Source organism: Vitis vinifera, chromosome 3, assembly GCF_030704535.1.
Source record: "Vitis vinifera cultivar Pinot Noir 40024 chromosome 3, ASM3070453v1".
NCBI lineage: Eukaryota > Viridiplantae > Streptophyta > Magnoliopsida > Vitales > Vitaceae > Vitis > Vitis vinifera.
Window position 1 is genome coordinate 2,132,950 of NC_081807.1, and position 114,960 is coordinate 2,247,909.

General features: G+C 35.1%; 12 protein-coding genes and 1 non-coding gene across 27 annotated transcripts; 6 read left to right on the forward strand and 7 right to left on the reverse strand.

Annotated features, from left to right (window-relative positions):
• Positions 1-432: 432 nt before the first annotated feature.
• Positions 433-21,459, reverse strand: LOC100246860 (serine/threonine-protein kinase STY46). 4 transcript variants are annotated; one of them, XM_010648163.3, is made up of 16 exons: positions 21,054-21,459; positions 20,547-20,661; positions 18,177-18,286; positions 17,857-17,982; positions 10,744-10,798; positions 8,249-8,359; positions 7,750-7,800; positions 7,327-7,502; positions 7,141-7,248; positions 5,032-5,105; positions 4,434-4,609; positions 3,686-3,781; positions 1,967-2,047; positions 1,828-1,881; positions 1,523-1,657; positions 433-794 (listed from the first exon to the last, which is right to left on the reverse strand). In XM_010648163.3, exons 1-16 carry the CDS (start codon positions 21,248-21,250, stop codon positions 717-719), a joined length of 1,743 nt encoding a protein of 580 aa, XP_010646465.1. In that variant the 5' UTR covers positions 21,251-21,459; the 3' UTR covers positions 433-716. The 4 variants fall into 4 exon arrangements, with proteins under 4 accessions (XP_010646465.1, XP_010646466.1, XP_059591786.1 ...); XM_010648164.3 differs by lacking the exon at positions 8,249-8,359; XM_059735803.1 differs by having other exon boundaries at positions 433-1,657.
• A 7,545-nt stretch (positions 21,460-29,004) lies between these two features.
• LOC100853822 (F-box/LRR-repeat protein 10) lies at positions 29,005-36,422 on the reverse strand. The gene is made up of 4 exons (XM_019218950.2): positions 36,075-36,422; positions 35,253-35,458; positions 34,973-35,066; positions 29,005-30,759 (listed from the first exon to the last, which is right to left on the reverse strand). The coding sequence occupies exons 1-4, from the start codon at positions 36,246-36,248 to the stop codon at positions 29,320-29,322; spliced, it is 1,914 nt and encodes a 637-aa protein (XP_019074495.1). The 5' UTR covers positions 36,249-36,422; the 3' UTR covers positions 29,005-29,319.
• Positions 36,423-36,520: 98 nt separating this feature from the next.
• Positions 36,521-38,785, reverse strand: LOC100855133 (heterodimeric geranylgeranyl pyrophosphate synthase small subunit, chloroplastic). The gene is made up of 2 exons (XM_003631515.4): positions 38,324-38,785; positions 36,521-37,365 (listed from the first exon to the last, which is right to left on the reverse strand). Exons 1-2 carry the CDS (start codon positions 38,684-38,686, stop codon positions 36,703-36,705), a joined length of 1,026 nt encoding a protein of 341 aa, XP_003631563.2. The 5' UTR covers positions 38,687-38,785; the 3' UTR covers positions 36,521-36,702.
• A 2,611-nt stretch (positions 38,786-41,396) lies between these two features.
• Positions 41,397-47,049, forward strand: LOC104878194 (uncharacterized). 11 transcript variants are annotated; one of them, XR_002029826.2, is made up of 6 exons: positions 41,397-41,541; positions 41,941-43,204; positions 43,287-44,295; positions 44,380-45,249; positions 45,392-45,466; positions 45,654-47,049. XR_002029826.2 is itself a non-coding variant. In XM_010648102.3 (4 exons), exons 2-4 carry the CDS (start codon positions 41,973-41,975, stop codon positions 44,554-44,556), a joined length of 2,418 nt encoding a protein of 805 aa, XP_010646404.1. In that variant the 5' UTR covers positions 41,397-41,541; positions 41,941-41,972; the 3' UTR covers positions 44,557-47,049. The 11 variants fall into 11 exon arrangements, 2 of the variants coding, with proteins under 2 accessions (XP_010646404.1, XP_010646419.1); XR_785109.3 differs by having other exon boundaries at positions 45,683-47,049; XR_002029827.2 differs by having other exon boundaries at positions 44,380-45,074; positions 45,175-45,249; positions 45,392-47,049.
• A 240-nt stretch (positions 47,050-47,289) lies between these two features.
• Positions 47,290-47,445, reverse strand: LOC132253573 (U4 spliceosomal RNA). Its single transcript, XR_009465435.1, has one exon. It is a non-coding gene; the product is annotated as a U4 spliceosomal RNA (small nuclear RNA).
• A 1,999-nt stretch (positions 47,446-49,444) lies between these two features.
• Positions 49,445-51,613, reverse strand: LOC100264018 (acetylserotonin O-methyltransferase). The gene is made up of 2 exons (XM_002281074.4): positions 50,724-51,613; positions 49,445-49,947 (listed from the first exon to the last, which is right to left on the reverse strand). Exons 1-2 carry the CDS (start codon positions 51,489-51,491, stop codon positions 49,636-49,638), a joined length of 1,080 nt encoding a protein of 359 aa, XP_002281110.2. The 5' UTR covers positions 51,492-51,613; the 3' UTR covers positions 49,445-49,635.
• A 1,453-nt stretch (positions 51,614-53,066) lies between these two features.
• Positions 53,067-54,780, reverse strand: LOC100258846 (acetylserotonin O-methyltransferase). Its single transcript, XM_002281084.4, has 2 exons — positions 53,871-54,780; positions 53,067-53,652 (listed from the first exon to the last, which is right to left on the reverse strand). The coding sequence occupies exons 1-2, from the start codon at positions 54,624-54,626 to the stop codon at positions 53,347-53,349; spliced, it is 1,062 nt and encodes a 353-aa protein (XP_002281120.1). The 5' UTR covers positions 54,627-54,780; the 3' UTR covers positions 53,067-53,346.
• Positions 54,781-57,981: 3,201 nt separating this feature from the next.
• On the reverse strand, positions 57,982-70,103 carry LOC100258889 (transcriptional elongation regulator MINIYO). The gene is made up of 10 exons (XM_010648077.3): positions 69,657-70,103; positions 67,809-68,826; positions 65,746-65,873; positions 65,251-65,438; positions 64,228-64,333; positions 63,885-64,145; positions 62,491-62,679; positions 60,056-62,359; positions 59,236-59,445; positions 57,982-58,248 (listed from the first exon to the last, which is right to left on the reverse strand). Exons 1-10 carry the CDS (start codon positions 69,882-69,884, stop codon positions 58,072-58,074), a joined length of 4,809 nt encoding a protein of 1,602 aa, XP_010646379.2. The 5' UTR covers positions 69,885-70,103; the 3' UTR covers positions 57,982-58,071.
• Positions 70,104-70,262: 159 nt separating this feature from the next.
• Positions 70,263-73,601, forward strand: LOC100253743 (SEC1 family transport protein SLY1). Its single transcript, XM_002278540.5, has 2 exons — positions 70,263-70,450; positions 71,437-73,601. Exons 1-2 carry the CDS (start codon positions 70,420-70,422, stop codon positions 73,257-73,259), a joined length of 1,854 nt encoding a protein of 617 aa, XP_002278576.1. The 5' UTR covers positions 70,263-70,419; the 3' UTR covers positions 73,260-73,601.
• A 2,906-nt stretch (positions 73,602-76,507) lies between these two features.
• LOC100253697 (isocitrate dehydrogenase [NAD] regulatory subunit 1, mitochondrial) lies at positions 76,508-87,420 on the forward strand. Of its 2 annotated transcripts, none has more exons than XM_002281139.4 (4): positions 76,508-77,201; positions 84,198-84,437; positions 86,467-86,545; positions 86,792-87,420. In XM_002281139.4, exons 1-4 carry the CDS (start codon positions 76,677-76,679, stop codon positions 87,064-87,066), a joined length of 1,119 nt encoding a protein of 372 aa, XP_002281175.1. In that variant the 5' UTR covers positions 76,508-76,676; the 3' UTR covers positions 87,067-87,420. The 2 variants fall into 2 exon arrangements, with proteins under 2 accessions (XP_002281175.1, XP_010646371.1); XM_010648069.3 differs by having other exon boundaries at positions 76,569-77,201; positions 84,210-84,437.
• Positions 87,421-91,131: 3,711 nt separating this feature from the next.
• LOC100248597 (probable flavin-containing monooxygenase 1) lies at positions 91,132-93,756 on the forward strand. Its single transcript, XM_002281189.5, has 5 exons — positions 91,132-91,727; positions 91,873-92,110; positions 92,201-92,376; positions 92,474-92,832; positions 93,268-93,756. The coding sequence occupies exons 1-5, from the start codon at positions 91,290-91,292 to the stop codon at positions 93,608-93,610; spliced, it is 1,554 nt and encodes a 517-aa protein (XP_002281225.1). The 5' UTR covers positions 91,132-91,289; the 3' UTR covers positions 93,611-93,756.
• Positions 93,757-98,037: 4,281 nt separating this feature from the next.
• On the forward strand, positions 98,038-100,483 carry LOC100248647 (probable flavin-containing monooxygenase 1). Its single transcript, XM_002278560.5, has 5 exons — positions 98,038-98,631; positions 98,747-98,984; positions 99,088-99,263; positions 99,363-99,721; positions 100,020-100,483. Exons 1-5 carry the CDS (start codon positions 98,197-98,199, stop codon positions 100,363-100,365), a joined length of 1,554 nt encoding a protein of 517 aa, XP_002278596.1. The 5' UTR covers positions 98,038-98,196; the 3' UTR covers positions 100,366-100,483.
• An 11,628-nt stretch (positions 100,484-112,111) lies between these two features.
• On the forward strand, positions 112,112-114,470 carry LOC100243508 (probable flavin-containing monooxygenase 1). The gene is made up of 5 exons (XM_002278581.4): positions 112,112-112,583; positions 112,781-113,018; positions 113,102-113,277; positions 113,353-113,711; positions 113,824-114,470. Exons 1-5 carry the CDS (start codon positions 112,146-112,148, stop codon positions 114,164-114,166), a joined length of 1,554 nt encoding a protein of 517 aa, XP_002278617.1. The 5' UTR covers positions 112,112-112,145; the 3' UTR covers positions 114,167-114,470.
• The last annotated feature ends 490 nt before the right edge of the window (positions 114,471-114,960 follow it).

Consider the following 114,960-nt stretch of genomic DNA (forward strand, 5'->3'; position numbering starts at 1 on the left):
TGATGGTGATGGTGATGGTGATGGTGAAGCTTTCTAGAAAGAATATCAACATCTCACCTAAAAGGAATGCAGAGTGGTAAAAAAGAATTAACAACGATTAAGAACAAACATGTCCTGAAATACTATTTCATATCTTCTAAAGAAGAAGGATATCTAGGATTAGTTTTACCTTTGTGCCGATTTGGTGCAGCCGAGGTTGGTGGATGTTGAACCCGGTTCTTGACTCTTCACCAAGTCCTTCGACAAAACCCAGAGAGCAGGTTATATAGTATATCAAATGATTGGAAATGCCGATTTCTGTGCTATCTTGGATACTATATAATTGGACCTTGAATCCAATGCTACTCTAGTACACAAAAGAGTATAATCGTTCTCTAACAGCCGATGAACTAGCTCATATGTATACATTTAAAAAGATGGGAATTCAATCAGTATGATAAGGAACTTAACATTCCTGATTTGTTATTGTAAGGCTGCAAGAGTTTTTCGAACTTACAATGCCACAGGATCGCTTCTAACTGATATACTATGGACTGGGGTATCGCTGAAGGAGAATGGTTGGTTAAAAAAATTAGCAAGAAAAATAAATCTAAAAAGAGAGAAAAAATCAAACATGGTATATCATTCTATACAGTGTTGATGAAAGAAGATGGGAAATCGGCTATGGAGTGAGAGCCTATCTTCACATTATGAGAATAATCATGATTTTCTTTTAGTCAGTGATGGCCACGTCTGAGAACTGATAGGAATCCACTAGAAGATTTCTCCTTGCGCCGGTCTTCTTCATCTCCAACCTGTTCAAATACAGGTCAAATTTTAATGTAAGCAGAGTGCCGAAAAGGAAAGTTGGCATGCCAATTCCATTATTTTTGGTTTTAGCAAAATAAAAAGAAATGAAAAAAAAATACTACAGAAAATTATTTTCTTGTAATTGGTTTTATTACAGAAAATATAAAAACAAAATCAAATATAATTGAAATTAATAAATTATAGAAAATTTAAAAAGATTGAGATAAGTTTAAAGCAGCATATAAAATTAATTTATTGATTTTAAATTTATTTTTAATTTTTCTTTACTACTTTCTACTTTTCCTTTCTATTTTGTTTCTCTCACATTTCCCTTAAATTTTTTGGGAACAAACATAGCCTTCACAAAAGAAAAATTGGAAGTTAACCTAACTAAATCTACGGCAGACATGGAATGTGACATACAACTATTTGCAAATTCATGGGTGCATCTATACACTGTTCAGTTAGCCTGATTACAAAACCCAACATCTTCCATCATGATACATGACCAAAAAGAAGATGCAACTTAAGATGATGAGAATTTGACAGGTTCTTAAAAGCTAAACCAACCATAAACAAAATATCAGCAATGTTTTGTGGATAAAGGCAAGCATACTAGGGGGAAAATGGTTGAGCTAATGAAAATATTCATTATTTTGTTCCAAAATAATTTGCTAATTATTTGGATGAGACACAAGAAAATTGGGTTTGCATATTGCAAAATGAGCATTACCTCTTTGGCTATTTGCTGAAGAATCTCTATAATTTCAGAGAAGTCGGGTCTTAATGTTGGATCTTGTTGCCAGCACCTCTCGAGCAACTCTGCAAGCTTTGGATGAGTGTTCTTTGGCATGGTTGGCCGGAGACCCTGGAAATGTTATCAAAATGTGAATTATTTTCACATAATAGTAATATCTACTTCAAATGAGAGTATTGGACATGGTCTCTATGTTTATCCTGAGGAAATTAACCCAACCCATCTAGAAGAAATTAGATGGTTATTGATGACATGATCAATATTGTGTGCTGGATGATTACCTTTTGGACGACTCCAACGGCTGCTTGTAATGGGGTCAAGTACTCATATGGAAGCTGGCAAGTGAAACATGAATTTTTGTGAAAGGAACAAAAGCATAAAGATTATCCAGATCTAAAAGCTGCTAATACAAAGACATACCTTTCCAGTTAGCAACTCCCATAACACAATTCCAAAACTAAAAACATCAGCTTTGTGATCATATGGCTTGTGTTCTATGACCTTCAATGCAGAAAAAAACCATTGTAAGAGAATGCCAGGATGAGCAACCTCTGATCAAAGAATAGTAGAATACATGTAAGAAACACAATCAATATTACTAATTCATTCAGATTTAAGAAACTACCAGTAATATCTAGAAATACAATCGAGAATACCAACTCATTCATATTGAAGAAATGAGTAATATCCAAGATTCTCTCAAACAAAACCACTCCAAAATGGCCACCACATTGCAGCTTCCATAAGAACAGTGAGAATGACCCACTTAAAAATGTTCGAAACACTGCTAGCAAAATATTTTTATCACCAATTAATTAATAATAGTTGTTGTAGATTTTATTTGTGCCCCTTCGCCATTCTTAACGAATATGATTGTTTATTAAAAGGACAAGAAATTGACAATATATGCTAAAGAGGTGACATCACCAAATCGTGGCACTCTACTGTATGTAAAGTTCATTTTCTTACTATTTCCTGGAGGGGAAGTAGGGTACAACTGCTAATTATTGTTCCCCACAACCCACTAATCACATTTCTTTGGATCTACGAGAGAACAATGCTAGTGATGCATGGGATGAGATTAACTAGTTATCCCCATATTTGATAGCATAAGGTCCAGGCGGGTTATAGCACTCAGTGCTTCCAGCTATTGATAAGATAATGACTTCTCCTGCCCTATTGTCAAACAACTTCTCTAGCAGAGATAGCGGGTTTAAAGGCTAGCCAGCATCAGCATCTCATTCTTAGGCCCCATACAAAGAATCAAGTGTTGAAGCCAGTTCCATTTCAGTTGGAGTCCTATTTTCAACCTGTTCTAAGATAGGGCCATATGAAATGATGAGGAAGATAAGAATGAAATGGCAGATCTCACTAGAAGGCAGGAAGTGCTCTAGTGAAAGTATGTACTAGGTGAGCCTATTCCTATCATGTGGGTAAGATATCTAATGAAATGCCTTTCAGCTAGTGCTATTCTTTCTGCTTGCAATGCAGTTGTTGGAGTGGAAGTTGTAGTCATCAGCTTTTCTCTTTTCAGTCCATGTATTGGGCATTATAGTATCACGAGTTGTTTCAACAAGCTTGAACCAAATGAAACAGCATAAAAAAGAAAAAAAGCAACATAAATAATGCAAAATGGTAGATTTTAATTCATTACTAATGCATAAATCAAAAGTTGAACATAATATATAGCAGGTGCATTAATAAAAGAACATTCTACGTGCTAAACTACCATTTGAAACTGTTAAATAGTGAGCCAATAATATATATCACACTTAATTGGGAATTAGCTTTAACACCCCACATCATGGGAAGCCTTCTTAGGGCTTGTATGTGGGCTTAATAAATTGGAGGAAATAAATAAATGGTGAAGTTTAACCTCATGAGTTCCTATCAAACAAGGTTTTGATACCATGTTAAATTACCAATTGAACTAAAATTTTAAGTTGTAGGTAATGGACCAACAATGAATATCAAGCTTATTTAGGTTTTAGCCCTAACAATAAGTTATAGCAGGATTAAGTTATTGTTGATAAAAATAGCAGGTGTCAGTTTTAATTAACATATAGAAGGTGTAGGAATCAAGCATGACATTCAAAATTTTGATATCTATGAACTATCCATTATGTAATAAAGATGCACCTCTGGAGCCATCCATCGATATGTCCCAGTTTCTGCAGTCATAACTCCAGATTGAGCTTTCACTCTGGCAACTCCAAAATCTGCTACCTTAACAACCTGCAATCCAGAGAATAAGATATTGTCAGCCATGCTGAAGTTTTAGATATACAGCATGCATTTATAAAGACTATATCAGAATCAAATCATAGCACTCATAAGTCTGAGAGCAATGCAAAAACATAGGAAAGAGAATCACAAGGAAAACCAACACATTGCATATAAACAAAAGCAACAAGTCTTACACCTAACATGTGACAAAATCTTGATCTAATTATCCTTTTCACCAAATAATGAAGTAAACAATTACATAACATAATATCTGAAATTAAAGATTGACTGCACGAGCTTTTGAAAAAAACAAATAACAATAATATCTAAAAATCCTAAAAGTGAATATAGAGATAACAATTACAAAAAGAACAAGGCAACAAGGGAAAAATTTTCAATAATGTTTTGCAGATAATGTAGCATTAATACATGGATGAAAAGATGAACCAAAGAGTGGCAACAAAAGCAGTACACTTTACTCTTTTAAGTAAAAGTATCAATTTTTAACATTTTCTGGTTGTAATAAAGGTGGAATCTGAAGTTTGACTAACTATGCTAGTTTATAAAAATATCTTATGTGTAACACAAACTACAGAAAGAAAATAAAAAATTACACAGAGAATGACATTATTGAAAATATGTGTTTAAGGGAGTATCTTACTTCATTCTCATCCATCAGAAGATTGGCAGCTTTCAAATCCCTGTGGATTATATTATTTTGGTGCAAGTAGTTCATTCCCTTGGAAACATCAATTGATACTTTGAGCAATGCAGGAAGCTTAAAAACACCCTTTTGCTTGTGTAGATAGTCATACACACTTCCACCAGACATAAATTCTAACCACAAAAAGAAAAAAAATGAATATGGGGTTGATAATAACCCAAAGAAAAGATATGGACAAAAATTCAAAACAAAGATCAAATTCAAATTCTTGAATGAGAAAATTTTGTTTTATTTTTTTCTCTTGTTCTCTCATTCTTCTGGGAACCAAACAGTGCTATTAGATGTGGCTCATGTGAATTTAGATCAACCTAGAAGAGATTTAGGTAGGTCATTGCGATTTTAGGTAATCGAATTACTTGCAAATTCTGGAAGGAGCCAGTCAGCCTGTGGAATTCCGATGGCTAAATGCTGTTTGGGTTTCCATTTCTTTTATGTTTGACTGGGGATAATGGTACAGTGTAATCTGTAAATTATTGTAGCAAAAGATTTGAACTCTTATTTTTCAAGACACATTTGGAAACCCATAGGAGTTTACCTGTCACAATGTATAAGCTTGGAGGCCTTGTACATGCACCAATGAACTGTACCACATTCTTGTGCCTAACTTTCCTGCAAGTACACAAGGAGTTTGTCAGAAATCAAAACAAACAAAGACATTCCTAAGCAAGATTTATGCAGAACTGTGTTTGTGGGAGAGAAGAAGAATAAGAAATTAACAAAAATTATCTAAAAATAATCAAGCACCAATACCAAAGGGAAAAAAAAAAAAAAAAGACAGAAAAAAACCAGTGACTAGATCCATAATACTGTGAAGTGGTATAGGTACATGAGTAAAAGACAGGATGCTGGTGGAATATGTCAAGATCCAATGCACCTTTTAATGAAATAATTTCTGCAAAACAAATTAGTTGTTGAATGCATATGCATGGTGTTTTTTAAGTACCTGCTTGAAACTTAAAAGATATTTTTCTGTATGATATATTTACAGCCTGGAAGGGTGTTGTCTCCTCCAAGCCCTCTAAGAGATTCATTACCATTCTAGTCCTTTGATTAGCTGATCCAAGCAAAAATTTGATGACTGTGCTCTAGGTTCTCTTGCACAGATGGGTTCACTGGGTTTTACAAGGATTTGGCATTGTAGTTTACATTTATTTTCCTTTGGATCCAAAGGGTTGAGTTGGCAACTTGCTTTCCCTTGTTTGGAGGATCAAAGAGTGCAGAGCTTATAATTTATCTCATGTGTAGCTTCTGTTGGATTGCGGAGGCAACTTGCTTTCCCTCCTTTGGAGGGTCTAAGAGTGCAAAGCTTATTTTCTCATGTGACAGTTAAAATTGATAGCTCCAATATGAAAAATCTCTTCTCCTAATCATCCATGCTTTTGAAACAACAGTTGTCAACTTGATCCGATCACTTTGGAAATAGTTATTTCCTTCAACTGGATACTTTGATCTCACAAGCCAGAGGCTGATAGTTCTCATTCTTTAAATTTCCTCCTAGCTGCTCGGCCTTGGTAGGTATCTGGTTTCCAACTTCAGGTATCAGCTTTCAATTTCAAACAGTCTACAGTTGATAGTCCAGGTATGTAATTAATACCTGGTTGCTCTTGTAACCATGCTAAGCTTGCTAGTTATGCGCAAACAAAATTAAGTTCCCTCCAGACCATGCTGCTGCCAATAGCCCACCTACAAATGGATAAGATTCTGAATTTCAAGCATACAAGTTCTTGAAATTAAAGTAGCAGAGCAATAATTAACTTCATGCAGGACATGGGGATTGCTCTTTCATTACAAGTTCTATACTTCTCTAAGTCTTTTTTTTTTCTCCTTTACTTCAACAAGTTCGTATTAATGATGAAAAGTGTTCTTCTGGAACAGACTGGTGAACAAGCCAGCCAAACATCTGATCCAATGCCCCTGCTAAACTGAGATTACAAATTAACATGAGAGCAATGGTTGGAGAAAATTAATCCTTAAAGATAGCTTAAAAGATGCCACAAGCCAATGAGCCAGCTTTAAGCTTTTTCTATAGCTTTAAAACTTCCAACCTTTTTCCTTTTCCAACAGACTGGGTCAACAAATTCAACCACAGTTGTTGGATTTGCATTGTTGTAAACCACTTAAATAGGTTTAGAGTCATCTCATGTTGTGTTGTCAAGAGAGATCTATTCTTCTTGTACTATTTCCTCAATTCTTCTCAACACAATCATCCTTGTACAAGAAAAAAAAGAAAATTCTATAACTTGAGAGGTGAAAACTGGCTAATAGGAAACTTTACTTCATTTCCAATATTGATGCATGAAATAAATATCAAATATCAGGTATTGCTTCCAATATGTTTTCCATTCATCATATCGCAGATGTTACGAACAGACAACTGTCCAACTAATTACACAGCTTCTTCAACAAGCCACATCCTCAAATTCCTGTGTTCATATAATCATGATTGAGAACATTCTTTTTGATAGGCCATAGTCATGGTCAAAAGAATATAATCAAGTTTTAACCAGCAGCACTGTTAACATTGATTAACACATTCTAATAATTCAAAGGCCTACTATAGAAAACTAACACGATTATATCACACATGAAGGAAAGAACATATCACAGAAGCTCAGCAAGGGTGGTTAGATATAATTTGACAAACCTCATAATAAAGACTTCCTGTGCAAACTCTTTCTGCATGTCTGAATTTAAACGCTCAGGCTTGAGGACTTTAATTGCCACTTCCTGACTACAGTATGTACCTTTGTACCTAACATAATCAGAAGAGATAGTTTAACCAAACGTTCAAACACTATCAAGACATGTGTCTAAAACATTATAAACTTACAGATCACCATATGAACCCGATGCAACTTTGTTCTCAAATTTCAACTGCCTAACATCGATTTCCCAGACATCAGTCCCATCATTAGGTATTGTCACAAAATCAGATTCGCATTTGATTCCTGTTTCTTCTTGCTCGCCTGTAGGAGATAAGGAATGATGATTTGGCCAAGATTGCTTCTGCATAGCAACTCAAAAATGTCATACTGGGAAATAGACATGTTAATTGTGGTATAGAAAAATGACACAAAGGAGAGAACATTCAAGAGTAGACAGGATGACAAAGTTGTCGTCAATTAGTATGATGAAAGATCAATACACAAATTGGAGTAGTCTATTCTTAGGACTTATTTTACTGCATAAAATCCCGAAATTAAATAGTATAATAAAATAAAATGTTTAAAACAAATGAGTAGCAGTGAAATACCTCAATCTTAAAAACTTCCTTTTCCAGTGCAGTTCTCAGCTGCTCTGTTTCCTAAGAAATTTAAAACATCAAGCCTGTTAAGCAGTTTCTTGCAAACTGAAATACATTATAAAAGAAAGTTTAGTAGTTTGGCATTATATGTTTAACATAAGCATATTTTGAAAGCCTTGAGATTTATCATAACTTCTTAAATGATCCTTGGTTAAACCAAGGTATACTTACCTTTCCAAAGTGAGCAGCTGCATTGTATAAAAATTCAGAAAAAGGATGACCAAAAAAGTAGAAAACTATGACTAATGAATTCTAAAAACTGGTAAACAGATCAGCAATCTTAAATTGATGAAATCACAAATAAAATGAAAACAATACTTAGAAATTATAGTAGCAGACCAGGTAACATTGCCTTGTTGATATTCAACAAATAGATGCTGAATATTTTCATTTTCCCATTAGCAAACAACCGTCTAGCAACACATCTAAATAACTGAAAAGCAAATACCTCATATGGCCATCCATCAACAACAAAGACATCTAAGGAGTAACCATCCACTGTGGAAAAGGCATGTGCTTCTTGGATGTTGAGCTCAAGCTCAGAAAGCAAGCAAGTCAACTGAAATTATGTGTACGAAGAAAAATGTGTGAAATGGGGAGACATGTAAAACCAATGAGATAATACAATCTTCATCAAAAGGATTTTCATGTATTTTCTGCACAGAAATTTTCATTAAGCACTCAAAACTGCACCCCTATCAGAACAAAGATAACAATAAGCATCTAAAAACACACTACTTCAGAGGATGTTCATTAGTGCTTGTGTGCAACCCCCACCCACCCATACACACAAATGTTATTCCAGATTGTGGTGCAATGGCAGAACTTCACATCACCAACTAGAGACATGATAAGCCAATTTCACTCACAAGGGAGATTTCCTTTTTAATCTAGAGCATATGAATTATAAAATGTACCAGATATATGCCCCATTCATGAGCATAGCATCGAGTGTTATATAAAATTTTGTCTACTTGTGCCCTTCCTTTCCTGGAATAGGAAGCTCTTAAAACATATGAGGCTCCAAATCCATATTTTTTTACACTAGCTCAATGAAAGGGAAAGAAGAGCAAATAATAACAATTACAAATCACCACTTTTCGAAATTCAAAATGTGCTATACTTTGGATGGTGTGGTTTTGATCACAGATTAGGAGGGTAATAGTTTGTCTATTTAAAACTATGGTAAGCTCGAATCAAGGGACTAATTGAGCCTTTATTTTTCTGCACTAGCTACTGATAAGCAAACTGCATATGTTCAAGAAGAGAACTGTGTCAAATGTATGTTAGTGATGCTACAGTTGAAGTTGACAAACCTAGAGTAAGAAAGTGATTGTTGTGGTCATCATGAATTAAGAAACCATAAGATGGGAGATTGAATGGGAAATTGCCCATAGATAATAGCCAGATTGGTGAAGTAGAAGAATTGTGTGATGGTAGATACAAAGGCAAACCTTTTTTACAAGACTGTTTACACTTGATGGTATTTGAATTAGAGCAGTCTAGAGATAACATATTTTAAAAAATGGCTGGCCAATTGAGGATGTTGAGATGAATAAGTAGCAATACCAGAAAAGAAAGAATAACAAATAAACAGGAAATCAAATGCACCAAGAGTGAAGAGAAGCTAAAAGACTTGCAATTATGAAACATATGAAGAAAACTCATTTAAGATCATTTGGTTTGGTTCATAGAAAACCAACAGACACAATAGGGCTTATTTGACGCAAGTTGATGACACTACTAGGATGCGAGAACACAGAATGAGGCACTGAGAAAGACTTGATGGCCTATGATGACATAAAAGAACACATATATAGCGCATTACCCATCAATACCAACATGCACTTGTAGGGATACAAATATTTTGAATTCAGTGAAGGCATAGGTTTGTAAGCATTTGGGTGTCCATAAAAAATACAATAAACCATGCACTTTAGTTTAATAAATCATATGCACTGTCTAAGTTCTCAAAGAAGACAACAAGGCCAATATGGTTTGCCATATTAATGATGTTTAACCTATTAATATAATCTGACTACTTTCTTCAGAATGCTACACTCCTATTAGTAGTGGCATTTTTCTTTGCCTCTTTTTTGCCTTTTTGTCCTTATTTTCCTTAGCTAGGAAGCCCACCTTCTCTCTTCTACTTCTCTCCTGCAATAAAACTATGATTAAAAACATGGCAGATCTGGGGTCTAAAGCCAGTGTGGAAAAGCCTTTTATATGACTTATTAAGGGTGACCTTGCAAACAGGTGTGCCTCAGAAATTAGGAAAAAAAAAAAAAAGACAGCCATATATAGGATGATCTAGGACAGGTATGGAAAAAATTTGTATATAACTCCTTGGGGTCACCTTGTGAACACACATGTGCTAGAGAGAGAGAGAGAGAGAGAAATAGAGTGAAGAGACAGAAAGAGAGGATTAACAAATAACAGGAATTTCATGTTTTCTGATGAGACTGAACTAAAGTCATTTAGACCCAAAAGCCAAGTATTTTAACAGGAATTCTGGAACCTTTGCATAACAATACAAGTCTCAGATAATATGAACACTTCTAATGATAAGTGAGGAGCAAGATGTATCCTCCAAATAAAATTTATACAACAAAATGTAAACATGCATGCTATTCTTCTATCTGTTCTTCAAAATAGTAGTCATCTAGAATAACACATGCCTTCGTAATGCTAATAGCATAATTGTGGTTACTTTTGACAGAACATGACTAGCAAACTGCAAGAAAGCTACCAGCTGAAGTCTGTGACTAGACCAATAGCTCATATGAACTCTCAATACAACTGTTATTGTTACATAAGATGATAACATAATGTTGAATTGGAAGAATGATGTAGCATTGACAAAGTCTTCACAAATTTGTAAAAACAATAATTTCAAACTCATACAAGACATAGTGCGCTTGAATAAGCAAACCCATAGACTACCTGACTCAGGAGTTTTGGCTTGTCATCTGATGAAAATGTGATTTCATGCATGGGCCTGCATTTCAATCACACAAAAGTGTAAGTTTCACAATGCAAATCTGTGAAAGTACTGTTGTAAAACTTCACTAGCAAAAGCAGAACGGTGTAGCCACACTATGGAAATCATGTGTTAATTGGTTCTAAAGTGAGAATAAAATTTACAAAATTAAGTATTAAAAAAAAAGAAAAAAAAACAATTTATATTCAAGCACTCATTAAAAATGATATACAAAATAACCTAGCGACAAAGCTAATATCCTTGTGATATACAAAATACCTAATATCCTAGTGATAAAGCCAACAATAAAGCATCAAAGAAGAAGTTAGCTTACACTAGAAAATAACATCTAGCTGTTAATCCCATATACAGGTGTCAAGAATCTGAGTGTAAACAAGGAAAGTTATTACCCAGTGTCCATTATGTCCACAGTGGTAAATGTGTGGATTTTGGAAGATGACCCTTCTGAAATGCATGATCTGGACCATTTGAAAAAGGAACAGAAGGGTTTTTGAAGGTTCCAAGCAAAATTTGTTGGCAGATGAAAGACTTTTTTCAAAATCAATGGCTGCTTAATCAAGCTGCTTTGGAGCAGAAATCAACTATTTGGTAAGAAATGAATAGAAGAGTTTTTCAAGGTTCTGAGTGAACCTTTTTGGTGGTTAAAGACTTTTTTTAAAGTCTTTGCTTGCTTATCAGGCTGCTCTAAGGTGGAAATCAACTACTCTTCATTTGATTTGTATATAGTTTGTGCTTAGGATAGCTATAGATGTTGTTTCTGGATTTTTATTCTTTGGTCACAGTGTGCCAGGTATACCTCTAGTGTACTATGGTAGCATCCCTTTCTGATTCGGAGCCTTTTAACACATTTTATCCTATTTCCCTATAAAAAAGAAGGTTTAAATTAGTCTATGCAATTTATCCTTGTTCATCATTCCACACAAATTTTTATTTTACGTCTGTTGAAATTTGGCATTCAAAGTTAGGGTTTTAATTTAGGAAAGTATTTTAGGAATAAAAAAGTAGAGATCATTTAGGATGATTCAGTTTCCTAATTTTAGGAGAGAATCAAGCTAGATTGATATTTTCTTATTCAGTCATTTGTGTATATATATGTGTATGGTGTGTACGTAAAAAATCAATAAAAGAATTCAGAAATTCTTCATGGTATCAGAGCCAGTTTTCTGAAACCCTAATCCCTTCTGGCCACCTCTTTTTCAGGCCATCATTCATTCCGGCCAAATCTCTCTAGCCATCTCTCAATCCGACCATCTCTCTTTCTGGCCATCTCTCATTCCGGTCATCAGTCCCTGTTCTCAGAGCCAAGGGAGAAAACGCTTTCCGGTCGGTCGAATCGTCGTCAAAAAACATTTACCGCCGGCAACTTTTCCGGCGAACTTTCCCGGTGACGGTTTTTTCTACACCGCAAGGAGCGCCTGGAGGAGATCTCCAATTTTTCCCAAAGCACCGGAGCCAGAAAACCATCCACGCACCGGCCACACGCGTTTTTCCGGCTGGCGATTGCATCTCACGCGCCGGCACGTGAGGGCGCGTGAGCCACTTTCCGGCGACGCGCTTCCTCCTCCAGGCTTGCCTGACGCCGACCAGCCACCCTTCTTACCTGTTTCTGCCATCCGAGCCCTGCACGTGCCTCTTTTGGGGTTCTTTTGCCTCCGCGGGCCCTCCGATCAATTTTTCCAGCGTCCTCCAACTATTTTTTCTCAACTCCAATCCCTGCACGTACCTTGGGAAGTGTTCTTCTACCTTTCCGGTCCATGACAAAATACGGAATGACATCATCACAAGTATCCAACGTCACGTCACCAGAATCAGGGGGCAGATCTGAAATTCCAAACCTTGGTGGCAGTGATTCCTCTCCTATTCTCATCACAGGACACAAATTAAATGGCCATAAATATTTACAATGGTCACAATCTGTATTACTGTTCATTTGCGGTAAAGGAAAGGATGAGTACCTCACTGGAGAAGCAGCCATGCCAGAAACTACAGAACCGGGTTTCAGGAAGTGGAAAATTGAAAACAGCATGATCATGTCATGGCTTATCAATTCCATGAACAATGACATAGGTGAAAATTTCTTGTTGTTTGGGACTGTAAAGGACATATGGGATGTAGCCAAAGAAACTTACTCAAGTTCTGAAAATACTTCAGAACTTTTTCAAGTTGAATCAGCCCTACATGACTTCCGCCAAGGAGAGCAGACAGTTACTCAGTATTACAACACACTCACAAGGTATTGGCAGCACCTTGACTTATTTGATACTCACTCATGGAAATGTTCTGATGATGCAGCAACATACAGGAAAATTGTGGAACAAAAGAGACTGTTCAAGTTTTTCCTAGGACTAAACAGGGAATTGGATGATGTTAGAGGCCGAATCATGGGCATTAAACCCCTGCCAAGTCTCAGGGAGGCTTTTTCAGAGGTTAGGCGTGAAGAAAGTAGAAAGAAAGTGATGATGGGATCCAAAGAGCAACCTACCCCAACATTGGATGTCTCTGCCCTTGTTGCTCGGTCATTTAATAGTAGTGGTGGAGATCGTCAGAAACGGGATAGGCCTTGGTGTGATTATTGTAAGAAACTAGGTCATTATAAGGAGACTTGCTGGAAGCTTCATGGCAAACCGGCTGATTGGAAACCAAAGCCATGGTTTGACAGAGATGGCAGAACACACGTGGCTGCCAACTCTGAGAGCACATCTGTTCCTGAGCCGAGTCCATTCAACAAAGAGCAGATGGAGATGCTACAGAAACTATTAAGTCAAGTTGGCAGTAGCAGTACTACCGGTGTAGCCTTCACTACTAATCGAGGAGGAATGAAGCCGTGGATAGTGGACACAGGTGCTTCTGATCATATGACAGGAGATGCTGCCATTCTTCAAAATTACAAGCCAAGTAATGGTCATTCATCCGTCCATATTGTTGATGGTTCAAAGTCAAAAATTGTCGGGACAGGTTCTATAAAACTTACTAAAGACTTATATCTTGACTCAGTCCTCCATGTTCCAAACTTGGATTGTAATCTTTTGTCCATTAGCAAATTGGCCCGTGATCTCCAATGTGTTACTAAATTCTATCCAAACTCGTGTGTTTTTCAGGACTTGAAATCGGGGAAGATGATTGATAGTGCTGAACTGTGTTCCGGGCTCTACCTCCTCTCATGTGGCCAATTCTCAAACCAAGTCTCTCAAGCAAGTTGCGTACAGTCTCAAAGTATGTTAGAATCTTTCAATTCTGTGTCAAATTCTAAGGTCAATAAAGATAGTGAGATTATAATGTTACACTATCGCCTTGGTCATCCTAACTTTATTTACCTTGCAAAATTGTTTCCCAAATTATTTATTAATAAAAATCCAGCATCTTATCACTGTGAAATTTGTCAGTTTGCAAAGCATACTCGAACAGTATATCCTCAAATCTCATACAAACCTTCGACTGTTTTCTCTCTAGTACATAGTGATGTGTGGGGTCCCTCCCGGATAAAAAATATTTCTGGCACTCGATGGTTTGTGACATTCGTTGATGATCATACACGGGTAACATGGGTTTTCCTTATGAAAGAAAAGTCAGAAGTCGGGCACATTTTTCAAACCTTCAATCTTATGGTTCAAAATCAATTCAATTCCAAAATTCAAGTCCTCAAGTCAGATAATGCAAAGGAATACTTTACTAGTAGTCTCAGTACTTATCTTCAAAATCACGGCATTATCCACATAAGTTCTTGCGTTGACACCCCACAACAAAATGGGGTGGCTGAACGCAAGAATAGACATCTCTTGGAGGTTGCCCAGTGCCTTATGTTTTCCTCTAATGTTCCAAACTATTTCTGGGGGGAAGCTATTCTCACAGCTACCTATTTGATTAATCGTATGCCATCCAGAGTGCTTACCTTTTAATCCCCACGTCAACTTTTCTTAAAACAATTTCCTCACACCCGTGCAGCCTTTTCTGATTTACCACTCAAAGTATTTGGTTGCACGGAATTTGTTCATGTGTATCCTCAAAATCGTAGCAAATTTGCTCCTCAAGCCAATAAGTGCATTTTCCTAGGGTAGTCTCCAACCCAAAAAGGGTACAAATGTTATTCTCCAACCAACAAAAGATTTTACACCACCATGGACGTCTCTTTCTTTGAACATGTCTTCTTCTATCCCAAATCTCATGTTCAGGGGGAGAGCATGAATGAACATCAAGTTTGGGAGTCTCTTCTTGAGGGTGTACCTTCTTTTCACTCAGAGTCACCAAATCCTTCCCAATTCGCGCCCACTGAGTTGTCTACACCCATGCCGTCATCAGTCCAGCCAGCCCAGCACACAAATGTTCCTTCTCCTGTGACCATCCAGTCTCCCATGCCTATTCAACCTATAGCCCCACAACTTGCTAATGAGAACTTACAAGTTTACATCAGGAGGAGGAAAAGACAGGAATTAGAGCACGGATCACAGTCAACATGTGGCCAATATATTGACTCCAATTCAAGTCTTCCTGAAGAGAACATAGGTGAGGATAGGGCTGGAGAGGTGTTAATTCCCAGCATTGATGATTCTACTCTGCCGATTGCATTGAGGAAGGGTGTTAGGAGATGTACAGATCATCCAATTGGGAATTATGTTAAGTATGAAGGGCTATCACCATCTTACAGAGCATTTGCTACTTCTCTTGATGATACTCAGGTTCCCAACACAATACAAGAGGCATTCAAAATTTCAGAATGGAAGAAGGCAGTACAAGATGAGATTGATGCACTTGAGAAGAATGGGACGTGGACTATCACAGATTTGCCGGTTGAGAAGAGGCCCGTGGGGTGCAAGTGGATTTTCACCATAAAATACAAAGCAGATGGATCAGTCGAGAGATTCAAGGCTCGTTTGGTAGCTAGAGGGTTTACACAATCCTATGGGATAGACTATCAGGAGACTTTTGCTCCTGTTGCAAAACTGAACACTATTAGGATTCTTCTCTCATTGGCTGTCAATCAAGATTGGTGCTTGCAACAACTGGACATAAAAAATGCGTTTCTAAATGGTGACTTAGAAGAGGAAGTCTACATGGAAATACCACCTGGTTTCGAACAAAGTATGGCAAAGAATCAGGTTTGCAAACTCCAAAAATCCTTGTAGGGCCTTAAACAATCTTCCCGAGCCTGGTTTGATAGATTCACAAAAGCAGTCCTGAAGTTGGGCTACAAACAAGGTCAGGCTGATCATACTCTATTTGTCAAGAAGTCTCATGCCGGGAAAATGGTCATATTGATAGTCTATGTCGATGATATTATTCTATCTGGGAATGATATGGAGGAATTACAGAATTTGAAGAAGTATTTGTCAGAAGAGTTTGAAGTTAAAGACCTTGGAAATTTGAAATATTTCCTTGGTATGGAAGTGGCTAGATCAAGGAAGGGAATTGTAGTATCTCAAAGAAAATACATACTCGATCTTCTTAAGGAGACCAGTATACTTGGATGCAAACCAATTGATACTCCTATGGATAGTCGGAAGAAACTTGGTATCGAGAAAGAAAGTATACCAGTAGACAGGGGGAGATATCAGTGGCTTGTCGGGCGCTTGATTTATCTCTCACACACTCGGCCAGATATTGGCTTTGCAGTGAGTGCTGTAAGTCAATTCATGCACAACCCCACTGAGGAACACATGGAAGCAGTCTACAGGATTCTTAGATATTTAAAAATGACACCAGGGAAAGGTCTATTCTTCAGAAAGACAGAGAACCGTGACACTGAAGTATACTCAGATGCGGATTGGGCAGGAAACATCATTGACAGGCAGTCCACTTCTGGATATTGTTCTTTTTTCTGGGGAAATCTTGTTACCTGGAGGAGTAAGAAGCAATCGGTTGTAGCCAGAAGTAGTGCAGAAGTTGAGTACAGAGCTCTTGCACAGGGAATCTGTGAAGGGATTTGGATAAAAAGGGTTCTTAGTGAACTGGGACAAACGAGTTCATCTCCAATTCTGATGATGTGTGATAATCAGGCAGCTATAAGCATAACAAAGAACCCCGTGCATCATGACAGGACCAAGCATGTTGAGATTGACAGACACTTCATCACAGAGAAGGTGACTAGTGAGACGGTTAAATTGAACTATGTTCCTACCAAGCACCAAACCGCAGACATCCTCACCAAAGCTTTACCTAGGCCTAACTTCGAAGACTTAACTTGCAAGCTGAGATTATATGATATATATTCTCCAACTTGAGGGGGAGTGTTGAAATTTGGCATTCAAAGTTAGGGTTTTAATTTAGGAAAGTATTTTAGGAATAAAAAAGGAGAGATCATTTAGGATGATTCAGTTTCCTAATTTTAAGAGAGAATCAAGTTAGATTGATATTTTCTTATTCAGTCATTTGTGTATATATATGTGTATGGTGTGTACGTAAAAAATCAATAAAGGAATTCAGAAATTCTTCAACGTCATAACAAAGTTCAGTGGTACGGACCCTACAAATATTTTGTGCATTAATGGTTGCTTGTGCCCACAAGTCCATTGAGCTTGAAGATCACAAGTGTAAAAGTTCGGATTTTTTGGACCCAATCTGACTGTTCAAAGTGTAATGCCTTCTCATGCCATTTACTAGCTTAAGACATTCTTCAAGGAAACATAGAATTTTTTGGACCCTTGCATGGTTGTTACTTGAGTCCAACCTCTACTAATTTTAATAATTGACTAAATTTGCTGCTTCCAATATCAAAAGTTTCAGTTTCCAAGCACAATTTCTATAGCCAATAGGCACTAGCATATACTTCTCTAATTCTATGACCTAACTATAGAATTTAAAGCTATCCCAGACAAGTACTAATCATCCAGCAGCCTATTTAAAATAAACAATAATGATAATGCTATTAGAAAATAATTCAAAATGCATATGAACAAGCACTTTAATATAAAATATTTCAATAATATAAACAAGAAACAGAGTTCCAAAAAAATTCAGGTTAACAATGTCCATCAGCCAATCCAAGCTGTGTTTAACCCAGTCAAGTTTGATTAGACATCTCCAGATCTAATATGAGGACATATAGGACAAAAGTTATTTACCGAGAATACTGTGAACTAGCATGTACAGAATCATCCCCATCCCCATCTTGGACATGAGAATTGTTTGCTTCAATTGCAAGGGCCTCAAGATTAGGCGATGATCCAAAGGCAGGTGGTGGGAGAATGCTGACAAATTAAAAAGGGAGGCAAAGATGTCAGCCTAGTTAATAAGAAGTGATACCAAACAAAAAGAAAGCAAGAAATACTGAATAAATTTCACTAAAGATAGCTCATATGAGATTTAAAGAACTTGCATTCAACAAACTAAAAAAAAAAAAAAGATAAAAACAAGAAAAGGAACTTGGAAAAACGAACGATACCTCTGTTTGCTAGAGTACTTTGGAGAACCATGGGCTGGCCCAATAGTAGGAGAGTTTGAATGAATAGAATCAGCTATGTTCCCATGAATCCCATCAGATATAGGATGAACCTACATAACAGAATGGGTAAAACCTCCCATAGAATTAGGAAAAAAAAATAGAGTTGGAGAATACATATATAGAAACTAAGGCTTAAGATCCATTCTGCAGCATGGAAATTTCAACAAAAAAGGGATTAGGGGAGTATTTGGAGATACAAATCTTCATAAATTAAAAGAGACATCAGTTCAAATTGTCAATAACTTGTGTCTAAAAAATTCATAAACAATCACAAGTTAAGATAACACTAGTTAAGATAAATTGCTCACTGACAATATAGAAACCACTTCTAAAATAATCAAATACAAAAGTGACAATGTATCTGGACCATCAACAAGTATTTTCACAGTTTTCCCAGGAACTTTTTGAAAGCTACTCTGATAATTGCAATGCTATGCCAAATCAAAATTTTCATTTCAACAGGGTGTGAATTCTTCAAAAAATGTTACATGAACCTTCTTCTAGCAAGATCAGCTACCTATTATATCCCTAAGAAACTTTAAAAAATGAGAGTTTCCCTCCTGGTTACATCATCCAATACTCAAGATGCTTGAAAAACTGTCGTTGCTGGACTAAGACCAAGATTCAACTAGTCAATTTATGTTATAGTTTATTTTAATACACAATTCGTTAATTTGTGGAATAGTTGATTTATATACAAATGGTTATATTGTAGGATTTGGATGCTATTTATCCACTAGAACAAACATTAAAATTAGCTTTGTCCTAGAAAGAATAGAAAAGAACGCACATCAAAACTACAGCCAAAGGAAGTTCATTTAAGGGTGAAAAAGTACTCGAAGAAAAAAATACAAGAAAATAAGAAAAAATTTGCAAAGAAATAAACAGAACAAAGTAACAACAAATAAAAAATTTCAAGGTCCAAGCCAAAAACATGAAAATGGAGACAAGACATAAATATTTAACAGTCTAACAGTCAATGATATTATGTTCCTTTTCCCCTGTCGCAGAGCCCAACCACATCTTACATAACGTTTGTGAGAGACATCAAATTTTCCAAACTGAAACATAAAAGTAATTAGTTCATGTAGATACATAAACAGATGCCAGCATCATATCCATATACATGCAAATCTGAATGTCTTGCAAAAGAAAGTCTCATTCCTTCAGCAATATATAGTCAACAAGCTCACTACAACCCCTCGATAACTCAAACTAATATCCCAGCATCCACATATTGCTATGCTCATACAAGATAAAGTATTTTAACCATCCATGTTGACACCACTAGAGCGGATAATGCATCTTAATTAATCTAGCTTAATGACTGTCTGACTTTGAATAAAAATCACAGTATGGCCAGGCTAATGGGAGTCCATTGCCCATTGCATTAATTCCAGCAAATAGCAATGGGAGTGTCAACTAACCACCAAATATATTTGTTAAAACAAAGTTCATATTCATAGTTCTTCTACCCATGTCCAGAGTATTGCAAAGCAAGAATAAATTTTCCTATTTCTATTAGTTTTGAAAACCAATCACTAAGATAATGTGAGATGACAAATTTCCACCTTTCAGTAATATCTCAAAAAGAAAAAAAGACGAAATCCCTTCCAATATGATAAATCGAAAATGAAATACAGATTGGTAGAATCAAGTTAGATCTTCTTGATAATCAATGCTGAATCCCACTTCGGACAAATAAACTGAGCCGAGCCAAGCCAAGTCAACACGTGCAAATGTTTCTCATTTCATAACAACTGGAAACATCAATCTAGTCTTCCCTGAATTTGAGCACATCAAGCCAGAAGCCACAACCAAGATTATAAATAATCTCTTAAATGGGGCTTGCAGTTGGACTCACATTCCTTAATAAAAAGGTAATCGATTTACAGTTGGTTACTGAATTTAGCAACTAGTTGCAGTCACATATAGGAAAGATCTCATATCCCTCAAGGAGAGAATTCATGGAAATAGGGATAAAAAGATGAGCAGATTCAAATTAAAAGTTGTCCCAAACAGAAGCAACACCCACACACTTCGAGTAACATTATATGATTACACAAAGAAATCAAAGTATCCCTAAGGAAAATAAAGTTTCAGCAATTATATAAGAAAATGAAAAAAGAAAATGTTCAAAATTGAAATAACTTACATCTAGTATGGAACTAAACTACGATTTATAGGAGATCCATAAAAACCATAGGAAGAAACAACACTGATGCTAAACGACAAGCACAATGTGATGTAACGGCCAGCCAGCCAACGTTACTGACATTCGTTAGTTGAAAGCCGACCAAATCAACTCACCTGCACAAGGCGAACTTCAATTGCAGGCCTATTGGTAGGATCATGCGCCAAATGCAGCAATCTCTTGTGCGTTAGAACGTCTTCAGCCCTCTCCACATTCACATCCAGAGCATACCTGCAGTCCAAAACATCAAATTCCTCAGCGCAGTCATTCAACAAAGCATAAACACACAGAAAACCACGGAAAATGCTATGAAGTCTGAAACGAAACGTTCAACAGTATCAAAGATAATTAATCTACTAAACTAAACTACCTTCATGTAAGATTAATCCACCAAACACAACCAAAATAACACTAATATCAAATTCAAAAACTAATCATCAAGAAACGGATTCAAGATTCCAACAATCCAAAACGACAATCATCGTTACAAAAAAAAGAAAAAAAAAAAAAGAAACGAAAATCGAAACAAACAGTGTACAAACAAACCAAAAAGAAAAAGGATAAAAAAAACTTGATAAAATAACAGAAACAAAACGAAACGAAAAGGCTAGGGCAAAAGGTACCGAGTGGGGAGTCGAACGAAGTGAGCCCACAGTTCCTCGTCGAAACCAGGCTCAAACGCCTCCTCGTTGTCGGAATCCTTGAGCCGACGCAGAACCTCATTGTATACCTCCAGCTTCTGGCGCTGTTGCCGCGACTGCGCCGGCGACGACGAATCGTGAACTCTGCTACTGCAACTCTCGTTGTCTTCCATCACCATTGAAGACAACACCAAAACTAAAAAAGCAAAACGGAGAAAATTGGCGAGAAAATCTTGAGGCAGCGAGATCCGGAACGGCGAACGGAGATATAAACGGTGGATGAAGATTTGTTTGGTTACGTGAAATGGATTGATTCGGAAAAATAGAGAAGGCGATAGCAAGCTTTTATGGAGACGCAGATGCTTAAACTGTAAAAAATAAAAATAATAATAATAATAATTATTATTATTATAATTATAATAATCGTTAGTATTACAAGGACGTTTTATGCCTTTCATTCCATCGACCTTCCCTTCCCACTCCCTTTCGCAAACTATACACATATACAACTACTAAAAAATAAATATTATTCTTATTATTATATAATTATTATTTTTTATATATTTATAATTAATTAAATTAATTTCAATTTTTTAAATTACATTAAAATCTATATCTATGAATTATTTTTGTTTATTTTGTTGTGGAATGTTGAAGTTGATTGGATTGGATTAGATTTGGTTAATTAATTAGAGTTTGGGGATTAGTTTAAATAAAGTTATAATTAAATCATCCCAACGAGTCCGTGAGGCCAGCACCCACCTTCTTTCATGCCCAATCAGACGCGGGATAACGTGGCATTGTTTTGGGCGCCGGGCGCCCACTGCTTTTAGATAAGTTCTTGGTGTAATGACACTTCTGCCCCTCGTTTTGCCTTCTGGGATGTCCTCATCCGAAAATAATTGCCAATATTTTTAAGAAAAATTATGAGAGTGATTTTGGTTTATTTAATTTTTTTTTGAAGAATCGTCTTCCAACTAATTTTTTTATAATAAACTTAGGGTAATTTTTAAAAATTTATCCGATGTATAAGTTCTTTAATGAAACACTTTTGATTTTTTTTAAATTATTTTTAAAGTGATATTTTAGATTTTGATGAATAATTAAATTAATTGATTTTTATTTTTAAATGTTATATGCTATGCACTTTTAAAATTTTCAAAATTATTTTTATAAATTTTTAAAGATATATATATAAAATAAAATGTGATAAACATGATAATTTAAAAATAATAATAATAAATATTTTATTTCATTAAAAATATTTTTTTTTAAATATAAAAAACTGTTCTAATTGTAATTTTTGAAACTAATTTTTAAAATTTTTATTTTATTTTTTAACTCAAAATTAATTTTTAAAAATAAGTTTTTAGAAAGTATGATCAGACTCATGTTTTTTTCTTTTATTTTTAAAAATTGATGAAAATAACTTATACTTATTCTCTAAAAATTATTTTTCGTTTTATTTCATTTTTTTAAATTGCTTTCATATAACAACGATCAAATAATATTAAAAAATAAATAAATAAATTTTTATTTTTAAAAACATAAAAACTATTTTTAAATTACATAATCAAACAAACTCGGAATAATATTAATTTTATTTAAATTTCAAATAAATTGAAACATGTTTAATTAATTTTTAAAAATCATTTATACTTTAGAAAAAACGTTTTTAAAGAAAAATCAAATATTTGAAAATTTTTTAAAAATTTGAAAAATCAATTATAATCTTTTATGAAAAAAAAATATTCTCAAAAACATTTTTATAAAAAATGTTTCCATTAAAAACATTTAAAAAATAATTTCAAACACATTTTTAATCTTCATATTTAAAAAATAAAAATAAAAGAAAAGAAAATAAACCAACCACTTCTACGTATAAGAAATTTTCATGTTAACCAAACAAAGTGTATGGATGAGAGTTCACGAGAGAAATGTGAAAAGGAAAACCAAAAAGTGAGGTAAGATATTGCTTTGTTTGATGCAAGCTTCTAAGGTGGAGAAGGGATAGAAGGGATTGCAAGGGGACCATTTCAATTATAAAAGTAGTTGGTGCGATAAGTGAATCAAATATGTTTCATGTGTTGTTCCTCCATTGTTTGGCAACCTAGAAACCCTTTTCCTTCCTTACGCCCCAAACTAAGTTCCTGACCAAAAATCCAGGTCATCTCTTGGATAGCTGGCCATTCATAACATGCCTTGCCACATGGCTTAACCCAACCCATGGAACCGACATTCTTCTCACGGTCGATGACCATTAAAATTTCATTTATTTGAAAACACTCTTTAAGGCTATGTTTGGTTCCCATAAAATTTGAAGGAAAATGTAAGGGAAAGAAAATATAAAGGAAAAATAGAAGGAAAGAAAAAATGAAGAAAAATAAAAAAATAGATTAAAAGTTGATAAATTATTTTTTTTGTTACTTCAAACCCATTTTATTTATTTTAATTCATTAATATAAAGATTAAATAATTTAAAAATATATAAGCTTTTAATTAGTTTTAATTATATTTAATTTTCTTTTATATTTTTCATATGACATCCAAATATGAAAAAATCATTTTCTTTTATATTTTTTTTCTTTCCTTAGTATTTTCCGGAAACTAAACATAACATAACTGTTTTCCTTCTGAGTTAATCGAAGGTTACTAATAACCGGAGAAGACAATGCGATGGGTTAGAGGTGACCCGCCCCATCCTAACCCTTCCTAATTTAACAAGAGACAACAACTTTGATATATACAACCCCACCCTCTCAATAATAATAATAACAACGAGAAAAAAAACTACAAACATATTTTGCAATGATACAATATTACACCACGTGGGGTTTGACCCACCATGATTCCCCTTAGCTGAGGGGCCTACCATTCAAGTGACGTGTCTGGCGTCAATACTAAGGATAAGCTTGAGCTCTTTTACTAAAGGTTAATTTGGAAAGGAAACTAGTAAATACTAATAAGTCGTATCTTAACGTATCCAAAATTTGATATTTACAACCTATAAATTAAAAATAAATAATAACTTTTGAAAAAATCTATAAAATATGGAATACTTCTCTAATGACAGCTATTAAATCATAACGATAATATATAATATTAATAAGATAATCTCTAACCTTATATGTTAAATATGGCGAATATTGATATTTAAAGATAGAGAGTCGTGTTTGATTTCACTTTTATTTTTTAAATCTATTTTATGATTAAAATTTAAAAATAATTTTAAAAATCCTCACATTATACGTTCATTCAAAATATTATGATATTTAGACGATTCAAATATTTATTTAGTTGTTTAGCGTTCTCTCTTTTTTCCATTTTTAAACAAATCAAAATAATTAAAGTTTTTTTATTTGGAATCGTGTTAGGTCTAATTCCTATTACTTTGGTTGAATTATTCGTAACGATATATTTATAAGATAAAGACAGTGATCGGTTAGACTTTTGATTAATTAACTTTTTTTTTCTTCATTTCTTTAATCCGAAGGAGGTTGTTCGTGGATCAATTGTAGGTTAATCATTTATCTTACTAATTAAAAAAAATAAATATAAATACAAATATAAATAAAATTTTGTCATATTTTAAAAAACTTCACTTGAATTACTTGAAATTAAGTATAATTATTTTTGGTTATTAATATGAATGTAGTTGTGATGGCTAGAAATGACGACATCATGATGTGTAAGGTGTGACATTATTTTCTATATATTTTTAGAGTCATCTTGGGTAGTATGATATGTGGGAAGCCAATTGGAGCCGGGCCTGACTCATGGGGATGTGGAAAATAATTTACAATATTATTTTATTAAATTAGAACAAGAGTTGGGAGGAAAACATTAAGGGCGCCTCCGTTCTAATCCACCTAAAAAATCATGTAAAAGAAGTTCGAGATTAACTAAAAGGGAAAAAAAAATTTAACAAATAAACACGTGGAAGGATAGGTGCAACACGTGGCAAATGACCTTTCGAATAGGCGAAAGGCCAAATACAGAAGGCGTGAATGTGTATGCATGGAAGGATGATAGTGCCAGCTAAGCCCAAGAGTAGGCGGCGACCGGACGCCGGCGGAATAGGCGAAGGAATATGCTGACCCTGAGTCAAACTTAGGCGTGAATGTGTATGCATGGGAGGATGAAGGGTGCCAGCTAAGCTCAAGAGTAGGCGGCGACCGGGCTGGCGGAATAGGCGAAGGAATATGCTGACCCTGAGTCAAACTCCTAGGGCTTTTATACTAATAAATAATATATTAATAATATTGGGGTAACGTATAAAAAGTTATCCTTAAGATTGTCAAACGATAAAAAAAAGGCTCCTAGACGAGAATTTCAAGGTCTTTTTAATTTTTTTTAAATATATATTTTAAATCATCAACTTGTATATAAAATTAAAATATATTATAAAAAAAGTATAGATTTATTTTTATATTTTTAAAATTGACACAATAAATTAAAAAAAAAACATTTGAGTCTGCTTAACCATATTTTATTTTAAAAATTATTTTTTATTTTTCAATTTAGAAACAAATTTTAAAAAATATGATTAAACGAGCCAATATATATATATATATATTAAAAAGTAAAAATAACTCTTATTTTTTTCAAAAAATTATTCTCTATTTTATTTTTTAAAATTATTTATAAATAACAAAAATAAAACAATGTTATAATTTTTTAAAAACAGCTTTATATTTTTAAAAACATAAAACTATTTTTAAAACACACAACTAAAAAAACTATTTTCAACATATCCTTTCAAGAATTTTTATATATTATATGACGGTTATTATCATTTTTAAAATATAAATAGTAAGTGTATCCATACAAATACTTATTACTTTATTTATTTTTTTAATAAATTCATTTTTTGATTAAATATTAATAAATTATTATTGTTTATATATATATATATATATATATATAAAAGCAAGGAATTGGTAGTTTTTGGAGGGCATGATGGTGGCCAAGAGGAGGAAATGGTGGGGCAAAATAGTATGGATCGTGAGGTACCCTACCTAACAGGCCCATGTGTTGGGTCCTCAACGTGGTGTCGATACACTTAGCATGTGGATTTGGACAAAAACATCTTTGACAACTTGGCATGATAATCTATCTTATTGGCTTTATCTCACTATACATATATATTTGAAATTTAAAAAATGCTACTCAGATGGGTTTCTCCTACATTTTTTGCGATTATTTGCATGATATCAAAGAGTATCTTTAAGATTTAAATATAAGGCATTTGTAATATAAAATCGATAATTTGAAAGTCAAATCTTCCTAAAAATTGTTGCAAAATTTGATTTTAAATATTGTTGTTCAATTTTTGATTAAATTTATAGTGTTCTATTTTATAGTCTCTTTTCATAAAAGAAAAAAAATATATCTACATTAATTGTTTATCGTACGATAAAAACGATGACAAGATAACACGATGATATAAAGTTGGTGTTTGAGAGAATTTCTTAAACATTAATGTTATTTTAGTTTTAAAAAATATTAAAAAGGAAAAGAAAATCCTCTTGTTTGATTTATCATTGAAAACTATGAAATAAAATAAAATGTAATTAAAATTTTATATTTTTCAAATTATTTAATTTTTATATTAATAATATTTTTATAACATGGAGGATATTATCCTAATGTTGTTAAGAGATAGTCCTAGGATAAGTTCATTTTCCTTTCTCTCATGGGATAGGCAAGTTTAAATTAAGAAATTATTTCGAATACAAATCGGATGAGAATTCAAATTCAAATTGGATTAGACCCACGTGTTTTATTTATATAGAAATAATCAAAGAAAATGGTTTTAAATGTTTAGGTCAATGGCCGGCTCTAACCAGATGAACATCCTATGTAATCTTCATCGCAGGAAAGAAACAAGGGATGAGGGTGAGACCAACCAAAATTCTTATCAAGTAGTGACAACAACGACTCAACTGGGATGTCTCTTCACTGTATTTCTAAGCAAATTCTGTTTTTAAAAATGCTATGAAATTTTGGCCCGGGGGCACCACGTGAGTCATACGGATTAAAGGCCATGAGTTTCATTTGTTTTGTCTGTGATTTGGGCTCCATGTATTTTGCTTGAAAAGGACAAGTTCATGCCTTTGTCGATGACTCACACTAAATACAAAAATTAATTTAGCTTCCACATCCCTTAAACGATGAGGTTGTTGTCCAAAAGGCCTCGCCTCAGTAGCTTACGAAAAATTGAATACTTCTTCCAGGCTCATAACTTAATAAATATTATTTATGGATTGGTTCAAAGAATTTGAGAGGAAGAAAATAGATAAAAAAATATTAAAAAGGTAAAAATACATATATTTTTCTTGAGTTAATTATTTAACTTTAATCTATATCAAAAGAAAATGGAAAGATTTTTTACTAGCATTTTTGCTCATCTTTTTCTCATTTTATTTTTATATCAAAACATTAAAAAAAATATTTTCTTTAAAATAAAAAATAATCTAAATTAATGTTTATTTTTTAACTTTTTTATTCAATTAAAATACTTTATTAATATCAAGTAAAAATATTAATAAAAAGTTTGCTTTAATTATATAGATGGATATCAATCTATTATTTTTAATTTAATTTAATTTTTACTATTCAATCAAAAAATAAACATTAGCCGAGATAATAACTCAATATTTCATTAGTACTTTTTGATACAATACTAAGGGCTTTTCGTTAAATAATTCAATTATATTGTTCAATTAGGTAGGAGAAGATTTAGATTGTGTATGATAAAATGTAACTTTATTAAATATTTTAAAATAACTTCATTTGAATTTTGTTAAATCTTCATTTTTTAAAACTAATTTAAACATTTTGTTACACTAGAAACAAGGAGGAAAAGAAAGTTTTCGATGGTGGTAGAAGATGCTAAGAAGCCTAAGTAGTCCGTATTAGGTGCGGTGGCAAGTGGTATTGGCAACCACTAACCAGACCATCGCCTCATTTCCTCAAGAGAAGCTCCCATCCAAAAACCTCCACGTATCCCACTCGATTCATTCGCCGGCCCCACCTTTGGAGTATGCTCAGAGGCATCACACAAAATTGTTTTGTTCCCCATTAATTTTTTATTTTTTTTTGGCTTCCTTTGTTAATAGCTTTGAAACATGCGAATAGGTTTTGAATCTCTTGAGATCATACACTATGACGATATTTGGTAAAAAGGGGAACATAAATATCTTTCTTCTTATGAAAATAGTTTTTAAATATTTAAAGGATATTTATATAAAAAAAAATAGATTATTTTTTAAGTTGAAATATATGAAAGCTTATTTTTACGATATCAGAAGTATTTTATTCCTTTAAATCTATTATGTCTATCATAGATATAAGGTACATGAAAAAGGTTGCATCCATCTGGCTTTTCCTTAGGGGATAAGATGGGCCCTCTAATAATTCCAACCCGATGCATGCACATCTGAGTGAGATATGGGAAATGCACAAAGCATAGTGGATTTATTCATTACCTGCATCATGAAGGGTAGGACTGGCATTAACTTTGTTCGCATGAATCAACCAACCATCAGGAGATGCCTCCGCCTCCATCATTATATCTCAAATGGCCGACAAACATCGCTTTCTGCTGAGATTCATCAAAAAGTGATACGGGTTAACAAAACATAATGGCTAGGGAAGATGCCGAGAACTGAGGAACACCAGGAGTGGACTGGGAAACAGTTACCTCAATATGCAGGTCTCAGTGGCCAAGTCTGATGGGAGCTTCAACTGAGGGGCCTTCTCTGGCAAGAATATACCCGATGGTGGGGGCAGCTGTGCCTGGGCCTGCGAAGAAGGAGACAGAGAAACTTTTTAAGTAAATCTAGCAGCTGAAGACCTGGAAACCCAGACCAGCTAATCCTGTTGGGGGTATCGATAAATTTAAAGCTTGATCAAGGAAAACAATGCGGCAGAGAGAACAAATTGAAAATTTGAATCCACAAATATACAATTCTGAGTTTATACAAGATTTGTAACCGCATAAGCATGCAAAGATCCATGGAGGATCAATTGATAAATTTTCCAATCAAACCTGATGGCCCAGCAAATCTGGAGCAGCACTGTCAGAAGGGCTTTCTGATGGAGGTTCAAGTCAGAAAACCAAGCCGAGACTGTCTGAAGTAAAGTCTATAATTTAAGAGTCAAATTTTCTACATAAAACTGGCGAGGGAGAAGTAACAAGTAACAAATAAATACATAAAAAAGTACAACAATCTCGTCTTGGAAATCACTCGACCATTTCTCCATTGTTTTCAACTTCTTCCATCTCTTCATCGTCACTCTCATCCCCTCCTTCGAGCAGCCACTGTTCAAGTTCATCCATTTCTTCATTATCATGCATGTACAAACCATCCCAGTGGTCAGTCCCTAGCTCCTCACCATGGCATGCCACATGCAAGAAGGGTCTACTTCTAGCTAAAGCGTCTACCATGTCTCTGTTCACGCTTCCTGTCACTCCCAACCATCTCAGTCTGGGAAAGTAAGGGTTCTTTAACCACCGGAAAGAAAGAGATGTAATGCCACCACAGTTATAAAGATCCAACACCCGCAAACTACTGCCATGTGATCTATGATCGTCAACCTGCATTGAGGCTAACGCCATGATTGAAGTGTCACCTATGAGTGGACATTGTCGCATCCTGAGTTCAAGAATTGGAACACGACTTTTAGCCAGCGAGAATATTCCATTATCAGATAGGTTAGGAAGATTAGATAGGTCCAATTCTTGCAACTCCTGTTTGGAAGAGGGATCAAATAGAGCAGAGATGCATTTATCCGTAAGCCTTTTGCACCCTCTAATGGACAATGAAACTAGTGAGCCTATCACTCCCTCTCTCAAGTATGACAAACCCGCATCTGTAATATCAGACCCATCCAATAGTAAAATCTTCAATTTATGAAGAGTGCTGATGGCTTGGAGGGCTTCATCCCCAAGGTTTCTGCAGTCTCTCAAGTCAAGAACCCTAAGATCCAAGTTGGATGCCAAACTTATGACTGCCTGGTTTCTCAAAAGATTACACCATCTCAAGCTGACATGTGTCAAAGAAAGGGATGTTGCTGAAATATCAAGAAAAACCAGATTAGTCAATAGCATTCCATGAGACACCCTAAGCTTGTATAAGGTCGAGCACGAGTGCAGGATTGTTTTGAAACCAGAATCTGTTACTCGACAAAAGCCACCAAGACATATACTTTCCATACTAGAGCATCTGTCGGCCATTAGGAGGATTCCTAGATCGTTAACTCGTTTGAAGTATGTAATTAGGAACTCCTGGCTACGAACCAAGGAGAGGTGTTTCAACTTCCCACGTTGATTAATCTGTTGAAAACCGGAGTTTGTGAGGTCAAATGTGACTCTTGGTTCAATGATGGGTGCATCTCGAAGATCCAGATGAGTTAAGTTGATGAGACATTTAGATACTGTCTCAACCATAGTGTCAGTAATATAATCCACTGAGAGGCACAATCTCTGAAGACTCGGCAATATGGATGGCTGGAGATGATTTGGGGGCTGATGGGGTCCCACATTAGGGCTGAGCAGTTCAGTCACCATAACTGAAGAAACATAGCCAATCTCAAGACTTGTGAGATTCTCTGAAGCCAAAGACCAGGCTCGAGCAAAATTATAACGAGGAAATAGTGAAATATCGAACATCAGGCTTAGTGTCTACAAAAAAGAAATTGGAAAAATGAACAACTAGTAGATGGAAAAAATGCTCCAGAAATGAATCAAATAATATATACATAAATAGTAAAAAATTTGAAACATCTATGAATCATCTATAATTAAGATGAAAATCATGTCAATTCAAAGGAGAAATAATCAATCAACTTAACCATTTAGAGTGCGAATAGGGGTGCAAATTGAACAGGTCTTCCTAAGCTCCAGCTGGAAACAGACAGAGCTGTACCTAGTTCACACTGGGCTGAGAAGCAGGCCTTACTGAGCCTCAGTTCAGGAACAGCCTGCCCCTACAGGTCTTGTATTGATATTACATTGCAGGCAAATTTTGGTTCTCAATGTCAAGATCTAAAGTCCAACTTCCCCCCCCACCCCCCCCGGATAAATAAATAAGAAAATATAATAAAAGGAAGTTATACACCAAGGTACACAGGATGTAAACTATGGGTACCAGAAGATGTTGCCTTAAAGAGAGAGAACACAAAAAAGAACTACTCCTTCCCTCAGCTAGGTCCAACTGCTAAGTAGTGTCTTCCATTAAACTGTTTGTGTCCCATTTTGTGCACAACATGCGCACCTAGGATGAGTGCTGGATGAGCACAAATGACAAAATAAGCCCAGCTGCAGATGGAACTATGAACATGCCTGATGGATTGGTGGCCTATGAGTCAATTTATGCAGAGGCAGATGTTACTCTTTGTCCACATGGCCATTGCAGCATTGTGCTCCAAATTACCTCCCATGCCAAGGCATGGTAGCACTTTTATGGATGCCCACTCTTCTAGTAGATGTTTAAACTCCTTGAATGGCTGCAACACATGCATAGGAGGTGTAGTGAGGTAGGTAGAGATCGACTGCATGCCACAACCATTTCAGTTAAATTGAAAGGAAGGGACAATTCATCATGGTCCTCAGAAACATCATCTGAATGCAATGACATGCTGATGGAGCAGTTGATCAACACCCTAGTTGAATCCCTTACAGGCTTACTCTCCTAAACTCACTAGACCTATCTACACTTGTGCCTCTTGTAGGGGTCATAATTGATTTTGAGCCTGTAAGATTCCTTTCATAGAGTGGCTTAGTGAGAGCAAAACCCATCTTTGGTTCTAGGTCTACCCAGCTAGCTAGGCACCCTGCATAAGCTTAGCCTAGGGCAAAGCTTAAACTTTTTCATTGATTAGGCTTGTGATCCATCTAGTTGGCACTGTCTAAGTCCTTATATAAAGACCCAACGGGTGAATATGGCAAGGGATTAAAACATTTTCAAGTCTCAAGCCCAAGTTAAGATACACTCTTAAGTTTGCTTCCACCTTCTCTAACCCCCTCCCACCTTGTTACCTATTTTGTTCGCTCCTCAAGCTTGAACATCTTACATCCACATTGCTAAATCTCCTCCAACAAGAACTACAACAAACATGTACAAAATAAATAACTTAGTAAAGATAATCCATTATGCCCAATCTCCAATACTTTTTCATTGATTAGGCTTGTGATCCATCTAGTTGGCACTGTCGAAGTCCTTATATAAAGACCCAACGGGTGAATATGGCAAGGGATTAAAACATTTTCAAGTCTCAAGCCCAAGTTAAGATACACTCCTAAGTTTGCTTCCACCTTCTCTAACCCCCTCCCACCTTGTTACCTATTTTGTTCGCTCCTCAAGCTTGAACATCTTACATCCACATTGCTAAATCTCCTCCAACAAGAACTACAACAAACATGTACAAAATAAATAACTTAGTAAAGATAATCCATTATGCCCAATCTCCAATACTTTCATTCATAAAAAACTTGATAATTGCTAACTTCATAAAAAGGTCTTGAGCTCAAATCAAGCTTAAGAATGATAATTCATGTTGGTAGATTGTGTTCTTGTTGTGTCAAAACTTAGACACTTGACTAAGTCAATCCAAACATGACATGAATAACAAACAAGTTAAGAACACAAATCCAAACATGAATTAATTATCAAACAGGTAAACCCACTTAATAATTAGGTCCTATTTAATAATTAGATCAAGTTAGGTCTTGTTTAAATCAATATGATTAATCTTCCAACCCAACATATTTATGACTCAATTAACTTATTTATTCATAATCAAATTTTAAATAAGCCAAATTTGAGTAAAGTAGGTTATAGTTATAATCAAGCCAATAAACACAATTATTGAACATTTCAATTTAGGTTAAATTTGTGTTGTGCAAGTTGACAAAAAAAAAACCTATTTATCAAATAGGCGATGTAAGTTGACATGAATTTGACCCAAACAAGATTATACTTAACCTAAATTTGCAAAAAAAGTGTCGGATTTGAGTCGTGTTGATGAATAGTATCAAACTTTGCACCTTGCTTGAGCTAAGCAAGAACTACAGAAGACCTCAGTATACCTCTCCCCAAACAATATATACATGCCAATAGTTTTCTTGTCAAAGGAGTTGAGTTTTTGATGGAGGTTGTGTTAATGCCAAGTTATAAACAAATTAAAAAGGTTAGAAATGTGTCTTTAATATATAAAATTACTGCAGCATGATTTAGGAGAACTGGGAATTAGTTTTCATGATTATTGTGTTTTACAAACTATGTCTTGCACTTATCTTATGTCAATATTCACACTTTTTCTAGTCACGCATTATCATCTTAGTTCAATTCATGTCTGTTGTCTTGCGGATTTTTTCAAGAAAGGAAAATTTTATCAGAAAAAGGTAAAATGTTTAGTTTCCTGCATATCGCATGGTTTGCATGTGTTATTGTGCTTCCTTATGGCACCATTTGATAAAATTGGGATGTTAAATATCTAACACTACCTTGAAGTTGCCCATGACAAAAATAAATGAAACATCCCATCACCATCAAAACTTTCTTCCATCAAATATCCATTCAAACTGCTAAGAAAATAATTCAGGATGGGAGAGAAATGTCTTAACAAAAGAATGAAGATTGTCCCTGTTTTTCATTTTTTGTAAAGGTAATAGAATCATACTATTGTTAGATACTCAAAGAAAGGGTATCATTAGGTTTAGGAAAACTTGTTCAAAGGACTGGAATACTAATTATACTAAATTCTACATATATTAGTGTTGCCAATACTTTAAAATAAAATTAAGAACTAAACAACAAAAGACAACACTATCTCATGACAGGCAAAGCAAGGCTCACTAATCATGCTAGTGCCATCATCACTGATAAATTAATATGTTAATCACCCACTCTAGGCCTCACTGGGGCAGAATGATACCTAAGCAACCAATTGAGCGAATTGATAGCATTAACAAAGGTTAACAACTTCATTGTAAAACATAATAAACATTCAATTGAGCACATACTCAAACTAACTTGCATATCCATAGAATGCAACCACAACAAGTGTTACAGTTGTGCCAAAGTGTTCTTGTCTATCCCAATGCGTGGGTGTCTCCAAAACCAAATAAAAAATAAAAAAATAGAAATAATAAAAATGATAGATAGCAATTAAGCAGCTCTAACAATTAATTTGAAGAATTAGCATTGGCACAAAATGGTCAATGTAAATGAGGAAAGCAACCTGAATATGTTGTAATCTCTCCAAAATATTAATTATAAGGCTTAATTTATGGTGATGCAACAATGAGGACAAAATGCAGTAGTCATCAAACTCATTCTTTCACTACTAAATATTAAGTAAAAAATTTTACTTATGTAAATATCATTCCTTTATCATAATTCTCATTCAAGCATTATTAGACGCCATTCTATCTTTTAAGTAAAAAATTTTACTTACGTCAATATCATTCCTTTATCATAATTCTCATTCAAGCATTATTAGATGCCATTCTATCTTTTAAGTAAATAACCAACAATCAAGGAGAGGTTTCTTATCATGACCTTTAACATAGAGAGAATAATGGTTGAGAAGTAGTTCATAATGAAATATACTTGGAGAAAAGTAACAAGATATACCCCACAAAAGGTAATGTCAAGCCTCCCAACACTCTTGGGGCTTACTTGACAACATTTGTTTTAAGAAATGCTCAATTCAAATATGGGGAGTTCATTGTAATCAACATATCCTAGCACTCTTAAGAATTCCCAAAAGAATGAACTATAAAAGATGGCCCCAAAATTGATTAACTTAAATCCCTCAGAGAACATTGCCTAACATGATCATGTTTATTTATTCTTTGATGTTAGGGTACCAATCTTGAAATTGAACCTTACTTTTAACTCAGTGCAACCACAGAGTAACTCCTCAAGGTTAGAAATATGGACTGCTCGTCCTCTTTTCTCAGCCACACAACCCAAGTAGAGAGACCTGGAGAGAAGTAAGTGGACAATGCTAATAACTTGTTGCTTGAAATAGGTAAGAACTAAAGATTAAACTATTGCTAATTTAGACCAAACTATTACTAGTTTAGAACTAGTAAACAGATTTATACTGATGAAAACATCAATCCACACTAGATTCTTAAGCACCAAAACAAGAGAAGAAAAGGCAAACCTTAAATCCTTGCATTGACCTCCAATCAGAGAAAGCAGCCTCCCACTAAAATCAGCACAATTGAGGAGAGAAATCTCATGCAAAGATGGCCGAACCAGATGTTCAATTGATGAATCATCAAGTTTACTGCAATCAACTTTCAAACTCCTAAGATAAGGATTTGGTGGCAGCAAAGGCCTCAGCAAGTTGATTGAGAGTGCAACATCCTGAATTGAAAATACCCAAAAAAATTATAAAAAAAATGAACACATCAAATCTAAGAACAGTTAGCTACCAAGAAACTCAACTGAATGGGGGAAAAAGAGAAAGAATATAAATTTTAGAATTTCGAATTTGAGAATCTTATAATCTTCAACATTTGAAGAACCGCTAAAGAATTAAAACAAAAACATCAAACTCATGCTCACTTTGGTTGAGCCGAAACTGAAGGCAAACAAAAACAATCAAAATTAACGATCATGAAAATCGGGATATTAAAATTCGATCCCGATATGGAATTCGAACTCAATAGAATTCGAAATTCATGCTACCGCGGTGGAGATTTTATACATTTTGGATCTACAAATCTAAACAAGGATCCTATTCCGAACCCTCCTTTCGAGGCAGACGATAAAACAAAGAAAAATCAACCTAAAATCAAACAACCAGTGGCTTCTCTAAGTTGAAATTTCAAAAAAAAATTTATCGACAAAAACAACAAGGACAAATTAATAAACAGAATAAAACTCAAACTTCTGCTTTCGTTTCGTGTTTTTAGCTTCTAGTTTTTTCCCCCCTCGAAATCCAAACAAAGAACCAGGGTTTGAAAGAGATTTGACTCACGAGGAGATGGAAATTGGGGAGGAAGTGGAAGATTTGAGAAGCGCATGAGCGGATGGTAGTGCACGTGGACGCTAGGGAGCGAATCGAGGAGACGTCGAGCTTCGTCATGATCGTTGCCAGCAGTGCCGCCGGCAACTGCTCCAGAGCCCCTCCGGCGGCTTCGCTATTCGCCATTCTCTCTCTCCCGATCTCTCGATCTCAATCCCGATCGATGTTTCAGGCGGATATGTGTTCCGCTGTGGAAGGGGCCAGGGTCAGTTTTGTAGGTCCATGTGAAACCGTGACACGCCAGCATAAAGGGTGATTGGACTTAGGGTGCGTTTGCCAAAGCCAAATTAAGGGGGAAATGGATTTTAGCACGGGCAATTGCCTTTGTTATAAAAATTAATTTATTAAATACATAACCTTCGTTTTGTTTACGGATAAAAGTATATTTGTGATCTCAATTTTACTTTTTTAATCTGATAAAAGACTCTTATTAAAGTTCATAAATCTTGTCCTAACACACTTCCCCAAACTTATTCAATAGTTGTAATTTTTTCATGGTAATATCTATTATCACAAAAGTGTGAAAGAAAAAAAAAAAAAAATGTTATCCGAATGGAGTGGCGAACCAATTGGATACACATCAGACAGAAGTATCGATGGTAAAGCCTCTTTCCGCGGCGAAGTCCACAAAGCTGTAAAGCGGAACGACGCTGTCGCCATACTTGTCGAATCCACTCAACTCTCTCTTCGCCTTGGCTCGAAGCTCCTCCGCCACTTCCATGGCCTTCTCCATACCGTACACGTCCACATAGCTCTTCCCTTTCTTTTTCTTCTCTTCGTCTTCCTCACTCTTCGTCTTCGCTTTCAGCACATCGTCCACCACCTGGTACAACATCCCGACAGCTCGGCCGTATCTCCTAAGGCGTAGGATATCATCGTCGGCGGCGCCGCCCAGGAACCCGCCACAAACAGCGGAGCACTCAGCCATCTCGCCGAACTTCTTGCGCTGGACGAAGTCGACGGAGTTGGGGGCGCCCTCGAGGTCGAGGAACTGGCCGGCGGCCATGCCGGTGGAGCCGACGGAGCGGGCGATTTCCGCGATGACGCGGATGAGCTGGCCCTCTGGGACGAGGTGGGAAGGGGTGTGGGAGACGATGTGGCGGAATCCGAGGGGGAAGAGGGCGTCGCCGGCGAGAATGGCCATGTCGACGCCGTAGACGGTGTGGTTCGAGGGCTGGCCCCGCCGGGAGGGGTCATCGTCCATGCAGGGAAGGTCGTCGTGAATCAGTGAAGCCGCGTGAACCTGTTAACAAAAATATCCAAACTTTAATACAGAATCTATAGTGCAGAAGGGAAAGAAAATGACAAATAGAACGGAAGAAAATAAAATTATGGCTTTTTCCTATGCTAATCCCTTGAATTATTTCACAAGAAGTAGTTTCATGGGTCGATTTGCCATTGCCTTTGACTGAGAATGAAATGCATTTTGAATTCACAAACCATTCTTCTTTCATGAGTAACTTGTTTCTAAAATTAGCCATTAATTCAAACTACCTATAAGTTTCTCAGACAGCAAACATTCCTTTAAGCTGACTTCACAGACAACCAAGTTTGGTGGGGGGATCCTCTGTAGACAAAACAATTTGATTTATGACCTTTTTCTTTCATGAGTAATTTGTTTCTGAAATTATTCAAACTACCTGTAAGTTTCTCAGACGCCCAAACATTCCCTTAAGCTGACTTCACAAACAACCAAACTTGGCGCCGAATCACATCCCTAATAATCATTTTAGTAACCAATTCCATGTTTCTTAAAATATAGTTTGTGACATTTTTGTTAAATTAACGTATCATACTCTATAAGCTCTCAGCTTCCTCAACCGTATACATAGAAAATTTCAAATTTCTACCAAAAATTCACTTAATCGTTGTCTCTTAAGCTATAGATTCTACCGTTTTTCTTAAATTAACATATCATCCTCTCTGAATTTTCAGCTTCCTCAACCATAACAAAAGAAAATTTCAAATTTCTACCAAAACTTCACTTAATTCCAACTTTCTGAAACTACAGGTTGTAACATTTTTCTTAAATTAACAAGCCATCCTACATGAACTTTCTGCTTCCACAATATTATCACAGAAAAAGAAAAGTAGAAAGCTGATTCGCAGGCAAAAACGTGAAACACAAGAGTCAAAATCAAAACGAGAAAAGCGTGACAACTGACGTGAGCGAGTGAGATTAGGGTTTGTTTTGGCCGTACCATTTCTAGGGCACAGGCGGTCGGAAAGGCAGCAAGGCGGTCGCCGCCGAAAAGCTCACAGACGGCGACGCACATCACCGGGGGAGCTCGCTTCCCGCCTTTTGCTAGCACGGAGTAGCGCATGGCTTCGTAGATCTGTTGCGGATACTTCACCGGAATGGCTTCCTCGAGCTTGGTGTTGATCTCTGAAATCAGGGTGGTCCAGTAGGAACGGAGATCGAACTGCATTGATTTTGACGGTGAGACTGAAATTGAAGGAGAAGAGCATCGAATTGTGCGTGGTAGGCTCAGAGAAGATCGGTTCGGAAGGCGGTGGTGGAGGCGGGCAGCGGAGGGCAGCGATAGAGCGGTTGTGAACGCCATCGCAGACCACCTCTCTCTCTCTCTCTCTCTCTCTCTCTCTCTCTCTCTCTCTATTCCCTGACCAACTGAGTGGGACTATGTGGACGCTTTGCTCTGCCTGTTTTTGTCTATGAATGGGATCCACGTGGCACAATTTTCCAGCATTCTGGCCCTTTTCACTAGTGGACTTGAAGAAAATTACGGCATGGTTTCAAAATGGAAATAGCATAAATTAAATTTAAATTAAGATAAAATTGAAGAAATTTAATTGGAATTTTACAACTTGTGTTAGGGATGGATGAATATCGGAAAAAAAAAATCAATTTTGCTAACAATACCTTTTCACGCTATTCTTTTGCAACTTGAATATGGAACTTAGATAGATTGATCGAGTTGATGAATAACTTAAACCCAATTTGAATTAAGAAATAATCACCCCGAAATACTCTAGTCAAGTTCAATCTAACTTTATATTTCTAAACTCAAGTTGAGTTCGGGTCGCTTAAATTAAACTCGAGTTATTGAGCAAGTTTGTTAGGCTGTATAATTCAAAATTTATTTATAATATTATTTTAATGTATTTATATATGAAAAATTAAATAACAAATATAAAACAATTTCAAGAAAATGAGAGAAGAAAAAACATAAATTTATATATTTTCTAAAAAAATAAAAAACATATGATATAATTTTATTTTTTTCTTACAAATAAAAAAATAAAATAAATATGATTATATATGATAAAATGTATTATAAATATTATGAAAATATTAAATAAGTTTGGGTTAGGTGCAGGTTATCTAACCTTAGCCCAAGTCCCACCCAAATTGAACTTGGATTGAAAAAATCTAACTCAAATTATTTATATTATTTAAAATCAGTTTTCTTTCTAAATAAATGGGTAGATTTTTAATGTGCATTATTTATATAGATTTATCATTATTTTATTTTGATGATTAGTAGTAAATCAGATCTTGACATAAATTCAAAATTAAATTACTCATAAAAACAATAAAGAATTGTAAAGAAAAACTTATAAAATAATTTTGACAACAATTTTTAAAAAATAATTCTTAATTATTGTTTGGAAACTTAAATATCGATAAATGTATTTTATACTCACTTGGTGTTTTTTTTTAATTAAATAGAATTTAATTTAATTTAATTTAAAATAAAATTTAATAGTATTGAGTATTAAATTGTTTGTTATTTTATTATTTATTTCTATTAAGTATTAATGGGATAAAAGTTGTATTGAAATTGTTTTAAAATTTTAATTTTAGCATTAAGAAAAAATTCAAAAATTTTGTTTTTTTTTTTCTATTAAGCACAAAAAATTTTAAACATAAAAATTAAAAACAAACGATTTAAAGTCTAAATGTAAATTGTATTTGATATTAAGTTAAAAAAACAAACAAAGTAAATTTTTTTAAGGTATTTTCAATTATTTATTAGAGCACTTTAAAAAAACAAATGAAATTACCTTAAATTTACTTTTAAAAAATTACATATTTTGATAATAAATTCTTAAAAATATGTTTTATATGAAAAGTTTCGATATATCTAACTATCTAAGTTGGGGTGATTTAATAAAATTTAATATTTATTATTTAATGATTTAAATTGACTTTAAGTTAAATTATTTTTAGGTTCTTAACCTAAAACTTATTACTTAATTTTTATTTTAAGTATTAAGGTTTTTTTTTATAATAAAATTAATTTAAAATTTATTCGTAATCATCAAATTAATATATTTATACTTATAAATTATAATTAAGACAAAGAAGGTTGAGTAATAAAGGTTCTAGAGCAACAAAAGAAATCATGAAGGTAATTAGGGAAAATTGAGATAAAAATATAAAATAAAAATTTGGACTTAAGAATAAGTTAATTGTTTTTATTTATTACTTAAATTTATTTTTAATTTTAAGTTATACTGATAATTATTTTACTAAACATATTTAACTTATTTAATAACTTAAATTAAGTTATTAAGTCACTTTAAGTTATTAAGTTGGTGTACCAAATATTAAACTAGTATTTGTTTTTAGCTTTTTGTTTCTAATTTTAAAACACAAAAAATAATAATAATTTTTATACAAAATACAAAAATTCTTTAAAAACTCATCTTGAAAACATAATGATTTTTTAAAATTGATTAAAAAATATTGAGATATTAAAAAATGTTTATTACCTCACATTAAAAAAATTTTGAAAGTAATTTTTAATGACTTAAAGAAAAGTACAAACCGTACACTTATACAAAAAATTTCATTTTTAAATATCAAAAATTGAAAATACCTTCAAATTAAGTCTTTAAAAACAATATTTTTATTTAAAAAATAAATAAAACAATTGTTTTCAAAATCAATTTCCAAACATAAACTTAGGGGCTGGAGGCAGAAAGCTAGCAAAATTAGCATGAGTAGAATTTTCACAATAAATTTATATTGAAAGTAAAAAAAACACTAGAGATTAAATTTAACATTTTAAAACCATTTTTAAACCCTAAAAAAGCTTATAAATGTCTAAGAATTTTCCCAATAAATTTATAGAAATTAGAGGAAAATAAATCAATAAATTAAAATGATTTTTGAACCGTCAACAAAATTCATAAATTTGAAATTATAATTGGAAAGCTCACAATTACTAATAAAATTTTAAAATTAGAATTATTAAAATTCATAAATTGAGGTTTTTAATAAAAAAAATAAAGCATGAGACTTTAAAATCTACATATTTTCGTGAGAAAATACAAAAGGCGCCAGTGTAGACGCCTCTTTCCCTCGAACCAGAGCTGATCAGAGTCGCCATTGAAGCTTCTTGGGAGCTCAAAAGCTTTCAAATGTGAGAGTTCTGGGACATCTCGCTTTTCCGTACGTTTTGTAAATCTCTCCATCTCGGTTTTTATTTTTTATTTTGATTTTTTGGGAGGGAGAAATGTAGTGGAATGTGGCGTCTGGTTTTCTTTGAAATAATTATCAATCGGAATTACATTCTAGGAGTCACACAAGAAGGAGATATTATTTTTTTTTTTTGGTTGAAAATTTTCCAGATTTTTTTTGGCTTCGGGGTTATTTTAAACCCTAAATTTGTTGTTTTGAAGTTGCTGTCTTCTACAACTCTCTTCCAAGGCGCTGCGTTTTGTTTTCTCCAATTCTTGTTAACAGCAAGAATGTTTTCGAAGTTTCTGTCTTTGGATTTATGTATTAATCTTCCTTCAATTGCAGCACATTTTGGATTCTAATACGATTTTGAAACATATGCTTCTGTAGGATAATGCAAATACCGCATTCACCCATCGATCATGGACTATACGAATGTTTTCACAACTGACGCAATTCACCCTAGTAGAGAAGCTTTGATCGAATGGGTCCGGGAGACCGGTAAGAGGAATGGAATGGTGATTATAATTCAAAGAGCTGATATAGGTGCTACAAATAGGAGCAGGCCTAGAATCACATTTGTTTGTGAAAGAAGTGGAGCTTATAGGCATACGGGGATGGATAAGGGGGAGGAAGGAAAAAAGAAAAGGAAGAGAAAGGCCACAGGAACCAAAAAATGTGGCTGCCCTTTCTCTTTGAGGGGTATCAAGTTGCCACTAGCCGATGAATGGACGTTGGTAGTTAAATGTGGAACTCATAACCATCCAGGAGGTCAGCATGTTGAGGGACACTCCTTTGCTGGCCGGTTAAGTATGGAAGAAATCGGTATATTGATTGACCTGTCAAAGAGTCAGATGAAGCCAAAGGAAATCTTGAATACCCTAAAGGAGAGAGACGGGCTTAATTGCACAACAATAAAGGGTATATACAATGCAAGACATAAACATAAACTAAACGAAAATGCTGGTGGGTCACTGATGCAACAACTCATGAACAAGTTAATGGAGTTTAAGTACATTGAGTGGCATAGGAATGATGAGCATAATAACTGTGTTAGGGACTTGATGTTTGCACATCCTTCATCCCTTGAGTTGTTACGTGCCTTCCCAAGGGTCTTGATCATGGATTGTACATACAGAACCAACAAATACCAATTACCTTTGCTTGAGGTGGTTGGTGTTACCTCGACTGAGAAGACATTCTCTGTTGCTTTTGCCTATCTTGGGTCTGAAAGAGAGGAGGCCCACACTTGGGCATTGGAGAGATTGAGGAGTATGATTGATGATGCCATGCTTCCACGAGTAGTTATGACTGATAGGGAACCATCCCTTATGAATGCCCTCCAAAAGGTGTTCCCAATGGCTTCAAATCTCCTATGCAGGTGGCACATTTCAACAAACATCCTCGCAAATTGCAAAATTTTTTTTGAGTCAAAGTCAAGGTTGGACGCTTTTATTTCCATGTGGAACATAGTAGTGCTTGCTGAAACCGAAGATGAGTATGCAAATCGCCTTAACCAGTTGGAGTCACACTTTCATAGATATATACAGGCCATTAATTACTGCAAGGAACAATGGTTGTTGCCGTATAAGGAGAAGTTTGTGGCAGTTTGGACGAACAAAGTCATGCACTTTGGTAACACCACAGTGAATAGGTATGCAACTAAACTGCATTATAAGAATCGATATTTTAGACCGGGAAACTGTTTACTAACAATTTTACATGTCACCTAATAGGGCAGAGTCAACACGTGCAAAACTAAAGAGGCAGCTAGGCTTGTCTCGGGGTGATATTGAGAGCTCATGGCCAAAAATCCATTCTCTGCTCGAGTTGCAACACATAGATATAAAAACATCATTTGAGATTAGTTTAACAAATGTGCAACACAACTTCAAAGATCCATTATATGGTGAGGTAAGGGGAAGTGTTTCGAAGTCTGCATTGTGCATATTGGTAGATGAAGCAAATAGATCTGAGAGTATTGGAGTGGATGCCTCTGCTTGTGGGTGTGTGTACAGTCGAACTCATGGGTTACCCTGTGCCCATGAGATATCTTCATATAAGATTAGAGGTCAACCCATCCCTTTGGCATGCGTAGACCCCCACTGGAGAAAACTTGATCTAGTATCAGTTAGCGGGAAAAAAGTGCAGGATGTGAGTTTTACCACTGCCATGGAACTCTTCTACAAACGATTTATGGATGCTGATGACATTGGCAAGCAGCAGTTGGTGATGAAGTTGATGGAGTTAGTTAATTCAACTTCCACTTCCCTTGTTGCACCAAAAGAAAATGTGAAGACCAAAGAGGGATGCACATCTTCATTTCCAGAGGGCTTGCAGCCATACATCATGCATGTGAAGGATGTAGCTGCAGATGGTAATTGTGGCTTTCGAGTTATAGCATCTGCTATGGGCATGGGTGAGGAAGGGTGGCCTCAGGTGAGGAGAGACATGCTGTTTGAGTTACGCACATACTGGGCTGAGTATGCCCAGTTGTTTCGGGATCCAATACGGGTTGATGAGCTTATTCATGTGCTTGAACACTTTCAGAGTCCTGCTGATTATGATAGATGGATGACTATGCCTGATATGGGGCACATTATAGCCTCCAGATACAATGTTGTCCTAGTTTATATTTCAATGCAGTTGTGCCTTACCTTCCTCCCACTCAGGTCAGCGCCAACACCACTACCTATGCGTAGGGTTTTGTCAATAGGTTTCATCAATGATAATCACTTTGTGGAGGTAATGTTTATAATTTAGTTATGTGAACATATTGTTTACTGCTGTATGTAGTTAACTCATCCTGTTTGGATTATTATTATGTAGATTTTGATGACAACTGGGGCTCCCATGCCACCTGTTGCAAATAGTTGGTCCAAGAGCTGTTATCCATGTGCTGAAGGTTGGGCAACTCCATATGCTGCATACATTAACATGTTTCATGGCCTTGTTTCTAATGATGTTGCCACACAAGATACTATGCATTTGGATAGTGACGGCTGATTTTTTTTTTTCCTTTTCAATCTAATCTCTGCATAATTGTATGGACATCAAGGAATGAAAAGTTCACTAAGTAGTTATCTACTATATATTTATAATATAGATAGAGTCTATTACATAGTTTTTCAGTAATTCAAAATATCTATGGCTACAATAAATCATTCCTCCACATGCCTCCTTGTGTATCACTAAGATGTACTGTCTGGATGGTGGATAGCTGTGGATGACTCTCCAATGCTTGCCAAGTAGAGGATCTCTCTTCTCCTGGACACACCAGTATAGGTGATCAAAAGGCTGAAACCTCTTTAGATGGATGGATCTAGTCCCAATCTCCAATGCTTGTATCATAGCAGTCTGAGTCTGAATGTGGCTCATGGGGCTGCTGCTGCTGCATGGGGAGAGGTGTTGATGCTGATGCCTACATGTAATCAGACACACATTCTGAATGACAATGGACTGGGCCACCATGCATCACAACTTGAGAGAAATGATCTCCCCCATGATCCCAAAGATACTCCATGGTTAGCCTATATGATATGTTTGTTTGGCACTTGCCTTATTGTTTAGGAAGAAATTTATTTTTAGAGAATTTACTCATATCCCATTGTTGAGTGAAATAAGGCTTTTCTTTCTGGAGAAGAAAGGTTTAGACGTGGAAGACTAAAACCCCATTCCACTGTGTGACAGTGGATCCAGGTACGCTTCTGACTTATTTTTCTTGATGATTTAATATGATCTTGATTTTGAAATTAAAATATAAAGAAAAATAAGTTGAAGTCCTCAGTCTAAATAGTTTTTTTAGAGAATTTACTCGTATCCCATTGTTGAGTGAAATAAGGTTTTTCTTTCTGGAGAAGAAAGGTTTAGACGTGGAAGACTAAAACCCCATTCCACTGGGTCACAATGGATCCAGGTATGCTTCTGACTTATTTTTCTTGATGATTTAACATGATCTTATAACATATGATCTTGATTTTGGGTTATAACACGATCTTGTTGTTTTTGGGCTATTAATATGAGATCTGATGTTTGGATAATCCTACAAGTAGTTTGGCTAATCCCTACAGATATTTCCCATTGTTGACAATCTTGTCTGACAGGGGCTGGTTGTACATGTTTACCCTTACAGCAGACAATCCCCGGCAAGTATGCCATCAAATGAGGGAGAAGGGCTTTGCTGCAAGCACTGTTGTCCAGAGATCAACTCAGGAGAGTCTCCATGTTATCAAGTTCTGGCAGGATTTTGGTATTGGAACAGAGCAAAGGAAATTGTGACAATAAGCAAACAGATCCAGCAAAGGTCATGGAGTCTCTACTTCCACCATTTCCTCAATTGCCATTCTGGAGAAATGGCAACAGCATGTAAAAAGTGAAAGCTTCAAAGGTGAGATTGTGTTCATTCTTTTGTTCAATTTTTCTGTTCTATTTCCATATGGTCCTTAGAGTCTTGGACACAGCATTGTTGTGAAATGTTAGAAGCCCATATCTGATTCTTTGGTGCTGCTATGGGGCTTAGATGCAGTACTACTTTTATCCATAAAATGTTTAGCATTTCATTTTTCCTTGTTTTTTGGTCTCCTTAACTGGGTGGGTTTGATATACTCCTTATTGTGGCTTATCAGTGAATTTGCTTTTATTTTTTTATTTTTTATTTTTAAATTTTTAGTGAAGGAAGGTGCTCTTCTATTCACTCTTTTTTCATTAGATAGTCTATCATTCATCTGTGACAACTGACTGGGTATAAGCAAGAAACTGCTACCAGGCGAGAGACTATTTGAGTAAAGGCGGTCCATGTTCTCAGTCCCTTATATCATATAAACCGACCTGTTAGAGCATCATCCAACAGCATGGAAGTGGGTTGTTGGCTTGTCGCAGTGGTTATGTTATCTCTTCTCTAGCTCTCATACTTGTGCCCTTCATGGGGTTCATTATTTGGCTGCTGTCATCCACCCTCATGCAGCAGTGAGGTTCATGCCTTCTGCCAAGTTGATATCCACTGGCATGGCATCAGGACTGGAGAGAAACTTGGCCGGATTGGTTGATGTGTAGTGGGCTATCCTGGAACTGCCATTTCGGGGCTCGGGGGCGAATGGGCAGGGATAACCAATCACCTGTCCGACAGAGGCTGGTTATATATGTTTCACTCTCACAGCAAACAACCTCACAAATATGCCTCCAATTTAGAGAAAAGGGCTTCCACCTCCACAACTGTTGTCCAAAGATCAACTGAGGAGAGTGTTTTGATTCTCCAACGAAGTGGTTCCTGCTAGAGTGTTGGAGTCCCTGCTTTCCCCATTTTCTCAGTGACAATGCTGCAGAAATGGCAGCAGCCGCAGATATATAGCTTGAAAGCTTAGACCTGTGACATTGAGCTGAGATCCTCGTTTTCTCTTCAATTTTTCAGTTCTATTTCCGTCACGGAAAATCTATTTCAGATTTGGTGTATGCTTCGGGTTTACTATTTGGCTTGATTAAATCAATTTATTTTTTCATAAATTATTTATTTATTTTTATTATATGGTTGAGAATTGGATGACCAAAACATAAGAAAATGAATAATTAAAAAATCAATTTCCCTCTTTTAATTAAAATTTTTTTTTTTAACACAATATTCTGCTACGGATGTTGAAAGACATTGGAAATAATCTTTTATGGTTCATATCACCGTAATTACGTATCATAAAAATAAATTATTAATTAGATTATTTACAAAATATTTGAAACTAGGAATTTGAGGGCTTTACCCTGGGTTAGAGGGAGCCCTTCCAGAAATTCTCGATGGCCTAGGCTTAACCCAGGCCAAGGAGGGGGTTTGGAAATAGTTTTCAACCAGCAATTGACGCGCCTCGGTTAGAACCTCACTAGCTGCGTCATTGCCCCAAGCGCAAAGATGCCTTAGCAATATCCTCTGGTGTCCCTTTTATAGTCAATGTTTCTAACTCAGTACTTCTCTCCATCCGATGTGGGACGCAACGCCACTCTTACGAGAAAGAAACACCATTCTAATACACCCCTCATTAATCTAAATCTTCTTCACATTAATTTATGACAGGGAAAATGATTTGTACAATTGTATTTTGGAAAAAAAATTGGTGGAGAATTTAAGAAAGTGAATCATTTTTTATTTGAATAAAATAAGAAACCAATGATAAAGCTGTTAAGAAAAGATTAAACTATAATATTAATTATTTTAGGGTCGGTGTGAGCTTTTCATTCGCAATTTTAATGAATAAAAATATTCCTGAAATAGTACCTGAATTTCTTTGCATCTAATAAATCAAATGATAAATTTTTGCATTCCGCTAACGAAAATATTACAAAAATTAAGAAAAAGTGAGTTTTTATTCCATAATTTTAAAAAATATAAAAAAAATCCGAAAACTTTTATAATTCAGTTTTACCTTCGTTCATTTAAAAATATTTTAAAATATATATGTATTTTTTCCTTACATAATTATTTTTTAAAATACTCTTTTATTTGATGATATTAAACAAACTTATCAAAAAATTAATTTATCATTTTAATTTAATAAAAGTACTTTAAAAATAAATATATTATAATTTGTTATATAATATGATATATAAATTATTCTAGAAATTTTTTTAAGAATCCTCAAGTGATAAATAAAATTCATCTAATTCCTTAATTAATAGTAATTTTATATCATGTATTATATAAGTTAACTCATTTTCTCATTTTTTTAAAATTAAATTAAATTAAAATTTTGTTAATTGACATCAATAATAAAATAAAAAATTTAAAAATTTAAAAATACAATTAAAACTAAAGTACTTAAAAATTAAATAAAATTAAAACAAAAAACTTAAAAATTAATACAATTAAAACCAAAAACTAAAAAAATTTAAAAATAGAATTTTGACTCCCATTGAATTTCCAACTCTTTCTCAATATCTATATTTTTAGTTTTAATTATAATTATAATTATTAAAAATTCCTATTTTATTAATTTCAAATTAATTCTTACTGTATTTTTTTTAAAATAGTGTTATTAATGTATCAAATAAAAGGATTATTTTAGAAAATAATTATTTAACTTTTGAAAAAGTGCATTTATTTTTCAAATATTTTTAAGATTATTTTTTCTATATTTTTTAAAATTAGTGAATCAAAACCTTTTTTTTTTTTTTTTGTAAAATTAGTGAGTCAAAACTCACTTTTTCCAAAACAATATATTTTCAAAACAAATTTTAACAAAGTGTTTTATCATTTTTTTGAATTAGAAAATTTTCTATATTTATAGAAAATTTACAAACCTATTTTTTGAATTAAAAATCTGTTTTTCATTTTAAAGAACAAAAAAAATATTTAAAACTAGTTTGAAATTGGACCAAATATTACGATCCCATCATTGCCCATATGACATTTATTTTTAAAATTAAAATCCGACATTCAAATATTTGATCTAAATACAAAAATTTAAAAAAAAAGTTTAAATCTTATCCAAAATAAATAGTAATTTTGTCCCCATTTCAAATAATTTTTATCACAAATTAATTAAGTTGTATTTAGATTAGAGAACCAGACCCAAAAAATCTGCCACGTGGCACCTACCAGTTATGCAACAAGATGAATCAGGCAACGCACATCCTTGGTTCCTCCATTTATTTTTTTCCAGAAAAACAACAGAAACTAGATTAAAGCTTGAGCTTCCACCCTGAACCGCAGCTCAAGCCAAGGGCCCACTTCAATCACAGACCGCAGAAATGGTCCCTTAACATACTCCCACTCCTTTAAGGTCCTTCCTTTGCCAGTAGCGTGAGTTTTGACTTGTAGTCGATGTGGGACTTGTTTTATATCTGACAAGGCACTGTTCTTAAGGCGCGTTTGTCTTTCTTTTGATTTTATTTTCTTGCCTAAGATTGGGTGGACCGGGAAAGATGAAAATCAAGCATTAATATTAGGGAATTAATAATACAAAATTAGGTCCGATTTACATGATTGGTGAGCGAGATGATGTTAAAATTGAGATGGAAAGATGACTGAATCATATTTCCAAAGAAATAAAACAGATGAATATTTGTTTCCTCAGGTTAATTTAGAGGGATTTACCTTGCGATATACTAAGGGTATGCTTCAATGATAGACTGCACAATATTGCGAATAGGTTTTATGGTATATCGACTAAAACCAGCATTGAGAAGGACGTAGTCCCATTCCTTGAAGGTCCTTTCTTTGCCTGTAGTAGTATGTGCCATCATAACCATGTCTACCATCAACTTCACATCCTTGAGCTTCTGATCATCACCTTGAGGATCACCATCTTCAATCACGGCTTCTACAATTACCACCTTCCCTTTGTCCTCCGGAATGGCTTCTCTGCATTTTTCTAGGATCTTGATGCACTTTTCATCTCCCCAATCATGTAGGACCTTCTACAATTGAGAAAAAGAAAACCGATTAATTCAATTAGTAGATGACTAAGATGATGTTTATTTTTTGGTTGAATAGAAAAAACCAAAATATTTGACTTTTTCTATTTAGTTAAAAGTACCTTGTTGCTATTAACTAACATTACTAAAATGAACTTGTTATCAATAAATTTAATTTAATTATGTCGGTTGATATCAATGAATTACTTTTAGTTAAATAGAAAAAACCAAATATTTTGGTTTTTTATATTCAACCAAAAAATAAATACCACCTAAGTATGAAATGAAAATATTATTGGTATAAAATTTTGAAGTGATATGTTTCATCTTTTAGGTTAAAATAGAAGTTTTTAGTGGAATAACGTATAACTTTCAAATAAGATATTATCTGCTATAAGTTTAATGAGAGCACACAACTTTAATAGCCATTTATATAGTTAAGAAAAACCCATTCTTAGACCCTATCATGTAAACACAATGTCTTTATCGTGTCTATGGAATTATATGACTATCGAGATAAATCATTATTAAGGATCAACTATGATACTATTTGTAATTACTCGTTTTCTTTCAGGTATATTTTCCATCCTAAGTTTAATAAACTTTCGCAACTTTAAAACATATTCATGGTTAAGAGAAGTCAATTATATATATAATGCTATGAAATTTATTTTTATTTTTTTATGGGATATGAAATATCGCAAATGTGTTCGACCTTGAAATAGTATTTTTTAGAGTTTGAAAAGCCCTCCCAGACAGGTTAAATTAAATATACCGACCATGATGAAAACAGCATCAGCTTTGGGGACGCTGTCGAACATGTTTCCTCCAACATGCTCAACATCGTTACATTTAGGAGCAGTGGCCACGACATGAGGAAGATCAAAGTTGATGCCTCTAATCCATGGGCAGGCCTTGACCAACGTCCGCAGGGCGGTGCCATTGCCCCCACCTACATCCACCAGGGTGCTCACCCCATCAAACACCTCTGGACAGTCATTCACCATTGCTGGCACTACCCTCCTAGCATTAGAAGCCATTGCATCATTTATAAGCTTGCTGTGATCAGGGTTTTTAGCTGCATAGCCCCAGATATCATCCCCGTGCGCAGCCTCGAACGTTGAGTTCCCTTTCCCTAGAACCCGGGCGCTCAGGCCATGCCATGGAGCCAGCATCACTGGGCTGCTCTCCAGCAACACAAAGGCAGCCATGCCATCTCCTCCGCTCGTCATCAGGCACCGTGACATGGGTGTTTGTTGATAGCCTGTATCGCCTTGGCTTGTCTCCACCTCCTTGAATATTCTCCGGCTCACCAGGAACCTCATGATCCGGTTCAAACCAGAAGGCGGGCACCCCAGGGAAGAAGACAAAGCAGAAAGAGTGATGGGGCCTCCATGGCTTTCCATGACATCAGCTATGCCTAGCTCAATGCCACACTTCACTGCAGCCATTTCAGCAAATCCATATATGTACTTCCACATCTCAATTCCAACTTCTGCTTCTTCTTCCTCCTCCAAGGTTTTCATGTCCCTCGTTGCCTCTGTCATAGAAAATTAACTAATGAATCTTCACTCTTCACTAAGAGAATTCAACCATGAAGAAAAAGAAACAAATCAATGTGGATTACATTAGGAAAAAAGTTTTTTTCAGGTGGGATTTCCACTAACATGATCTCATCGGAAAGACCATTAATTTTTTTTTTTAATATGATAAAAGGATAAATTTTGAAATCTACAATTGGAAAAGGAAGACAAAAGGTGATGAATCAGCTGTTGTTGATGTGTTTGGCTGGAATTGCGTCGGCATTTACCCATTCTATCAATGGAACTTCACTTCAATAATTCAGCTCTGGCCATATTTGATTAGAAATAAAGGTTTTTTAAATGCCCCACTATCATCAGAATCTCACAAAGATCTCAATTTATCTATAAAATATAAATAGAATAATTTAATTCATCTGTGGTGTATAAAAAGTATCAAAGCAGACAAAAACACAAGATTTGATGCACCCCCTGCTCAAGAATGAAACATTATTAGTACATATTGGATCCCACAAACTTTTTATAATCCTATCTTATTTCATTCTTGGTTACTTGGACATATGGGTAAAAATAACTATTAATATTATATTTTAAGGTTATTTTAGGGTTATAAGAAATAATTTATCCGTTTAATTTTCATCACAGATAACTAATTAGAAAGAATTTAATAGGAGTTAAGTTTTCGAATTTGATTATAGTTACTTAAATTATATTAATGTGGTTAAATTTCATTTAAAAAGAAAGTAATTATGGTTAAGTTTTTGTTTCATTTATAAAGAATTTTATTAAGATTAAGATGGTGTTTGTTTTTTTTTGTTAATATTTGACTTTTTCTATTCAATTAAAAAACAAATACTATTTAAGTCTTTAGTTAAAATGTTCATGTAAACTTAATAAAAATCTTGAAGAAACACCCGTGACTTTTGAATAATTAAAGTTTTAATCTTTCTTTATCTATTGATCTTTATTTTAAGATTTGGACGTCATAAAAAAGTTACATATCAAAGATGGAAGAGAAATGAGTTACAAAAAATGGATCATTTTTTTTAGAATTAATTGGTTAAAATGATGAAATGATCATCATATATATTTTTGTTTGAAGAGTAACCTATTTTTAATATAAATGTCCTTAATTATTTTAAATATTCGTATATATGTTTTAAAAGAAAATGTTATTTTTATATAAAAAAAAGATCAGGATATTTTTGTTAAAATGAGACAAAAAAAAATAAAAATATGAAGATGAAAAGCTAGGACTTGTTTGACCATGGACGTTTCTGAAACTTATTTTGAAAAATTGTATTTAAGTTAAAAAATAAAAAATAATTTTTAAAAAATATGGTCAAATAAATTTATAAACACGGGTAAAAATGACTTGTTATTTAAAAGTTATTATTTATTTTATTTTATTTTTAAAAATTATTTTCAAAGAACAACATCCAAACTATGTTAGCATCTTTTACTTTTCCAAATGGGTCAAAAAAAATACAACATCACTATTAGTAGAATTAGCATATTTTAAGTCTTGTGAGGTTGTACAAGTCGAATAGTTTAGAAAACATGACATTACTATAATCAGAATTCGAATATTTTAAGCCTCACGAGCCTCATACAACAACTTGCATATAATAATTAATGAAAGGTCACATCACAATTATGATTCATTAGAAGTCAAAATTGGCCAATTATTTCAAAAATTCCACACCTACCCTTACAAATACGTACCATTTTAAGGTAAAAAACAAATAAAAAACACACCAAGTACTTCACTATCATTTAACACTGAAAATCAAATCAACATTATGTTTCATCTTCATTCTCATCTTATTTGTTATGCCTAATTTCGTGTCCTAATGACACCCTAAGGATAAGCTTCGATGACAGATTTGACGGCACGAATAGGTTTCACGGTGTATCGATTAAAACCGGCCTTCTTAAGGACATAGTCCCATTCCTTTAAGGTCCTTTCTTTGCCGGTAGTAGTATGAGCCATCATAACCATGTCTAGCATCAACCCCACGTCTTTAAGATTGTTGTCACCTTCTTTTTCGTTTTCTTGTATCACGGCTTCCACTATTATCACCTTCCCTTTGTCCCCAGGAATAGCTTGTCTGCATTTTTCTAGAATTTGGATGCACTCCTCGTCTCCCCAGTCGTGTAGAACCCACTACAAGCCACAAAGAGAAGGTAGGTTAGTAAATGAGCCAGGCTTCCAAGTGACCAACTTCAAATCCACAAATTAAATCTTCTACCAAACTAATTCCCAAACTAATCCATTTCAACTACGGGGATGCCCATGTGACCAATTTTAGATGGAAACAATGTCTTTTGCCACTCATATTTAAAAATAATAATAAAAAAAATTAGAACTTCTAGGCTACCAACCATGAGGAAAGCAGCATCCGCTTTAGGGACAGTGTCAAACATATCCCCACTGGCATACTCAACACCGTTACATTTAGGGGCGGAGGAAACAACGTGAGGAAGATCAAAGTTGATGCCTCTGATCAATGGACGGGCCTTGATCAACGTCCTCAGGGCAGTGCCATCGCCCCCACCGACATCCACCAGGGTGCTCACCCCATCAAACACCTCCGGACAGCCATTCACAATGGCGGAAACCGCCATTCTAGCATCACAAGCCATCGCATCGTTTATGAGCTTACTGTGAGCAGGATGCGAAGCTGCATAGCCCCAGACATCCTGCCCGTGGGCAGCGTCGAACGTCGCGTTCCCTTTCCCTAGAAGCCGGGCGCTTAGGCCATGCCATGGAGCCAGCATCACTGGGCTGCTCTCCAGCAACAGTAAGGCAGCCATGCCATTCTCGCTGCGGGTCATCAGGCGCCGCGAGAGAGGTGTCTGCTGATAGCCTGTGTCGCCTTGGCTTGTCGCCACCTCCTTGAATATTCTCCGGTTCACCAGGAACCTCATGATCCGGTACAAACCAGAAGGCGAGCACCCGAGGGAAGACGACAGTGACGAAAGAGTGATGGGGCCTGCATGGCTTTCTATGACATCAGCTATGCCGAGCTCAATGCCACACTTCACTACAGCCATTTCCACAAATCCAAAGATGTACTTCCACATCTCTACTTCAGCTTCCGCCTCTTCTTTCTCCATGATTTTTACCACTTTCTCCATGAAAATTGATTAGTGAATCTTGGGGAAGAAAGTTCAAGGAAATATCTCAACCATGCAATAACTTTTGCTTTGGGTATCATATTATATACACGGACACATACAAGTACACACGACACTGCAGCAAATATTTTTACCGAATGGGCCATAGACCAAGATCTCCACAATCTCTCAACTTTGCCAAAGATTATCCAAAATCATTTTTTTTTATAATCATCAAAGTATCGTGTTTGATTTTTGAAAGTGCTGTCAAAAGGAAAATTTTCCTAAAACTTGTTGCCGTTTAAATTGTTTTTCACGTGTTTTAGTCTAACTTGATAAGATTATGGTGAGGTCTGTTATCTTTCTAATCTCTTAAAATTCTTCTATGAATCGATGGTGTGGTAGTTTATCCCACTAATCTCTTAAAGTTCATTCCCTCTCATGTTTAATCTCCTAAAATCCATTATTTTTTGTTCTTGTCTAATCTCCTAAAATTTATTGAATTCAAAATAGGTATACATGGTTAAGAAACCCAATTGTTATTTGCAACACTATTTTTACTAATATAACATTTTGCATTTCTAAATTACCCTCCCTTATTCTTTCCCAATCTCTCTCCTCTCTCCTCCCCAACCTCACTCTCAATTACACCCTTTTTTTTATTTTTATTTTTCCTTATTTTTTCCCAACCCCACCTCACATTTTACCCACCCAACCCCCCACCCCACATAAACTTTGTTTTTTTTTTCTTTTCATTTTTTCACATTAAATTGTTTTTCATATTCTTCTAGATGCCAAAGCCCCACTCAGGATGTTGGAGCCCCACCCAGGTCGTCGGTTTTTTTTAATAAATATATGTATATTTTTTTATTAAAAATGAAAGTTATAAATCTTACCTAAAATTGTTATAAGATGTTGAATTTTGATATTTATTATTTATTATATTTCGTATGTGATTTATAATCTTAATCAACTAGAACTTAGGTTTAATATGTTGAGAGGAGGTCAGAGAGAGTTCTTTATTAAAAAGGGTATATATGAAAAAAAAAATGATAAAAAAGTGTTATGTTTAGTAAAAGGGATATTGCGAATAGCAACCCCCTAAAGAAAAAGAGAAACCCGAAACTTTTTTTCATATCAAATATATAATAATAAAAACTTATTTCCTTATTCAATAGAGATATTAATATCACAAATATAAAATGTGCGGCTCACAGCACAAAACCAAGTAATAATAATCCACTCCTTCCTTCCTCGATATTGTTCACTTGAATCCAATAAATTTTCAAGATTTTCCAAACAGAATCCAGTATATCAAAAACTCGTTGCGAGACATCATGAATCGTCACTGAAATTAAAAATAATTCATTGCCATACTCTAGGCATCAGTTACTGCTGGACACCGGTGACACCCACGCTCCAGCGTCGATTTCAATGCCTTGTACTACATCTCAACACTTGCTTTTCTTCAGTACATGTTTCTGGGCAATTTGTATAGGGCCATTTTTTTTTTTTTTCACTAAGTATTAATATTTATATAATTATTATTAAATATTTAAATTAAAAATTAAAAAGAATAAGTTTGATTAGAATTTAGCAAGACACGTCTGAAAAATGTTGTCCATACACATTTATATGGTCCTGACATGTGGGGGCTCTGTTGGTTACCAAAAATGGTCTGTAGGGGCAATGGCATGTGCTGTGGATACCCACCATCAATTGGATGCATTGTATGGAATCATAAATCATTAGGATAAAAAAGAAGAAAGAAATCCACCATCATTGATTCATTCTGTTGCTTTTTGTAGGAATTTTCCTCACCGAGAAAAGGTGGGAAAAGGAAAATCAATCACAGATTTGGTGAACATTATTTTATCCTAGAAAGGATTATCATAGATTTTGTCACCTAATCCCACTTACCAAACAGATGGGGCTCAAAATAAAATTGTTTTGAAGGGTTATGTTAATGTATCATTTGATTTACATCATCTCCCATTTGTCCAATTCATCCAACACGTTCTAATCATTTTTTATTTTTTATTTTTACTTTATAAATTATTTCTATTTATACTATTTATAAATAATAAAAAATTAATATTAAAAAATCACAATTATTTAAAGTCAATGGATGGTTATCTTAAGAAGTGTTTTTAAAATTCGTTTGATAATAATTCTATAATACATTTTTAATATTTCTAACACTTTAAAAATTTTGTAATTCAAATATTAAAAATGTGAAAACCATTTTTTAAAATCACTCCTAAACACATTTTTAATTTAAAAAACGTTTTTGAAAAAAAATTAGGTATGTGACAAATTTTAAGAAACACTTTTAAAAATTTTGAAAATCATTTATAATATTAAAAATAAAAAAACATTTGACAAGTAATTCTCCTATAAATAATTTAAGAGAAAATGCTTTCACTAAAAGTAATTTAAGTAAAAATACTGCTAAACACACACTTAATCACTTATTAAAATACCTTCCATTTATTTTAAGGTATTGCCAATCTTTGTTTGTTTGTTTTAATCTATATTTTATCTATTAAAAGATCGGTTTGATCTGAATTAGTTTGTGAAAAATCTTAAGAATCACATGTTAAACATGAGAGAGATCAGATTAGTCAAAAAGGAAGATTGAGGTCACTACAGTAAATTTCTATTAAATTCTAGCAGAAATGTAGACCACATTCAATGAAATGTTCCAAAAGAAAGAAAAAAAAATGATAGAAAGGAGAAGGAAAAAGAAAGAAAATGGAAATAAAACTAACTTTGAAGTTATATTTATAGTGATGTCATCGTCTTCTTCCATCATCTCTTCACCCGGTACTCCAAAACCCTAATTTTATTCTTCTTTCTATTTCTTTCCTCCAGGTTCTTTTTCCTTTTCATTCATCCCCTCCAACGGCTAAGGATGAATAGCAATAGAAGAAAACGAACTGGAAAAGAAGAAGATGGGGGGAGGCAAAGGAGAAGAATATAGGATTAGGGGTAAGGTTTTTTAAAGGATGGATGAAAGAACAAGATGATAAAATTATTTTAATTGGAGGTTAGATTTGTAATTTAGAATTCATCATTTGGAAGTCCGACTTTCCTAGAGATGTTACAAAGTTTGATTTTGAAGATTATTATGACTCATCTTTTTCACTTGGATGCATAGATACTCTATTTAGTAGTTTTAAAAACGATACTTCTCATCATCTTTTAACTTCTGAAAAAGCTATCATCTAATCTGATTAGTTTGGTGTTTGAGAAAATTTTAAAAATTGCAACCAATTTTCCAAGGGTCACCTCTCAATTGGGTCCTACACTTCTTTGAGGAATTAGTCTATGTCGATTACTCTTCAAGACAATTTTTTATGTTCTCCATACAATGTGTTAGGTAAAGCAATTTTTTTTTTTTTTAGCTGTATGTTCTTAAATATACACAAAATGTGATGAATTTTTCAAAAGTAACAAGATTCAGTTATTGGTCTTGCCTGAAGGAGGACTTGAGTTTCTCTACTTCCTTCAACAGGGAAGCATTTCCTTCACAAGCTTCTGTCAGAAACCGGAATCTTTTCTCAGTTTCGCCCTCCTTCATCCATTCAGGCTGTGGGGATGCAAACTGCTTGTTATATCGGAGAAGCTGCAACATCAGGCCCTGTAATTATATTTCATGAATGATAATGAATTAGTCTGATGAGCCCAAACTGGAGGAGGAAATGGAAAATGCAAGATCTGGAGACATCATCACAGGTATTAGTTTTGGAGCCTAGTTAGACAGAAAAGAAGAGATGGCATTTATTTGTTTTATTCATTTTTATGGACAGCCAGTTAGGCAGTGCTCAGCAGCTCCAATAATCGTCCAGGAGCAGCCAAGGGACATGACTCAATGATAAAACTGCTAGACTGCAAGGTACCTGTGATTTTGCATAGGGAACAGTGTGTTTTGACACACATCACTAGAAAGAAAAAAACAAAACAGAAAATAGCAACCCAAATGTGTGTATCAAAACACATTTTTCCCCTTTGGCATATCTATATTTTGGTGAGGGAAATGTTAAATAAGCTCACTTTTTCTGTCTCTCATCATTTGAAAGGACCAAAATACCTTCTTCTTTTCTTCTACCTTCGTGGTCCTTTTTTTTTTTTTTTTTTTACTTTTCAATTTTCAAACCCTCTATACTGTCCACCCATGCTTGGAGTTCCAGATGTGTCCAGTTTTCTCTTGTTCTTTTTCTTTTCTTCCCCTTCACAATTTTTTATAAATTTTTCTCTCATTTTCTTCATCCTTTTAATGAAACTTATAAGCATGAAAATAAAAGAAGGGAAGATCCATGAAAATTAAAATAAAAGGTAGAGGACGGAAAAGGAAAGAGGAAAGAGGAAAGATTAGAAATAGGACTTGATGGGTGCGAGTGGGTATAAGAAGATAAAGAAGATGAGAATATTTTTGTACTTCATAATAATTTTACTTGAAAAAAAAAAAAACAATTAGGTGGTGTAGAGGGAGATCGACAAGAATCTTTAACATCACATGCATGGCAAGGAGAAGTACATGGAAAAAGTGTGAGGGTAATTATGCATGTACAAAACTAATTTATCACACACATGGCAAAGTTCAGTAGTTTCCAAATAACTTGCATACCTCATGTTGTCGCTTACGAGAATAGTCTCTAAGGAGGGACTTTGCAAGCTTATTCCTCAGTGATAACTTAACATCAGCATCATCTTCAAAAATGACTGATGAAAGGTGGTGCAAAACCAGTGTAAATGTAACTGATCCTCTAGTTGCAGCTCGGTCCAGAGCACCAGTAACCCATGACTTGACATAAGCTTCCAAAATCCCTTCATTATTCTGCAAAATAAGAGTTTGAATTCCCACTCGCTGTTTTTTGGAGTGTCTAACAAATAAATTGACATGTAGTCAACTATCTCTTGTAGTGCTTGAACATGAAGTAACATTTTATACTCATCCTAAATGAATTATCACACAATCAAGTTTGTGAGAATGGCTTTAAAAACAATTCCTGGTTGTTTTCAACAATAAAATTCTATTTGAGAATTCAATTACAATAAGTTGAAAGAGAATAACAAGATGACAAGAAAGGATAGGGTTTAGTATTAGGGTTATGTAAGAGTGATTTCTCCATGTTTTCCTTTGGTTCTCGAAACAGTTCACAAAAAAACAAGCGTAAAAATCTTAAATTTGTTTTAAAAAATCATTCTTTTTTCAAAATGAAGTTTCAAAAAATTGTTTTCAGTCCAAAATTTATCTAACATTTTCAGAAAATTGTTTTTAAATAATAATTGTCAACCAGACCCTAAATTTCATGTTCTTTTACTTTAGCATGGACTTCCAGAGGAATCAATAATCGGATGTTATGATGTTTTCTTTCAAATGTTTTCATTGCAGCAGGCTCCTTGAAGTTAATTTTGTAAACAAATCAATGGTTTGTTAGTGGTACCTCAACTGGTTCAAGATAGCCTTCAGCATCAGCAGAACACTTCTCCAATGGTGGCAGAAGTTCAAGGACACGGGCATTAGATAGCGCATTCCAAGCAGCAAGCCGTACTGGAGCTTCTACACTTCGGTGTAGATAAATGGCAACTTGCCGGCCATAGATCAGATCACCATAAGATATAGCAGCAAACTGCTCCACGAGAGTTTCGATAAATGTGGAGTAACTCTCATGAATATCTGATTGAAACCTCAGGAACTCGATGCTGTTTTTCTCTCCAGTTTCTGGCGTAGGTTTGGTGCTTCTGTGAACCCTTGATTCATCAAGAAGCTGCCCGTACAGCTCCTGCAAAGCTTCATAGACATCCCTACTTTTCTTCTCTTCAAGCACACTCATTCCATCAAGTAAGGTCACAGACAAAGAATGCAGTTTCCAAATTACTGGTACACTCCGAACAGGAGAAGGCACATCAGAGGAAAGGAAAGAGGACATTGCCTCAATACCTAAAAGAAAGAAAAGTCCACCTCTAGCTACCTCAAGAAAATCAGTGGGGTTCTTCACCAAATTTTGTATATTAGAATTACTAGGAGGCTCAGTATGTTTACCATCATGGATGGTTGATATTGGACTCAGAAACCAGTGCACAGGAAGTGGAAGTCTTTGGTGAGCCCACTCTACTAACAAAGAAGGGCAGTCATGATCTTGAATGGTCGTATTTGATATGTCCATGTCCTCGGGAATGGTGTCCAGAGATTCACTACCCTTAGTTGATGCTTTTTGGCCAGAAGAACTCTTGCTTTCCACTGCTTTAAACTTCTTTTTTACACACAGCCATCTCTTTCTGAAGTGAGAAGCTAACATCTTACTGAAGATCAGAAAGTCCTCTTCTTGATATACCCAACCAAATTGTTTAATTTCCTTATTAAGGTGAAGAAAACGGCAAATACAGAGATTAAGGTACTTTAGAACAGGGACTTGGAGCAAGATATCCAATGCCTTCTCCATGGTCACTCTATTCCTTGGTCCTAAAGTTAAACATACTTCCAAAGCAGAGTTGATCCTTTGAATGGTAAATGTCATGTCCTCATCCAAAGGTATATCTTCAGAAAACAAAAACGGAAAGATTTCAAGCAAGTGAATGAGCAATTCTGCATCTGTTTGTGCCAACAAAACAGTTTTGGACCAAAACCCTCCACCAGAGGCACCCCAACCAAGTCCAACTCCTGGAGCTGGACCTCCTCTTCCAAATATCTCAATAGACTGCAAATAATGCCACTCTGAAGTAACTAGCTTCATGAAAGTAATTAGCCCAGTTTTCAATTCAATTAGTGACCATTTGAGTACCCCATCTTCAAGTACTTTCCCCTCTTTTGCGAAACTGTGTCCTTGGAAAGATGGAGTTTGTATCTCAGTCTTAGCCAGCTGGATCAAGTTATCAAGGGAAACAACCTGCTGGACTAGTCCATGAAGGCAACAAGTAGAACCTAAGGATATTTCATAATCACCATGATGTCTCAAATGACACAGCTCCTCAATGAAAGAGCAACCTGCTGAAGGATCAGTTCCATATTCTTTGTCATTCACACCTGGGAAGCTCAGAAACGAATTATTAATTACTTCTAGTCCAATTTTGGAGACAAATTCAGGCAGCCCTGGCAGGAGCCCACCACTTTCAGGCAGGCTGATGGTATCTTCTGGGGTCACTCTTTTGAGCACACTAGAAAGCATGTGCATGGTAGCTGAAATCACCCATAACAAGGGTCTCATTGACAAATCTTTGTGAACAGAATTGCTCTCAATTCCTTTTTGTTGGTCAAAGAATCTAGAAATGTCTGGATTGGTTTTGAAAGCCATCCACTTCAAAGCTATATTGACTATAGGACCCACATGGCTCCAAGACCAGGTCTCTTTGTCATCATCCACAAGCTCTGATATATGCTTCTGTGAACTAAAATTTGAAAGTCTTCTAGCCAGAGACTCCAGAACAAGGTATGCTTCTGTGGTGATGGCAGCAAATTCATTAAGAACATTGTTCTCAATGAGTTTTTCAAATGTAGGTGGATTCAACCACAGGTGCATGGCAGGGAAAAAATCTCCAAAGTAAGATACACAATATCCATATTGAATGCAGACCTTCCAAAAGCGTAGTTGTTCAACCATCAAAGCTGACGCATGTTTACAGTTTTCTTTCCCTGATTTTATCCACTGATCGAGGGACAATGGACATTGAGACAAATTCAAAGTTGCATCCTGGAAAATCCCACTCTTTATGAACTCTATACAATTCTTCTTGTCAGATTGAGCCAACACCTTTTTCACATTAAACAGAAAGTAAGTATATATTTGTGTTGTATTTGGGGCCAAAATAATTTACTGCCTTGTAAGAATTTGAAACAAGCATACATCACAACTACTGGAAACATGTCAAAGAAAATGCATACCTTCAAGAGAGTGACTGACTTTATCTTAGAAGGATAGACTCCCATCTTGTCCTTTTCAGCAAATCTGCCAACAACCGTCTGAACAAGCCTTTCACACTTTATAATTGCATTTGCACATGTTGGGGAATGCCTTGCTATTGCAATAAGTATAGAAATCATGCATTCTTCCAAAGCTACTGTAGGATCGGTCTGAAATCATATGAATCAACATGTTATAGATTATAGTACTAAGAACAGTTGCACTGACATTTTTGAGGAAACTATTACTATAAACAGATCAAGCAGTGCACAGCATTTCAAAAAGACTGTCCATTTAGTAACTATCTCTTGCTATCAAATCCTTCACACAGATACTTCTTTAGGAAAATATGTTAGTGGGTCCAGCGGGCAGATTGACAGATTAACTGTCCATTATTTGGGCTGTACACCATTCTTGAGCCTAATTTGTATCTGTTGGGGGTCTCAGACAATAAAATTGATCCTTTGACCCACATAACTAAAGCCAGCCATTAGACCTCAGCCAGCTTTGGTTTGAGAAGGTCCATACAAGTAAGCTTCTGTTTCATAATAGCCATCTTCTGCGGGCTTGGTTGTCTAAACTTTGCCCCAGCTTATTAAGCAGTAAGCCCCTATCTTCTAGGCCATCACAGCCACTGGATCATCATCTTCACAATTACAGGCATCAGATGCCAACAAGATGGTAATTACTTAATCAACACACATCTAGTGAAGAAATCAGACATTTATTATAATTTGAAAGTTACAAAGAAGACTTTTCTGACCAAACCTAGCAAACTACAAGTGTTTTACATCTGAGACGAAGAAGGAACAAAAAATAAATAAATTATAGTTAGATCCTTAAGCAAAGGAAAGAGTAAAGTTTTCATCTGAAAAATGTTGCACATAGTGTAGTCTCATTCAGTCTTCTTGTCTTTGAAATGCAGACAAGAGATCAGTTGTATTTCATAAATCTTTGAGACACTGAGCTTGTTTGGAAATCATCTTTAAAAACAATTTTCTATTCTTAAAAATGGAAAACTGTTTTTTAGACTCAAAAACACATATAGTAATTATTTGACAAAAAAATAGTTTTTTGAGAACTTACTCTGAAAACAAAGTATTTTTTGAAAATGCATTTTAATTGTTTTCACTTGTTTATTAGGGGTTGTTTTAAAAAATAATTTTACAAATATGGAGAATTATTGAAAAGAAAATATTTGGAAACATAGAAAACAAGTTGAGAACATTCCAAGTTCCCAATATGGCTTTTATTCTAGAAAACATCAGAGAATTGTTTTTAGAACTATTATAAAAAACATCTCCAGATAGGCCCCTAAGAGTTTTCTTTAACCGAAAAACTTCTAGGAAAAGCATCTTTATCACAAAATCCTTACCTCCAACAGATAACGAATCCTAGGAAGGATTCCCATCCTAACCAAACCTGCAGCAAAATCTTGTCCAGCAACAACAATATCATCCTGAATGGTGAGTTTTTCTTCACTCTTGGCATCCATGATATCCTCACTTAAAGGAAAAATATTAGAAGGTTTGGTGTTGTATTTCCAAAATCCACCATGAAGGAAACCAAGCTCAATCTCTGGTCTACTTCGGAACACCGGGGCAGTACATACAACTTTCTCGCAAGTTGCTAGTCTCTAGAAGCAAAGAATGTTAGACTTAAATGCAGAATCATTTGAAATAATAAGGGAAGGGCAATCATTAGAATACAACTCTTACCTCCGAGACATCAACAAAGTACTCATTCATATCACAGCTCAGTACGCACTGAATAACTTTGGCACAAGCCAAAACCACAGAATTGTGGTTATCATCAAGAGACATCCTACAGATCAACCAAAGTGCTATTCATCACTAAAGGTATAAGAAACAGAAGATGGTCAAACAAATCAAATACAATACTAAAGAGAAGAAATATTCTTTGTCATATAACCAAAATTCAGACAAAAGCACGCCACATTTTAGTTCCAATTTAGGCATCAAATATAGCTATAGCTGGCAGAGACATCACAACCAATAATTTTCTGAGAAATATATTTCATAAGCTAAAAATGACCACATTCAAAGAGTTAATAAGTCCCTTATAAGGAGTGCAAATTTGAGGAGGCAACCTAAAGGTCTTAAACAGTTTTGCAAGCCAGGTTTTGACCAGTTTAGCAATGTAGTGTAGAGGTATAGGTTGAAGCAAATTTTTCATGATCAGTCTATGTTTGCTCCAAGAAGATGTCTTAAATGTGCTCCAAGAAAAGCACAGTATTCAGATTTCTGGTATGTAGAAAATCACTAAGTTTCCAACAGTGATTAGGCTAGTGCACAATGTGCACCTCAAATGCAAGATCTAGAGATTCCAAGCTTCTTGGTGAGAAGCTTGTAACATAGAGGTGGCCCTTGTTACAAACTCAAGTTCCAAAGGAGGGTATAGAATTCTGACTCATGTGAAATAAGCCTCCTTCTAATATTGGGCTCCTAAAATTGATCCTATCAAACTGCCTATGAAAAAAACAAATTATATCTCGTGAAACTGTTATGTGAGAATCAAGAAGATGTATTTTGTCAATAGTCCTGCATCCATGAGAGAATTAATCATATTAAAGTTAACCTCAATTCTTTTACTAAGATGAAATACAAGAAGATTTTCCACCATATGTGAAAAAGAATAATGAGTTTACAACTTGAAAGCAGATATAGATCCACAGGGAAGACGTTCAATGAAAATAAAGAACATAAGCATTCAGATTTCACCTCAGTGCTAAAACAAGCTCTGGTTCTGGGCCTAGTGCATAAGCCCAAACTGCCTCCCAGTCAATAAACACACCGCTGTTATTAACACTTCTCATGGTATACCCAACCTGATGTCGGTGAATATTGTCCAATGCCTTATACAGCACAGACGCAAGGAGATGATATGCAAGGGCCCGTTGTCCTGGCACCTGAAATTTACATTTTAAGAACAGGTCAAGAAAGAATGCCATGAAATATAGACATATCATCATATGAAAAAAAATTAATGTATAGAAGAGATGTTAACAACTGTGTTGTGTAACTCTTGGGAGTGAATATTCACAATACACAACAAAACCATAAAAATTCTACTATACACCACACAAACTTCAGTGGATTTACCTTTCACATAACATAAAGAAGAGGAAGGACATGAAGAAGACAATGGTCAATTATTTCTAAATTAAACAATGTGAACTTATAATGACTGAGCACTAAGATATGATCTAAACTAACCATGCTCCTAGCCAGTGCTAGAGCTTCTTTAATTGTGTAACCTGCTGCACCAGGGTCTCCCTCGGTTCGGAGGAAGTCTCGTTCAGTAACATTATCAGCATTATACCCACTACGAACAGAATTGTTATCTGTTATATGAAAACCAAGAGGGGAAAGAATTAAACAATACCATAATAGTAATCTTCATGACAAGTGAGAAAATCCACTAAATTGGGTGAGGGACAAGAACATTCTGATTAGAAATAGAATGCACAAAGATTGGGCATTTGAAGAACCAAGAAATAATAAAAATAAAAAAAATAAAAAGAAGAAGAAGAGGAAAAGAAAAGAAAAGGAAATCCAAATAAGTATCTCAACTTGGTAATTAATACAATAATTCACCCAAAAATTAGAATGAACTCAAATAAACCAATAGAAGTAATTGACCAAGAAACTTGGTTTTCATGACAACAGGCAAATACCTCAATCAAGGGGGGAAAAACTTGGTGAACTTCCTTGAAAGAAAAAAAAAAATAACTAAACTGTTCTGAAAATTTTTGACAAATTTCATAAAATACCTATGAATTATATAATTTGGGTAGGGAGCACCAATGTCAACTTCTGGCTAACAGAAGCTACAGCTGAAACTGTCAAAATCACTTCTGGCTAACAGTATTAAATTTTGCCCTTAATATCTTCTTCATAACCACCAGATTTAGAATTATCATTTCCCTCTATTCTTATACAGACCTCTCCACATGGACCACACCATAACTGCTAACTTTAGCTCTGTGTGTTCAAATATTAGGAGTACTTGGTTCACAGAGTTATCCTCCATCCTTCATCTTCCTCATCCAAACCAGGTTTATAGTTATGTAGGATTTCCATTAGAACCTTTATACTCTAAAATTTAACGTCATTGTTCATCATGAATTTGTTCATAAAAAATATTTGGTCATCTAAGCAAAGTGTCTGCAGCAAATGGATCCCAAAATTATTCTCTACCCTTCATCTTCCTCATCTAAAACCAGATCTCTAGCTACACTAATTTTCAGGTTAGAACATTGCCCTCAAAATTGCTCAGAGTGCTTCAAGAGAAGCACCAATTAAAACTGCAGTAGACCAATCACCAAACTCTATTTAATAAACATTGGCTTTATGCCAAATTGATGCAGCTAAAATTTGCAAATGGAATATACACCAGGATTCTTTTTTGAAACCCACTTTAAGAATAGTCTAAAACATATTTTAGGTGACTGCATCTCTTCTTCAAAAACTCTATCCGGCAAAATTTTCATTCAAAATCATAAGAAAGAACAGTCACAACTTCAACTCATCAAACTTGCATATTCAGGAATTAACCCCTTCATTAAATGCTACAAAATTTCCAGGTCATGCAGTCAGTGTCCAATTGAACTTTTTGACCAAGGAGCCAAATTCCCATAACATAAAGCCACACACCTTAATTATTAGAAGTAAACAAAAGGGACCGCTAAGACCACTAAGATACTTAAAACCAAAAGTTAAGATCGAAGTTTCTCCCCTTAGTCCTAAAATTTGAAAACTACTTGATCAATGCTCATTCATATTGGGTTTCTATGATCCAAATGTACAGTTTGTATATCAAAAGAGAAAAGAAGGAAAAGAAAAGTATCCAATGGCCTCCTAGTCAAAAGACAAGTCAAAATATGTAGGATTGTCACATTTACTAGAGAGAAGCCTTGTTTCTGAAATATGAACATCTGAAGCGGGACACACAAACCCAGAAGCTATGGAGATTTTAGAGGAACTATTAAACTTAAATTAGTTGATTGAGTATAATGATAGCTGATGTTCACATGCCTTAAAACAAGAATCATCTAGAATAGTAGCATAAAGCAAGACATGAATCAATAGGTGAAGGCTTGACAATTATCCCACACCAGTAACTAAATCTATCATACGGCTCAAAAATCCGGAGAGTATGGTAAAAAATGCATTAACAAAATAAACAAAGAACAGTAAACAATAGCATTGAAAAACAAAAATTAAAAATAATGATAGTAATAGTAAAATGTAATAGCAATAGTTCTATACAGCCTTACCAGTCTTGGATACCTGGCCAAAATCATTTTCAATAACAGTTCCATCCCAAGAAAACCTTAAATCCCTGACAGCCTCAACTCTCTCACTCCAAGCATTCCACAAACCGCTGTTGCCTGGACCAGAATTCTGCAAAGCAACATTATCTTGTCCCCTCTGTGCATCTTTTGAGGCTGTTTCTGTCACCATATGAGAATCATCACTCTCCACGACTGAGAAACCTTTTGTGTCTTGTGTCAACTGATTCTCATCTTGTAAATTATGCAATTGGCCATTGGTAGCCAGATCTGACCCTGAGCATTTTTGCTTCTTCAGTTTGTCTTGGCCCCGTTTTTTTAGCATCTTCAGTAACGTGGGGTTCATCTTCTCCATTATCTCAGCCTGTGCTTCTGCAATCTCTTCATGTGACATTCTCTCCAACTGTGCACGATTTTCAGCATCAATTTGACTCTCAAGAGTCATGGATCCTTGGTCAATTCCAAAATTTTCTGACCCAGGAACCATATGTGATTGCTCCTCCATATTCACTTGCCCTTGATTCTTTTGCACCTCTACTAGTCTAGGCCTCATACTTTCTACTATCTCAAGTTGTGCTCTTGCAATATCAGGCACTGGATCCAATTTATCTAATTCCATATTGGCAGCAACAGAATTTAATCCTGATTCTACATTCATTTCTTTAGGATTAAGCACATCAGCATCAGCTAATGCTGCGTAAGAAGACATCTTTCTCTTGTCTGCATTTTCAGTTGTTTTGCCCTTGTTGTTTTGCTCCTTAAGTTCTGCTAATAAAACCTTATCTTTCTTTTCAGCAGGAAGAAGAGAATTATCATTAGGGACTAGCTCTCTCCAGTTGCTCAAATCCAAACCCTTCTTCTGTTTCCTTTCTATAGGATTAGCAAAAGCAGCTATTTGATCAAAACCAGTAAGATCCATATCTTCTCCATCATCACTATCACTATTGTCAGCACCCTTTTTATCATTCCCACCACCCATCTTACTGCCAAATGGACTCCAATGCTGTGAAATTGAATTTTTATAAGTTCATGAAACAACAAAACGGATTTCTTTCTAGTGCTTTCCTATAAATGAGTGTCACTCATACAGGGTAGTTCTCAAAGTAAATGTAAGATGCATAGTTCACATGTAACAACTGATTCAACCACATGGCAATAACACCCCATTTGTCCAAAACAACCCTTACTAAGCCAAACAGTTACAGAAAGCTCAGTTGAATTTCCGTTTGCTCATCATAAATAATGGAAAATTCAAGACTGAAACTTCCATTTGGAAAAAAAAAAAAAATCATTTTCTGCATTTTCTAAGCACCCATGCAGCTGGAGCCCTAAATGCAAACGTGGGCAATGTATAAATGAGTGATGAATAACAATAAGAGTATGAAAAAAAAAAAAAAAGAAAGTCCATGGAACAATGAAAAATTCAAGAATGAAATTTCCATTTTTTTTTCCTAGTTTCCGGCCTTTTCACAGCCTCCAAACAGCAGGAGCCCATATGTAAACTTTGAATGCTGAATAATAATAAGAGTATTGAAAAAAAAGGCTCATTAAATAATAAAAAATTCAAAATTGAAACTTCGAATTCCTTTTCATTTCCTGCATTTTCTGGGCATGCGCCCTAACAGAAAAGTGGGCAGCTGCGGAAACCAGTAAATGATCAATGGTAATAAGAATGAGGGAAAAAAAAGTCCATTAAATAATGAAAATAAAAATAACATCCATTTTTTTTTCCATTTCCCGAATTTCTCAGCATCCAAACAGCTGGAAACTTTACAAACGAGCCAAAGACGGACCATAACAAGAGTCTGAAAAAAAAAGAGAAAGAAAGCTCACCGGACCGTGAGAGCGGTGCCGTGCGACCGGAAAAGGGAGAACAGTGGGCTGAGGAGCGGAAGAGGGAGCAGGAGGCTTACCGGAAATGCCCTTTTCGACTATGCTGCCGACAAGGCGAGCGCCCTCATCTTCGTTGATTCGCATCGCTTTGGCTCCAATCATCTTCCTTTGAGAAGGCCTTTGGGGACCGCTGCTTTTGCTGCTGCTGCTGCCCTGGTTCTTCTCCATGGAAAACTCTTCTCCACTTGATTGAGAGAACTCCGAACCCCGAATTTAGCGTAATTCTGAGAGAAAATCAGTGTAGAAGTTCTCAGTTCCTTGGTCTTCGTTGTTCAATTTGATGAATGGAGCTTCTGAGGATAGGAGGAAGGGTTTAAGAGATTTTAGAAGAGAAAAAAAAGACAAATAGGGTTTTATTTCTTAAGCATGTTGAATTCACTGTTAAAATATTATAGAATTTAATTTAAAAATAAAATATATTTGTGGTATATTTTTCATGTCATTATTTATATTTAGCTTTAATTAATTTATGCCGAGATGGCACAATATGAATGGGGAAGTGCACGTCAATTCCACTCTTTCAAAACGCAGCGTTTTACCCATTCATAGAAAAAAAATTTGGTACCCAAACAAAGCCTTCCTGGCAGCTACCATCTCTTTCGCTCTCGGCTCTCACTTCCTCTGCACAGATCTACGCCACCCAACGACGTCGTTTCGAGAATAACGAAGCTCCTAGCCCTAGAAACCTTCTCTGCGGCCATAAATGGCGCTCAATCTTCGTCAGAAACAGACTGGTACCTCCATCTCTCTCCAGATCTCTCTCTACATGTACAGAATATTTGTATGTTCTTGCGTAGATCTCGGTTTTAGGGCTTTAACGAAGCAAAGGATGTGAAATTGATACAATTCTGATGGAAAAATCATTCCATTTCGTGGTATTTCAATTCGATCTGTTTTTTTTTTTACCCCTCTCCTTGAACTTGAAAATGCGTAATTCGAATATTGCATGTGAATTACTGGTTAACTCAATTGGATCGGAAAACGAAGAAAATGGTGTGAAAATAGTACGTTTAAGGTAAGATTTAATTTGTGTGGTTTTATGTCTGACTCTGATGCTGTATGTATTTCTTTAGACCTTTGACGAAGAAAATGATGCGAGAAAAATGCATTTGAGATTTAAAAAAATATTCATTTTCTGTGATTGTTGTCGGTGAGTTGGATTCTTTTTACCAGAATGATAGCTTGAATGTTGAATCTGCACCAATCAGTTAATTCAACAGAAATCAATACATTTAAGATAAAAGACCAATCAAATTGTGTTGTTTCATGCTGCACTAAAATACTGGATCTATTCCTTTAAAGTTGTAAAGGAGAAAAGAAAAAAAAAGATATGTAATCAATGCAATTGAGATAAAACATTATCAGTTAGCGTGATTTCATGTTTACTCAGATTGGTGAATTGGATCTATTTATTTTTTTCATTTTTAATTTCTTTAATTTTAATCTTTTTTATTGAACCAGAATACCCATCTTGAATGTTAAATCTGAATCAACTGTTGAACTAACAGGAATAGTAAATGAAGAAAATGATATGAATTTGATATTATATAAGGTAAAATCATTTGTGTTAATTCGAATGTTAGAACTATTCCTCTTGGTATTTAATAAAGGAAATGGTATGAAATTGACTTAAATCAGACAAAAGATCATCTGATCAGTGTGATTTCATGTTTAATTTGGTTGGTGAATTTGATCTATATTTTTCTTTGCCTTGAACCAGAATGCATAACTCGAATGTTGAATCTGAATCAACCGGTGAACTCAACCGGAACGGCAAATGAAGAAGTTTACAAGATTTTAATATATGACAAGTATTGCCAAAACATGCTCTCTCCTTTAATTCATGTGAAAGATCTTCGTAAACATGGTGTAACCCTATATTTCCTCATTGATAAAGATCGAAAACCTGTACATGATGTACCTGCCGTCTACTTTGTCCAACCCAATCAGTCCAACATTCAGCGAATTGTTAATGATGCCTCTCACTCACTCTATGATAGCTTCCACCTCAATTTCTCTTCATCAATCCCTCGACCGCTTCTTGAGGATCTTGCATCTGGAATGTTGAATTCAGATTCAATTAATCGAATTTCTAAGGTGCATGATCAGTATTTGGAGTTTGTCACATTGGAAGAGAATTTGTTTTCGTTGGCACAGAAATCGAGCTATGTTCAGTTGAATGATCCCTCAGCAGGGGACCGAGAAATTGAGGAGATAATCGAAAAGATTGTGAGTGGACTGTTTTGTGTTCTTGCCACACTTGCAGTAGTGCCCATTATTCGATGCCCCCGTGGTGGGCCTGCAGAGATGGTTGCTTCTGCTCTGGATCAGCGAATGCGAGATCATTTACTGTCAAAGAATAATTTATTTTCTGAAGGTGGGAATTTTGCGAGTTCATTTCAGCGGCCAATTTTGTGTATATTTGATCGGACTTTTGAGCTATCAGTTGGTATCCAGCATGACTTTAGGTATCGACCACTTGTTCATGATGTGCTGGGTTTGAAGCTTAATAGGTTGAGTGTGCCGGGGGAGAAGGGTGGGATGCGATCATATGAGTTAGACAGTTTTGATCCATTTTGGGTGGCAAATGGGTCATTGGAATTTCCTGAAGTTGCCATTGAGATAGAGACACAACTGAATAAGTATAAGAAGGATGTTGACGAGGTGAATAGACGGACAGGTGGAAATGCTGAGGAGTTTGATGGGCAAGACTTGATTGGCAATACAAAGCATTTAATGAATGCTGTGAACTCACTGCCTGAACTGACTGAGAGGAAGCAGGTGATTGATAAGCATACCAACATTGCAACAGTGTTGTTGGGTGAGATCAAGGAGAGGTCTCTTGATTCTTATGCTAAAAAAGAGTATGACATGATGGTCAGAGGAGGCATTGATCGGAATGAACTTCTAAGTGTCCTAAAAGGTAAGGGGACTAAGATGGACAAACTACGATTTGCAATTATGTTTCTAATTTCTACAGAAAGCATTCCTCAGTCAGAAGTGGAAATGGTGGAAGCAGCCCTCAGAGAGTCTGAAGTTGATACTAGTGCATTTCAGTATGTGAAAAAGATCAAGTCTTTGAATGTCTCATTGGCATCAGCAAATTCTGCCAGCAGAAGTAACATTGTTGATTGGGCTGAGAAACTCTATGGGCAGTCAATTAGTGCTGTTACTGCTGGTGTTAAGAATCTATTATCTAATGATCGGCAGCTAGCATTGACAAGGACAGTAGACGCCTTGATGGAAGGAAGGCCTAATCCTGAAATTGATTCCTATGTTCTGTATGATCCTCGAGCTCCTAAGTCAAGCTCTGGAGCAAGCCATCTGAAAGGACCATTTAAAGAAGCTATTGTATTCATGATTGGTGGTGGTAACTATGTGGAGTATGGAAGCTTGCAAGAGCTTGCACTTCGGCAGCAGCCAGTCAAGCATGTTATATATGGAACAACAGAAATTCTCACAGGGGCAGAGTTTGTAGAGCAGCTTAGTCTGTTAGGACAGAAGATGGGATTAGGTAGTAGCAGTGCTCCTCCAACCCATTAAGAAGTGTACTCCAAGTTTGCTTTTTCAATCATGAAATCTGACGGTGTATATGCACATAAGTGTGTTCATGGGAAATTAAAATTGTTGAAGAGTGCTATTTGAGAGAGTCAATTGAAGCTGGTAGCAGGAGGAGTGCCTATGCATTTTTTGGTTTTGAATTCCAGGCCCTCATGGGACTTTAAATGGGCTACAGCTGACATTCTGTAAGGTTATAGAAGAATGTGTTTATTATTTTCATTAATATGAGTAGGTTTCTAGTATTGAAAATTCTCTGTTTTGATCATTTTTATCATATTGAACTGCTTAATATCTGGGAATCAAATTGCTCTCCTTCTAACTCCAGTGAGATACAGCATGGTTCGATATTTTCTTCTATCACTTTGTAAGCAACTTACACACTATGAAAAATGGAAAGTGATCTATCATGAGGCATTTGGACTTAAATTTTTTATTTTTTTGTGGTTTTCTTTTTGCTGCTGTTGTTGTTGTGCAATGAATTGAAATCATGTTACAGCAGACCATATCCATGCTGTGACCCTTTTCATACCGAGGATGTGGGGCACTTCTGATCCTGTTAGTCTCTTGTCTATTATGTTATCTATTGGTTAAATTTTTTTGACACTAAATTATAGTCCTTTTATCTGATTCTCGTACAACTTCTCATACATGCACAAATCAAACTTCTGCAGTTAATTGTTGTCCTATGCCACCACAGTTGTAATAATCCTCATGTCTTACATTGAAAAAGTTGATCGTAAATTGGGAACATAAGCTGATCTCCAGATTCAAATCGTTTTTGTCTGATGTAACTACAATGTTGAGCAGCTGATGTTGATTTTTCTTTTAGTTTAATGAACACAATGCCTCAAAATCGTTAATTGATTCATATATTCTGCTAGTTTGGTTCTTGGTATTGAAACACTCATGTTGAATGTATCATACGAATTTAAATTTCCCTCGGATGTTTGCTTTCTAATCTCATACAAACCAACAAAGCATAGTGTCCGGCTGCAGCACCGAAGAGGTACCTGCCGAAATGTACGCATTTAGGTCGCTATTATTTGGCATCCATTGTTTTGTATTTTGGTCCATTATTTTTACTTTATATATATGTATGTCTGTGTTTATGTACTGGGGTGTCTTGGATCGAAGCTGTTACTGCATTGTCAACCTACCTCTTAAGTCTTAACACTCACGCACTGGTTATTGCTTGGAACCAAAACTAATCCCTCTTGGCTCCGGTAACGAATATTGTGGACTATGGTGCCTGTTTAGGTAATTTTGTTAGAAGGTTTATGAATTTTTATTTTTTATTTTGAATGTGTTTTTTTAGTTTCTGGGAAGTACTAAGAAAAGGGGAAAATATTTGATAAAGACTCTGATTTTTTTTATATTTAGATGTCATGGAAAAGGTGGCCAAAAAAAAATTATTATCTACATTTAGTTCTTAGAAAAATTGTGTGAAAATACGGAAAAAAAAAATAATGAATAAAATAGGAAGAAAAATAAAGTTTAAAGTTAATAAATGACTTTTACAAGTTTTTAGAAATTTATTTTACTTTTTTTTCTCTCATATAAAGATTAATTATTTTGAAAAATATAGTTTTTATCTAATTTGAGTTATATTTAATTTTCTAAGAGAGTATTAAAGAAAGAAAAAATATGCTAAATAAATTAATTTTTTTTATAATTGCTTTTATTACGAAAAATAGTAAAAATAAATATAATTTAAATTAATTAGAAACTTATTTTCAAATTATTTAATTTTTACATAGAATATTTATATTACGTGAAATAAATTTGAACTAGTATCTAAAATTAATTTTTTATTATTATTTTTTATTTTTATTATTTTGTTTCTCTTTATTTTCTTGTTCTCATATTTTCGTTCAATTTTTTTATGAAGGAAATATAATGAAAGTTTTTCATGGTAAACAATACATGTGAAAATCTTTTTCATTAATGTATATTTTTTTTATTTCATTAATATTTTCTGACAACCAAAAACAAATGAGAGGAAATGATAAATGCTTTTTTTTTTTTCCCATTTTCTTTAAGAGAAAAGTACGAAATGTTGATAAATAGTGTATACCTAACAATTTAATTTTATTCTCTCAATTTTTCCATTGACATCTAAGAGAAAAATATTATAATCTTCCTTAACCTTTTTCATTTTTTACAATAGTCTTTATTATTTTCTTTTTCTCAAAATTTTTTATACTCCTGAGATTGAATTTGTGGAAAAAAAAAAACTAGATAGAAAAACGTAAGGAAATATAAAATAAGGAAACTTCATAAAATTTTTCTAATTTATATATAAATAAAAGGTTGAGGAAAAAGAAATTAAAAGCCCGTTTGAAAGTGGTTTAAAAAAACGTTTATAATATTTTTAATATTTAAAATTTTTATTTATTTAAATGTTAAAAAGATTATAAATGATTTCTAAAATTATTATAAAATGCATTTTAAAAAGGTGTTTGTTTGCGTGATTTAAAAATCATTTTATGTTTTTAATAATAGAAAATTGTTTTTAAATTTTTTTAACGCTAGTTGCTGTTGTTTTTTGAAAATATTTTTTAAAAATCAAAATGAAATAGATAATAATTTTTAGGGAACAAGTAGAGTCGTTTTCACTAGTTTTTTTAAAACAAAAGAAAAATATGAGTATGTTTGATCATGTTTTCTTAAACTTGTTTTTATAAATTGTTTTTAAGTTAAAAAATAAAAAATATTTTTTAAAATAAGTTTTAAAAAATATGACTAAATGGAGCCTTGATGATATTTCCAACTTTCTTCACCTTTTTATTATATGGAAAATAAGGAGAACTTTTTTAACATGTATTTTCTTAATTTTTTAAAATTTATTCATGTTTAATTTAAATTATTAAGTATATTTACTAAAGTAACTTAATAATGTAATTTAAAGTCAAAAATGATTTTAATAAATTAAGTTAATAATTTAATAATATTCAATCAATTAAGTATAATTTTATTTAAAATGATTAAACATTGAATATTAAGTTTTACGGAATGTATCCAATTTGGCTCAATAGAAAGATAAAATCCCTTTGCCCAAACCGTCATGGAAAAAATAATTATGTACCTATAATTTCCCTAAAAATAAATAAAAAAATAAAATAAAATAAAAGTTAAATTATCGTAAAGTAAAATGTCCATTTGCAAACAAATTTCAAACTTGGGGTAAAAATTAAGAGGCCAAAACGAAAAATACAAAACAATAGGGACACAGTTGCAAAAAGCACAAAATTCTGGTAACTTTTCGGTCTTTCATGGCTTCTCTGCGACTCTTCAGTCTTCAACTCCTCCATTTCATGAAAATCACATTTTAGACAAGTATACCACGAACCCTCCGAAACCTAATTTTATTCGAAGTCAACGAAAAAGTCATCCAAATCAATGGCCAGGAGAGCCCTCCCCATCGTCAAGCAACTCGTCGGCCGGTCGTCGTTCGATCCCCACCCTCTCCTAGGGTTAGGGTCCCGATCCGTGACCTACATGCCTCGTCCTGGCGACGGCTCTCCGCGCGCCGTCACTCTGATCCCCGGAGACGGCATCGGGCCTCTGGTCACGGGCGCCGTCGAGCAGGTCATGGAGGCGATGCATGCGCCGGTGTACTTCGAGAAGTACGAGATTCACGGGGATATGAAGACGGTGCCACCGGAGGTGATGGAGTCGATTCACAAGAACAAGGTGTGTTTGAAGGGAGGTTTGTCGACGCCGGTGGGCGGTGGTGTGAATTCGTTGAATGTTCAGCTGAGGAAGGAGCTCGACCTTTATGCCTCGCTTGTGAATTGCTGCAATTTGCCTGGTTTGCCGACGCGGCACAATGATGTTGATATTGTTGTGGTGAGGGAGAACACGGAGGGCGAGTACGCTGGGCTTGAGCACGAGGTCGTTCCCGGCGTGGTCGAAAGCCTTAAGGTAACGTCTGTTTGGATGCCTAGAGAACTGGTGGAACATAAAAGAAAATAGACTTTTGGTTCTGTTTTGGTAAGAAAAAAAATATAAAATGCGACCCCTAAAATGCTTAAAATTTTAGTTTTTTTCCCCCTCTTATTGCATTTTTTCATTCACTGAATTTGTCATTATGTTGATTTATTTTGTATTTCGTTGTTGATCATATAATTAGTATGGCTATGCATTTTGATTTTGAATTAATGGTCGTCAGAGTTTGTCTTTTTCATAGTGCTCGTGATTAATCTGATAACAATGAATAGAAATGCTATCAAAAGAAATTCTACACTCATGAAAGTGAAAAAAAAAGGCTGTTGAGTAATGTCAATTATGGAACTAGTGCCATGTTCGATAACCTATTAGGGATTCGGGGAAATTATTTGAGGGTTTGGTCTGATTTTGGAGTAAATAGTTTATTGCATATTCTGAAAATATATTAGTAAGGATTTTTTTTTTTTTTTTTTGATAGATAAACCCACAAAAATATATTAGAAAAAGGGTGCTTGAAAGGCGACCTGAAGCATACAGGGAGTATACAAGAGTCATCTAAAAACAAGAAGGGACAAGCACTCATCGACCCTTAACAAGAACCCAACCAGTCCACAAAGTTAATCAAAGATAAGGGACCTACAACTATAGAAGACTTAGCCCAGGAAAAGAGATTACAAATAAAGGAATTTTTCATTATTTGAATCGATAAGACCTCATTATAAAAAACTATCATGTTTCTTTCCTTCCAAACTGTCAAAAATAAGCAAAGAGGAGCTACCCACCAAACCTTTCTATGCTTCTTGTCCTTAAAGGAAGCACACCAACCTAAAAGAGTGTCTCTAACCGTAAACGGAAGGACCCAATTAACACCAAACAAAGAAAGCACGAGATCCCACAAAACCTTCGCCTTGGAACAATGAACAAGAATGTGATTTATTGTCTCCTCTTCAGCACAACACAAGGAACATCTGTTAGCTAAAATCCAACCCCTTCTCTTGAGTTGATCTTGAGTAAGAACCTTCCTCCATGAAGCTTCCCAAGCAAAAAAAACCCACCTTTGTAGGAACATCTGGACTCCAAATAATGCTCCACGGAAACGGGACTGCACAGCTATGATCAAGAGAATTATAAAGGGACTTTACAGTGAAAATCTCATTCTTCGTCCCTTTCCACACCATCCTATCCTCCACATCAGCATTCAGCCTCTTTCCTTGAATGGTTGAAAGGAATCTCTCCACCTCCCAATCATTGAAAGGTCTAGAGAAACGGGGAGTCCACCCTCCCTCTTCCCCCATTGAATCCCAACAGTCCGCTACCCACGCATCTTTAGAAATCGTTAATGCAAACAAGGAGGGAAAGGCCTCACAAAAGGAATTATTCCCACACCAAATATCCTTCCAAAACCTCACCCTTTTGCCATCCCCCACAGAGAAAGAAACATTATTGAGAAGCAACGAACCTTCCTTACTGATTTCCTTCCAAATCCCCACCCCATAGCCCTCCCTTACCCCACGAGAACTCCACCCTCCTTCTTCTTCCCCAAACTTCCTACTCATTATAAGCTTCCAATAGGAATCCCTTTCAACCGCAAAACGCCAACTCCATTTGCACAGAAGGGCCCTATTGAGAGTAGAAAGATTTCTAATCCCCAATCCACCCTTCTTTTTATGAGAACAAACAACAACCCACTTTACAAGATGAGGCCTCTTCTCCAACGCTCCCCCTCCCTAAAGAAAATCCCTTTGAATTTTCTCAAGTCTTAATTTAACCACTCTTGGCATACACAATAAGGACATGAGGTAGGTTGACATACTCGCCAAAGTGCTTCGAATGAGAGTGATTCTTCCTCCCTTAGAAATGAATTGTCTCTTCCACAAGGCAAGTCTCTTCCGCATCCTCTCTTCCATTGCGTCCCACACCACCACCAACTTATGAGGAGCACCTAAAAGGAGCCCCAAATAAGTGGAAGGGAGATATCCCACTTTGCAGCCAAGCTCAGCAGCCAATAACTCGACATTCTCTACTCTACCCATCGGCAAAATTTCACTTTTGTTCAAATTAATACACAGACTAGAAGTGGCTTCAAACCACAGTAACAACCAACTTAAAAAAGTCAATTGCTCTTGGGAATCCTCACAAAAGACCAATGTATCATCAGCAAACAGCAGGTGCGAAACTTGGATCCCAATGCCATCCCTTCCCCTTATCCTACATCCTGTTAGAAAACCCTCTTTTACTGCTTTGTTAATGAGGCTACTTAAAGCTTCCATTCCTAAAACAAAAAGGTAAGGGGAAAGAGGGTCTCCTTGCCTTAACCCCCTAGTGCTCCGGAAAAAATCGGTTGGAGAACCGTTAATCAGAACATAAAACGAGGCAGTGGATATGCACCATCTAATCCAACCAGCCCATTTCTCCTTAAAACCCATTTTTTGCATCACTGTTAGCAAAAAAATCCCAATTGATATGATCATAGGCCTTCTCTAAATCCAATATACACAACACCCCACTTTCCTTTCTTTTCAGCAAGGAGTCTATGGCCTCATTAGCAATTAAAGCAGCATCGAGAATTTGCCTTTCTTCAACAAAGGCATTTTGGGATGAAGACACCACCTTTCCCACTACCTTTTTTAATCTATTAGCTAAGACCTTAGTAAGCAGCTTGTATAGTCCTTCCGCCAAATTGATGGGTCTAAAATCGCTCAAATCTTTAGCCCCGCCTTTGTTTGGGATTAAAACTAGGAAGGTGGTGTTCAGGCTTCTGACAAATTTTCCCCTCTCAAAAAAATCTTTGAAAATATCCATGAACTCATCTTTGACAAAATCCCAATAGAATTTCCAGAAGGCAAGGGGAAACCCATTCGAACCAGGGGCCTTATCCCCATTTAGATCCGAAAGAGCCGAAGATACCTCTTCCATAGAAAACATCTCCTCCAACTTGGCTGCCTCCTCAACCCCAATACTGTCAAACTCAAGACTGTTCAAACAAGGGCGCCAACCATCAGGATCCGATAATAGATTCTGATAGGCCCTCACCACACCCCTCTAAATATCATGATCTTCTGACAGCCAGGTGCCATTGACTTTAATATTTTTCAAGCAATTCCTCCTTCTGTTAGAGTTTGCCATCTTTTGAAAAAATCCCGTGTTTTTATCGCCTTCCTTCAACCATGTTTCTCTTGATTTTTGTCTCCACGAAATCTCCTCCATAAGCGCCCAATTCTTGAAATCCTCCCTAGCCTCATTTCTAGCCTCTAACTCCTGCTCGTTTAAAACTCTTAGCCGCTCCTGATCATCCCAAAAAGACACTTTGTCCAGAGCCAACCTCTTGTTCACCCCCACTTTTCCAAACACTTCCATGTTCCAGCCCTTCAACTTAATTTTTAAAGCCTTTAATTTTTCTGTCAGGATAAAACTATAAGACCCGCTATAGTTGAAACCTTGCCACTAGCCCTTTAGAAGCTCCTTAAACCCCTCCTCCTTCAACCACATATTCTCAAACCGAAACGGGATTGGACCTCTCCTCACCCCACCTCCATCTAACAGAATTGTGAAATGATCCGACACCAGTCTTAGGAGAGAACATTGGATCGCCCCACTGAAATGATTCTCCCAATCCTCCGATATCATAAAGCGATCCAGTCTAGACCTGGAACGACCATTCAGCCCTCCACTCCATGTAAGCGACCCCCCATGAAGAGGCAAATCTCTTAAAGCCAACTCCTCAATCATCTTCGAAAATCTTCTCATGGTTCCAATAATTCTTCCTTCTCTACTACGCTCGCTGGGAAATCTGACCACGTTAAAGTCCCCTCCAATACACCAAGGATCAGACCACAACCCTTGAATGACACCTAACTCTTCCTAAAACAACTCTCTGTACCGTTTCATGGTAGGTCCGTACACCCCTGTAAAGGTCCACAAGAAGCCATCCTTGCAATTTCTAAAATGACACGAAATTGAGAAGAGACCCACCTCCATGCTTACTAACTCCAGAACTCTATTATCCCAGGAAACTTCCACCCCACCAGCAACCCCCCTTGCACTCATAGCACCCCAACCTAAGAATCTTCCCACTCCAAGACTGTGAACAATCCCCCAGGAAATATCTTGAATTTTGGTCTCCTGCAGACACACCAAATCCATTCTTTGCGACCTGATCAAAGCCTTAATAACCTTCCTTTTATTTCTATCATTAGCCTCTCTAACATTCCAAGATAAAATCTTTATCTTCATCTAAGGTTTGAGATTCTAGCCCCACCTTCTCTAACCAGAGATTTTTCCTTTCTCGCGCCATTATAATTGATGAACCACTCCAATTTTTTCAATTCACGATCAAACTTAGTGGCCCCCGAGATTCCCTTCTTAATATTTTGCTCTCTTCTTCTCTTGGTCCTTAGGAGCCGATTCAAAATTTCGCCTTCAAAACCTTCCGTCGAAAAACCCAAAAACTTGTTGAACCTCGCCAAGCAGCTATCGTCCCATCAACATCCTTTACCATCCAGATCCTGTAACAAATCCTCAATCTCAACCCCCCCCCCCCCCCCTCCTTTCCTTCACCACCCAAGGACTTCTCCCCCTCGGTGACCAACTCCCCATTGCTGCCATCTGCTAGAATAATACTCAGAGGAAGCTGCTCCTCTCCATCAATCACAGAGGCCAAACCAGCAAAGGCCCCCTTCTTCATCCTAGCCCGATCAAACCTAGAAGAAAGAGTAGAAGAAGAGAGCTCCCGACCTCCCACAGAAAGTGACAAAGTTTCGACATACCTGGAAGCTTCATCGCATAGCGCTTCATCAGTCATCGACCCCCTTTTCATCACCGCAGAGACTTCCATCGGCAACACAACTCTCGTCATGTCGACAAAGGGATCAGCGTCTCCACTTATGCCTCTCTCCTTGCTAATCGAGCTCACACTTTGTGCCCTAGGACGAATGACAAAAGACTCTTCCCCATATAAAACCCCTCCACCCGCTGCGTCAGAGCCTTCAGGCCCAAGGCCCACTCTCGTCGCCCCCTTTCTGTAGCCTTTCACAACGATTAAGTCATTGGGCCTGGAGTCTTGGCCTAAGCCCTCTTGTATTTCTTTTAAAGGGCCCTAAGGCTCCCCAAGTTCTTTTACAGGGCCCTGGGTCTCCCTAAGTTCTAAAAGGTTGAGCCCAAAACGAAGGCCTTTCAGCCCAAGAACAGAAACGTCTATCCTTTTAAAAGAAGTCTCCGTGCCTCGTTTCACATGTCCATCAGCAGTACCTACCCTACCCTCCATAACAGTCTTTGCACCAAAGACCACAACAGGAGGGATGGAAAGAACACCTCCAATAGAAGACACGTCAAGTACTTCCTGCTGCAACCTTAATTGCTCCACCTTCTCCCTTTGACTCCCACAACAAAGAGCGCGTGATGTTCCACCATCTTCTTCTCCTACTCTTGAGCCGCCCTCCCCGCCGAGGCTTCCCGTCGACACCACCTACGTGAACCAAGGTGAAGACTCCCACCAAAGTTGAAAGGAATAACATCCCGACCCCACAACAATGTGAGCAGAGTTGGGAAACTCCCCGTCCGCGCGCTTCACAAGGATCCGAGCCCACTGCAGCTCAGACGAAGAAACAGAGTCTTCATCCACTGCTACAAATCCTCCACACCCATCACCAATTCTTTTAATCACCTCCGTACTCCACAGATGAAGTGGGAACCCGACCACCCTTACCCAAACCTCGTTAGCAATGGAGTCCTTGCAAAGACATCCCACCTCAGGGTTCCATCTATCCAAAATAATAACATTTTCCTTTATATTTCTTAAGCCTTTAGCTAAAACACGCTTAGCCTCACTTGGCAACTCGAAGTCAAACAGCAAGAGACCTCTGCCTAACACAACAACCCTCAGATTCACCTTTAAAGCCCAATGCTGCAAAGCCCAACTCCTTACGTACTCCAACTTAGGAAAAGGAGTTGAGTTAAAACCCCACTAGCCTACCAAACACTGTCTCAACTGATCTAACCTTCCTTGCACTTCTCTTTCCCCCACCTCTAACCAAACTAACTGGCTTACCCTTCCCGGGCTCGTCTTAACAACATCTGCGTAAGATTTCAGTTCCACCCTTTTCTCCCTCCACTGGACCTTCGAGCCCCCCTTCACCCTCAACAAATCCTCTAGACCTTTGGTTACCTGTAAGCCACATGTTGGGGCCACACCAAGACCTCTCAACCTCACAGCCAAGGAATTCCATCCAAAAGAATGTCCCTTCCCTTCTGGAAAAATAATGCTGTACTTTTTTGATTCAATATCACGAGCTGAACAGAGAATGAACCTTCCTGCCTCATTCAAACGACGCTCCAATCTATACTTCCTATTCCCCTCCTCCCAGCCAATAACCCAATCTCGATTATTAACCTCTCTACAACAAGCTTCTACTCCATCCAGTAACCAACCTAAACTAGCCTCCCCGAATCTAAACCAAGAGGAGACACCTTTGTTTCTCTCCCAAATGCAGCCTTTCAGCTTTCCTCCCAAATCCTCAACCAAAATCTCAAAGGATTTGGACTCCACCACAAAACAACAACTTCCACCCCTGGAATCCATCCTGCTCTCCCTAAATCAAGTATACATAGTATCGGAAGTATTGGCTGTTAAGCCCACAACTGATGTAAAACAATTACTGCGATCCTCTCAACATGAAAGCATGATTGTTATAAAACAATTAGTAAGGATCCAGGCATAGGTTTTCCCCCTTTCTGGGACATCTGCCAACGTTTATTATTTGTCTCAGTGATAATGCTGCTGACTTCTGCATCCAAAGGAATGTTTGTTCCTGCAGCATTTTGATTGTTTGATTTAGTTGTTCCTTCTCCTTAATGGTGGAGCTCTACATTTTTTTTTTAGATAGCATTATAAATTTAGTGTTTAAGATTTTTATAAAGTGTTGTTTTTCCGACAGTATGGAATTGTGTCTGTTTCTGATCCAGCTGCTTTGCTAGGTGATTACAAAGTTCTGCTCCGAACGAATTGCAAAATATGCCTTTGAGTATTCTTACCTAAACAACCGAAAGAAAGTGACAGCTGTGCACAAAGCCAACATTATGAAACTTGCAGACGGTCTCTTCTTAGAATCCTGTCGGGAAGTTGCGAAAAATTACCCCAGTATTGCATACAGCGAAATTATTGTGGATAACTGCTGCATGCAACTGGTTTCAAAGCCGGAGCAATTTGATGTCATGGTATGTGGCTTTGCAAATGGATTTATTTCATGGGAAACCTTTCTATAGCCACTAATTCTGCTGATATTATTACTTGATATATGTTTGTATCTATAAACTGTAATCATGTGTATTTGTTGCTGATAAACCTTAACACATTAGTCCACAATACCAAGAATTGATATGCTTCTTAGTAAATTTGGATGGGAGAATGCGTTCACAAATCGGTGCTTCTTTCTTTTTGTGCAGAAGTGCTGTTAAGTCCCTTGTCCAGGCTAAAACTGTGTAACTGCTTAGTCTAAATTTATTGAATTGATTGGAAACTCATTCACTTTGTGGGGTTAGTTGGCGAAAACCGTGCAATTGTTGTTTTAAACCTTTTGAACGAAAGAGAAGTTTGATTGTATGGTTGCTACCACGAAGGCGATGGCTGATATGCTTGATTTCTAGCAAAAACATGAGGTAAGATGTGATATACTATTGAGGCTATGCTGATTGAGGTTTGGAAAAAGAGGGTTGAGATCATGATTGATGCAGTTGATGAATGACTACACCTGTTTCTATGAGACATTTTTATCCAGTTTTCCCTTGTCATCGATGAAACATATAGGTGAATGGAAAAGGATCTCACAATCTTTTACCTTGACATTATGTTGTCAGGGAAGCTATGATTTCATTGATATTGACATGACACAATTAAATAATTTAATTTCCTTAGTTTTCCATCAAAGGCTATGACAAAATTCTAATGATCATTACAAATCTTGATTTGTGAAATGCCATGGCCAGATTTACATCACCATAGGTGGCTGTTGTGACCAATGGTGTAAAAGTCCCTTCTGTTAAATTTTAGCAATAGCTCCAATGTCTTTGAACTTTTCTATATGACTAGCAAAATGATACTATAGATGGATATGGAGTTTTTTTTTTTTTTTTTTTTGTTGATAAGTAAGCACAGATATCATAAAAGAGGCAAAAAGCCACAGAGTATACAGGGGGTATACAAGTGGATATGGAGTTTTACTTAGCAATAGCTTGTTGATGCATTATGGATAAGAAATATTAACTTAGTGGATTCTGTCAATAGCATGATTGAGCATTACAAGCATAGGATTGTGTCTTTCTGAAGGAGTGAAAGCTCTCTGTCTCTGTCTCTCTTAAAAAAAGGGAGTTTTACTTAGCAATAGCTTGTTAATGCATTATGGATAAGAAATATTAACATAGTGGATTCTGTCAGTAGCATAATTGAGCATTATAAGCATAGGATTGTGTCTTTCTGAAGCAGCAAAAGCTCTCTGTTTCTCTCTCTCTCTCTCTCTTAAAACCTTTTTTTTAAGTAACTTCTATTGAAGAGATAAATAGTAGGCTCTTCTTTTACCCATAGAACAAGAAAGTTGAGGTTGTTCTTGTAAAAGAAATTGCAGGGTGTCTTTTTGGGGTATCTAGTTTAGGTGAGACTATTGTACTGATTTATGAAGTTCAAGAAGAAAATTAGAGAGAAAACTCGCATGATGCCAAATCCTCTCCATGATATAAGAGCACTGACACCTTCATTGTGGGTGGTGGTTTGATGCAAGATTTTTTGAGCTGAGGACCCAAGAGACCACTTTTGTGCTCATGGTAAAATCAAATCCAAAAGCATGGGATACTGTGTACTCATGCTTCACGTACTCTACTACTGAAGATGCAGTGAGTGCAGCAGAAGCGCTTTCAAAGAAACTGGTCATAAAGGGTGTGACGCTCAAGCTGATGTGGGGTAGATCCTCAAAGCACCAGAACCAGAGTGAGAAGGTTGGACATGGCAAAGCTTGTTGTGGGATACTGTGAAAGCCACATACTTCATATTGGTGTTAAATGTGCTGAATAATTAGCTATATTCACACAGAATTTTTTTTTTTGATAAGTTATATTCACACAGAAAAATGTCCTACCTTAGTTGTTTCTTGTACTATATGCTTCTGGCCAATTAATGGTTTTGCATAACTTCAGAGTTGGTCCAACACTAAAATTATTTTCTGTCAATTGGTGATGGATGTGCTATGTTTTGCAGGTGACACCTAATCTTTATGGAAATCTGGTGGCAAATACTGCAGCTGGTATTGCAGGAGGCACTGGTGTCATGCCAGGAGGTACCTTTTCTTTTTGAATAATGAAAAACGAAAATAAATTAGTAGTGAAGAAGAGATTAGAAAAATGAAGGATAAGGAACCATGGGTTACCTTTCAGCAGCACGCAAATGCTATTTTTTTAAAAAGATCAATGGATATGATCAGTCAGGGCTAGGAAGCTGAGTTGTCTGATAATTTATTATTTTATTTATCAACATTTTTTGAGGCCAATCCTTCCATCCCTAATCAGTTGCTTGATAATTGCAGGCAATGTGGGTGCTGATCACGCCATTTTTGAGCAAGGTGCTTCAGCGGGAAATGTTGGTAATGAAAAGATAGCACAGCAAAAGAAGGCAAATCCAGTGGCTTTGCTCCTCTCATCAGCCATGATGCTGAGGCATCTCCAATTTCCTTCATTTGCTGATCGACTAGAGACTGCTGTGAAAACTGTAATCTCAGAGGGCAAGTACAGGACAAAAGATCTTGGTGGGACAAGCACCACCCAGGAGGTTGTTGATGCTGTCATTGCAGCTCTAGACTGATGGATTTGTAAAAGGCGCAACGCAATTCTTGGACCTACCTCCTCACTCGAGATCTTCCATTGGCCAGTATGATATCGGTTTCTTTCACATCATTTTTAGGTTCTCCTCCTGCATTCTGTCAGGAAAGTCTATATTCTTTTGAAATAATCTGAGTTAATCCTTGAAGTCAAGAAATGCTCAAATAAAAGCCCCACTGAGAGTGTACTTGTTGCAATTTTCCCTTGGATAAAAGTTCACATTGTTTCTCCTTTTGTGAGAGGAATGTAGTTTATACTAACTCTTAACTCAGTTTATTTTATATGATTGCCTATGTAATTTAAGCAATAAAACAAAATACTGCTTATGGACTTGCTAGCTTCTTAGCACTAACCTCCTTGAGTGTCCTATAGAATGATTGGGGTGTTCTTTTGTGTCACTCCATCAATATGCATGTATCGTTGTTCTGCAGCTGAAGGCCTGAACCAGCAAGTTGATCGTAGCTATCATCCAAGGCTAAAATTTCTATACCTGGTAAGTAGGTTTTCTGCAATACTACTTTGAAAAAACTACTATTTGAGACTTGATTGTGTGCTAAGGTGTTCTGAAGTTGGAATTTAATTTGGGTCGAGAGGCCTTTCCTCCCTTTGGTGAAGGGGCATACACACATGTGCGCGCGCGCACTGAAGTTGGAATTTAATTTGGGTCGAGAGGCCTTTCCTCCCTTTGGTGAAGGGGCATACACACATGAAGGCCTCCCTTTGGTGAAGGGGCATACACACATGTGCGCGCGCGCACTGAAGTTGGAATTTAATTTGGGTCGAGAGGCCTTTCCTCCCTTTGGTGAAGGGGCATACACACATGTGCGCGCGCGCGCGCGCACACACACACATATATATATATGAATTTGATTTGGGTTGAGAGGCCTTTCCTTCGCTTGCGTGCGCCCCGCTGAGTGCGCGCGCACACACTTTATTAAAAATATTCGACAAATAAAATTTTATTTTGAAATTTGCATTTTTCCAATGCGTATGCATGGAATTCTCTGCATGTAGACTATACGTAGACAGTAGTAGGAATCCACCGTCTACAAGTTGAAGTAAACTATATGTAATCATATGTAGCCGCCCACGTGTTGAAGTAAACTAGGCATTGGTGCATGTAGCCGTCCTTGGCTTATTACTTATTATGTGACCAATCTCCGAGGAGGAAAGCAGAAAACAAGCCAACAAAAGAGAGAGAAGGTCATTTGATGAAAATCTAAATAATGATATCAAGTTACAAAACAATAGGATAGAATATATATATATATATGTGAGAACGAAATTGAATTGAACTTGGTATAAAGTAATGAAACTTAAATGTATATATAAGATGACTCTAATGATCACACATTTCGCTACTTATAAAATTATTTGAACCCTATAATTTGCAAGGTGAAACAAAGTCCCACATCAAGTTAGAGATTGACTTGAATACCATTTTATAATAAATCAATCTCAATTATATGTGTAGTTATTCTCCTCTCAAGATCCATTGCATGAGAGGAAGTGGGTTGTTTCAACTACCCATGTAGTTATGCTCCTCTTAAGATCCATTGCATGAGAGGAAGTGAGTCAGTATAAGTGGTATTAAAGTCGATCTTTGACCTTGATGTGAGTATCTATTTGTCCAATCTCACATGAGGTGTTTATGTATTTAGTCTAACAATTTTATGGGATACGATAAAGACATTGTATTTACATGATGGGTGATTGTGATATCTCGTATTGGTTAGAGAAAGAAGTTCCTAGCACTAAAAATGTATTAAGCTTTGTTTTAGAGGCATTGTAAAGTCATGATAACCCATTTAGCCTTAAAACAAATAATATTTACCTAGAAAAAAGTTGGTCATTAGATATGATATTAGAGTCGAAATTTAACCCAATGTGAGACTTTGTTTTAACCTTACAAGGAGTGTTTATTTGTTTTAGTAGTCTCACAATTTTATGAAATACAATAAGAATAATATGTCTATATATATGGAGGGAGGGGGAGAGTAGTAGTTTCACAATCTTGTGAAACATAACAAGAACAATATGTCTACACAGAGGAGGGGGTGATTGAGATATATATCTACATCAATTATGGGAAGAAATTTTTGACACCAAATAAGATACTTTCACCTCCGTAGGGAAGACCTCTTCTATCTCTTACTCCAAAGATAACAATTCCTACATTCTCATTCTCAAGATTCAACGTTATTCCTTGAAACAACTCTTTTGAGGAAAATTGGCAATGAAGAAATAAGGAGATTTTGCCTTACTAGACACTTAAACTTGAATTGATCATTAGGGGTGTTTTGTGGAAAACTTACAAATGAATAAAAAAAAAATCTCTTTAGATAGCAAAGACAAAATAACAACCTAATAGGAATTCCTCAAAATAAGTATGAATTCTTCTTAATTATAAAAATAATTTTTAAAGTTATAAGAGTCAATCAGGCTTAAAACAAATAATATCTACATGGGATGAAACAAATCATTACAAATGATATCAGAACAATCTTGGATTTGGTGACTTTGCCTCTATAACCTTGTGAGAAGTGTTTGTCTAGTAGAATGACTTTGTAATTCATGGGACACATATAACACAATGTGGACATTGTATCTGCATAAATATTAAATATGATTTCTTATATCAAATAGGTGGAAAAAATTCATGATGCTATAAATTTGGTGAACTTCTTTTAACTGTATAATTAAAATACGGAAGAATCATTAGGTTTAGAACGGACAAAAACTCCATAATAAATAACGCAACTTCCAAAACAATATTTATAAAAAAAATTTAATGAAACTTTTTATTATGTTTGCTTGAAGAAAAGAATTAAAGGAAAAAAAATAATTTATTCATGTTTTTCCCATTATATTATTTTTCCTCGTATTTTCACTCAAAATTTCCAAACAGCTAAAAAGTTTACATATCTCAATCCTCGCACTTCAAGAACAAAAACAAAAGGGTTCATATCTCCAAAATCTTCCTGTTAAAATTAGAATTCAACTTCAAAAGTTTTATCATTACTAGAAAGTAGAAGTAGAAAATATGCCAAACAAGTTACACAATCTAGCTTGGATCTGATTGAGATAGCAATAAATAATTTAGAGTAGGTTGGAGTGGGCATCTCCTAAATCCACAATGTGAACAATCCTTAGAAACCATTTGAAGACATCATTTGAAAGTGAGATAAATTTATGTTTCAAGTAAATTAATCATGGTCACTATCAAACAATCATTTTCTAATTAACCTATTTATTGGACATTATCTTGAATCAATCAATCAACCTAAAAGAAAGGACATAATCTTGAACTTCATCATAGGTGGAGATAGTCAAATCTTTTGAGCAATGACTTTGGCTTCATTAACAAAAATATTTTCCACTAACACTAAAAATATTATAAATATATCATAGGAACAATTATTTATGAATTATAAACAAATGTAATCATATGATAAAGTTTAATCATCTACATCTTTTGATTGTTAAGTGGCCATTGAAAAAAGTTGGGAAGACAAAGTACTAACTACTAACATTGAATCCACTATTGTACGATTTTCAAGATGATAACAAGCACTATTTCATATTTTTTAAAAATGTAATGATGTAAGACATTTTTGTTCCTTTCTTTTTTGTTCCAAAGTGTGACATGGGTGGGCCACTCCTCCATGGGAATTTTATATATATATGTCGTGCACATCTTCTAAGGAAGAGTTTGAAACCACTCGGCGCACATAAGACAAGCACTTGAAAAACTACACTTGAATTCTATGGGTGCATGCACACGTAATATATATATATATATATAAAACATAGTACCTTATAAGGAAAGCTCCAAAAAATTGCCGTAATATTGATTTGGTATGTGTGCCAGTACACAGAAATTTGACCAAAATATGGACAAAATTTCTGAAAATTTTAATTCATGTTGGTTTTGGGTTATAAGGTTTCCTAACATGCAATCACCCACTAAAGATCATTTATAAAACTTGGAAGAGTTTTCAAGGCACCAAAAACCTTTTTTTATTAGTAAAATTAGTAAGGAGAAAAATGAAAAATAATTATATATTAAATTCAATTTTGAAAAGGATATTAAATGTAAACATGTGTAGCCAGGGGGCTGCGCACCCATGGTGGCAGGATGGGCCTTAGCATTTTTCTCTTCTTTATATGGGATTCCATGGCCTATGACACACATCACACATCTCAATGGAGAGGAAGGTAGCCATCATAGGAGCTGGCATCAGTGGCCTCCTTGCCTGCAAGTATACCCTCTCCAAAGGCTTCACTCCGGTTGTTTTCGAGTCCCGGAGCAGCATCGGCGGAGTATGGAGGAAGACACTAGAGACTACAAAGCTCCAAACACCCAAACCATTCTACCAGTTCTCAGATTTCCCATGGCCATCTTCAGTGAAAGAAGAGTTCCCTAACCAGTTCCAATTGTTCGATTATCTGCAGTCCTATGCTCGCCATTTCGACTTGCTCAGGCACATCAAGTTCAATAGTAAGGTGGTGAGTATCGAGTATGAAGGGGCTTCAGATGAAGAGATGCAGGCATGGGAGCTGTGGGGAGGCAATGGTGAGGCGTTCAGCTCTAAAGGGAAATGGAACCTTACTGTGACCGACACACAGATCCTTTCAACTGAGGTATATATATGATTATATGTATATACATATTCATTTCATTACTGTGCTTTTGAAGAAACAGGACTAAAGATTCATGTGGAAACTGCTTTAAATTGCTGACTTATACTAAAATATTGGATTCTTCAATGAAATTTATGTGACACAGGTTTACCAAGTGGACTTTGTTATTCTCTGCATTGGACGGTTCACAGATGTTCCAAACATCCCAGAATTTCCCCCCGGTAAAGGCCCAGAGGCGTTCCATGGAAAGGTGATACATTCCATGGAGTATTCCGCCATGGATTTTGCAAGTGCAGCAGAATTCATCGAAGGGAAACGAACAGCTGTGGTTGGTTTCCAGAAACACGCACTGGACATATCGATGGAGTGTTCAGCAGCAAATGGTGTGAGACAGATTCCGATTATGAATCAGATCCCAAGCTGTTTTCATTTTACATCTGGATTGATTAGAAATGAGTGAATTTTCTTTGTAGGAGAGCAAAATCCATGCAGACTGTTATACAAGACTGAGCACTGGAACGTCCCTGATTATCAGCCATGGGGAGTGCCACTGGCTTATCTGTATTTTAGTCGCTTCTCAGAGCTTCTAGTTCATAAGCCTGGTGAAGGGTTCTTTCTGAGTCTCCTAGCAACCATTCTTTCACCTGTGGTATATATTTATAACTCTAGACTTACAAATGTGTGCCTGAAATCTGGAATTTTCGGTTTCTTAATTTTAAGCTATTTCTTGTGTAATCTTTCGACAGAGATGGGGATTCTCAAAGTGGGTGGAATCTCATATAAAGAAGAAGCTGTCCCTAGAAAAGTTTGGGATGGTACCAAAACATAGCTTTCTCAAAGAGATTAGCGCTTGTTTGATCTCAACAGTGCCAGAGGGGTTCTATGATAGAGTTGAAAAGGGAAGCATCATTTTGAAGAAAGCTCCAAAGTTTAGCTTCTGCGAACAAGGCATTGTGGTTGATGGCGAGACCACTCCTATAGAAACGGATTTGGTCATTCTGGCTACTGGATTCAAGGGAGAGAAGAAGCTAAAAGATATATTCGTGTCCCCTGCCTTCCAGGACTGCATCCTTGGGTCACCAACCGCATCGGTTCCATTCTATAGGTACGATATCTCACATTTACTGGTCCTACTTATCAATGGGTTCTTCTTTGTTTTATACATGCGTTTTAAACTCACGAAAGTTTTCAATGTCTAAAACGAATAATATTTACACAATTGAGAATGTGTTCTTGTAAATGGTATCAAAATCAATACCCAACTTCGATAAAAGTCTTTATTTGTTCAATCCCACAAGAATGACTATTTGTTTGACCTCATAATCCTGAAACACTGTATTTATATAGAACTGATTGTGATATATCACATTGGATAGAAGAGAAAATTCTTAACTTATATATGTATGATTTTATTTTAAAATCGTGAGAATCTATTGAACCAGACAATATTTAAATAGTAAGGAATGGATTATTACAATCCAATTTGATCTTAAGGTTTTCAATGACGGTACTAATTAATTCACTTGTTTCACTTGACTAGGGAATGCATTAACCCTCGAATTCCACAGCTAGCGGTAATTGGATTCTCGGAGAGTATTTCAAACCTGTACACATCGGAGATGAGGTGCCGGTGGCTAGCAGAACTTCTTGACAGCACATTCAAGCTGCCAAGCATTAAAGAGATGGAGAAAGATGCAGCAAGATGGGACAAGTATATGAAGCAATCCTCCGGCGAGTACTACCGGAGATCATGCATAGGTGCTCTGCATATCTGGTACAATGATCAACTCTGCAAGGACATGGGGTGGAACCCTAAGAGAAAGAAGGGATTTTTTGCAGAATTGTTTGAGCCTTATGTCCCAAGTGATTACTGCCCATCCTAAAACTGAAATTAACATTTAATTTCGTGTAAAGTCGTGTGATGAAGCTCACCAGTAGAAACGAATAAAGGAATTGGGGGTCTGTTCCTTTCTGCCACAGTGCACTTGGAAGGAGAGGAATAAAAGAAGAGGTTTGAGTTATCTAGCCATATCCAGATTCAGTGAAGCATTAATTTGTTCTACTTACTGCAATCCTTTGGAGTGGTTCCGTGATTTTCATCTCCCTTGGGCTGTTTGGGTTACTGCAATCTTGTTCTACCTGAATTGGGCTCTTCCTATTCTAAGTACTTCACTAATCAATCTAGAGAAAAAACAATAAAGTGTGGGTATGGATATATTTTTTATACTTCTTGAGTAGGTGCTACGAAGATGGGCTTTAGTTTTGTGAGGGAGGGGGTGGTGTTAGACCGGTAAATTAGCTTAATGACTTAAAGTAATTTAATTTAAATTATTAAATAAATTAATAAGCATATTTGATAAAATAATTTAATATGATAACTTAAAATAAAAAATAACTTTAAGTATTTAAGTCAAAATAGTTAATTTTATGAGAATATATTTAACCTTCATAATTACAAATCTATAATTTATTTTTTATAGTAAGTATTTTAAGGTCATCTTATATATCTAAAATGCTTTAAGTATTGATGAAAATAAATATTAGTTAAAATTCATAATGATAAACATTAATTACAATTAATGAAGATAAATATGTTAATGTGATAAATTAAAATAAATTGAGTTAATTTTATTGAACAACTTTAATACTTAAAAAAATAAAAAATAAGTAATAAGTTTTAAGTTAATAACTTAAAAATAATTTAACTTAAAATTAACTTAAATCATTAAATAATAAATATTAAGTTTTATCAAATACTTGCTTATTCTTGAAATGATTTCCAATGTATATACAAACCATCTTACTTTCAACTTCCACAAAATCGATATTTTCACCTTGTCTCAAAACTTGATAATCAAAAGGCCAAACCTATATTATTTTGTTGGAAAGTAAATTTGATTTAGAAAATTTCAAAATATTATAATTAGATTTAGTTTTTAAAAAGTTAAGGATTATATTTTATTTTGACTAATTATTGTAGTTTTTATTTTTAAGTTTTGAAATTTTAAAAAGTTTCTATATTTTATTAATATGAGTTTCATTTTGTTTAATGTGAGTATTTATAAACAAGAGATTATATATGAATAAGAAAAAGTAGTGAAATACAATAAAGTTTTTAACTCTCCCCAATTTTATTTTTCCTATATGTTTCTTTATTAATCTTATTACTCAAACAAATTGATATCACAGCTTATGCCCACCCAACATATTTATGTATATTAATTATTCACTAAATATCCTCTCACTTAGAGGTGATAGGTGCACCATCAACATCCACTATATGTAAGTGGGTATTCATAAGGATCCAAATATCATAAATTGATAGAAAAAAAAAATATTAGACAAAAATTTCCATTTAAAAATATGGAATAAAAATATTAGAAAAACCCTAAAAATATTTTTAAAAAAGAAAAGTATGTGAAGTATGAAGATGTGCAAATTTTGTAAAAAAAAAAAAAAAAATTAAAAGTCATGAATTGTGCAAGGACGTGAATAGTGGGATTTGTCTCCCACTTTAACATGAGAAGGTAACGTGGAAGCCTTGGGAAAGAAGAGAATATCTCTTCTCTTTCTTCCCTCACTCTTTCTTCTGCAGAATCCTCCATCTGGCCTACATGTGATAGAATTCAAAAACTTTCAAGATTGAAGATTCATCTGAAGTCCGAATCCTCCCCTATAAATAGAGCTGCAAATGGCTTCATCAGGCAGAGTTTGGTAGAGAGTTTGACAAGGGTTCAAGAGTTCTGAAAGAGTTAGCTTCAAGAGCAGAAAAAATATTAGAGAGTGCAAAAATTTTGAGAGTTCAAAAAATTTCCTCTTGTAATTTTCTTCTTTGAGTTAGAGTCATCCCTCTGCTGTCAAGAACCTGTAGTCATCAACTCTCTGTAATCAAGGTATATTTTTAATAAACAATATTTTCAGATTCAAATATTTGTGTTATTATGTCTAATATTGTCTAATTTATTGCAGAAATTTAAGCATAATAACATATATATTTGAATCTGAAAATATTGTTTATTGAAAATATACCTTGATTACAGAGAATTGATGACTACAGGTTCTTGACAGCAGAGGAATGACTCTAACTCAAAGAAGAAAATTACAAGAGGAAATTTTTTGAACTCTCAAAATTTTTGCACTCTCTAATATTTTTTCTGCTCTTGAAGCTAACTCTTTCAGAGCTCTTGAACCCTTGCCAAACTCTCTATTAAACTCTGCCTGATGAAGCCATTTGCAGCTCTATTTATAGGAGAGGATTCAGACTTAAGACGAATCTTCAATCTTGAAAGTTTTTGAATTCTATCACATGTAGGCCAGGTGGAGCATTCTGCAGAAGAAAGAGTGAGGGAAGAAAGAGAAGAGATATTCTCTTCTTTCCCAAGGCTTCCACGTTGCCTTCTCATGTTAAAGTGGGAGACAAATCCCACTATTCACGTCCTTGCACAATTCAACTTCCACAAAATCGATATTTTCACCTTGTCTCAAGACTTGATAATCAAAAGGCCAAACCTATATTATTTTGTTGGAAAGTAAATTTGATTTAGAAAATTTCAAAATATTATAATTAGATATAGTTTTTAAAAAGTTAAGGATTATATTTTATTTTGACTAATTATTGTAGTTTCTATTTTTAAGTTTTGAAATTTTAAAAAGTTTCTATATTTTATTAATATGAGTTTCGATTTTGTTTAATGTGAGTATTTATAAATAAGAGATTATATATAAATAAGAAAAAGTAGTGAAATACAATAAAGTTTTTAACTCTCCCCAATTTTATTTTTCCTATATGTTTCTTTATTAATCTTATTACTCAAACAAATTGATATCACAGCTTATTATGCCCACCCAACATATTTATGTATATTAATTATTCACTAAATATCCTCTCACTTAGAGGTGATAGGTGCACCATCAACATCCACTATATATAAGTGGGTATTCATAAGGATCCAAATATCATAAATTGATAGAAAAAAAAAATATTAGACAAAAATTTCTATTTAAAAATATGGAATAAAAATATTAGAAAAACCCTAAAAATGATAAAAACAAAAAGGATAAAATTTATGACCTTGGGTAATAACATATACATTGATAAGAAAAGTGGCTACCAAAGTATAAAAATAAAAAAATTAAACAAATTAATATATAATTGAGTTTAGAAAGTGAAAAATGAAGATGCCATAAAGATAAAATTTATTTCATTTAATTATATTGTTTGCAAGTGTTATTCAAGGCTTTTGTAACATTGCCAAAACCACTTGAAGATTTCTTTTCAGCATTAGGTATGAAAAGAGGTTTAATCTATGTTATTACGTGGTATCCATGTTAAATCCATTTATATTTAGGATAAATATCCATAAAATAATTATTATATTTTTTCCTTATTTTTATATGTTTAAAATAAAATTTTTAAAATTAATAATTTAAAAGAAAATAATTTAAAATATTTTTAAATATTTAAATTCATTATAATAATAAAAATTATTTTTATATAATTAATTTAAAAATTGGCATTGAATAATAATTAGGATTTTTTTATTACGTTTATTTGATAAGAAAATGTTCAAGGGTAACTGTTATTTAAAAAAAAATTATTTATTTATTTTATAATAGTAAAAAAGATAATAAGCTTTAAAATACTTTTTAATATTAAAAAAAGAAGAAAATAGTGAATATATATATTTTAAATAGTGTTTTAATTATTAAATTATTTATTTTTAAAATATAAAAGGTAAATTTTATTTATTTAAATTAATATTTTTTAATTATTTTTTAAAATAGTTTTTGAATCATTAATATAATTTTTTTGTTCATTTATAATTTAAAAATAAAAAATAATATTGATTTTTTAATTATTTATAAAAGAGTTTAAAAAAGTAATAAAAATTCCAAATATGATTAAATAAATTATAATAATAAAATTTATTTTTATATAATTAATTTAAAAATTGGCAATAAATAAATAATTAGGATTTTTAATTACGTTTATTTGGTAAGAAAATTTTCGAGGGTAACTGTTATTTTTTAAAATTTTTTTCTGTTAAAAAAATAATTATTTTAAGAATTAAAAAACATAAAATAAAATAAAATAATTATAAAACTGGACGGAACGATTCTACGTTGTGACCAGTGTAACCTTTATTTTACATTCTGCCTCGTTTCTCATGCAAGATGTAGATCTAATTTATAGACTTACACTCAAGTAATTATTTATTTTATATTCTTCCTCAAATAAATAGGCTCACGCCCCAAGATCTATAAATTAATATTATAAATAAATAAATAAATAAATAAATAAATAATTAATTAATTTGATCCCAAGTAGAGAAGAAGAAGGGAAGAAAGATTTGATCGAGGGTAGAGAGCATGCTTACCAACTCATCTCACCTAAAAAAATCTACACTTTGATATTTAGAGAAGGAGAATAAAGTTTCCTCTCTTATACAACGAGATCTAACATACCTAAATGGAGAGGAAGGTGGCCATAATCGGAGCAGGCATCAGTGGCCTCCTAGCCTGCAAGTATACCCTCTCCAAGGGCTATACTCCGGTTGTTTTCGAGTCCCGGAGCAGCATCGGCGGAGTTTGGACCCAGACTTTCGAGACTACAAAGCTCCAAACACCCAGATCCGTCTACCAGTTCTCAGACTTCCCATGGCCATCTTCTGTACCAGAGTTTCCCAACCATTCCCAAGTACTAGATTATATTGTCTCTTATGCTACCCACTTCAACTTGCTCCCCCACATCAAGTTTAACTCTGAAGTCCTCGGCATCGAGTATGAAGGCCCATCGGATGAAGAGGTGCAGGCATGGGAGCTCTGGAGCGGTACCGGTGAGCCCTTCAACTCTAAAGGGAAATGGAGCATTACAGTGAAGGACACAAACAGCCTTTCAACTGAGGTATACATATGATCATATAAAAAAGATAATATCATAGTCACATTGCTGATTTCCAGCCAGTTTGAGATTCATTGTTGGTCGTTTGAAGTAATATAGAGGCGTCATATATAAGCAGGTTTACCAAGTGGGCTTTGTTATCCTATGTGTTGGACAATACAGCGACGTTCCAAAGATCCCAGAATTTCCAGCAGGCAAAGGCCCAGAAGCGTTCCGTGGAAAGGTGATACATTCAATGGAGTATGCAGCCATGGATTTCGAGAGAGCAGCTGAATTCATCAAAGGGAAAAGAACTACTGTGGTTGGATTCCAGAAATCTGCGCTGGACATCGCAATGGAGTGCTCAGCAGCAAATGGTAAGAGATAGGTTCAGATTCCCAGACTATTTTCATGTTAAACAAACAGAAAAAAAAAAAACCCGCATGTAGATTGAATAGAGAGGATTGAAAATTTTTGCAGGAGCGCTGAATCCATGCAGACTGTTATACAGGACCGAGCACTGGAACATCCCGGATTACTATCCATGGGGGGTGCCTCTAGCTTATCTGTATTTTAACCGCTTTGCGGAGCTTTTGGTTCACAAGCCTGGTGAAGGCTTCTTTCTGAGTCTCCTAGCTACCATTCTTTCACCTTTGGTACAGCTCCATAGACTTACAAATATGTGCCTGAAATATAGAATTAATTCTCGGTTAATTAAGCTGTATATAATTAATTATTGTCTAATCTTTGGACAGAAATGGGGGTTCTCAAAGTTTGTGGAAACCTATGTAAATCAGAAGCTGTCCCTGGCAAAGTTTGGGATGGTACCGGAGCAAAGTTTTCACAAAGACATCAGTTCTTGTTTGATATCATCAATGCCGGAGGAGTTCTATGATAGAGTTGAGAAGGGAAGCATCATTCTGAAGAAAGCTCCCAAGTTCAGCTTCTGCAAAGAAGGCATTGTGGTTGACGGTGAGGCTTCACCTCTGGAGTCGGATTTGGTCATATTGGCAACAGGGTTCAAGGGAGATGAGAAGCTCAAAGACATATTTGTGTCCCCCACCTTTCAGAACCACATCATTGGCTCCCCAAATGCATCAATCCCACTCTTCAGGTTAGCATGATTATCTGAATTCGTCTGAAATTTTCTGAATGGAAGTCCATACAAATTTGAAGTATCATTTGTACTTCAGATTTTAGAACAAGACTGTTTTCTATTGAAATGATTATAGAAATGTTTTGAAATCTGAAAAACAATTTTCTTAAAACAGAAAATTGTTTTTGAGGACCAGTCCAAGCTAGAGAGGGCCGGTGTTGACTTTTCGTACCCAAACAAAATGTCATAAAATAAGATTTAATTAAAAAAAATTGGAATTGAACTATGAACTGAAGGGACTTTCTTATTTGACTAGGCAATGCATTCATCCTCGAGTTCCACAACTAGCGGTGATTGGATTCTCAGAGAGTGTTTCAAACTTGTACACGTCGGAGATGAGGAGCCGGTGGCTGGCGGAGTTTCTCGACGGCACATTCAAGCTGCCAAGCATTAAGGAGATGGAGAAAGATGCAGAAAGATGGGACCAGTACCTGAAGCGATGCTCAGAGAAGCACTACCGGAGATCATGCATAGCAGCTCTTCATATATGGTACAATGATCAACTCTGCAAGGACATGGGGTGGAACCCTAAGAGGAAGAAGGGGTTTTTTGCTGAATTGTTTGAGCCTTATGGTCCCCTGGATTACCGTCCAATATCTTGAAGTTAGTGAACGTGAATCGTCCACCACTTCATATCTATTTCAATAATGTGGTTTAAGTACAAAGTACTCCATGTTGAAGGAAAGAAAAAAATAATAATAATGGATGGTATTTTTCAAAGTTTTTAAAGGTGATGGCCTAAGGTGAGGCATTTTTGTGCCCATGAGGCGCGTAAGCCGAGACCCGCGTTTTATAATTAATAAATATTTTATAATATATAAAAAATAAAAATAAAATAATATAAACTAAAAACATAAAAAAACCTTACTTATTCCATACTTTCACGATAGAAAATAAAAGCAATCATATTAATATTTCCAAACAACCATAACCAAGTCACAAAATATCAAATAGAGTTCAACACATATTGTTAGAACGTTTCAACTTAAATCATTATCTTGAATGTCATCATCATCCTCGTCCAATGTATCAATAGTTGGAAAGTTCCCACTATCAAACCTTCCCGACTCATCTAACTCCTCATCTTCATGAATTGGTGTCAAATTCAACTCCTTTCATTTGCCTTTACCTCCATTTTTACCTAACATAAAGTATAAATTAGGTGTAAATATTTTAAGTTTATTAATAAATTTAACAAAATTTATAACTTAAAATTTTGAGTACTTGCAAATTCATCATGTTTTCTTTTGTTGGAATGTGAAGAAACCATATTGTCTAATCACGTTTAAGTCTCTTAGTTTTGGGATGACACAATTTTAATGACATCAACATTAAATAGTTCATTATCTTCAAGCCAACAAAGATCAAGCGGGAAGAGGGGATCTTCTTTTTCCGCAATTCACTCATCATCCGAATCAATCTCATCTACCAAAATCGAATTAACATTTTGTTTCCTTTGTAGACTTTGCTCTCTCAATCTAGTGTTGTACCTCACATACACTAGAACATTTAACTTCTTATGTTCGAATCTATCTCTATTTGGTATGAATCTACAAATAATAAAGAAACAAATTTATATATTAAAATTAAATTAAAGTTCTCTAACATTAGAATAAATTAAAATGCATATACTAATTTTTTTTTAAAAATAGAAGTATTACCGATTCAAAAGTGCTCCAATTTCTCTCACATCCCAAAGCACTACAAGTGAGGCTAATGACTCGAACAACAAACTTCTGCAACTCTGGTGTGGAACCCCCAAAACACATCCACCAACTCGTAGGACTTCTTAATCTTCGAAGATCAATTGCAATTCGGCCTCCAAATTCACTCATTGCTTGGTCATATGAATTCAATTGAATGTCAACTTTTAAACGTTCTTGATAATCTAACATCTTATCCATGCATTCAAATAATCCCTTCCTCACCTCATCCACATTAGAAAACTTATCTTCATAGCACAATTGCAGATTAAGATAATAACCTGCTCCATGTAAAGGCTGATGAAGTTGTGGAGTCCATCTTGCATCTATTTTTCTCCAAATTGGGTCATATTTCCTCTCCATGCCCCCACAATTAAATGGAATTTTCTTGTTGACTGAGTCCATCAACTCATAAATATAACCCATGGTTGGTCTTTCCTATAAATTAACCTCTTTTAAGACACTTACTAATGGAATAATGGTCTTAATACAAAAAACAACATGAGACCAAAAATTTGGATCAAACAATACTGCACTTCGAGTTTTTACACTTTCTACATTTTTTGCCCATATACTAGAACACCATTTTTCAGAGGAGAACATTGCTATAAGAGCTTGTTTTTCCTTATAAAGACTTTGGAGAGTAAGAAATGCAGTAGCAAATCATGTAATTGTTGGACGAATAAGTTCATGATTTTTTGTAAATGTTCTCATCAAGCTAAAAACCCAAGTATGCCCATATATGAACTTCACCACTTATCTAACTCGCAAAAGTGTATTAGCATGGACATTTAGCTTCCCAACATTCTCCAACATCAAATCTATGCAATAAGCAGCACAAAGAGTCCACCACAATATTCTCATCTTTTCCATAAGCCTCATTCTGGTATTCACATAATTTGATGCATTATCAATAATAACTTGCACAACATTCTCCTATCCAATTTCTTCAACCACCTCATCAAGATGCTCGAACATCAATTCTCCATTTTTTTATTGTATCAGATGCATCAATTGATTTCAAAAACCATGTGCCAACAAGACTATTCACCAAAAAAATTATAAGACATCTATCTTTCCATCTGTCCAACTATCTGACATAATTGAACATCCATATTGCATTCAAGCTTTTTTGTGTTGTTCCATCATGATATTTATATCATTTACCTCTTTTTTCAAAATCCATGTCCTCAATTCATGCATAGATGGAGGCTTAAACTCAAACCCAAAATTTGCAATTGCATCAACCATAGGAACCCAATAAGGATCATTCATTGTATTAAATGGGAGACCTTTTGAGTATATAAATCGGCCAATTTTTCTACACACTTTCTTCCTTTCTTCTAGCTTCCACTTAGAATTCAAAGTATTTTGTTTAGGTTATGAAATAGTGAATTTATCCATGGGTCCCTTAGGTATAGGTTCTCCACTCCTATTTACACTCCCACTACCATTCTCACTACCACTACCACTCCCACTCTACAATGCCCTCATTGTTTTAGAGAAAGCACTCTCATTTGGACCCACACCAATTTCTTGGAGCAATTCATTTCTTTTTTATTTTTGTTCATTATAATTGCATGCTCAATGCCTTGTGGCATTCCAATCTAACATCTTCACTAACTTTGGTACATGGTTTCATACCATGATGAGTTCCGGCTAAGTGATGTTTGAGTCTATTCACCCCTCCCGCGTATCTTTGATTACAAAACTTACATCATATATACTTCTCCTCGGAGACTTCAATAACATATTTCCACACAAAATCTTTTCGTGAAGTTTTCGAATCGGAGGAATTCATTCTAAATAATAATAATAATAATAACAATAATAATTAAATTTCTTTATATAATTGACCTTAAAAATAATTATAAAACATAATTGAAATATCAAATTAACAATTAAAAATTAAAAATAAAGCATGAAAGAGTTGAAAAACAGTGTTGGGTTCACTATTTAGAAAAACACTGCTAGGTGCCTTATTTAAAAGATATTATTGGGTGCCTCTTTAAAACTTTAGTATTGTGCATTATTTAAAAAATGGTGCAGTGCACCATTTAGCTTTACTACACTGTGCATGCATAAATGCTGCTGCCAGGTGCAATAAAGGCTGCTACATGGTGCAATAAAGGTTGTTGTGGGGTGCAATAAAGGTTGTTGTGGGGTGCAATAAAAGTTTCTACTAGGATTTATTTGAGATTATTGTGAAGAAAAAAAAATAAAGGTAAATAACTAGAGAAGGAAAATAGTGTCATTGAAGCTATGAGAAGTTGGACATTGAAAAGAGTGAAAAACAGAGAGAGAGAAGAGGAGATGAGAAGGGTGTGACTATGTGAAACTAAGAGAGGGTGAACGATAGAAAGAAAATACCTACCTATTGAGAATCGAGATGAAGAAGATGTCGTTCTTCATGGTGTGTTGCTGCTGAAGGAGAACTTCCGTCGATATGAAGTCGTCAGAGTGAGAAAAAAGAATAACACTTCAATGGTTTTTCCCAAGAAGAAGTTGATCTTCAGGTTGCTGAAGAAGAAGTTGATCTTCAAGTCGTCGAAAGTACAAACCATGAAAAGCTAGGGTTAGGGTTAGGTTTCTCCCCCAACTCGTTCTCTTTGTTCCCTCTTCAGTCTTCAATGTGTTTATAGGGTTATACAGTCTTCAACGGTAAGTTGGTTTTTTTTTTTTATTAGCCATCTCAGCAAACCCAAGGCTCACACTTTAGTGAGTAAGGCGTAAAAGACATACGCAGGGCGCGCCTTTGAAGCGCTTCAGGCGAAAAGGCGTTTGTCTTTTGTGTTCAACGTTGTTGTGCCAACGCCTTAAGGCGTTTTTTGGACGCCTCGCTCTAGAGCGCGCCTTAAGAGCGCATTTCAAAACACTGGTATTTTTCAACATTAATTACATTAAGAAATATGAAGTGTGAGAATTGAAAGAAAGCTGAATGGAATAAAATTGAAAACAGAGTAAAACAGAGGTTTCTTGAACTTTTGAAGGACTTTATTCTTTGAGATTTCTTCTACTTTGTGAGAATTGATTTTACATATTTATATGTATTTGAAGTTAGTTATACCTTATAATTAATTATCTAACAATACCAGAACTAATCATCTAGATACAAGATTTCTAACTAATTTGGTTTAGTTACAACTATACATGGCTTAACATCCACCTTTAAACTTGAAGGTCTAGCTAGAATGATGAGTTTGCTTCGTATATTGAGAAATTGTTGAACAGGTAAGGCTTTGGTAAGAACATCGGCAATCTAGTCACAAGAAAAGATGTGTTGAACCACCAAAGTCTTATTGAGAACCTTTTTCCCAAACAAAATGACAATCTAGTTCAACATGCTTAACTTGAGAATGAAAAATAGGATTGGCAACAAGAAATGTGGTCATAGAACATAATAGGAGAAGAAGAAGGTGAAATAGAGAGCTCCTGGAGAAGATGTTGAATCCATTGAAATTCAAAAGTAGCATTTGCTAAGGCTCTATACTCAATTTTAGTGTTAAAACGAGACACAACCTTCTGTTTACTGAAGCTCCAGGAGACTAGATTAGAGCCAAAAAAGATACAATGACCACTTGTACTTCGACGATCATCAAGGCAACTAGCCCAATTAGTATCAGCATAAGTAGTAAGTTGAAGATCAAGAGAATAATGAAAGGAAAGACCAAAGGAAGTAGTGCCCTTGAGACATCGCAGTAACCGTTTATCAACTTGCCAATGAAGATCAGTTGGTGATTGCATGAATTGGCAAGGTTTGTTGACAGAGAAAGAGATATCAGGTCTTGTAATGGTACAATATTGTAGGGCTCCAACAATGTTGCGATATTGAGAAGGGTCAGCCAAGATAGAACCATCAAAGACAAATAAAGTGTGAGAGGTAGTCATTGGTGTAACAATAGGTTTACAATCTGCAAGACCAACACGATTTAACAAGTCTTGAATATATTTGGTTTGTGAAATATGAAGAGAAGATCCTTGCCAACATACTTCAACACCTAAGAAGTAATTCATAATACTAAGGTCCTTGAGAGCAAACTAAGAGAGTAAATAAGAAACCATTTGGTGTACCAACACAGAATTAGAACTAGTAACAATAATGTCATTAACATAGATGAGAATAATGATCATGTTAATCCATTTCCAAAAGAGAAACATAGAGGAATTAGATAAAGAACAAGAGAAACCCCAAGCAAGTAATGAGTTCTTCAATTTTGTGAACCATGCCCGAGGAGCTTGCTTAAGACCATACAAGGCTTTGTGAAGTTTACAAACAAAATCGGGTTTAGAATGATCAACAAAACCTGGAAGTTGAACCATGTAAACCTCTTCTTCTAACTCACCATTAAGAAAAGACTTATTAACATCTAATTGTTTCACTAACCAACCACGAGAAATAGCGAGAGAAAGAACAAGTTGTATGGTAGTTGGTTTAACAACAAGACAAAAGGTTTCAAAATAATCAATACCATATGTTTGATTAAAACCCTTTGCAACTAAGCGGTCTTTAAAACGATCAATTGAGCCATCAACTTTGAGTTTCAATTTGTATATCCATTTACAACCAATAATGCATTTATCAACGGATTTAGGAACCAATGACCATGTGGAATTGGAGAGAAGAGCAACATACTCGGTCTTCATAGTAGTTTGCCAGTCATGATGCAACATGGATTCTTTGAAAGAAGAGGGTTCATGAGCAGTAGTTTGGACAACAAGGTTGAATATTTTTTTGGGTTTAAAAATACCATTTTGGCTACGAGTAACAATAGTTCGGTTTGGAAGTAAAGGAGGATTAGCATTGGAAGTTGGAGAAAAGGATTGTGGTAAAGTAGGAGAAAAAGATGGATTAGATGGGACTAGTAGGAAATCAGACGAAGTGGAAATAGGAACAAAATCAATAGGAACAGTAATTGAAGAAGAAATATTAGGTTGAGGATTATTAAGATTCCTTGAAGATTGTGTAGGAATAGAGAGAATACTAGAATCACGAAGTGTTGAAGAAGAGTTGGATGGTGATACAAGTTGAAAGGATAAAGACCTTGTTAAAAATGGAAATCGAGTTTCATCAAATACAATATGGTAGGAAGCATACATCCGAGAGAAAGCCATATCCAAACAGAGAAATCCCTTGTGTTTAGCACTATAACCCAGAAAACAGCAAACAACAGATTTGTTTGTCATCTTGTGAAAAGCATAAGGGCAGATATAAGGAAGACACAAGCACCCAAAACTTCGAAGAGATGTATAGTCAGGTAAACAATTATAAAGAACTCCATAAGGAGAATTTTGTGAAAGAACAACAAAGGGAAGCCAATTTATGATAAAAATGGTAGTTTGAAATGCAAATAACCAATATTTGCAAGGCATATCAGCTTGGATTAACAAAGAAAGACTAATTTCCACAACATGATGATTCTTTTTTTCAACTCTTTCCTTTCGCTAAGGAGTATAAGGACAAGAGACTTGATGAAGAAGACCATTTATAGCTAAATAATTCTAAAAAGCCTGAAGCTCACTCCCTCATCAGACTAAACACATTGAACTTTAGGATCAAACTATCTTTCAACCATGGCTTGAAAACATTGGAACATAAGTAATGCTTCATAAACTAGCAAGAGGAAATATCGAGCACCATTAACATAAACTATAGGAGTTGCACCCCAAAGATCAGCATGGATGAAACCAAATGGTTTTATCGTTCTAGAAATAGACCTTTCAAATGGCAAACGATGGCTTTTAGCCATCTGGAAACACTCACAAGCAGAGTTATTATTGTCACGTTTCAAAGGTATTTTACAAAAAGATATGATTTTGTGAACAACATCAAAAGAAGGATGACCAAGTCTATTATGCCAGAGCCTCAAAGAACCAATATGTGAAGTACTACTAGTAGAATAAAAGGCTAGTGGATGAGCAACGTCTCTTATTGTAGCAGAAAATTTATAGAGACTCGTCTCAAATTTTTCCTTGAAGAAGAGCAAGTCTCGTTTTCTGATCCTTCACCACAAAATGAAAATGATGAAATTCAATAAAGGTGCCATTGTCTGAGCAAAATCGTTGCACACTAACCAAGTTGGTTGTAATAAAGGGAATATGCAAAACATCATTGAAAACCAAAGAACCACTTGAAGAGGCAAGATAAAATTTACCAATATTTGCAATAGATAAACCCTTACCATCTCTAACAATTACTTTGTCACCACCGGTAAATGGATTATGGATCGTCAAATTGTTAAGATCAGATGTGAGATGATGTGTAGCTCCTATATCAAGAACCCAAGAAGTGTCTCCCATTGTTGCAGAAGTTGCAATCATAGCCTGAGGATTATTAGAAGTAGAATGCTTAGAATATTTTGGTTGTTAATCAGAGTTAAACCGATACCAACATTGTAAAACAGTGTGTTTGAACTTAGAACAAATCTGACACTAAGGCTTGAAAGTTCCAGATGAGTTACCAATATTGTTTATGGTCCGTCCAGTAGTAGAATTCTTTGTTTTAAAATTTTTGGTGCCACTAAAAAATTGACCATTTCTTGAAATCTGTCTGGTATTTGGACGAAAAATTAGAATTGTCAATTTTCTTCCTATTTTTTTGTTGTTAAAATAGAGCAACATTTGATTGGATCAAAGTTTGTTCTTCTACAGATCTTTGTCGTTCAAAAACCATGAGGTGACTTTGCAATTCTTCAATAGAGATTGGTTTAGCTTGTGAAGTAATGGTCACTACAAAAGAATTGTATTCAGGGCCTAATCCACCTAGAATTACCATAATTTGATCTTGCTTTGACACTAGTTCTCCAATAACAATCAGATTGTCACAAATATTACGTATTCATAGCATATAGTCAAGCATGCTTAAGCCACATTTGCGTATAGTTTGAAGATCCAAACGAAGCTCCATTATTTGAGCTTGAGAAGCAAAAGTGAAACTATGTCGAAAAGATTCCCAAATTTCATGAGTTGTATTGTAACTCGTGATCTGAGTCATCATCAGTTCGGTGAGTGAGGATTAAATCCAACTCATCACCAACCGATTTTAACACTACCAAGTGATGTATTTTGGATTTACAACTAGAGATTTGATTGTTGTGGAAAATGTAGAATTTGGATCAAGTAGAAAATGTGGTGAACATGGTCAGGTTCCATCAAGAATATCATCAAACTCGCTTGCAATGACCACATTAAGCATTTGATTGCTCCAAATAAGGAAGTTATTGCGATCGAGTTTGATTATAAAAGATTGACTGAGTGATGGAAATGATTGATTCATCATTTCAGAAGTATTTTGTCTCGTGATCAGACCAGATCCAACGATTGGAATTTCTCTAGAATCTTGCAGTGGAGTCACATTGGTTGAGTGATCTTTCATTGTTACAGGCTTTGTGGAGTCACATTGGTTGAGTGATCTTTCATTGTTACAGGCTTTGATACCATGTAAGAATTGAAGGAAAGCTTAATGGAATAAAATTGAAAAGAGAGTGAAACAGAGGTTTCTTGAACTTTTGAAAGACTTTATTTTATGAGATTTCTTCTACTTTGTGAGAAGTGATTCTACATATTTATATGTATTTGAAGTTAGTTATACCTTATAACTAATTATCTAACAATACTAGAACTAATCATCTAGATACAGGTTTTCTAACTAATTTGGTTTAGTTATAACCGTACATGGCTTAACATGAAGAGATTCGATTATTAATTTGTTCTTGGCATTGTGAAGGAGATGAAGAGAAGATCTTCTTGAAGGGTTTGAGTTATCCATTAGCTAAAATTAGGGATGACCTATGAACTGCAAAGATGACATGGGATGTAGTTTTAGTGATTTCCTTATATCGAGTTTGGTAACTGTTTTTTAAAACAGTTGTTAAGAATAATATTTTAAAGTAGTATTTTGTAAAACAGTTTCTATTTGGAACTTGAAATATTTTTAACTTATTTTTTATATTTTAAAAATAATTATTATATGTAGGACTTTATTTTAATCATTCTTTGTGTTTGGTATAATTACTTTCTAAAATAATTCTCAAAGAATAACTGAAAACAACTAATAGATATTTTCTTAAAGCACCTTATTTTTTGTTTTTAAGAATAAAATGTATGATTTTTAGAGATGACATGTTAGCTGTTAAGTTCAATGAGTTGTTAAATTTAGAGATTGAAGGTGACTCAAAAATAGTTATAGACAGTTATAACAAAAAGAGTGACATTTTTAGTTCTATTATGTTGTTAATGGAAAATATTGGAAAGATAATACAAAACTTTGTCATCATATTTATGAAGAAGCCAGTCGAATAGCATATTGTTTAACCAATCTTTCACTTGGATGTTAGATTTTCCTAGAGATGTTATATAGTTTGGCTTTAAAGATTATTGTAGTGCTTGTTTTAAATCGAATATATAGATACTATGTTATGTAGTATTTTTCCATTAAAAAAAAAAAAACCAAAAAGAGAAAGAAAGTAGCCAACTAACAATTACGAATGGGTAAAATTGGGATAATTCGTCGAAATATTGGAAAAATAAGCGATCACCGATGTTTTTCCGCCCGATGGGCCTATTTTTCAACTAAAAATTCGCTGTTGCACGCAATCATCATATAAAATAGGCTATTTTTTAGGGAAGAACTTCATTTTTCAAAAAAATATTTATCTGTTTTTAAATTATTCATTTCTAATTAAAATATTTATCTTTTTTGTTTTGAAAAAAATCGTTGATTTTTAGCAACTTTAAAAAAAACGCCAAATTTAAAAAAAAAAAATATTTATCCTTTTTTTGTCTTTAAATTATTCCTTTCTAATTTATCTTTTATTTTAAATTTATATTATCCTTTTATTTTTATATTATGATTTTATTTTTAACTACTTTTCATATTTATCTCATTAATCTTATTTTTAAAAATCACTATCACCTCAATTTCAAATATTTTTATATTTATCCTTTTAATTTTATTTAATTTTAAATGTTTCTTATTTTACAATATTTAAAATATAATTTTATTCAAAAATTGTTGAAATATAAAAGAAATTAATGAGGTTCTAATATTTTATAAATTAAAATTAATTTGATAAGATAAATTTTTAATAATTTTAATTATTAAAATAAATTAATGTTAATAGAAAAAATTTTCATTACACATTTGTAATAAAATTTTAGAAACTAAATCTCAAATAAATTATTTTATGTAAATCAATTTAATTTTTTATTTAAAATGTAATAAAATATGTTTCAATAAAAATTGTTTTTAATTTTTAAAATAAATGAATATAAATATATTAAAGGAATTTACACTATTTTTTAAAAATAATAAGTATTATTTTTAATCATATTTATGTTAATTACATTTATAAAATACATTTTTGCAAGTTTTTTTTAAGTATTTTCATGAATTTTAAACAATTTTTGTTCTAATAGATATTTCTCCTATAAAATGTAAATACCAATATATCTATATTTACCCATATTTCAAATATTGGTTATAATTACACCAATGTAATTATGTTCATAAAATGACTCTAATAAAAAATAATGTAAATAATTTTGATTTGATTTAGTCAAACATCATACCTCAAACCCATTCATATCTACCAATGACTTCAATAATATCATATGATTCATATCGTGGTCATTCATTAATAAAGTTCTGAATTCAAGTGACAAATTTATTTTTCTTCTTATTTTAACCAAAAAATAATGGGGATTTGATCTTAAGTGAGCTGCAATTCTTGTTTTATCCTTCATTGGTCTCTCATCCAAATTTAACTATCTCATATAAAATCTCAAAGATATCGCACCACCTATTAAGAAGATTATACAAATATGATTATCTGATACAAAATCTTAAGGATATTGTATTAAAACTTAAGGATGATATATTAAGGAAACCACCCTCGAGGAGAGAAATAATTGAAGAAAAAAGTCTCATTAATGATAGATCTGTCTTGATGTGATATCGAGATGAAATTGATCTATATGGTCATAAAAGTTATAGGATCATAATTTAATAACCGATAGATGATTAAGATATTAATGTATCTCATAAATATATAATTTATATATTATTAAATTTAAAAATAATTATAAAAATTTAAATTATATATAAAATAACTATAAATTTAAAATTGTCTAATATAAAATATCATATATTAATATTTTTATTAAATAATAAGGTTGTAGGGTTGGATTGATAAAAAGATACATTATATACTAAAAGTTAAAATAAAATTTTATTATTTATATTTATTATTATTTTATTAACATTTAATTAGGTTGGTAATCATAAAAAAAATAAAAAATCATTATAACAAAATTGACTTTTGCACGATGGCAAACCTGAAACCACCTTCAGTGTCTTGGGGCCTCCTACCTACCTGCCATTTTGAGTTCAAAAAGGACAGGCGAGTGGGCCCGTCACTTTGACTATCTGGTAGGTGGATTTCTAGGTTTATCGGTCCCTTTCCGGTTTAAAGCTGCAAGCTATGTAAAACAATAAAACCAAGGGAGAATTATGTCTGAATTTCAAAAAAAATACTAATCTGATGGTCCAAATGGAAATATCTTATGAATATTTTTTAGTTTAGGCACAAATATTTTTCTTTTTCGGGTAAGGTCACGGCGTCTTGCCATATATATGCAGGACACACCGAGGTGGTGGGATCGATCAATCTTAAGATCTAAGAATGGAGAGGAAGGTGGGCATCATAGGAGCGGGAATCAGCGGCCTCCTAGCCTGCAAGTATACCCTCTCCAAGGGCTACACCCCGGTCGTCTTTGAATCCCGGAGCAGCATCGGGGGAGTATGGACCAAGACACTCGAGACTACTAAGCTACAAACACCCAAACCAATCTTCCAATTCTCTGACTTTCCATGGCCATCTTCAGTAGTTGAAGATTTTCCGAGCCATTCCCAAGTTCTTGATTATCTTCAGTCCTATGCCCATCATTTTGGCTTGCTCCGCCACATCAAATTCAACTCTAAAGTCCTCAGCATCTCCTATGAAGGCCCACCGGAGGAGGAGATGCAGGCATGGGAGCTGTGGGGTGGAGCCGGTGAGCCCTTTGGCTCTAAAGGGAAATGGAATCTTACTGTAAACGACACACACAACCTCTCAACTGAGGTATATATATATATATATATATATATATATATATGACCATATATCATATTTTATATATATGTTAGCCTACTTTTCAGCAGATCTCTGTGATTTTAGCTCATGTTCAAGTACATGCTGAAGTATGCTTTTCGAGTAGATCTAATAAATTGTAGTTAGTAGCCATTAGTTTTTCACCCAATATGGCATTAATGGCACAGGTTTACCAAGTGGATTTTCTTATCCTCTGCATCGGACGGTTCAGCGATGTGCCTAACATCCCAGAATTTCCAGCGGGCAAAGGCCCAGAAATGTTCCATGGAAAGGTGATACATTCCATGGAGTATGCTGCCATGGATTTCGAGAGAGCAGCTGAATTCATCAAAGGGAAAAGAACAACTGTGGTTGGATTCCAGAAACATGCCCTGGACATCGCGATGGAGTGCTCAACAGCAAATGGTATGAGATAGGTTTCGGTTTCAGATATTAGTAACTTTCCTGGTCTATTTTCATACTAAACAAATGGTTGAAAACTTTTGTAGGAGGGGAACATCCATGTAGAGTCTTGTACAAGACGGAGCACTGGACTGTCACGGATTACCAACCATGGGGGGTACCTCTAGCTTATCTGTATCTTAACCGCTTCTCGGAGCTTCTGATTCATAAGCCTGGTGAAGGGTTCCTTCTCAGCCTCCTGGCAACCATTCTTTCACCTGTGGTACAACGCTATAGAATACAAGAATTTTGTTTTCTTCAATACCTCTTCCTAATGTTTCGAATCTAATTTCTACAGAGATGGGGGTTCTCCAAGTTTGTCGAATCTTATATAAAGAGGAAGCTGTCCCTTGAAAAGTTTGGGATGGTACCAAAACACAGCTTTCTCAATGAGATCAGCTCTTGTTTGATCTCAACATTGCCAGAAGGGTTCTATGATAGAGTTGAAGGGGGAAGCATCCTTTTGAAGAAAGCTCCCAAGTTTGGCTTCTGCAAAGAAGGAATTGTGGTAGATGGAGAGAGCACACCTCTAGAGACGGATTTGGTCATATTGGCAACTGGGTTCAAAGGAGATGAGAAGCTCAAAGACATTTTTGTGTCTCCAACCTTCAGAGACTACATTATCGGCTCTCCAACTGCATCTCTTCCACTCTATAGGTTAGTACCTTGTAACACGTAACTAGCTTTTGGGTCAAATACATGACTGAATTTAGTCAATATTATGACTTACGACTTGATATGGACTTCCCCTCCGGATTTGATCAACCAGGGAATGCATTCATCCTAGAATTCCACAGCTAGCGGTGATTGGATTCTCAGAGAGTGTTTCAAATTTGTACACATCGGAGATGAGGTGCCGGTGGGTAGCAGAGCTTCTTGATGGCAAATTCAAGCTGCCAAGCATCAAGGAGATGGAGAAGGATGCAGAAAGATGGGACAAATACATGAAGCAATACTCCGGTGAATACTACAGGAGATCATGCATAGGTGCTGTTCATATATGGTACAATGATCAACTCTGTAAGGACATGGGATGGAATCCTAAGAGAAAGAAGGGGTTCATTCCTGAACTGTTCCAGCCTTATGGCCCAATGGACTACTGCCCATCCTAAAATCAAACTCCAGCTTCTTATTCTAATCCTATTCAGGAAAAATAACATGATTCCAATTCCACAAAAAGAAAGAAAGAATGGAAAGAGGTCCCATTGATGATTTGTAGAAGAACCTTTGAAGATCTCAAGTCACCCATGCCCAGATTCAAAAAAGTGTGGACAAGGCAAAAGATGATTCGTGGTTTTGCCACCTTTGTATTTGTTTTTCTTTCCTTTTCCGGTCTTCTTCCCCTGTTTGAATGGGTAATAAACTCATTAGAATATTATAGAAGTGTGACAATAATGAAATTTATTTTATTTTATCGACAACATTTGCAGAACAACATATTCTATTTAAATCAGTTCACACCAAACTGAAGATCGGGACTGACAGCAACAGCAATCTAGCTAAATGGGGACCGACAAGACACCGAATAGTGATACGTCTACCACGTGTAGACATCATAGAAGAGTCTATCTAATATTAAGTGGACTTCAGTGGCTTTTGACTGGTCCACGGTCTAGAAAGTTGTGACGCAAAGCTTCCAATAGAAAGATGGGACAAGTACCTGAAGCGATACTCAGGGAAGCGCTACCGGAGATCATGCATAGCAGCTCATCGTAGAAATTAAATTTGAAAAGCGGAATTTAAAAAAAAATTGAAAATGGATTTTTTTTTCTAAAAAAATTAGATTTTGAAAATTGAAATTTTGAAAATGAAATTTTTACAAATTAAATTTTGAAAAATTACTTGAAAATTTTTATTTTTATTTTTTAAATATATATATATATATATATATATATATATATATATA

Bases quoted from the DNA above. Each gene is read 5' to 3' on its own strand.
- LOC100246860 (XM_059735803.1), bottom strand. From the start codon at position 21,250: ATGGTGATGGAAGACAACGAGAGTTGCAGTAGCAGAGTTCACGATTCG. The intron at 20,662-21,053 runs GTACCTTTTGCC...TTTGGACTGCAG, and splicing joins TTCGTTCGACTCCCCACTCG to GTATGCTCTGGATGTGAATG. The intron at 17,983-18,176 runs GTATCGTTCGTT...TTAATTTGTCAG, and splicing joins AAGTACTCTAGCAAACAGAG to CATTCTCCCACCACCTGCCT.
- LOC100853822 (XM_019218950.2), bottom strand. From the start codon at position 36,248: ATGGCGAATAGCGAAGCCGCCGGAGGGGCTCTGGAGCAGTTGCCGGCG. The intron at 35,459-36,074 runs GTGAGTCAAATC...TTTTCAATTCAG, and splicing joins TCCCCAATTTCCATCTCCTC to GATGTTGCACTCTCAATCAA. The intron at 35,067-35,252 runs GTTTGCCTTTTC...ACTTCTCTCCAG, and splicing joins GGTCAATGCAAGGATTTAAG to GTCTCTCTACTTGGGTTGTG.
- LOC100855133 (XM_003631515.4), bottom strand. From the start codon at position 38,686: ATGGCGTTCACAACCGCTCTATCGCTGCCCTCCGCTGCCCGCCTCCAC. The intron at 37,366-38,323 runs GTACGGCCAAAA...TTTTGTTAACAG, and splicing joins CCGCCTGTGCCCTAGAAATG to GTTCACGCGGCTTCACTGAT.
- LOC104878194 (XM_010648102.3), top strand. From the start codon at position 41,973: ATGGACTATACGAATGTTTTCACAACTGACGCAATTCACCCTAGTAGA. The intron at 43,205-43,286 runs GTATGCAACTAA...GTCACCTAATAG, and splicing joins GGTAACACCACAGTGAATAG to GGCAGAGTCAACACGTGCAA. The intron at 44,296-44,379 runs GTAATGTTTATA...ATTATTATGTAG, and splicing joins ATGATAATCACTTTGTGGAG to ATTTTGATGACAACTGGGGC.
- LOC100264018 (XM_002281074.4), bottom strand. From the start codon at position 51,491: ATGACAGAGGCAACGAGGGACATGAAAACCTTGGAGGAGGAAGAAGAA. The intron at 49,948-50,723 runs GTCGGTATATTT...TCTCAATTGTAG, and splicing joins CTGATGCTGTTTTCATCATG to AAGGTCCTACATGATTGGGG.
- LOC100258846 (XM_002281084.4), bottom strand. From the start codon at position 54,626: ATGGAGAAAGTGGTAAAAATCATGGAGAAAGAAGAGGCGGAAGCTGAA. The intron at 53,653-53,870 runs GTTGGTAGCCTA...TGTGGCTTGTAG, and splicing joins CGGATGCTGCTTTCCTCATG to TGGGTTCTACACGACTGGGG.
- LOC100258889 (XM_010648077.3), bottom strand. From the start codon at position 69,884: ATGGAGAAGAACCAGGGCAGCAGCAGCAGCAAAAGCAGCGGTCCCCAA. The intron at 64,146-64,227 runs GTAAGAGTTGTA...CTTTGCTTCTAG, and splicing joins ACTTTGTTGATGTCTCGGAG to AGACTAGCAACTTGCGAGAA. The intron at 62,680-63,884 runs GTAAGGATTTTG...ATATGATTTCAG, and splicing joins GGATTCGTTATCTGTTGGAG to ACCGATCCTACAGTAGCTTT.
- LOC100253743 (XM_002278540.5), top strand. From the start codon at position 70,420: ATGGCGCTCAATCTTCGTCAGAAACAGACTG. The intron at 70,451-71,436 runs GTACCTCCATCT...GCCTTGAACCAG, and splicing joins TCTTCGTCAGAAACAGACTG to AATGCATAACTCGAATGTTG.
- LOC100253697 (XM_002281139.4), top strand. From the start codon at position 76,677: ATGGCCAGGAGAGCCCTCCCCATCGTCAAGCAACTCGTCGGCCGGTCG. The intron at 84,438-86,466 runs GTATGTGGCTTT...TATGTTTTGCAG, and splicing joins CGGAGCAATTTGATGTCATG to GTGACACCTAATCTTTATGG. The intron at 86,546-86,791 runs GTACCTTTTCTT...TGATAATTGCAG, and splicing joins CACTGGTGTCATGCCAGGAG to GCAATGTGGGTGCTGATCAC.
- LOC100248597 (XM_002281189.5), top strand. From the start codon at position 91,290: ATGGAGAGGAAGGTAGCCATCATAGGAGCTGGCATCAGTGGCCTCCTT. The intron at 91,728-91,872 runs GTATATATATGA...TATGTGACACAG, and splicing joins CACAGATCCTTTCAACTGAG to GTTTACCAAGTGGACTTTGT. The intron at 92,377-92,473 runs GTATATATTTAT...ATCTTTCGACAG, and splicing joins CAACCATTCTTTCACCTGTG to AGATGGGGATTCTCAAAGTG.
- LOC100248647 (XM_002278560.5), top strand. From the start codon at position 98,197: ATGGAGAGGAAGGTGGCCATAATCGGAGCAGGCATCAGTGGCCTCCTA. The intron at 98,632-98,746 runs GTATACATATGA...ATATATAAGCAG, and splicing joins CAAACAGCCTTTCAACTGAG to GTTTACCAAGTGGGCTTTGT. The intron at 98,985-99,087 runs GTAAGAGATAGG...AAATTTTTGCAG, and splicing joins GGAGTGCTCAGCAGCAAATG to GAGCGCTGAATCCATGCAGA.
- LOC100243508 (XM_002278581.4), top strand. From the start codon at position 112,146: ATGGAGAGGAAGGTGGGCATCATAGGAGCGGGAATCAGCGGCCTCCTA. The intron at 113,278-113,352 runs GTACAACGCTAT...TAATTTCTACAG, and splicing joins CAACCATTCTTTCACCTGTG to AGATGGGGGTTCTCCAAGTT. The intron at 113,712-113,823 runs GTTAGTACCTTG...TTGATCAACCAG, and splicing joins GCATCTCTTCCACTCTATAG to GGAATGCATTCATCCTAGAA.